The sequence below is a fragment of the Epinephelus fuscoguttatus genome, linkage group LG14 (assembly GCF_011397635.1).
Source record: "Epinephelus fuscoguttatus linkage group LG14, E.fuscoguttatus.final_Chr_v1".
NCBI classification, from domain to species: domain Eukaryota; kingdom Metazoa; phylum Chordata; class Actinopteri; order Perciformes; family Serranidae; genus Epinephelus; species Epinephelus fuscoguttatus.
The window spans coordinates 34,170,122-34,314,300 of NC_064765.1; the positions used below are offsets into that span (position 1 = coordinate 34,170,122).

At 40.9% G+C, this 144,179-nt stretch overlaps 5 protein-coding genes and 1 long non-coding RNA gene across 6 annotated transcripts in view; 4 read left to right on the forward strand and 2 right to left on the reverse strand.

Annotated features, from left to right (window-relative positions):
• Positions 1-417: 417 nt before the first annotated feature.
• On the forward strand, positions 418-1,066 carry LOC125900414 (uncharacterized). The gene is made up of 3 exons (XR_007450848.1): positions 418-503; positions 629-775; positions 861-1,066. It is a non-coding gene; the product is annotated as an uncharacterized LOC125900414 (long non-coding RNA).
• An 18,991-nt stretch (positions 1,067-20,057) lies between these two features.
• Positions 20,058-69,432, forward strand: LOC125901393 (uncharacterized). The gene is made up of 46 exons (XM_049597083.1): positions 20,058-20,130; positions 20,224-20,342; positions 24,223-24,390; positions 24,586-24,785; positions 24,878-24,990; positions 25,129-25,235; positions 30,455-30,625; positions 30,721-30,926; positions 31,046-31,146; positions 31,277-31,395; positions 33,118-33,273; positions 34,309-34,523; positions 34,609-34,694; positions 34,841-34,968; positions 35,120-35,245; positions 35,458-35,648; positions 35,749-35,840; positions 37,638-37,768; positions 37,984-38,108; positions 38,222-38,348; positions 39,984-40,196; positions 40,360-40,530; positions 41,656-41,802; positions 43,178-43,227; positions 43,321-43,453; positions 43,638-43,720; positions 43,830-43,956; positions 44,356-44,546; positions 45,465-45,555; positions 45,638-45,758; positions 45,958-46,139; positions 48,464-48,619; positions 48,758-48,891; positions 48,996-49,129; positions 49,219-49,313; positions 51,864-52,110; positions 53,199-53,246; positions 54,729-54,776; positions 56,458-56,505; positions 57,987-58,034; positions 59,508-59,555; positions 61,982-62,035; positions 64,509-64,556; positions 67,334-67,381; positions 68,729-68,782; positions 68,918-69,432. The coding sequence occupies exons 1-46, from the start codon at positions 20,058-20,060 to the stop codon at positions 69,019-69,021; spliced, it is 5,577 nt and encodes a 1,858-aa protein (XP_049453040.1). The 3' UTR covers positions 69,022-69,432.
• Positions 69,433-70,602: 1,170 nt separating this feature from the next.
• On the reverse strand, positions 70,603-98,032 carry LOC125900413 (calpain-1 catalytic subunit-like). Its single transcript, XM_049595390.1, has 22 exons — positions 97,991-98,032; positions 95,016-95,270; positions 94,204-94,273; positions 93,935-94,053; positions 93,689-93,822; positions 93,403-93,577; positions 91,787-91,861; positions 91,043-91,128; positions 88,171-88,245; positions 87,538-87,698; positions 85,717-85,883; positions 85,267-85,278; positions 84,941-85,149; positions 81,483-81,528; positions 81,265-81,333; positions 79,514-79,571; positions 79,310-79,371; positions 78,982-79,056; positions 78,711-78,789; positions 77,063-77,179; positions 75,027-75,079; positions 70,603-74,849 (listed from the first exon to the last, which is right to left on the reverse strand). Exons 2-22 carry the CDS (start codon positions 95,250-95,252, stop codon positions 74,823-74,825), a joined length of 2,106 nt encoding a protein of 701 aa, XP_049451347.1. The 5' UTR covers positions 95,253-95,270; positions 97,991-98,032; the 3' UTR covers positions 70,603-74,822.
• A 3,038-nt stretch (positions 98,033-101,070) lies between these two features.
• The window catches only part of LOC125900392 (calpain-1 catalytic subunit-like), a 70,667-nt gene continuing 27,558 nt past the window's right edge, over positions 101,071-144,179 (reverse strand). The window contains exons 3-23 of the mRNA XM_049595353.1: positions 118,715-118,969; positions 116,796-116,865; positions 116,599-116,717; positions 116,123-116,256; positions 115,849-116,023; positions 113,106-113,180; positions 112,831-112,916; positions 111,202-111,276; positions 110,872-111,032; positions 109,779-109,942; positions 108,862-108,867; positions 108,543-108,751; positions 108,350-108,383; positions 108,136-108,204; positions 107,518-107,575; positions 104,746-104,807; positions 104,176-104,244; positions 103,939-104,017; positions 101,928-102,044; positions 101,684-101,736; positions 101,071-101,548 (exon numbers count right to left, since the gene is read on the reverse strand). Of these exons, the coding sequence (XP_049451310.1) occupies positions 101,522-101,548; positions 101,684-101,736; positions 101,928-102,044; positions 103,939-104,017; positions 104,176-104,244; positions 104,746-104,807; positions 107,518-107,575; positions 108,136-108,204; positions 108,350-108,383; positions 108,543-108,751; positions 108,862-108,867; positions 109,779-109,942; positions 110,872-111,032; positions 111,202-111,276; positions 112,831-112,916; positions 113,106-113,180; positions 115,849-116,023; positions 116,123-116,256; positions 116,599-116,717; positions 116,796-116,865; positions 118,715-118,969 (2,097 nt within the window). The 3' untranslated portion in view covers positions 101,071-101,521. The remainder of the gene's footprint in view (positions 101,549-101,683; positions 101,737-101,927; positions 102,045-103,938; positions 104,018-104,175; positions 104,245-104,745; positions 104,808-107,517; positions 107,576-108,135; positions 108,205-108,349; positions 108,384-108,542; positions 108,752-108,861; positions 108,868-109,778; positions 109,943-110,871; positions 111,033-111,201; positions 111,277-112,830; positions 112,917-113,105; positions 113,181-115,848; positions 116,024-116,122; positions 116,257-116,598; positions 116,718-116,795; positions 116,866-118,714; positions 118,970-144,179) is intronic.
• Positions 138,124-142,664, forward strand: LOC125900389 (complement component C1q receptor). The gene has a single exon (XM_049595349.1). It carries the CDS (start codon positions 138,132-138,134, stop codon positions 139,980-139,982), a length of 1,851 nt encoding a protein of 616 aa, XP_049451306.1. The 5' UTR covers positions 138,124-138,131; the 3' UTR covers positions 139,983-142,664.
• Positions 142,876-144,179, forward strand: part of LOC125900390 (thrombomodulin) — a 1,744-nt gene continuing 440 nt past the window's right edge. The window contains exon 1 of the mRNA XM_049595351.1: positions 142,876-144,179. This exon is cut by the window's right edge and continues 440 nt beyond it. Within this exon, the coding sequence (XP_049451308.1) occupies positions 142,904-144,061 (1,158 nt within the window). The 5' untranslated portion in view covers positions 142,876-142,903 and the 3' untranslated portion in view covers positions 144,062-144,179.

A 144,179-nucleotide genomic window follows, 5' to 3' on the forward strand; every position in this document is an offset into this window, starting at 1 on the left:
TTCATGGTGAGTTTATGTCTATGGATGTAATTCATGGATCACTGTATATTGGATCGAAATTTACAGGACACAAGTCTGACACATTAACTTTGGCAAGGTGGCGCATTAAGGTATTTCAACTTTTAGTAGCTGTAGCCACTCGAATAACAATTATGCTTTGCTTCTCTCCAGTGCAAAGAGACCCGGTTGATGGTAAGTCTGTAAAGTACCAGACATTTTAACTTTGATGACAAGATAGCGTTGTGAAGGTACAATGCCTGATACACGAATATTGTCTTTTCACAGAGGACCACATCTGTGCTGCATTTGAACGGTAGGGCAATGACTGTTTAGTCCAGTGCTAAGTTTGCGTGAGGTTCAGCTTGTCCTCACAGTCTAACTAAGGTGACGGTGATTAACTTGTTATTGCTCTCCTCAGATCTCAAATTGAACACACACTGTCTGTTGACAGTTCCTCAGAGGCCTTGTGCAATTTCACCATCACTGAGAATGCCTGCTCCTCGGTAAGATTGTTTTGTAAGCTGTGAATCCCAAAGAAAGATTTGGCTTTGGCTTCATTACCCTCGTGATAGAAATCTCCATAAGCTCTGAAACTCTTTGCTTTACTTCCTGTCTAATTTTTCCCAAGGCCACACATCTGACAGCCAGCAACGTTGCCACATTGATGAATTGCTCACTGCAAAGCCACAGGCCATTACCTGTAGAGGTCTGGAAGCTTTTCTTCCAAAAAGCTTCTACTGCACTAGACGGGGCTCTTATGACATTCGCCACCATGGTAAATCTAATCCCACAGTTTCACAGAATAGTTGTGTGCCCGCTGCAAATCTGTATCAGGCCAAAATGACTTTTTCCAATTCCAGGCCCCCAGGGACAGCAACCCATCCTTGTCACATATGCTTGAGGCTCTTGGAGAAGTGAGAATTGCCAACTTCAGTCAGGCCCAACTGCAGAACGAAACCTTTGTCAGCAACTGGTTCCAAACAAAGATTCGTCCATTTTTGGCCTCTCCATCCCCCAACTTCCTATTCTGCCTTAGCGCCAAGAACTTCAGCTGCCATACATACCAGACTGTGTAAGTAAATGTGTGATATTTTGCTCCCCTTTGAACAAGGTTGCAGAGGAACCTGCAGATTTACAGTTGTCAAGTGTTTAAAGCCTTCTCTCAAATTTTAGTATCCAGGCATTCAGCAGCCAAATGGCATACATGGACAGAGAAAGACAGCACACAGTCTACACTCATTTCATCAAGCCATTCCTTTCAAGAAACGACTCATCAGGTAAAGGCAGGTGCCCAAGCTCAATTTGGTGATGTCCTGATGGCATACAGTGGTTACACCCTGCCAATGTCTTTCTTTCTGGCTTCTTTGCAGATCCTGGCTGTGTCTCATTTGACGGAGATAGTGAAGAGTGGCTACGGGCAAACCTTGGCGGCTTTTCTGGTTTTGCAACCCTACAGGATCTGCAAGCCCTAAATGCCAACTTCTCCAGTGTAAGTGGCACCTGTGGTGGTAGCATTCCTTTTTCCCCAAACTGAAATGTCTTTCCTGTGGCTTTGCAATTCCAGCTGTCTGATTTTGCATTGATTCCCTCTCGAGGCCGAATCGTTGTCAGTGCTCACTCCTACTCAGGTGGCACAGTTTACACTGAGCTCAGGGGCCTTGAATGACACAAACCAACTCGACCGTGTGTTTGACCGTCTGGAGGAGGGCGATGCTCTGGAAAAATGTGGACGAATTCCTGACGGAGCTCGCGGCAGAAGAAAAGGTAGGTACTCTTGACACCCGGAAAAGAAAGACAATGCTAAGCTTTGAAGGAGCATAGTTCATACTTAGATACGTCGGAACCCTCTACATCAGCTGTAGGGGATTCGTTCAAGTGAAATATTTTGTTACATCCTTCTCGCATCTTGTGTGGTGCACTATGGTATAAAAATCGTCTCATGTCATCATTTGTCAGGAACCTGATTTCCAGCCTCCTGTCAGAGATCGTGTAATGAATAGGACCTTCGCCATCATCAGTCGCCATTTCCGCAATTTGAGGAAGCCGACTGGTTCATGTGGTTCCATGTGACACTGGTTACTTTCCTTCCAAGTTTCAGTCCAATGATGCTGAAGAATGCAACCTCAGACGTAAACTGCACAAACTACCATGTTGTGTGAGTAGCATTTCACATACAAGCAAGTTTGCATTGCAAAAAATACAACTGATGAAGGACTCCTTAAGAATGTTCCTTTTTGCCCTTTGCAGTGTGAGTTGGCCAAAGCTCACCCTGCAATGAGCCCACATAGACAACAAGAAATCACACGTGTTCTACTTGGTTACATGAGAAAATCTGCGGGTGTCATCAACAAGCCAGGTAGGAGTAATACAACAAACTGCGCCACGTGGTCGTCTTGTTCCATGTGTATCAACAAAGAAATTATGCTTGCTAAATTGTGCAGATGCTAACATCCATCTTTGTGCCTTAGTCTGCAGGCAGGGAATTGAGAATGATAGCGAATGGGTTGGGGCAAACTTGGGACCATTTTCCCAACACGCAACGTACTCTGACCTCAAAGTCTTCAACCTTTCTAAGGTAAGTCATACGTTTTTCTCTCCTTCTTTTTAACCAGTCTTCCTTGAAAACAGTAGCACAATATGCAGAACGTGGGAATCTGCATAGAGCGGTGGTTTTTCCATGTCAGAGCGAAAAGGAATTCATATATCCTCTTTGTTTGTGTCATCAGGGGGAGGTTCTGGAATCCCTCTCACCAAACCAGAAGGCTGAGCTGCTCCTGGATCCAGACAGCGGTGCTTTGGAGGATGAGGTCTTCGTGAGGGAGGTGTTGACAGGCTTGACAGAGTCCCCTGATGATGACCAGCTCGAGGAGTTTTTTGAGGCTTTTGCAGACATCAATAAGCAGGTGAATGCTTAACTTTGAGATTGCCATATTTTCCCACAAAGTTGCCTTGCAAAGCAACCACTTAAAACTTGCCCTGGGCTTGCAGAATTCTTGCCATATCTAATCAGGGGCCCAGATTTAACTCAAAATGATAAATTCCTCAAACGCTTCTTGTATCTGTTGTCCTTGATGATGGCTTGAGTCATTCCCTGATGCACTGTAGTACAAAGGTGCTTCACCAAACTTGCTCTCAATTCTACACTGATTTCAGAAATGTAAAATACTACCGCACCCACCCCCACCCCCACCCCCACCCCCCGAAGTGAAACTTGAATCCTTTTATTTCCAGAGAAACATCACCCTCATCAAAAATCCAGCTGTGCGAGACACCATCTTGAACCTGACCTTGGCAGCCCTTGCTCCTGAATTTGAAGAATTTGAGCCTGAAGACTTTGAACTGTGGTTCCAGCGCCATTTGACTCCTGTGATGGCAAGCCTCCACCCTGGCAGCTTGGTGGTGATCCCCAGAAACATCAGCTGTGCATCCTAGCTATGTAAGAGACAATATTTCTGAAGTCCACAGCTCAACATTTTGGGTTTGCATCATGATGTCAGACTTTAGCTCCGGACAAGTCACAAAGATGTCTCTTTTCTTCCTTCAGCCTCACTGGTCTTCGGCAAAGCTTGGAATCTCTGCCACTGGACATTTCCTATGATGTCAGATCAAGCATAAAGTCACTCAAGAAGAGATTCCCACGTGCGTGGCAAAATGTTCACCTGACAAACTGTTTTCAGAAAAGCCAGTTACCACTACAATGACAAGAGCTGCACTGACGCCATGCCTCCCTTTCAATTTTCTCTCAAACAGGTTGCTCAGTTCCAGATTCCTTCATGGTGAGTTTATGTCTATGGATGTAATTCATGGATCACTGTATATTGGATCGAAATTTACAGGACACAAGTCTGACACATTAACTTTGGCAAGGTGGCGCATTAAGGTATTTCAACTTTTAGTAGCTGTAGCCACTCGAATAACAATTATGCTTTGCTTCTCTCCAGTGCAAAGAGACCCGGTTGATGGTAAGTCTGTAAAGTACCAGACATTTTAACTTTGATGACAAGATAGCGTTGTGAAGGTACAATGCCTGATACACGAATATTGTCTTTTCACAGAGGACCACATCTGTGCTGCATTTGAGCAGTAGGGCAATGACTGTTTAGTCCAGTGCTAAGTTTGCGTATGAGTTCAGCTTGTCCTCACAGTCTAACTAAGGTGACGGTGATTAACTTGTTATTGCTCTCCTCAGATCTCAAATTGAACACACACTGTCTGTTGACAGTTCCTCAGAGGCCTTGTGCAATTTCACCATCACTGAGAATGCCTGCTCCTCGGTAAGATTGTTTTACGTAAGCTGTGAATCCCAAAGAAAGATTTGGCTTTGGCTTCATTACCCTCGTGATAGAAATCTCCATAAGCTCTGAAACTCTTTGCTTTACTTCCTGTCTAATTTTTCCCAAGGCCACACATCTGACAGCCAGCAACGTTGCCACATTGATGAATTGCTCACTGCAAAGCCACAGGCCATTACCTGTAGAGGTCTGGAAGCTTTTCTTCCAAAAGCTTCTACTGCACTAGACGGGCTCTTATGACATTCGCCACCATGGTAAATCTAATCCCACAGTTTCACAGAATAGTTGTGTGCCCGCTGCAAATCTGTATCAGGCCAAAATGACTTTTTCCAATTCCAGGCCCCCAGGGACAGCAACCCATCCTTGTCACATATGCTTGAGGCTCTTGGAGAAGTGAGAATTGCCAACTTCAGTCAGGCCCAACTGCAGAACGAAACCTTTGTCAGCAACTGGTTCCAAACAAAGATTCGTCCATTTTTGGCCTCTCCATCCCCCAACTTCCTATTCTGCCTTAGCGCCAAGAACTTCAGCTGCCATACATACCAGACTGTGTAAGTAAATGTGTGATATTTTGCTCCCCTTTGAACAAGGTTGCAGAGGAACCTGCAGATTTACAGTTGTCAAGTGTTTAAAGCCTTCTCTCAAATTTTAGTATCCAGGCATTCAGCAGCCAAATGGCATACATGGACAGAGAAAGACAGCACACAGTCTACACTCATTTCATCAAGCCATTCCTTTCAAGAAACGACTCATCAGGTAAAGGCAGGTGCCCAAGCTCAATTTGGTGATGTCCTGATGGCATACAGTGGTTACACCCTGCCAATGTCTTTCTTTCTGGCTTCTTTGCAGATCCTGGCTGTGTCTCATTTGACGGAGATAGTGAAGAGTGGCTACGGGCAAACCTTGGCGGCTTTTCTGGTTTTGCAACCCTACAGGATCTGCAAGCCCTAAATGCCAACTTCTCCAGTGTAAGTGGCACCTGTGGTGGTAGCATTCCTTTTTCCCCAAACTGAAATGTCTTTCCTGTGGCTTTGCAATTCCAGCTGTCTGATTTTGCATTGATTCCCTCTCGTAGGCGAATCGTTGTCAGTGCTCACTCCTACTCAGGTGGCACAGTTTACACTGAGCTCAGGGGCCTTGAATGACACAAACCAAATCGACCGTGTGTTTGACCGTCTGGAGGAGGGCGATGCTCTGGAAAATGTGGACGAATTCTGACGGAGCTCGCGGCAGAAGAAAAGGTAGGGTACTCTTGACACCCGGAAAAGAAAGACAATGCTAAGCTTTGAAGGAGCATAGTTCATACTTAGATACGTACGGAACCCTCTACATCAGCTGTAGGGGATTCGTTCAAGTGAAATATTTTGTTACATCCCTTCTCGCATCTTGTGTGGTGCACTATGGTATAAAAATCGTCTCATGTCATCATTTGTCAGGAACCTGATTTCCAGCCTCCTGTCAGAGATCGTGTAATGAATAGGACCTTCGCCATCATCAGTCGCCATTTCCCGCAATTTGAGGAAGCCGACTGGTTCATGTGGTTCCATGTGACACTGGTTACTTTCCTTCCAAGTTTCAGTCCAATGATGCTGAAGAATGCAACCTCAGACGTAAACTGCACAAACTACCATGTTGTGTGAGTAGCATTTCACATACAAGCAAGTTTGCATTGCAAAAAATACAACTGATGAAGGACTCCTTAAGAATGTTCCTTTTTGCCCTTTGCAGTGTGAGTGGGTTGGCCAAAGCTCACCCTGCAATGAGCCCACATAGACAACAAGAAATCACACGTGTTCTACTTGGTTACATGAGAAAATCTGTCATCAACAAGCCAGGTAGGAGTAATACAACAAACTGCGCCACGTGGTCGTCTTGTTCCATGTGTATCAACAAAGAAATTATGCTTGCTAAATTGTGCAGATGCTAACATCCATCTTTGTGCCTTAGTCTGCAGGCAGGGAATTGAGAATGATAGCGAATGGGTTGGGGCAAACTTGGGACCATTTTCCCAACACGCAAAGTACTCTGACCTCAAAGTCTTCAACCTTTCTAAGGTAAGTCATACGTTTTTCTCTCCTTCTTTTTAACCAGTCTTCCTTGAAAACAGTAGCACAATATGCAGAACGTGGGGAATCTGCATAGAGCGGTGGTTTTTCCATGTCAGAGCGAAAAGGAATTCATATATCCTCTTTGTTTGTGTCATCAGGGGGAGGTTCTGGAATCCCTCTCACCAAACCAGAAGGCTGAGCTGCTCCTGGATCCAGACAGCGGTGCTTTGGAGGATGAGGTCTTCGTGAGGAGGTGTTGACAGGCTTGACAGAGTCCCCTGATGATGACCAGCTCGAGGAGTTTTGAGGCTTTTGCAGACATCAATAAGCAGGTGAATGCTTAACTTTGAGATTGCCATATTTTCCCACAAAGTTGCCTTGCAAAGCAACCACTTAAAACTTGCCCTGGGCTTGCAGAATTCTTGCCATATCTAATCAGGGGCCCAGATTTAACTCAAAATGATAAATTCCTCAAACGCTTCTTGTATCTGTTGTCCTTGATGATGGCTTGAGTCATTCCCTGATGCACTGTAGTATAAAGGTGCTTCACCAAACTTGCTCTCAATTCTACACTGATTTCAGAAATGTAAAATACTGCCGCACCACCCCACACCCCACCCCCACCCCCCGAAGTGAAACTTGAATCCTTTTATTTCCAGAGAAACATCACCCTCATCAAAAATCCAGCTGTGCGAGACACCATCTTGAACCTGACCTTGGCAGCCCTTGCTCCTGAATTTGAAGAATTTGAGCCTGAAGACTTTGAACTGTGGTTCCAGCGCCATTTGACTCCTGTGATGGCAAGCCTCCGCCCTGGCAGCTTGGTGGTGATCCCCAGAAACATCAGCTGTGCATCCTACGCAGCTATGTAAGAGACAATATTTCTGAAGTCCACAGCTCAACATTTTGGGTTTGCATCATGATGTCAGACTTTAGCTCCGGACAAGTCACAAAGATGTCTCTTTTCTTCCTTCAGCCTCACTGGTCTTCGGCAAAGCTTGGAATCTCTGCCACTGGACATTTCCTATGATGTCAGATCAAGCATAAAGTCACTCAAGAAGAGATTCCCACGTACGTGGCAAAATGTTCACCTGACAAACTGTTTTCAGAAAAGCCAGTTACCACTACAATGACAAGAGCTGCACTGACGCCATGCCTCCCTTTCAATTTTTCTCTCAAACAGGTTGCTCAGTTCCAGATTCCTTCATGGTGAGTTTATGTCTATGGATGTAATTCATGGATCACTGTATATTGGATCGAAATTTACAGGACACAAGTCTGACACATTAACTTTGGCAAGGTGGTATTTCAACTTTTAGTAGCTGTAGCCACTCGAATAACAATTATGCTTTGCTTCTCTCAGTGCAAAGAGACCCGGTTGATGGTAAGTCTGTAAAGTACCAGACATTTTAACTTTGATGACAAGATAGCGTTGTGAAGGTACAATGCCTGATACACGAATATTGTCTTTTCACAGAGGACCACATCTGTGCTGCATTTGAACGGTAGGGCAATGACTGTTTAGTCCAGTGCTAAGTTTGCGTAGGTTCAGCTTGTCCTCACAGTCTAACTAAGGTGACGGTGATTAACTTGTTATTGCTCTCCTCAGATCTCAAATTGAACACACACTGTCTGTTGACAGTTCCTCAGAGGCCTTGTGCAATTTCACCATCACTGAGAATGCCTGCTCCTCGGTAAGATTGTTTTACGTAAGCTGTGAATCCCAAAGAAAGATTTGGCTTTGGCTTCATTACCCTCGTGATAGAAATCTCCATAAGCTCTGAAACTCTTTGCTTTACTTCCTGTCTAATTTTTCCCAAGGCCACACATCTGACAGCCAGCAACGTTGCCACATTGATGAATTGCTCACTGCAAAGCCACAGGCCATTACCTGTAGAGGTCTGGAAGCTTTTCTTCCAAAAGCTTCTACTGCACTAGACGGGCTCTTATGACATTCGCCACCATGGTAAATCTAATCCCACAGTTTCACAGAATAGTTGTGTGCCCGCTGCAAATCTGTATCAGGCCAAAATGACTTTTTCCAATTCCAGGCCCCAGGGACAGCAACCCATCCTTGTCACATATGCTTGAGGCTCTTGGAGAAGTGAGAATTGCCAACTTCAGTCAGGCCCAACTGCAGAACGAAACCTTTGTCAGCAACTGGTTCCAAACAAAGATTCGTCCATTTTTGGCCTCTCCATCCCCCAACTTCCTATTCTGCCTTAGCGCCAAGAACTTCAGCTGCCATACATACCAGACTGTGTAAGTAAATGTGTGATATTTTGCTCCCCTTTGAACAAGGTTGCAGAGGAACCTGCAGATTTACAGTTGTCAAGTGTTTAAAGCCTTCTCTCAAATTTTAGTATCCAGGCATTCAGCAGCCAAATGGCATACATGGACAGAGAAAGACAGCACACAGTCTACACTCATTTCATCAAGCCATTCCTTTCAAGAAACGACTCATCAGGTAAAGGCAGGTGCCCAAGCTCAATTTGGTGATGTCCTGATGGCATACAGTGGTTACACCCTGCCAATGTCTTTCTTTCTGGCTTCTTTGCAGATCCTGGCTGTGTCTCATTTGACGGAGATAGTGAAGAGTGGCTACGGGCAAACCTTGGCGGCTTTTCTGGTTTTGCAACCCTACAGGATCTGCAAGCCCTAAATGCCAACTTCTCCAGTGTAAGTGGCACCTGTGGTGGTAGCATTCCTTTTTCCCCAAACTGAAATGTCTTTCCTGTGGCTTTGCAATTCCAGCTGTCTGATTTTGCATTGATTCCCTCTCGTAGGCCGAATCGTTGTCAGTGCTCACTCCTACTCAGGTGGCACAGTTTACACTGAGCTCAGGGGCCTTGAATGACACAAACCAAATCGACCGTGTGTTTGACCGTCTGGAGGAGGCGATGCTCTGGAAAATGTGGACGAATTCCTGACGGAGCTCGCGGCAGAAGAAAAGGTAGGGTACTCTTGACACCCGGAAAAGAAAGACAATGCTAAGCTTTGAAGGAGCATAGTTCATACTTAGATACGTACGGAACCCTCTACATCAGCTGTAGGGGATTCGTTCAAGTGAAATATTTTGTTACATCCCTTCTCGCATCTTGTGTGGTGCACTATGGTATAAAAATCGTCTCATGTCATCATTTGTCAGGAACCTGATTTCCAGCCTCCTGTCAGAGATCGTGTAATGAATAGGACCTTCGCCATCATCAGTCGCCATTTCCGCAATTTGAGGAAGCCGACTGGTTCATGGTTCCATGTGACACTGGTTACTTTCCTTCCAAGTTTCAGTCCAATGATGCTGAAGAATGCAACCTCAGACGTAAACTGCACAAACTACCATGTTGTGTGAGTAGCATTTCACATACAAGCAAGTTTGCATTGCAAAAAATACAACTGATGAAGGACTCCTTAAGAATGTTCCTTTTTGCCCTTTGCAGTGTGAGTGGGTTGGCCAAAGCTCACCCTGCAATGAGCCCACATAGACAACAAGAAATCACACGTGTTCTACTTGGTTACATGAGAAAATCTGCGGTGTCATCAACAAGCCAGGTAGGAGTAATACAACAAACTGCGCCACGTGGTCGCTTGTTCCATGTGTATCAACAAAGAAATTATGCTTGCTAAATTGTGCAGATGCTAACATCCATCTTTGTGCCTTAGTCTGCAGGCAGGGAATTGAGAATGATAGCGAATGGGTTGGGGCAAACTTGGGACCATTTTCCAACACGCAACGCGTACTCTGACCTCAAAGTCTTCAACCTTTCTAAGGTAAGTCATACGTTTTTCTCTCCTTCTTTTTAACCAGTCTTCCTTGAAAACAGTAGCACAATATGCAGAACGTGGGAATCTGCATAGAGCGGTGGTTTTTCCATGTCAGAGCGAAAAGGAATTCATATATCCTCTTTGTTTGTGTCATCAGGGGGAGGTTCTGGAATCCCTCTCACCAAACCAGAAGGCTGAGCTGCTCCTGGATCCAGACAGCGGTGCTTTGGAGGATGAGGTCTTCGTGAGGGAGGTGTTGACAGGCTTGACAGAGTCCCTGATGATGACCAGCTCGAGGAGTTTTTTGAGGCTTTTGCAGACATCAATAAGCAGGTGAATGCTTAACTTTGAGATTGCCATATTTTCCCACAAAGTTGCCTTGCAAAGCAACCACTTAAAACTTGCCCTGGGCTTGCAGAATTCTTGCCATATCTAATCAGGGGCCCAGATTTAACTCAAAATGATAAATTCCTCAAACGCTTCTTGTATCTGTTGTCCTTGATGATGGCTTGAGTCATTCCCTGATGCACTGGAGTATAACTGTGCTTCACCACCCTTGCTCTCAATTCTCCAATGATTTCAGAAATGTAAACTACTCGCACCCGCACCCCCCCCCCCCCCCACCCCCACCCCCCGAAGTGAAACTTGAATCCTTTTCTGTCCAGAGAAACATCACCCTCATCAAAAATCCAGCTGAGACACCATCTTGAACCTGACCTTGGCAGCCCTTGCTCCTGAATTTGAAGAATTTGAGCCTGAAGACTTTGAACTGTGGTTCCAGCGCCATTTGACTCCTGTGATGGCAAGCCTCCGCCCTGGCAGCTTGGTGGTGATCCCCAGAAACATCAGCTGTGCATCCTACGCAGCTATGTAAGAGACAATATTTCTGAAGTCCACAGCTCAACATTTTGGGTTTGCATCATGATGTCAGACTTTAGCTCCGGACAAGTCACAAAGATGTCTCTTTTCTTCCTTCAGCCTCACTGGTCTTCGGCAAAGCTTGGAATCTCTGCCACTGGACATTTCCTATGATGTCAGATCAAGCATAAAGTCACTCAAGAAGAGATTCCCACGTGGCAAAATGTTCACCTGACAAACTGTTTTCAGAAAAGCCAGTTACCACTACAATGACAAGAGCTGCACTGACGCCATGCCTCCCTTTCAATTTTTCTCTCAAACAGGTTGCTCAGTTCCAGATTCCTTCATGGTGAGTTTATGTCTATGGATGTAATTCATGGATCACTGTATATTGGATCGAAATTTACAGGACACAAGTCTGACACATTAACTTTGGCAAGGTGGCTGCATTAAGGTATTTCAACTTTTAGTAGCTGTAGCCACTCGAATAACAATTATGCTTTGCTTCTCTCCAGTGCAAAGAGACCCCGGTTGATGGTAAGTCTGTAAAGTACCAGACATTTTAACTTTGATGACAAGATAGCGTTGTGAAGGTACAATGCCTGATACACGAATATTGTCTTTTCACAGAGGACCACATCTGTGCTGCATTTGAACGGTAGGGCAATGACTGTTTAGTCCAGTGCTAAGTTTGTGTAGGTTCAGCTTGTCCTCACAGTCTAACTAAGGTGACGGTGATTAACTTGTTATTGCTCTCCTCAGATCTCAAATTGAACACACACTGTCTGTTGACAGTTCCTCAGAGGCCTTGTGCAATTTCACCATCACTGAGAATGCCTGCTCCTCGGTAAGATTGTTTTACGTAAGCTGTGAATCCCAAAGAAAGATTTGGCTTTGGCTTCATTACCCTCGTGATAGAAATCTCCATAAGCTCTGAAACTCTTTGCTTTACTTCCTGTCTAATTTTTCCCAAGGCCACACATCTGACAGCCAGCAACGTTGCCACATTGATGAATTGCTCACTGCAAAGCCACAGGCCATTACCTGTAGAGGTCTGGAAGCTTTTCTTCCAAAAGCTTCTACTGCACTAGACGGGGCTCTTATGACATTCGCCACCATGGTAAATCTAATCCCACAGTTTCACAGAATAGTTGTGTGCCCGCTGCAAATCTGTATCAGGCCAAAATGACTTTTTCCAATTCCAGGCCCCAGGGACAGCAACCATCCTTGTCACATATGCTTGAGGCTCTTGGAGAAGTGAGAATTGCCAACTTCAGTCAGGCCCAACTGCAGAACGAAACCTTTGTCAGCAACTGGTTCCAAACAAAGATTCGTCCATTTTGGCCTCTCCATCCCCCAACTTCCTATTCTGCCTTAGCGCCAAGAACTTCAGCTGCCATACATACCAGACTGTGTAAGTAAATGTGTGATATTTTGCTCCCCTTTGAACAAGGTTGCAGAGGAACCTGCAGATTTACAGTTGTCAAGTGTTTAAAGCCTTCTCTCAAATTTTAGTATCCAGGCATTCAGCAGCCAAATGGCATACATGGACAGAGAAAGACAGCACACAGTCTACACTCATTTCATCAAGCCATTCCTTTCAAGAAACGACTCATCAGGTAAAGGCAGGTGCCCAAGCTCAATTTGGTGATGTCCTGATGGCATACAGTGGTTACACCCTGCCAATGTCTTTCTTTCTGGCTTCTTTGCAGATCCTGGCTGTGTCTCATTTGACGGAGATAGTGAAGAGTGGCTACGGGCAAACCTTGGCGGCTTTTCTGGTTTTGCAACCCTACAGGATCTGCAAGCCCTAAATGCCAACTTCTCCAGTGTAAGTGGCACCTGTGGTGGTAGCATTCCTTTTTCCCCAAACTGAAATGTCTTTCCTGTGGCTTTGCAATTCCAGCTGTCTGATTTTGCATTGATTCCTCTCGTAGGCCGAATCGTTGTCAGTGCTCACTCCTACTCAGGTGGCACAGTTTACACTGAGCTCAGGGGCCTTGAATGACACAAACCAAATCGACCGTGTGTTTGACCGTCTGGAGGAGGGCGATGCTCTGGAAAATGTGGACGAATTCTGACGGAGCTCGCGGCAGAAGAAAAGGTAGGGTACTCTTGACACCCGGAAAAGAAAGACAATGCTAAGCTTTGAAGGAGCATAGTTCATACTTAGATACGTACGGAACCCTCTACATCAGCTGTAGGGGATTCGTTCAAGTGAAATATTTTGTTACATCCCTTCTCGCATCTTGTGTGGTGCACTATGGTATAAAAATCGTCTCATGTCATCATTTGTCAGGAACCTGATTTCCAGCCTCCTGTCAGAGATCGTGTAATGAATAGGACCTTCGCCATCATCAGTCGCCATTTCCGCAATTTGAGGAAGCCGACTGGTTCATGTGGTTCCATGTGACACTGGTTACTTTCCTTCCAAGTTTCAGTCCAATGATGCTGAAGAATGCAACCTCAGACGTAAACTGCACAAACTACCATGTTGTGTGAGTAGCATTTCACATACAAGCAAGTTTGCATTGCAAAAAATACAACTGATGAAGGACTCCTTAAGAATGTTCCTTTTTGCCCTTTGCAGTGTGAGTGGGTTGGCCAAAGCTCACCCTGCAATGAGCCCACATAGACAACAAGAAATCACACGTGTTCTACTTGGTTACATGAGAAAATCTGCGGGTGTCATCAACAAGCCAGGTAGGAGTAATACAACAAACTGCGCCACGTGGTCGTCTTGTTCCATGTGTATCAACAAAGAAATTATGCTTGCTAAATTGTGCAGATGCTAACATCCATCTTTGTGCCTTAGTCTGCAGGCAGGGAATTGAGAATGATAGCGAATGGGTTGGGGCAAACTTGGGACCATTTTCCCAACACGCAACGTACTCTGACCTCAAAGTCTTCAACCTTTCTAAGGTAAGTCATACGTTTTTCTCCTTCTTTTTAACCAGTCTTCCTTGAAAACAGTAGCACAATATGCAGAACGTGGGAATCTGCATAGAGCGGTGGTTTTTCCATGTCAGAGCGAAAAGGAATTCATATATCCTCTTTGTTTGTGTCATCAGGGGGAGGTTCTGGAATCCCTCTCACCAAACCAGAAGGCTGAGCTGCTCCTGGATCCAGACAGCGGTGCTTTGGAGGATGAGGTCTTCGTGAGGGAGGTGTTGACAGGCTTGACAGAGTCCCCTGATGATGACCAGCTCGAGGAGTTTTTTGAGGCTTTTGCAGACATCAATAAGCAGGTGAATGCTTAACTTTGAGATTGCCATATTTTCCCACAAAGTTGCCTTGCAAAGCAACCACTTAAAACTTGCCCTGGGCTTGCAGAATTCTTGCCATATCTAATCAGGGGCCCAGATTTAACTCAAAATGATAAATTCCTCAAACGCTTCTTGTATCTGTTGTCCTTGATGATGGCTTGAGTCATTCCCCTGATGCACTGTAGTATAAAGGTGCTTCACCAAACTTGCTCTCAATTCTACACTGATTTCAGAAATGTAAAATACTCACACCCGCACCCACCCCCACCCCTACCCCCACCCCCCGAAGTGAAACTTGAATCCTTTTATTTCCAGAGAAACATCACCCTCATCAAAAATCCAGCTGTGCGAGACACCATCTTGAACCTGACCTTGGCAGCCCTTGCTCCTGAATTTGAAGAATTTGAGCCTGAAGACTTTGAACTGTGGTTCCAGCGCCATTTGACTCCTGTGATGGCAAGCCTCCGCCCTGGCAGCTTGGTGGTGATCCCCAGAAACATCAGCTGTGCATCCTACGCAGCTATGTAAGAGACAATATTTCTGAAGTCCACAGCTCAACATTTTGGGTTTGCATCATGATGTCAGACTTTAGCTCCGGACAAGTCACAAAGATGTCTCTTTTCTTCCTTCAGCCTCACTGGTCTTCGGCAAAGCTTGGAATCTCTGCCACTGGACATTTCCTATGATGTCAGATCAAGCATAAAGTCACTCAAGAAGAGATTCCCACGTACGTGGCAAAATGTTCACCTGACAAACTGTTTTCAGAAAAGCCAGTTACCACTACAATGACAAGAGCTGCACTGACGCCATGCCTCCCTTTCAATTTTTCTCTCAAACAGGTTGCTCAGTTCCAGATTCCTTCATGGTGAGTTTATGTCTATGGATGTAATTCATGGATCACTGTATATTGGATCGAAATTTACAGGACACAAGTCTGACACATTAACTTTGGCAAGGTGGCGCATTAAGGTATTTCAACTTTTAGTAGCTGTAGCCACTCGAATAACAATTATGCTTTGCTTCTCTCAGTGCAAAGAGACCCGGTTGATGGTAAGTCTGTAAAGTACCAGACATTTTAACTTTGATGACAAGATAGCGTTGTGAAGGTACAATGCCTGATACACGAATATTGTCTTTTCACAGAGGACCACATCTGTGCTGCATTTGAACGGGTAGGGCAATGACTGTTTAGTCCAGTGCTAAGTTTGTGTAGGTTCAGCTTGTCCTCACAGTCTAACTAAGGTGACGGGTGATTAACTTGTTATTGCTCTCCTCAGATCTCAAATTGAACACACACTGTCTGTTGACAGTTCCTCAGAGGCCTTGTGCAATTTCACCATCACTGAGAATGCCTGCTCCTCGGTAAGATTGTTTCGTAAGCTGTGAATCCCAAAGAAAGATTTGGCTTTGGCTTCATTACCCTCGTGATAGAAATCTCCATAAGCTCTGAAACTCTTTGCTTTACTTCCTGTCTAATTTTTCCCAAGGCCACACATCTGACAGCCAGCAACGTTTCCACATTGATGAATTGCTCACTGCAAAGCCACAGGCCATTACCTGTAGAGGTCTGGAAGCTTTTCTTCCAAAAGCTTCTACTGCACTAGACGGGCTCTTATGACATTCGCCACCATGGTAAATCTAATCCCACAGTTTCACAGAATAGTTGTGTGCCCGCTGCAAATCTGTATCAGGCCAAAATGACTTTTTCCAATTCCAGGCCCCAGGGACAGCAACCCATCCTTGTCACATATGCTTGAGGCTCTTGGAGAAGTGAGAATTGCCAACTTCAGTCAGGCCCAACTGCAGAACGAAACCTTTGTCAGCAACTGGTTCCAAACAAAGATTCGTCCATTTTTGGCCTCTCCATCCCCAACTTCCTATTCTGCCTTAGCGCCAAGAACTTCAGCTGCCATACATACCAGACTGTGTAAGTAAATGTGTGATATTTTGCCCTTTGAACAAGGTTGCAGAGGAACCTGCAGATTTACAGTTGTCAAGTGTTTAAAGCCTTCTCTCAAATTTTAGTATCCAGGCATTCAGCAGCCAAATGGCATACATGGACAGAGAAAGACAGCACACAGTCTACACTCATTTCATCAAGCCATTCCTTTCAAGAAACGACTCATCAGGTAAAGGCAGGTGCCCAAGCTCAATTTGGTGATGTCCTGATGGCATACAGTGGTTACACCCTGCCAATGTCTTTCTTTCTGGCTTCTTTGCAGATCCTGGCTGTGTCTCATTTGACGGAGATAGTGAAGAGTGGCTACGGGCAAACCTTGGCGGCTTTTCTGGTTTTGCAACCCTACAGGATCTGCAAGCCCTAAATGCCAACTTCTCCAGTGTAAGTGGCACCTGTGGTGGTAGCATTCCTTTTTCCCCAAACTGAAATGTCTTTCCTGTGGCTTTGCAATTCCAGCTGTCTGATTTTGCATTGATTCCCTCTCGTAGGCCGAATCGTTGTCAGTGCTCACTCCTACTCAGGTGGCACAGTTTACACTGAGCTCAGGGGCCTTGAATGACACAAACCAAATCGACCGTGTGTTTGACCGTCTGGAGGAGGGCGATGCTCTGGAAAATGTGGACGAATTCCTGACGGAGCTCGCGGCAGAAGAAAAGGTAGGGTACTCTTGACACCCGGAAAAGAAAGACAATGCTAAGCTTTGAAGGAGCATAGTTCATACTTAGATACGTACGGAACCCTCTACATCAGCTGTAGGGGATTCGTTCAAGTGAAATATTTTGTTACATCCCTTCTCGCATCTTGTGTGGTGCACTATGGTATAAAAATCGTCTCATGTCATCATTTGTCAGGAACCTGATTTCCAGCCTCCTGTCAGAGATCGTGTAATGAATAGGACCTTCGCCATCATCAGTCGCCATTTCCGCAATTTGAGGAAGCCGACTGGTTCATGTGGTTCCATGTGACACTGGTTACTTTCCTTCCAAGTTTCAGTCCAATGATGCTGAAGAATGCAACCTCAGACGTAAACTGCACAAACTACCATGTTGTGTGAGTAGCATTTCACATACAAGCAAGTTTGCATTGCAAAAAATACAACTGATGAAGGACTCCTTAAGAATGTTCCTTTTTGCCCTTTGCAGTGTGAGTGGGTTGGCCAAAGCTCACCCTGCAATGAGCCCACATAGACAACAAGAAATCACACGTGTTCTACTTGGTTACATGAGAAAATCTGCGGGTGTCATCAACAAGCCAGGTAGGAGTAATACAACAAACTGCGCCACGTGGTCGCCTTGTTCCATGTGTATCAACAAAGAAATTATGCTTGCTAAATTGTGCAGATGCTAACATCCATCTTTGTGCCTTAGTCTGCAGGCAGGGAATTGAGAATGATAGCGAATGGGTTGGGGCAAACTTGGGACCATTTTCCCAACACGCAACGTACTCTGACCTCAAAGTCTTCAACCTTTCTAAGGTAAGTCATACGTTTTTCTCTCCTTCTTTTTAACCAGTCTTCCTTGAAAACAGTAGCACAATATGCAGAACGTGGTGAATCTGCATAGAGCGGTGGTTTTTCCATGTCAGAGCGAAAGGAATTCATATATCCTCTTTGTTTGTGTCATCAGGGGAGGTTCTGGAATCCTCTCACCAAACCAGAAGGCTGAGCTGCTCCTGGATCCAGACAGCGGTGCTTTGGAGGATGAGGTCTTGGTGAGGGAGGTGTTGACAGGCTTGACAGAGTCCCCTGATGATGACCAGCTCGAGGAGTTTTTTGAGGCTTTTGCAGACATCAATAAGCAGGTGAATGCTTAACTTTGAGATTGCCATATTTTCCCACAAAGTTGCCTTGCAAAGCAACCACTTAAAACTTGCCCTGGGCTTGCAGAATTCTTGCCATATCTAATCAGGGGCCCAGATTTAACTCAAAATGATAAATTCCTCAAACGCTTCTTGTATCTGTTGTCCTTGATGATGGCTTGAGTCATTCCCTGATGCACTGTAGTATAAAGGTGCTTCACCAAACTTGCTCTCAATTCTACACTGATTTCAGAAATGTAAAATACTCACACCCGCACCCACCCCCACCCCCACCCCCACCCCCCGAAGTGAAACTTGAATCCTTTTATTTCCAGAGAAACATCACCTCATCAAAAATCCAGCTGTGCGAGACACCATCTTGAACCTGACCTTGGCAGCCCTTGCTCCTGAATTTGAAGAATTTGAGCCTGAAGACTTTGAACTGTGGTTCCAGCGCCATTTGACTCCTGTGATGGCAAGCCTCCGCCCTGGCAGCTTGGTGGTGATCCCCAGAAACATCAGCTGTGCATCCTACGCAGCTATGTAAGAGACAATATTTCTGAAGTCCACAGCTCAACATTTTGGGTTTGCATCATGATGTCAGACTTTAGCTCCGGACAAGTCACAAAGATGTCTCTTTTCTTCCTTCAGCCTCACTGGTCTTCGGCAAAGCTTGGAATCTCTGCCACTGGACATTTCCTATGATGTCAGATCAAGCATAAAGTCACTCAAGAAGAGATTCCCACGTACGTGGCAAAATGTTCACCTGACAAACTGTTTTCAGAAAAGCCAGTTACCACTACAATGACAAGAGCTGCACTGACGCCATGCCTCCTTTCAATTTTTCTCTCAAACAGGTTGCTCAGTTCCAGATTCCTTCATGGTGAGTTTATGTCTATGGATGTAATTCATGGATCACTGTATATTGGATCGAAATTTACAGGACACAAGTCTGACACATTAACTTTGGCAAGGTGGCGCATTAAGGTATTTCAACTTTTAGTAGCTGTAGCCACTCGAATAACAATTATGCTTTGCTTCTCCAGTGCAAAGAGAGTTGATGGTAAGTCTGTAAAGTACCAGACATTTTAACTTTGATGACAAGATAGCGTTGTGAAGGTACAATGCCTGATACACGAATATTGTCTTTTCACAGAGGACCACATCTGTGCTGCATTTGAACGGTAGGGCAATGACTGTTTAGTCCAGTGCTAAGTTTGTGTAGGTTCAGCTTGTCCTCACAGTCTAACTAAGGTGACGGTGATTAACTTGTTATTGCTCTCCTCAGATCTCAAATTGAACACACACTGTCTGTTGACAGTTCCTCAGAGGCCTTGTGCAATTTCACCATCACTGAGAATGCCTGCTCCTCGGTAAGATTGTTTTTCGTAAGCTGTGAATCCCAAAGAAAGATTTGGCTTTGGCTTCATTACCCTCGTGATAGAAATCTCCATAAGCTCTGAAACTCTTTGCTTTACTTCCTGTCTAATTTTTCCCAAGGCCACACATCTGACAGCCAGCAACGTTGCCACATTGATGAATTGCTCACTGCAAAGCCACAGGCCATTACCTGTAGAGGTCTGGAAGCTTTTCTTCCAAAAAGCTTCTACTGCACTAGACGGGCTCTTATGACATTCGCCACCATGGTAAATCTAATCCCACAGTTTCACAGAATAGTTGTGTGCCCGCTGCAAATCTGTATCAGGCCAAAATGACTTTTTCCAATTCCAGGCCCCAGGGACAGCAACCCATCCTTGTCACATATGCTTGAGGCTCTTGGAGAAGTGAGAATTGCCAACTTCAGTCAGGCCCAACTGCAGAACGAAACCTTTGTCAGCAACTGGTTCCAAACAAAGATTCGTCCATTTTTGGCCTCTCCATCCCCCAACTTCCTATTCTGCCTTAGCGCCAAGAACTTCAGCTGCCATACATACCAGACTGTGTAAGTAAATGTGTGATATTTTGCTCCCCTTTGAACAAGGTTGCAGAGGAACCTGCAGATTTACAGTTGTCAAGTGTTTAAAGCCTTCTCTCAAATTTTAGTATCCAGGCATTCAGCAGCCAAATGGCATACATGGACAGAGAAAGACAGCACACAGTCTACACTCATTTCATCAAGCCATTCCTTTCAAGAAACGACTCATCAGGTAAAGGCAGGTGCCCAAGCTCAATTTGGTGATGTCCTGATGGCATACAGTGGTTACACCCTGCCAATGTCTTTCTTTCTGGCTTCTTTGCAGATCCTGGCTGTGTCTCATTTGACGGAGATAGTGAAGAGTGGCTACGGGCAAACCTTGGCGGCTTTTCTGGTTTTGCAACCCTACAGGATCTGCAAGCCCTAAATGCCAACTTCTCCAGTGTAAGTGGCACCTGTGGTGGTAGCATTCCTTTTTCCCCAAACTGAAATGTCTTTCCTGTGGCTTTGCAATTCCAGCTGTCTGATTTTGCATTGATTCCTCTCGTAGGCCGAATCGTTGTCAGTGCTCACTCCTACTCAGGTGGCACAGTTTACACTGAGCTCAGGGGCCTTGAATGACACAAACCAAATCGACCGTGTGTTTGACCGTCTGGAGGAGGGCGATGCTCTGGAAAATGTGGACGAATTCCTGACGGAGCTCGCGGCAGAAGAAAAGGTAGGGTACTCTTGACACCCGGAAAAGAAAGACAATGCTAAGCTTTGAAGGAGCATAGTTCATACTTAGATACGTACGGAACCCTCTACATCAGCTGTAGGGGATTCGTTCAAGTGAAATATTTTGTTACATCCCTTCTCGCATCTTGTGTGGTGCACTATGGTATAAAAATCGTCTCATGTCATCATTTGTCAGGAACCTGATTTCCAGCCTCCTGTCAGAGATCGTGTAATGAATAGGACCTTCACCATCATCAGTCGCCATTTCCGCAATTTGAGGAAGCCGACTGGTTCATGTGGTTCCATGTGACACTGGTTACTTTCCTTCCAAGTTTCAGTCCAATGATGCTGAAGAATGCAACCTCAGACGTAAACTGCACAAACTACCATGTTGTGTGAGTAGCATTTCACATACAAGCAAGTTTGCATTGCAAAAAATACAACTGATGAAGGACTCCTTAAGAATGTTCCTTTTTGCCCTTTGCAGTGTGAGTGGGTTGGCCAAAGCTCACCCTGCAATGAGCCCACATAGACAACAAGAAATCACACGTGTTCTACTTGGTTACATGAGAAAATCTGCGGGTGTCATCAACAAGCCAGGTAGGAGTAATACAACAAACTGCGCCACGTGGTCGTCTTGTTCCATGTGTATCAACAAAGAAATTATGCTTGCTAAATTGTGCAGATGCTAACATCCATCTTTGTGCCTTAGTCTGCAGGCAGGGAATTGAGAATGATAGCGAATGGGTTGGGGCAAACTTGGGACCATTTTCCCAACACGCAACGTACTCTGACCTCAAAGTCTTCAACCTTTCTAAGGTAAGTCATACGTTTTCTCTCCTTCTTGGTAACCAGTCTTCCTTGAAAACAGTAGCACAATATGCAGAACGTGGGGAATCTGCATAGAGCGGTGGTTTTTCCATGTCAGAGCGAAAAGGAATTCATATATCCTCTTTGTTTGTGTCATCAGGGGGAGGTTCTGGAATCCCTCTCACCAAACCAGAAGGCTGAGCTGCTCCTGGATCCAGACAGCGGTGCTTTGGAGGATGAGGTCTTCGTGAGGGAGGTGTTGACAGGCTTGACAGAGTCCCCTGATGATGACCAGCTCGAGGAGTTTTGAGGCTTTTGCAGACATCAATAAGCAGGTGAATGCTTAACTTTGAGATTGCCATATTTTCCCACAAAGTTGCCTTGCAAAGCAACCACTTAAAACTTGCCCTGGGCTTGCAGAATTCTTGCCATATCTAATCAGGGGCCCAGATTTAACTCAAAATGATAAATTCCTCAAACGCTTCTTGTATCTGTTGTCCTTGATGATGGCTTGAGTCATTCCCTGATGCACTGTAGTATAAAGGTGCTTCACCAAACTTGCTCTCAATTCTACACTGATTTCAGAAATGTAAAATACTCGCACCCGCACCCACCCCCACCCCCACCCCCACCCCCCTAAGTGAAACTTGAATCCTTTTATTTCCAGAGAAACATCACCCTCATCAAAAATCCAGCTGTGCGAGACACCATCTTGAACCTGACCTTGGCAGCCCTTGCTCCTGAATTTGAAGAATTTGAGCCTGAAGACTTTGAACTGTGGTTCCAGCGCCATTTGACTCCTGTGATGGCAAGCCTCCGCCCTGGCAGCTTGGTGGTGATCCCCAGAAACATCAGCTGTGCATCCTACGCAGCTATGTAAGAGACAATATTTCTGAAGTCCACAGCTCAACATTTTGGGTTTGCATCATGATGTCAGACTTTAGCTCCGGACAAGTCACAAAGATGTCTCTTTTCTTCCTTCAGCCTCACTGGTCTTCGGCAAAGCTTGGAATCTCTGCCACTGGACATTTCCTATGATGTCAGATCAAGCATAAAGTCACTCAAGAAGAGATTCCCACGTACGTGGCAAAATGTTCACCTGACAAACTGTTTTCAGAAAAGCCAGTTACCACTACAATGACAAGAGCTGCACTGACGCCATGCCTCCCTTTCAATTTTTCTCAAACAGGTTGCTCAGTTCCAGATTCCTTCATGGTGAGTTTATGTCTATGGATGTAATTCATGGATCACTGTATATTGGATCGAAATTTACAGGACACAAGTCTGACACATTAACTTTGGCAAGGTGGCCGCATTAAGGTATTTCAACTTTTAGTAGCTGTAGCCACTCGAATAACAATTATGCTTTGCTTCTCTCCAGTGCAAAGAGACCCCGGTTGATGGTAAGTCTGTAAAGTACCAGACATTTTAACTTTGATGACAAGATAGCGTTGTGAAGGTACAATGCCTGATACGAATATTGTCTTTTCACAGAGGACCACATCTGTGCTGCATTTGAACGGTAGGGCAATGACTGTTTAGTCCAGTGCTAAGTTTGCGTAGGTTCAGCTTGTCCTCACAGTCTAACTAAGGTGACGGTGATTAACTTGTTATTGCTCTCCTCAGATCTCAAATTGAACACACACTGTCTGTTGACAGTTCCTCAGAGGCCTTGTGCAATTTCACCATCACTGAGAATGCCTGCTCCTCGGTAAGATACAATTACGTAAGCTGTGAATCCCAAAGAAAGATTTGGCTTTGGCTTCATTACCCTCGTGATAGAAATCTCCATAAGCTCTGAAACTCTTTGCTTTACTTCCTGTCTAATTTTTCCCAAGGCCACACATCTGACAGCCAGCAACGTTGCCACATTGATGAATTGCTCACTGCAAAGCCACAGGCCATTACCTGTAGAGGTCTGGAAGCTTTTCTTCCAAAAGCTTCTACTGCACTATAAGGTGCTCTTATGACATTCGCCACCATGGTAAATCTAATCCCACAGTTTCACAGAATAGTTGTGTGCCCGCTGCAAATCTGTATCAGGCCAAAATGACTTTTTCCAATTCCAGGCCCCCAGGGACAGCAACCCATCCTTGTCACATATGCTTGAGGCTCTTGGAGAAGTGAGAATTGCCAACTTCAGTCAGGCCCAACTGCAGAACGAAACCTTTGTCAGCAACTGGTTCCAAACAAAGATTCGTCCATTTTTGGCCTCTCCATCCCCAACTTCCTATTCTGCCTTAGCGCCAAGAACTTCAGCTGCCATACATACCAGACTGTGTAAGTAAATGTGTGACATTTTTCTCACCTTTGAACAAGGTTGCAGAGGAACCTGCAGATTTACAGTTGTCAAGTGTTTAAAGCCTTCTCTCAAATTTTAGTATCCAGGCATTCAGCAGCCAAATGGCATACATGGACAGAGAAAGACAGCACACAGTCTACACTCATTTCATCAAGCCATTCCTTTCAAGAAACGACTCATCAGGTAAAGGCAGGTGCCCAAGCTCAATTTGGTGATGTCCTGATGGCATACAGTGGTTACACCCTGCCAATGTCTTTCTTTCTGGCTTCTTTGCAGATCCTGGCTGTGTCTCATTTGACGGAGATAGTGAAGAGTGGCTACGGGCAAACCTTGGCGGCTTTTCTGGTTTTGCAATCCTACAGGATCTGCAAGCCCTAAATGCCAACTTCTCCAGTGTAAGTGGCACCTGTGGTGGTAGCATTCCTTTTTCCCAAACTGAAATGTCTTTCCTGTGGTTTTGCAGCTGTCTGATTTTGTATTGATTCCCTTTCGTAGGCCGAATCGTTGTCAGTGCTCACTCCTACTCAGGTGGCACAGTTTACACTGAGCTCAGGGGCCTTGAATGACACAAACCAAATCGACCGTGTGTTTGACCGTCTGGAGGAGGGCAATGCTCTGGAAAATGTGGACGAATTCCTGACGGAGCTTGCGGCAGAAGAAAAGGTAGGGTACTCTTGACACCCGGAAAAGAAAGACAATGCTAAGCTTTGAAGGAGCATAGTTCATACTTAGATACGTACGGAACCCTCTACATCAGCTGTAGGGGATTCGTTCAAGTGAAATATTTTGTTACATCCCTTCTCGCATCTTGTGTGGTGCACTATGGTATAAAAATCGTCTCATGTCATCATTTGTCAGGAACCTGATTTCCAGCCTCCTGTCAGAGATCGTGTAATGAATAGGACCTTCGCCATCATCAGTCCCCATTTCCCGCAATTTGAGGAAGCTGACTGGTTCATGTGGTTCCATGTGACACTGGTTACTTTCCTTCCAAGTTTCAGTCCAATGATGCTGAAGAATGCAACCTCAGACATAAACTGCACAAACTACCATGTTGTGTGAGTAGCATTTCACATACAAGCAAGTTTGCATTGCAAAAAATACAACTGATGAAGGACTCCTTAAGAATGTTCCTTTTTGCCCTTTGCAGTGTGAGTGGGTTGGCCAAAGCTCACCCTGCAATGAGCCTACCTAGACGACAAGGAATCACAGAAGTTCTTCTTGGTTACTTAAGACAATCTGCCAGTGTCATCAACAAGCCAGGTAGGGCTAACACATTATTCTGAAATATGCTGAATTGGCACTTAGAACAAAACTGGCACTTCATTTGTTCCACGTTTATCAACAACAAATAATGCCTGCTAAATCAGAACTATGCTAGTGACTATCTTTTTGCCTTAGTTTGCAGACAGGGAATTCAGAGTGATGCTGAATGGCTTCAAATAAACCTGGGCCCCTTTTCCCAATACACAACATACGCTGACCTCAAAGCTTTCAACCTCTCTGAGGTGAGTCATAAATTTTTCTACATATCTTCTGGGAAAATAGCAGTGTGATATGTGTTTCTCTACCGTATCAGTATGTGAACGCAACATTTTTTTATTAGTTAAACACATGTTCAACTTGTTCATTGCTTACTTTCTAAGGGCCATTAATATGGACATGAGCATTGTTTATTGGTGTTTTAAACAAAGTTCGGGCCTGTTGTCAGCTTCCTGTCCAGTTTAAAGGAAAGGAAGAGTTTTGGCCCGAACAGGCTCCCAGACTGTTGTTTTCAAGGGTCTGTAGTAAGGAAATGGTGTAATCCATAGTGGATTCTCAACTGCCCTCTTGTCAAAGGTTTTGGTGGGCTAATTTCTGAGCAGCAGAGCATTCCAGAGAAAATGTGTGTGTGTGAATCTGTAAGGACATAGGATCAAGCAAAACGAGCTCCATCAGAGGGCCCTGCTTGCGTTCATAGGGTTACAAAGATTAATGGTTGCCCACAACACTGAAAGAAATTTGCAAGAGATTTTGTAACAAGTTGATAGTCTGAAGTTGAAGTCTGAAACAACTATCAGATCAGATTTTGGAGTTGGATTTATTACATAGTCAGATGCCCTCTCCAGTAACACTGAAAAAGTGCCTGATTTCAAAAACAGAAGATAATCTTTTACTGACCCAACAAGCTGAATATCTGAAATCTGTGTACAGTGTAACTGTTATGAGCACAGGGACAAGACCCACCAGCTGCACCAGAGAACAGCTGCTCAGGCTAGCCCTGAAATATGTGATGAACAAGGCCTCTAAGATATAGACAACACAGAAATTAATTCATGTTTCTACAGATTTTATCAGTCACTGTATTCCACAAATCAATCTACTAACCTAACAGCCTTAGAGGATTTTTTTTAAGTAATGGAATGTTCCATCAGTCGATGATAATTGTGGCCGAACTGGAAACGATAATAACCACTTAAGAGATAAACTCTCCAACTAAATAAACTATCTAGGCCTGGACAGATACCCTGCCCAATTTTTTAAAAAAATTCAAAACCCAGCTCTCCCCATTACTACTTTCTGTTTTTGAAGAGTTTTTATCTCACTCCCTACCCTTCACTATGCCTCAGGCTGTCATCTCATTCTTTTAAAAAAAAAGATAAAGAGGAGCGTCGGTGGCTTAGTGGATAGAGCAGACGCCCCATGTACAAAGGCTTCTTCCTTGCTGCAGTGGTCCTGGTTCAATTCTAGCCTGCAGCCCTTTGCTGCGTGTCCATCATTTCACGTGATCACACAGGTTTCATAAAAGGTTGGCACTCCTTCTTCAACATCAGGCGACTTGTAAACAGTACTCAGGAATTGATTCTCACCTTAAATGCTGAAAAGGCATTTGATCGGGTGGATTGGGACTTCTTGTTTCACACTTCACAAAAGTTTGGCTTCGGCCCTAAATTTATATCATGGATTAAGATCCTTTATTCATCCCCGGTTGCTGCAGTGCGTACTAATAATAAAATATCTCAACTCAACTCAACTTTATTTATAAAGCGCTTTAAAACAACCACAGCTGAAACAAAGTGCTGTACACAGGAGGTCATAAAACAACAAAACAGTGAGATAATAAAAAGCAGTTAAAACAAAAAAAACAATAAAAACAGCAACAAACAAATAAAAACAGAATGAGGTCTCATGCTGGGTTAAAAGCCAGTGAGTAAAAGTGGGTTTTAAGGTGGGTTTTAAAAACAGACAGTGAGGAGGCCTGTCTGATGTGCAGAGGTAGATTATTCCACATTTTTGGAGCAGCAACGGAGAATGCATGGTCTCGTCTAAGCGTTCGCTTGGACCTCGGTACCTCAAGGAGCAGCTGATCAGCTGACCTGAGGCACCGGGTAGGGGTGTAGGGGTGAAGAAGCTCAGAGAGGTAGGGCAGGGCGAGGCCATTTAAAGATTTAAAAACAAATAAAAGGATCTTAAAATGAACTCTAAAGTGCACAGGCAGCCAGTGGAGGGAGGCCAGGATGGGTGTAATGTCCTCTCTCATTCGTACTCCAGTTAGCAGACGAGCGGCAGCGTTCTGGACTAACTGGAGACATGCAAGGGAGGACTGGCTAACTCCAAAATAAAGTGCATTGCAGTAATCCAGCTGAGATGTAATGAAGGCATGGATTACTGCTTCAAAGTGCTGATGTACAAGAAAAGGCTTCACATGCTGCCTGAGGTGAAAGAAACTCGACTTTAGAACTGCACTAATTTGGCAGTCCAATTTAAAATCACTGTCCATCTTAAAACCCAAGTTAGTAACAGTAGACTTTGCATAAACTGCTAAAGGACCCAGATCAACAGGGGAGGAAACACAGGAGCCGCTGGGGCCAAACACCATCACCTCTGTTTTTTTTTTTTCATCAAAATTTAAAAAGTTTAGGGCCATCCAGGCTTTGATATCTTCAAGACATGACAGCAGGGGTTTGAGGGAAAATGCATCGCTTTTACTCAGGGGGACATATATCTGGCTGTCATCAGCATAGCAATGAAAAGTAACACCATGCTTTCTGAGGATAGACCCTAGGGGAAGCATATACAGGGAGAAAAGCAGGGGTCCTAAAATTGAACCCTGTGGGACCCCATATAAAAGCGGAGCGGAGGAGGATTCACACGCACCAAGACCAACATACATAGTCCTGTCGGCTAAATAGGACCTGAACCAGTCCAGGGTGCTACCACCAATGCCCACTAGCTGCTGCAGACGTTTTAAATCGCCCTTTTTTGAGTTACAATGCGGTACCAGGCAGGGATGTCCTTTATCCCCACTTTTGTTTGCCTTGGCAATTGAGCCACTTGCCAAGGCTTTGAGAATGTCCGCAGATACCAAAGGGGTTAAACGAGGAGGCCTAGAACATAATGTATCATTGTATGCTAAGGACATGTTACTTTATATATCCGATCCGTCTTCTAGTTTACCACACTTTATAGAACTGCTTAATAAATTTGGTCAGTTATCCAGCTATAAAGTCAATTTTCAGAAAAGCAAATTCATGCCAATTGGAACTGCAAACCAGGATGCTTCTTTTTCTTTAATCCCCTTTAAAATCAGCTCCAAAAAAATTAGATATCTGGGAATTTGGATTACACGTTATTATAAAGATCTATATAAAGCCAATTATAAACCGCTTTTGTTACATATGAAGCAGGACCCATTATCCCTCTCTCTTAGAGGAAGAATGAACTCAATCAAGATGATTATTTTACTGAAACCTTTCTATATTTTCAGAGTCTGCCAATATTTATTACAAAATCTTTTTTCAGCAATTTAAACAGTCAAATTTCAACTTTCATTTGGACAAGAAACCACCCAGGACAAAAGAAAGAATACTACAAAGACCTTGTAAAACAGGGGGCATGTCACTTCCAATTTTTTATACTATTATTGGTCAGCTAACATTACAGCAATATTATATTGGTTAAGAAAAGACATTACTGCTAGCTGGGTAATAATGGAGAGAGCATTCATGCAGTTTGCTCGTCTATCAATACTATGTGGTCATAAGTACTATATCGTAGGCAACTGGACTTGTTTGCGTTTGTTTCGCCTCTCATCCAAGAAGCTTCTTCAGTTCTAAATGACTGGTACGAAGTTGCAGGCTTTAAACCCTGTGTGCATGGGAACCCTTGCAGAGTCAGTAAGTGGTGTCGTAAGCCACCCCCTCTGTTTAACGATGGTCGTTCCAGCTTGACGAAGATGGCTTCTTAGAAACAAAGACTGTGATAGTGGCAATTTAGCACATAGTATTGTCAGTGAAGATTCTCAGTCAGTTCCAGCTTGACGTAGATGGCCATAGCCAATTGTAATAGCGCTTACAATTACCATGACCTGGATGACAGAGAATCTACACTGACAATACTATGATTAAATTGCCACTATCACAGTCTTTGCCTAACGTCACATTAAATCCAGTTGTAAAGTCTGCTATTAAGATTTTTTTATCAGTTCAGACGACACTTCAAACTAACAGACTCTTCACTTGCTGCACCAGTGGCAAAGAACCAAATGTTTACTCCGTCTACAATAGATGCAGCATTTGATACATGGTCAAACAGTCAAATCACCTCGGTACGTGATCTCTATATTGATGACACTTATGCCTCTTTTGACCAGCTAGTTACAGTTACTCGCAGCTCCAAAGCTTTGCGGCTTCTCATCTTGGGTGTTTCCCTTCCTGCCCTTACCCATCCCTCTTAGATTCTGTTTTTGAATGTAACATAGCTAAAAAACAGTCCATAAGTCAAACATACGAATTACTCAATGCTCATAATCTTGCAGCCTTGGACTCTATAAAGCAGAGATGGGAGGAGGATAATGGAGAACAGATATCAGACGAGGTGTAGCATAAAGCTATTCAAAAAATGTATTAATCTTCTATTTGTCTGAGACATGTTGTTGTTCAATTTAAGATTGTACACCGACTCCACTGGTTCAGAGCTTGGTTGGCTAAGATTAGCAGTTATACTGATCTTACATGCGACAGGTGTAAACAGTCTTTAGCCACTTTATGTCACACCTTCTGGTCATGTCCAAAACTTTTTTATTTCTGGGATTTAATATCTAAAACTTTTTCCAACAATGCTTGGACAGCTAGTTGCCCCATCTATGTCCATGGCAATATTTGGAGTTACTCCTCTGGATGTTAACTTAAGTAGAGCCCAAGCGGACATTGTCCCTTTCTGCTCACTTTCGGCCAGAAGGCTCATCCTGTGTAAATGGAAAGACTCTTTACCTCAGATTTATGGGCATTGGATTAAGGATGTTGTGCATCATTTACAATTGGCGAAAATTTGTTGTTTTATCAAAGGATTAACTGCACGCTTCTATACCACCAGGCAACCATTTTTAACATTTGTAGCAAGTATGGAAGCTGAAAAATTGTAATGAAACATGCAAAACATGCTACACTCCCCTAGTTATGTCACACATGTTAATTAATTTGTCGTTATTTTTCCTTTTTTATTTTATTGATTTAAAAAAATATATTTTTTCATTTATTTATTTTTTTTCTTGTCTACTGGATTTCCTTTTGCTGATCTGGCTTTCTCTGTTTGTTTCTGGGTTGTTGGGTGGATGCAGTTGTCTTTTTGCTCTTGTTGGTTCTATGTTTGTTGATGCTTGTGCATCTTTATTGAATTATCAATAAAAATACCTTGTTTAAAAAAAATTAATATTTCTGATGTTTTTTGTCTTCTGTTCCTCTCTTAGGCGACAGTACTAGACTCTCTGTCTTCAGCACAAAAAGCGGAATTGCTCCTTGAACCAAAGAAATTGTCAAATGAAACCCTTGTGAGAATTGTGTTCACAGAACTTACTGCGTCATCACGTGTGGAAGACCTTGGCTCTTTCTTTGACAGATTTGTTAGTGGTGCTGCAGAGGTAAGTATTTTCATCACATTTAGTTATGAATTTTTCCACTAAATAAAAAAAGTATCAAATGACTTATTTATTTAAAATTTCTTTTTTTTTTCTAGCAAAACCTGACAACCATTGACCCAAGAGTGCGTAACACCATTCTAAATCTGACACTAGTTGCACTTGGCCCAGAACTATCCATGCTAGATGCTGAGGGATTCAAGTTATGGTTCCAGGTCTACCTACCCCTGTTCCTCCCAGGCATCATGTCAAGCACATTTGAAATCATTCCACGGAATATCAGCTGTGACTCATATCAAGAGATGTGAGTGGAAACAATTTTTCTATTCCTCCAGAAATGTTTAAAAAGGGAATGGAAAAAGAAAATGGAAACATTCTGCTACACATTTTGGTGAATAGAGGAATTTTTCATTGTTTTCACAGTGTCAAGGGTTGCAACAATGTTTTCACTCACCTCTCCGTGAGGCAGACCCAACAGGTTTTTGCATTCATAATGGACTTTCTTCGGACACATTCCTCATCAGGTAACTTAGATGGAATAATTGCATGACATTGCATTTGCTAGTACTTGTGTGCTGTAAATTGTCTATAAATCCACATTGCAATGATTTGTATGCCATGTTCAATTTAAAAAGTCAGTATCTTGATACTTAGGTCGCTCCTGCATTGAACCTGTAAATGATGACAGACGTTGGCTCAAAGACAACTTTGGTCAGTTCCGTGTGCATGCCTCCTACATGGATTTTGTGACCCTGAAGAACAATTTTAATGGAGTAAGTGTTGCCTTTTACTCCTTGTCACTTTCATAGTCACACTGGCTCATTACAAATGCACCAAGGGGTGTAAATATATAGTCATGTGGACAGACAGGTAACTTATCAAGTGGACCGTTTTGGTGATTGTCATCCTCCATCATCAGTGCTACATGGAACCTTATGTGTTAGTATATATTCTCCACTGACGCAAAGAGGTCATGAAACAATAACTTATTATGAGCATTATTGCTTAAAACTAAAACTTGACTATAAATGTTCTGAATAATGATGAAGAAGTAGAAATAGGATGAAAAAGAGGAGTCTTGCAGGGGGTATGGTTACTGTAGGATCACCATGATTCGCTCACTTTTTAAAAAGGAACTGCCAAAATACTCTGCCCTGGATACAAGCACAACACACCACTTTTTCAATCCATTTACTCTCTGATGGATTCAGGAAATTCCCCATAATTCCATGGTAACAAGAATATGAGTTACCATGATTAACATGTACTGTATATACTGGTAATACAGATTGTTTATAATTTCACCTCCATTAGAGTTCATAATCAGCAGATTTAACAGTATTTTAATTTTTGAATTAATACCAAAAAATCCAGACACAAGAGTGGGCTTAGAAATGAACCAACTCAATTCAGTTTTTTAGTACAAACAAGAGTCTGATGGACAAATTTCACACCAACCTAGACAATCTGAATCTAACAGGCAAATGGGGAAAAGCACTGCAGTTAGTTGAACCAAGGACCCTATCTCAAACCTGGCTCACAGCAACACACAATAGAGCTGTCATTGCTATTTTCAGACCAACACAGTTGTCATTTTGATGGCCAGTGCCCATGTTATGTAAATAGCAACTGTACTTGTGCCCGTCTGTGTGCAGGTCTTAAAATGAGGTGTGTTCAGGTTGTGTATTACTATTTTGACCAGCAGAAAGTGACTGCGCCACTGACCAACAAAAACCTGGTCTAAGAGAGGCGCTGTGTGCATTTATGCCCAAGGAGCCAGTGTTAATTTTGGCAGCAAGTCTTAATTTTAGTCTTCAGAAAAAAATGCTTGTTAGTTTTAGTCACATGTTATTTATTTTTATTCTTCATAGTTTTAGTCTAGTTTTAGTTGACAACAGCTCCAAAAATTAAGTTGACAAAAACTCATTACATTTTGGTAAACTTTTTTAAACTTTTTCTTTTTCTTCTGATCCAATTGGGCTAAAACAGGTATCAGAAATAGGAATAAAGGTGACAGGATATATCAAGTGATGAAATTTCATTTCATTTTAATTTTTTCTTCTTCATACTTTAAACACACTACTTTTTCCTCTATTTCTCAGAGTTTTTGACAGGTTTAAAGAATGATTTACCAGCACACACATGCTCATCATCATTTGCAAAGCTCCAAATCTCTCTAAGGTTTTGAGACCATAAATACCTAATTTCAGACAACTAGACAACTACTTGTTTGTTTCCAGGTTCACTGTAACCTTTGACTTATCAACCTCACATTTAAGAAGCAGATAAATATTACTTTGTCATAGTTTTCATTAACAAAATGAACACTGGTTTTGTCACTGGACATTACTTGCCTTTGTTCCTTCTACAAGACAAAAAATATTTTACACAGTGACTGCAAATACTAAAAAGTCAGGTGATTAGCTTACTTTGTGACAATAGGTGAGAATTCCACTGTTGTGTTTGCTTACTGAAATGCTGCTTGTCACTTTTAGGTGGAGGTTGCAGATCTTCTTACTATCAGTCAGCTGGCCCACCTTGCAGCAACTCCCTCACAGCTACAGGACATGGAAGACGTGACAGAAATTATGACAGCCATTGACCCTGTTGACTTTGGGACTTTCTTTGACACAGTCTCACCAGCCATTGAGGTAAACGTTAGTATAGCTGACATTTTCTTTTTTGCTTAATAATACTCAAATTGCTTCATTTTCATTTTTGCGTCACTCAAACACAAGCCAACAGATTTGAAACATGCTTTATCAAATAGTAACTTTATAACCCCACTGAAATTAAAATGCATGGCTTTTGCAATATTATTAACACTGAAATGCCAGTTTATTGAGCAGACTTAGCTAAAACCAATGTGGTCTGCCCTGCAATAAATCCTAGCTTCATTAACTTCCGCGTCAGCCTACAGAAAAATGGCATCCCTCGGGCACTCTATACTGAGAGGCATTACTAATACTTTGCCCAGCTATTTACATCAGTTACATTAAACTATTTTTGTAGCAGTTACATGAGACAGCTAAATATAAACAAATTTTGGTTCTTTAGGTATCTCCTTGTGGCTTGTTGAACAAGCTAGCATAAAGAAAAAGGTGTCATTTTGTGTCCACCTCCTGAAACTGTTTTATTGTAGCAATAACATGAGTAAGAAATTACCTGTAAACAACAGCAAATATTATATTTTTAGACAGGCAAACATCCTGACTTTCATCGTGGCTTGTTGAACATGCTAGCAAACACTTGCTAACATAATTTTTCAGGCTAACTTAAGACAACTAACAGTCAACTAATCAGCTGCTGTAGCATGCTTTGAAGTCAATATTCCTGCAATTGTGAAGGTTGGTTATTTCAAGTGCAGAATGGGGTGGTCCTGTTTCTTCAGTACCACAGCTAACATTTCATTGTTTTCAGTTTTTAACTTAGTGAGCCTGCTAAACTCTCAAGCAGGCACAGTGGCCCACCTTCCCAGAGGCTCAAAGCTAGTGCATGTCTTGATATTTCCATAGATGTTTTTTTAGCCCGTTTAAAAGCAACAAGGGAACAAAAATATTTGGCTTTCTCAAATACAAGCAGACAAATGACTCATAAATGGTAACATGATCAATAACATACCATTTTTTCTATCCTGTAAACCATTCAGTTCCAACTCTTATTTATTTTATGCAAAATTCTCCCAGGAACACCCAGTCAACTACACAGAGGAGGTGAAATCTGCCTTCCTCCAGGCAGTAATTGACAGAGGGGATCTGTCCTCCTCGGCCATCAATGACACAGAGTTCCTGCAGTGGCTCAGGATTCGACTGAGCCCTCTGGTGGTTAATCTCTCTCCCAGCCTGGTGACACCTTTATTTGACATCGGGAATAACAGGAGTTGTAACAGCAGCCAAGAGTTGTAAGAATTTCTTTGGTCTGGGTCATAATCATTGGGATTATATATATTTTTTAATTGCTTCAGACTAATTTTAATCTGAATTTAGGATTAAATTGCTGGACGCACAACACTTGACACTCAGCAATGACACCCAAAAGGAAATTGGCAAAAGCATCCTCCTCTTCCTCCAAGGTTTGTGCAACAGATACACATCTATAAATAACGAAAAATGTTAATATTGTTGTTAAATAGCCTGTGCCTATTTCAGTATGTTTTTTTCCTCAAATTTTATAATTTTGTATCAGGGTACACAGTGATTTCATTTGTGTTCAACACAGGTCCAACACCCCTCAAGTGTTACAGTGGTGGAAGCTTCTACAACTATTTGAGAAACACTTTTCTCAGCTTTGATTTTCCAGATTTGTCGATGTTCACATCTCTCCTGCCACAGACACGCGAGTCAGAGGTATACTTAAACAAAACAATACTTTTTTTTTTTTGCCTCATTTTTAAATCCCAAAACAGACGGTAAAGTAAGAGTTACCACCTGCCATAATGCAAATGCCCACATATGTTGTGCTGTTAACTTTTTCAACCACTTATTTCTTTTCTTTCAGCTCCTCAGTACCATCAGCACCTCAGAGCTGAATCAGTTCCTCAGTCAACCCAATGTGATTGATAAAGACTCTGACATCTGTGTCATCTTCAACAACTACAACAACACTCCTGCTTTCCTTGAAACTGTATGTCCTTCTTCTAAATCGAGCCATATAACTAACATTATTACTTATAAGACATGTCACTTTTACATGCTGATATAAGTTGCATCTAAGTGGTGATTTTGTCACCATATACACCAGTTCTCTGTAATACACCATTTGATCATCAATTTGAAATTAAAGATTTAACACTGGCCTCTCATTAAACGTAAATAAATACATGTGTATGTCATTAGGAGGATGTGCCAGATGATGTGAAGGAGGACATCCTCCCCTGTGTTTGGCCTTTGGCGCTGAGCAGCAACAGCAGAGCCGAGGTTAACGCCTGGTTTGACCAACGGTTGACAAACTATCTTAGATTCCTCAGAAAGAGCCTCATCAGCTCCAATGAAGTGCAGAATGCTTCGTGTCTTGCCTTCCAGAAATTGTAAGTCTCCCTTTTTTTTTTTTTTTTTTTTGTTACAGTGTCAGAAAGTTTAGTGACAATAGGGCTATCATTATATTTTGTGTTGTTTTTCCTCCTGTAGTGTCTCTGTACTGGGAAATAACTTCACATACAACAACTCTGAATTTGGACAGCAGGATGTATACACCACCATCAGTACATACTTGATGACTGGTAAGAAGAATTTTTGAGCAAATGTGTGTGGGGGTGTGGCTCGAAAGGACCTACATTTTACTGTCCATGCTTAGTCTAACTTTAACTCTAGGTTGAATGAACACAGCTGAAACTATAAATATTTTTTTAGAGCAAGAGCTTGCTAAAGGTTTTCTGGGCAAGAGTTTTTGATTTTGTTTTTAAAGGTCTGTTGTGTAAGCTTTAGGGGGATATACTGGCAGAAATGGAATACAATATGTATAAATGTTTTCATGAGCAGAGGTGGGTATAAGTACTTTGATTACTTTTTGCAGGAACGAGTAACCTAACGCATTAGTTTGCTGTTTGAGTAATCAAATACTTGAGTATATTTTGAAACAAGCCATCAGTTACTTTCGTTACTTTTAGAATGCTGGTCCTTCAGCTCCAAAACAGCAACGACTGTCTTTTGGTTCTAATAACAGAGATAACATTAAACCTATCAGGCTGAAAGAAGCCATGAAGCTTGTGGCTCGCTATGTGGAGAAGAAATGCTGCCATTGTGTTATGGTGGAGTCTAAAAAAAGGTGGAGGGGGACTCGTTGACAGACAGGTCAGACTCAGGACTTGCATTATGCCTGGTTTACACTACACGAGTTTTCTGCCCGTTCTGAGAGTCACTATGTCACATTACACGATTGTGGAGTCATCGTGTCCTATTTTTATTACTTTTACTATCATCTGAATCACTGTTTCTGTTCATATGCCAGCCGAAATGTTGTCACCTAGCAGATGGCAGGAGCTACATTTGAAGTACCGTACACAAACATTCAAGCTGCTGTATCCTCCACAACCAAGTTCCTACAAATGTTTCACAATAAAAAGCCTATTTAGAAAGTGGAGGGATTCTCTCAGTCGAGGTTATAAGGGGCTTTAATTCTTTGAAACAAATTCAGGAAGTGTTGAGTTTGAAATGATGGTGCAATATGTTAACTTTATAAAGACAACGGGAGCAGATAAAAAGTAAAAATATAAGGATACAGAGGGATTAATAAATAATGGACTGTCTATAATGTAGTTTGTTTCAAATGAAGCTGGGAGCCTCTGCAGTTGTGGTGAGTAAAAGCCCCGCCACTATTTGTTAATGTTATTACTTTATGTCCGACCGTGAGGATGTACCATTGTTTGCTAGCTTGATGCTAACGACAGTAACGTTAACTCAGCGGGTTGACAAAGTGCCTCTGCTGTTTCACACCATCATTTCCCCCTTTTACTCTGTGTGATAACATAGCTAGAGAAAATATTAAAAACGCTGGAATGTTGTTGTCCTATAGTTGTTTACGGCAGCAGATCGTTCTGTGTTTCTACTGGTCAAAAAAATGACCACTGGTAAAAAATGTAGGCTTAGCGCCCTGTGGTCCATTGCCCAATAGGAAATGTAGAATACTCAAAAGTACTTTAGAAGTGCTTGAGTTACTTTTCTCAGGGAGTAACGTTGGAAGTACATTAAAAGTACTGGAGTTACTTTACTCAGAGAGTAACACAGTAAAGTAACTGGTTACTTTTAAAAAAAGTAATACAGTAAAGTACTTTGATTACTTTTAAAGTAACCCTTACCCAACTCTGGTCCATATTAGCACAAAGCACCTCTATGCCCAACCGTGCAGGGTCGCTATGATAGCTGTGGACTCGTGTTTCAGTGTCACTGGTCCGTAAATATTTGAGCCATCAGTGATCGCCCAATATGATTGTTAGCCTGTATTACAACTATTAACGAATTAACTGTTAAATACTTTACATTCATTTTTGATAATGTTCTGTTTTTTTCCTGTTTCATAGGCTCTGAAGCCAGATGCTACAATGCCAGTGATGCAGAACTAAATTCTACTGCCTGGTTTGCCAATTACATCGGCAGCTTTGTGTCATTTGTCACTGTGGATGATCTCACCACCTTCACCTCCACCAGTCAAGTATGTCCTGATATTAGTTTCTATGTCATTTAAAGTTTATGCTTTAAATACACAAAATATAGATGTTCATTTAATTTTACTAGACTTCACAATCATAACCTAATTTTGTTTAAATCTAGTGTCATTTTGATATTTATTAATTTTAGTTAAGGCTGGGAAAACCAAAGACATTTTTTAAAGATTATTTACTGACCAGTATGGTGACATTTTTGAAGGCTGGAGTGTTCTTAGTGGACAAAGCCAACCTGGAGCTCTTTAACAACACAGCAATCCCAGAAGATGTAACAGACCTCTACATCTCAAAGCTTTATGAATTCAACCCAACCTTCAAACCTCTGAAGTGAGTATCCACTAATCTGCCAAAATATGTAACTGTGGCATATATGTCTATTATATACATTAATAAGTGGGTAGATGTTTGTCATTTCATATATTAAATTTTTTTTTTTCTAGGCTTCCAGGCTTTTTCTTGTGCTCTGATGAGGTCCCAAGTTCAGCATATTCTTCTGTGAATGAAGAAGAGACGATACTCGTGTTAAATGAGCTGGGTGACTTCTGCAATGGAACAGAGGATCCTGAGGTACCAGCTCAATTTATGTCTACAGAGAAATAGAGTTTAACTTTTTTAAATTGTCATTAAACACTAAAACAAAAAAAAAAATGCACCTATTCGATAGTTTAGCATTTCATATATATACCACAGCATTTACAGTTTAAGCTAGTCTGAAAACATAAAAGAAAGAAGAGGAAAATACGCAAACTATGATACAACTAATTGACCAAATAACTCAACAGCAAACACCAGATTATTATTGACTACATGACTATTTGAACTTGAGTTTAAAAAGGTCCCAGTAATGATACATTTTGAGTGCAGCAGGTAAGGAGATCCACATATTGATCCCATAAACAGAGAAAGATGTCTGCCCAAAGATGAACCCTGAGTTATTAAGCCAGAAACCTTGAAATGAACCACCATTCAGCACCTTAGAAGCCTCATTTCTTAAAGGAAATGGCCACTTTAGAATGAAAATACAGACAGTACTTACTGACCCTCAGAAGGACAAGAAGTCCAGTGTAGTTTTTTAATCCACAAAACTCATTCGGGGTATCGGAGGATAACAGCCAGCCGGAATAACAGCTACACTTGAAGTGCATGGAACCCACATTTTGAAAATGTAATAAAACTCCACTAATGCATTTCAAAAACGTCAGAATGGCTCGTCCGTCATAATCCAAATGCCCTGAAGCCGCGGCATGCAAAATTGACTTGAAAAGACGTAATTTACTCCACTTTTATAGCACAATTTCTCACCGTGGTCAGTTAGCCTGCCCTGCAGGCGTGCTGTGTTTACATGGCAACTCACATGAGACTAGCTGACGTGCTGCTAGTGGTGGTGCTAGACTGCATAGACTGTATTAATAATTGAGGTAGCCACTATGACATCACCCATTGGTTTTTGGACTGCCGTTTTGAAGCCTCACGTTCAGCATTTCGACTGTCGCTATCTTGGTTTTTTGGAGCCAGAAGGGACCCTATTTGGTCAAGAGGTTGGAGCTGTGGAGGAGCAAGGGGTAAATCTGTCTCATGGAGTGTGACGACGCCTCAGAGACAGCCTGTCACTCAAGCAGCCCTGCTTTCATATATGTGTAACTTTGGGCCTTAATAAAATGTAAACGGGTGAGTTATGAGTTAATGTTGAAATTAGCTATAGAACTCAAAACCATTTTTTGTAACAGGCTGTAAACATGTTTATTTCTGCTGTAAAGTTGGGCATTTTAACATGGGGGTCTATGGGAATATACTCTGTTTTTGAGCCAGCCTGAAGTGACTGTTCAGTGAACTGCAGTTTTTGACACTTCCACATGGGCTTCATTTTTCAGCCTCAAAGGTCTCTGCTTGATACATACAAAGACACTATTTGTCCAGCACCTGCTCTCAACAGTTTTCAGATGTGCTTAACTATTATGCATTGTTCAGCATAGAGTATTAGAGGGTCTCTAATGAGCCTAAATGTTTTTAAGCTTGCTTTTGTACCCTTGTTCACCATTTTATCTTTGTTTCCAAAAGTTTACTCTTACTCTAAGACTGATAATGCTTTGCAAATATTGTGCATGATTCATTTGATTTTTTCTCTGACATGTCATTAAAACTATAAAATGGTTTTATGTAGTCAGTTGACTTTGTCATAACTAGGTGTATTTTGCTCTATAGGTATCTGCTGCTCTGGCATCTAACATCCAGACCTTCACGCCAGATACGTTTAAGAACCTGGGCAGCGCCAGCTCAGGCCTAACCAGCAGCCAGATCACTTCTATTTCTCCATCAGTGCTGGTTTCCTCTTTGCCCAGCCTGAGCTCAGTCAGCACCTGGAACCAGGAGCAGGCCACCATAATCATCCAGACCATAACTGCCTCAGGCTTCCTGGTAAAGGCCTTACTGTCCTTTTTAACACGATTAATATTCATGATATTTAAATGGTTCAAAGCATGTTCCTAACAGTGTTCTGTATTTAGATCGGTATACTTTTAATAAATATGAAATGACCCAGGAGTATGTTGCATATGACAAATGCAAATGTATTAAACAGATCAACAGTGGATCCTCCCTGGAATCCCTTGGCACACTTCTTGCTGGAGTTCCATCTCAGTCAATACAAGAAATCTCAGCCTCTGAGCTAGCCACCATCTCCCAAAGCAGCACGTTTGTTTCCAACATGCTGGCAGCCCCAACAGTCATCCAGCAGACCTACGTCCAAAAGGTACAAGTTTCAGTAACTTTTTACTCTACCACAACAATACAGCCATTGCTGATCTAAGATTAATATAAAAACATTTTATAGTATTATTATTATTATTATTATTATACAGAGTACATACAAGCAAACATCATTTTTACCTCTAAAAAATGTAACTCATTTGCCAGAAAAACAAAAAAATGTTGGCATTATACATTTCTGTAAACCATGGATATATTACATATGCATGTTATTAAGTAGTAGATATGTTTAAACTTTACAACAATGCTGTGGTTAATGTGTGGTTAGGTTAGGAAACAAAAGGCACTTGGTTATGGTTAGGAGAATCTCATGTTTTGGCTTAAAATAACCAGTACTGAGGGCACAATCACCACTGGAAAACCAGCAATGTCTTAGTTAAAAACAAACACTTTTTGTGCCACTATTCCCTGTGGAAATACAGTGCCGGGCTACTCAAAAAGCACCCATGTGTGGTGCCTCAAAAGCAGCTGGAAAAACAATGGCCGTATTCTAAAAAAACATCCACAAGGTGCCTAGGCAATGACTCACTTAAACAACCAGTTTTGTTTGTTGGTCTCGAACAGTGGTCAGCAGCTTATCAGGCGTCTAAACTAGGTGTCATGCCATCCACCATTGCCTCCACTTTGTGATGACAAACTCAGAAACATTTACTAGATCACTAGAAACATTAATATGACAAGCATGTTTTTGTGGATCGCAGAAACATTCAATGTCAATGTTTTCTTCTGGTGACTGGGTTGATTCTGGTGCCTGAGATAGTGATGATGTTACAAAAATCTGACAGGCTTTATTTCTTTAATTTCAGCAGTTAAATGTGTTAATACAGCCATAACTGTCCATTGACTATCAACGAAACTGTGTTTTCAGTGTATTAATGACTTGCAGTATATATACTGTTAGACTTTCAAAAGGCGTGATAATAACATGCACAATAACAATAACTGCACAAAATGCAATGTGTTATATACCAGGTTGATATACATGTCTGTAAATGCAGAAAGTAACGGGTAGGCACCCAAAACTTAATTCATGTTATGTATGTATTTATTTACAGAACTTCTGAAATGGTTTCTGATTTTAGTTTTACTTTATTTAATTTTCTGGCAGGTCATTTCTGTGGACACAAATCCGGTAAGCGTGGTGCAGAATGTTCCTGATTCCTTGGCAACTGAGATTCCACCTTCCCTGCTCTTGTTCTCTGATGAGACTGCAGATATCAGTGTGATTAACAAAAAGGAATGGACAGGATCTCAGGTCAGTATGTGGCCATACACACAGTACAGTTATTTGAAGACAAATTTCCAAAGTCTTATACTGAAATATTCAGACTAAAGCTACAGCTATTCCATTAGAGCGCCAGAAATTACATTTAGTACACAGTGGAACTCCTCACTGAAACCAAGGCAAGTGAAATGTTTTTTTAGGACTGTATGGTGATTATCATCTTAAAGATACTACTGTTGAGAACTCATAGTTCAAACTATCAAAGTGGATACAAGAATTGATAAATCATTATTACAAATATTTATTAATTATGTTAAATAATATTACTCAATTTACATTGAATCGCCTGGTGTGGCACCATTACAGAAAAGGAAAAAGTGATAGCGAATTAATTATTCTTAGAAAAAATACTAAACTATCAATTTTGAACTTAGATAATAATAATTAATAATTAGAATAATAACTATTAACAAAACTTATTGGAAGGTATTTGGAGTTTCTAACATAGGAGGGGATTCATTCACTTTTGTACAATATTAAACAGACAGCAAATATCACCAAATTACAATTATATGAGTATATATGTGATCTATGTTGTATAAAGGTGCCAGGTTAATAATGAGGGATATTTAGTTACAAATCACCGTTTGTGTGAAGCATTCGCTAACTAATATCCACTTAGCTCTGGAAAAGCCAACTACCCAATAATCTGACTACAAGGACAACAATAACTAATTGAATAGCATTAAGGCACAAATGACAAAAAGTTAAACAGTCTTGCTTAGCCTGTAGAATTGTACTAATGCTTTGTGCAGTTGTTACGTTACCAGTCCATGAATAGAGGGAAGAGTTGCCTTGTTGTGCTGCTTGTTAGGCGGCGGCCATCTGACAATGAGCAAAGCTGAAAAGATTGTGGTATGCAATCTTGTAAGTAATGTATTCCTAGATCAGAGGAAATTGGTCTCTTTTGTCTGATAAACAATAGAGCTTCGGCTGCCATTTTCGGAGGGCTGGGCTTGCAGGAAAAGCCTTCACATGTCCAGTTTAAAGTTCTGCAAATCAACAAATCATATGTGGAGTCCAGTTACCTTAACACTTATTAGCAATCCAGAGTAAAATCTGTAAGTCTGATCTAGGTTCAATATGAGGTCAATTGTGCAGTTCAAAAACACACAGCCAAAACCCACAAGGACTGTCCTGAAGTCCTCTGTTTCTATCCAAGGCTAGACGTCTGCTTTGTTTACAATGTCAAAAGCATAAACACTTAGAGACACAAAAAAAATCAACACCTACAACAAATCATACCATAATGTATGATAGTATGAACTACATTTACAGTATATAGTTGCAATTAAGTGAAACATAATTTATGCTTCAGCTGACTTTGCTGTGTCTGTTCCTCTAGGCCGCCATGTTTTTTGGAACACTGGCTGAAACAAACTTTGACATCGAACAGTAAGTGAAGAAGTTCCAAAACTATTGTGATTTCCCCAAGGAAGAATTTTATGGCCTACTGCCTTTTTTGTGACTTTTCATTGCTCCCCACAGACTTAGCCCATCTGTGCTTCAAGGCTTCACGTGCACATCAGTCAAGAGAATGACAAAAACCAGGATCCGGAAGCTGATCCGTTCATGTAGGCCGAGGAGAGGCAGAGCCAAGGTGCAACTGCAGGAATCACAGGTAAATTCGAATGATATCTGCCTGAAACCAATTCATTATATTACTATGGCCCTGTCACTGAAGTTGAAAATTAAGATAAATGGGATGTATAATACCAGAGTCATAAATTAAGCATGTTGTGTTAAAGACCGCTAACTTGTATAACAGTTAGTATTGTTCTGTGTCTTCACATCATTGTCTACAGCTGACATGCATGTACAACCTACTCAATGGTAACATATCCCAGACCTTCACAGATTACCCCTCAGACATGCTTCTCTACCTAGAGTGAGTCTGTCTCTAAGCATTTTATTGTATTGACTTCATAATGTACCCACCATTTAAAAAGAATACATTTGCTTATTGATTTTCCCATTAATATGTCTGTTTATTACAGCACGAAAGATGTGAAGAGTGCCAATTGCAGGTCATACTTTTCTGCAGTGGGCACTGCAGACTTCTCTGTGGCCTCCAGCATTTTGAACAAGAATTCACTGCTACTCAGTGAAGCCAGGACCTGCTTGGTGAGTACCCTTAAAATTTAGATTAGTTGTAAGTGTGCCAATCTGGAAAATGATTTTTTCTTCTTCTGAAATTTTCTTCCTTTACCTCTGGAGGCACTGCCCATAGTTTTTTGACTAACAGAAGTGCAGGGGCCTCAATTTTAATTTTACCAAAGAAATTATCAAATGTAGGTTAAATCACCATTTTTGCATATACCAAAAATATGTATATGTGTATAACATTTTTATACATGCATATATAAAAAGGTTACAGGTAATTATTGTAAGTAGTTTAGAAGGGAATAAATAACATCCAAAGTATGGCTTGAAAAGGAATTGTCATGTTTCATATTAAGTGATACCATTGCATATTACTAGTTAAACCATTTTTAATTAAATATTGTGTATTTTACTATCTAGGGTATAAGTGGTGTCAGTCTGAGCAGTGATAACGTGGAGGTGCTGGGAAACATGGCCTGCACCCTGGACAGTTCTTACATCCAGAATTCTGATCCTCTCATTCTTGAAAAACTTAAATCCTGCAAGGACTTCTCTGCCAGCCAGGTGGATGCCATGGAGACACTGCTGCTGTCCGGGAAAACACGATATGGGTACAAGAAATTGATAAATCAATAGTATATCATATAATAGTTCAGATTACAATTTAAAGGATAAGGCTGTTGAATGTGATATCTCATGAATGCCTTGAGAGAATTTCTTTAAATTTGGCACCAATGTCCACTTGGATACAACAATGTAGTAATTAGATTTTGGTGGTCATAGACCAAACGTCAAGGTCACTGTGACCTCATCTGTCTCATAATTGTGAACGCGATATCTCAGTAATACCTTAAAGGGAATTTTCTCAAATTTGGAACATTCACTAGGACTCAGCAGTGTTCTGATTAGCTTTTAGGGGTAAAATGTAAAGTACACTGTGACCTTGTATCCATCTCATTCTCTTTAATGTGATAAGAGGGCCTTGAGGGAGTTTTCGCAAATTTGACACGAATGTCCACTTGGACTCATGAATGACCTGATTGGAATTTGGTAGTCAAAGGTTAAGGTCACTGTGACCTAACAAAACATGTTTTTGGCCATAACTCAAGAAGTAATGACATTTTATATCCAAAAGGTCAAAGGTCAACTACACTGTGACATAATAATGTTCCACAAAAACACTTTCCTGGACATTATTCAACATTGTATCTCAGGAACGGAAGGGGAGACATTTGCTCAGATATTGAATTAGTGACTCTAATCTTGGGTGCCCACCTTGAAACTGTGCTGATTGTTAAGATCTTATGTGCTACAAGGGAGGATGTGTGTGAAGCATTCATGTTTTCACAGACATGGATGTAAACTGTAAGAACAACTTGACTGGTGCGGGGAGGATGACTGTGAGGCAGTAATTCTAGTGATATACAAGAACCCTGATGCCCATGCACCAAATTTTGCCTTCTGTGCCACTAAGTGGATATTAAGGTAGTAACACAGTCTTTGTGAATATATCAACATCTGTTTTGCAGTAACGTAACCACCTGGAACAGGCAAACACTGGGAGACCTTGGGAGCCTACCTCTGTATTTAACAAGAAACTTCTGGGGCCAGTTCAAAACTGTATGTTTGTCACTTTATATTTTAAAGTATTTTGCAAAAGACATTTCATTAAAAAAACTATTTCTGAAATATTTTTTTGCAGTCAACAAAGAGAAGGTTCTTCAAGACCTATATGCCCAAACTGAGGAAAAGAAAGACAAAGAAGACAAAGCTCAAGGCGTTGTTTACAGAGGCCAGCGCTGTGAGGGTCAGACGAGGAGCAGGTACAGTTGACAGAATCAGAATGCCACATTTTGTAATTTTTTTTTTCATAGAAGCTGTTGATACAGCACAATATTTTACAAAACCTGTGAGCTTCTGTATGTGTTTTGTTAATCTAATACAATGACAAAAAGCAAAGAGGCACACTCATGTGTCTAACTTGACTTGCTTTATTTCTGTCATTGGTAAATCATTCTCAAGGTTGCATGGAAGGTAACATAACCCAGGTGACAGTCAGCGACAATGCCTTCCCCTTTGGCTATGATCAGACTCAATTTGACCTCTGCCTGGACATTCCTGTCCTGAAGGACAACCTGAACTCTATCTGCGAGAAAGTGGATGACAATGACCTTCAGTTAATCATTCTCAAGAAACTCAACCAGGTAATTTGTGTGTATTGAATGTGAAATTGTCTTAAATTTTATTTAATTGAATTTATTTAAAGTATACTAGTACCATTGCCAATAGTGGGATAGTTAGTGGGCTAAAACTGTACATTAGTAGTTGAGGTAGCACGTTGAAAGGCAGATAGTTAAAGTCTTTATATGTTGTATTGACTTAAAAGTGGACACACTGGTAGTTCACATGGGAAAGGTGCTGCTAGCCCTTGTTGCAGCAGCATACCATACCATGACTTAGTCATACCAAAGATTAGAAACCCAACAACATTGGGCCACAGGGGAAGCCACAGCGATCAGTCGCATTTTAGCCATTTTTAAGCATTTTTCTGTTGTTATAGCGCCACCCAGTTGCCAATTAGAGTTAAATTTCTCCAGTCACCTTGAGGCGTCCTGTTCTACATATCTACCAAGTTTAGTAAAAATCAATATGGCGGTTAGGCCTAGATAAGAAATTAGCTCTCTAGCGCCCCCATTTTGTTTGATGGGGTCAATAATGGAGGGGTCCCCTCAGATTATGTGTGGTCATATGCCTACAAAGTTGCGTGGTTATCGATGAAACCCTTGAGATGTTATACACCTTTATGTGATGAGCCACGCCCTCCACAATATTCATTGCCTTATAGAAGCTCAGTTTTAGTAAGTTTTCCAACTTTTGCCAAGAGGGAACTTTAGATATTGGTCTCTAGATTATGTTCACCAAGTTTCATGCAGATCAGTCAAACTTCCTAGGAAGAGAATAATTTGAAGTGTTTTTCAAAAAATTCAAAATGGCGGAAAATCTATAAATCAGAAGTTATGGGTTCTTGAGGCAAATTTGTTCCTCATGAGGAGAGGCATCTCTGCGCAAAGTTTCATGTCTCTACAACATACGGGGCATGAGATATGCCCATTCAAAATTTGCAATTTCAAATGGTTGCTATAGCGCCCCCCTTTGGCCAATTGATGTAATATTGCTTCATTCGCATCCTCCTATGACCCTCTACCACTGTGCCAAATTTCACATGGATTGACCAAGTCAGTAAGGAGAAAAACATGGAACAGACACACAGACACACATACAGACAGAGTTTTCATCGTTATATAGTAAGATTGTGTTCTCCTTTCCTCTCATCCTGAATGTCCTATAGCCCGCCCCTAACATTTTCATCCCAGCTTGTCTGGTCAACAAAAATGTAACATACATTTTGTCATAGTTTTTTATCAAAGATCTAGTTTTAGCTCATCAATGTCCTGTCTTCGTAATGGAAAAAAAGTTTGTTGATGAACATTCTTCATCATAGTTTTCATTAAGTTCAAGTTAAAACTATTATACACTGTCAACCAATTCTAGAAATAAACAAATGACTGTATTTGCGAGATCCCTGGCTCGTCTCTGCTTTGCAGTTATTGTATAAAACTACATCAACATCTTTTTAGAAGTAGTCCTACACCTTACTGCCTGCTCACTGTCACTTTTAAGCCATCTGTGGGTGATACAGGAAAGAAAACTTTGTTGAAGCTGGTAGAATATGGTGACTGTGTTCAACTTGACACATTGGGGGAAACTTAAATTTTAACTTTTGTAAATGTGACGAGTAGAATTGTTCAGTCAGAGGGCACACCAAACAGCAAGCCCTGAACAAAACAGTCTGTTGTGAAAACATGTTCACATATTAGAGTCCACTAAGCTGACAAGGTATAAGATAGCTACGTGGCTAGCTAATGTGGCTAACAAGTATGATAAGCTCATTGTCACAGAGGGTAAAGGGTTGGCATATTGTTTATCTACTTTCTAACATTGCGTTTCACCAACAAGATAACACTGTAGCATGAGGTCATTAGTCAGCAGACTCAAACTAACATTACACTGGCATTTGCTGAACTGCGGAAGATTCTCCACTGCTTACATTTTTTATTGTCTATTATTTGTTATTGACAAACAACTAGCTGGCTAGCTATCTCACTAACATAACAATAACAACATCAACATGTGATAACTGATTAGCATGGGTGACAGCAGTTGTCAGGGTCAGGGTTTACGTTATATTAGTTATAGTGGAAAGGGAAAATGATTCACTCATTGTTTATCCATTTTCCAGTATTTATTTCACAAACTAGTTGGCAACTTACTGTAATAACACCATGTCCAAAACACCCTAAGCATTGTTTTCTGCAGTATATGTTATATATTTTATGGAACAGCAAAAGTTTTGTCATGTGTCACTGTCAAAAGTGGTTCTGATTCATATTGATAGGAAAGTGTAGTGGGATTTTTACATGAATTAATTACAGTGCCACTTGTTACTCAACATTCTCTATTCTTCCAGGCATACCCATCAGGTGTTCCTGAGGAGAAAGTTCAGGTGCTCGGTTCAGTGTCTCGTGTGGCATCACTTGATGACATATCCAAGTGGACCATCACCAAAGTTGATACGCTAACAGCGCTCATGAATTCTGACGATGGATCATGGGAGGCAGCAAAGGTACAATGTGACAGGACTATCAAAACCACAAATTGTGGAAAATTTGACTCTTGAAACAGTCTTTTACACAATATTATGAAATGTACTCACATCTGTATACATTTGTTCACTTATGGTGTTTCCCTTATTGTTGTTTAGAGCAAAGCAATCATCACCAAGTATCTGGATACTCCTGGGAACTCCCTGGGCAGCACCGAGCTGAACAGTATTGATTCCAACCTGTGCTCATTAGACACCAGCACACTGAACAACATCACCGCAGACAGCATCAGGTGGGTGGTAACAGGTAGTTTAAAGATGCCTAAACATGGCCACTGTGAGTAATACAAGATACAAACCTAACACTGTGTGTTACTTTTTTCTTGCATCTCGCCAGAAATGCCAAACCTCTGAATTTGGAATCATGTTCATTGGAACAGAAGAAAGTCCTGTATGAAATCAGTAAAACTGCCTTCAGCTCAGAGTTTTCCAATTCCACCATCTATTACAATTTAATTAAGTCCTATCTAGGTAAGAATACATGTAACCTGTCTTTACAGCTGTTTCTCTCTCTCTGAGAACTCCTCTCTAATTTCCTGTTTTGCTTTTTTCACTGATAGGTGGGGCACCTGTGGAAGATGTAATACAACTGTCAACACAGGGCATCAGCATGGACATAGCTGTTTTCAGTAGTCTGGATTCTAACGTGATCTCTGTAAGTATACTAGAGTTGACAACAGAAAGGGTTTTGTACCATCTATCAACTATATATCTAGTTGTTTTCTTAACGAATATATGGCCACTTAGCTTAGGTGATGCTTAAGCATAACTTACGTTAACACTGTAATTGATATGTGAAAGTCTAAGAATAAGAAAAAACCATCAAAGGTCCAGTGTATAGGATTTAGAGGGATATATTGGCAAACATGGAGTAGTATTTAATAGGTATGTTTTCTTTAGTGTATTATTGCCTAAAAAAAGAGTTGTGTTTTCGTTACCTTAGAATGAGCTGTTTATATCTACATAGAGAGTGGGTCCTTGTCTATGGAGATCACCATGTTGGCCCATGCCATGTTTCTACAGTGGCCCAGAATGGACAAACCAATCACTGGCTGTAGATACAAAGATATGTAATTGCATCAGCCACCATGGTGAACAGCCCCTCTGTGATGGGAATGTTTGAAAACACCATTTTTTTTTAAAACATGAAACAGCTTTATTTTTTACTACTTTAAAATAACCGGATCGATTTGTTTTGGAGACGAATAGACGGATGGATAATTCGGCACCTGGTAAAAAACTCCTAAACGTCTGGATCTTACGTTATCAGAGAAAACATAAACCTGAGTTATTTAGTGTTTTTACTGATTTAATCACTGGGTCTGTTTGTTCTGGAGAGGAAGAAACCTGCAAAAATTTGACTCATGGTAAAAAATCTTCTGAACAACTGGATCAGAAATAAATTGAGCACACATTAAGTTATCAGAGAAAATAGTCAAGCACACATTTGTAGGTGCTGGGCAAGCGGCTCAACTGCGACATGCCAAACAGTGTAGGAGAAACACTGATTTGTAAAGTAAAACTGCTTTATTCAGTGTTTTTACTAGTTGTCATCACTTGGTTCCTTTGTTTTGGAGAGTAGGAGACAACTGCAGATAATTCAGCTCCCAGTAAAAATCTCCTGAACAATGAATACTGAAGGGAGTCTAACCAGGAGAAGTTATAGCTGGTTGAAATCTGGAATCCTTCCTAGGAGATGTCACTAAATCCCCCTGAAACTTACACACTGGACCTTCAAAGGGTTATAAGAGCTTTCAATCAAAGATTTTAAGGCATAGTTTGACATCTAAGGAATTACGATGGGAGTTAGATGATAAGATCAATACCCATTTCAATATACTTTCAACAACCTATACCTTTAACATGCTACAAAGACCCCTTTTTGCCAAGTGATAATGCTGTTGGTAATGCAGGGATTGGAAGTGTAGGCTATATTAACTGGTACGGAACTAGATAATTTCAACAACAGGATGCATTGATTTGATTGATTTATTTTAATGTGACTTTTAAAAAATAGCCGCAACGTTGCTCTGATATGTCAAATTTCCTCTGGTACAATGAGGATTCCGTTTAATTATTTTTAAACAGATTGTACTCGTTCTTTTATTCACTTCTATGTAGTTTAATGTGTTAGAGGGCCACGTGCAGCTAGTTCACTTGTTTCAGTGTAAAGACTGTAATCAGGGAAACAGCGAGCCCTTTGCTAACCCTCTCCAAAGCTCACTAATGAACTCCTTTTATATCATTACTTTAAGCTGTGCGACATCGAAAGTATACAAAAGAAATTCTTTCAAGAGGGGTGCTAGATGTTTCCCCCTGTTTTTACACTTTAAGCTAATCGGCTGCTGGCTGTAGCCTTATATTGAATAAACACACCAGTGGTATTGATCTCCTCATCTATTTATTCCATTACTAGCTGTGAGGATCACACACCCATCACTGGCAGTGTTTTAATGGGAGATGGTTCATGACTACTGTAATTCAGAACTAGAAACCAATCTGAGACATTCATACATTTTAAAGGTATATTATGTAGGACTGTCAGATACTTTTTGTAAACACGCACAATATGTACTAGCAGAGAGGAAAATAAAGTATTTTTCTCTTAGCCCCAATATCCTCCTCCTCGTATGAGGACATCACATTTTGGGTTTCCTTGACTTTATACTTCATTCTACTTAACTCAGAACTGTTGTCCTTGTTCTTGGACACTTTCTTGTGCCATCTAGTGGTAGTAAGAGCACAATACACTAATCTATGTAAAAACAAGGTGGCAGCCATCTCTACCAAGTCAGTCTGCAGCCGATCCCAGCACAAAAGTGGACAAGGTCGAAATTCTCATCACATTTTATGGTTGAAACTTGTTTATTTATGATTAATAACAAGCTAAGACACTGTTAATTAGGAAGTACTTATTTGAAGACACTGGGACTTCATTGTTGTCTTGTTTGAGGCCACTGAGACTTAATAATTGTTGACAATGTTTAGTTTTTTATACTTATTGGGTCCCACTGATCCCAGATAGCAAGGACAAATTATAAATGCATACAAAACAAAAGTTCAGGTCTCAGGAGGATATGCCAACCTGAAGAGAACGCCAACAAACTGTCAGGCCAACTTTCATTAAATGTATGATAGTTTTATTGTTGTTATTGTGTTAAAACCTCAGACCAATTTTCTACCCTGTTTCATCTGAAATGAGCAGAGTTTGAACGTGACCCATGTGAGAGGCCTCGTTGGTAGCCATCTACAAGATCTGAAGTTGTTTGAGAACGATACCGCCGTTGAGATGTGGAGAAACATGCAGACCCAGACAGACCTAGACACATTAGCTGTCGGCCTGACCACCACCAGAGCCACCCCGACCACTGCATTACCCAGTTCCACTGCACCACCCAGGAGCACCAAAGCTCCTACAACAGCTGCAGGCAGCACAGTGGCTTCAACACAGGGTAAAATTACATACTTTCTGTGTACTTTAAGCGACAGTAGGTTTTATACTCATACAAGCAATCATCATTTCTACTGATAGTGAGCTACTTGCATTATCTGGGCGAAGAAAATCAGAGATTGTGGAAGCTCTACAGTTGACTGATAAGTAATCATTGCAAACAGTTTGAAGGACTTCATTCGACTGAATTACACAAATAGCAAACTGATGACAAGAGGGACCCACAAGCTAGCACTTTAACTTGTGTTTATCTCACTTTGCGCAGTCATGATGTAACTGCTTGTTAAGTTACGGTCTTCAACCTGTGTTTGAGAGCACGAAAAGAATGTTAGTTACGTCAAAGTTGGTTGCCGTTTTATGATTTGAACATGTTGCTAGACATGTAAGGGCATAGTCATGCTGCATATCATTTCAACCCAGAGAGGCTTCTTCAGATGTTGTAATATGGTTAAATACACTTTTAGCTGCAGCTACATAATTTCAAAGAAATATTCACTCCAAAAGTGTAAAGTTCTGTCAGGCGAGGATGAAATCTTTCATTTATTATTTATTTATTTCATGACCGAGTAGTGTCTATACTGATACTTGCAGTTCCAAAGGTGTTCTGCTTCATTTTAAAAGCATCTGTCCATGCACAGGTGATGTTCAGATGTTGTTGTATGGTTTACTAGAGGTTTGGGCTGCAACTATATAATTTCAAAGAAACATTCACTCTAAAAGTGTAATGTTTGTCAGGTGAACATAAAATGTTTCATTTATTCTGTCTCATTTCATGACCCAATAGTGTCTATACTGGTGCATGCAGCTCTCAAGTGTCACCTTTAATTTGAGACCAAGGTGACTAATATTGACTTTGTAGTTGCACGGAAATATTCTTCTGATTATGGTCATATCATTTTTGAGTAGAGGCCTGAAAAAGAGATCCAGTGAAGATCGCCATTGTAACTGATTAATCCTGGCTTTATCTGTTTTCTTAATGATATGAATAATGGAGAGAACTGCTGAGAGTATAATTCTGCCTCTGTGACACTGCTGGGTGTTGAGTCTTTTTACAATGAACCATCTAACTAGACTGAGTCTCATCCACAGCAAAGACAACCGGTGCAAACACAACCCGGGCCCCAACAACAACACCAGGTCAGCAACTATGACTGGCTTCTATTTTACAGATGTCATTTGACCATTGAAATAATGTGGCATTGCTTAAAACCTGTTCATCTCGAGAGCCCCCGCCCACGGGGGCAGCGCCTCGTTGTCATTTGAATATTCAACACAGGGCATTTAAACATGAGAGAACATGGTCATGCTGCAAATTACTTCAACCCAGAGAAGCTTAACTAGCTAGTCAGCTTTGCCACTTCCACCTGAACCACACCACAATCACATTGTTCCAAACTTTGTAAATTGCGTTCTCTCTCAACACATTATGGAGGATCACATAACAGTGCTCCATAAATTTTTAATTCACAATAACCACACAAACTACTCCTCAAATTAATCCTTAGAAGCTGACAATTCCGTCAACATTACTCCCATCACTGTACAGTATGGACTGACGGCACAGATCATCAAAGCTACAAGCAAACAAAACCTCCTTTGTACATTAACAACTACAGATTGTGTCTTACCTTTGCTGTTGTTTTGTGGTTTAAACTTGTGTCTGGTGACATAAATGTCAACACCAGTCAACATGGAGCCTTTTGAGTTTAAATGGCCATGGTAGAGGAATGATGTCCAAGACATCACATGGAAGTTACACAGAGAGCTTGTGTATTTCATGATCTGTCTCCATCTGCTGGTTAAATCAGTGGTAACACCTTCAGAAATGTTAGACCCTACATTTTATGTGGCGTTGACTTTATGGAACTCTCATTCCAACTTATTATGGTTTACTATGAGTGGAGACATGAATATGGATCTGATTGATTGATTTTTTTTGTAATAAAGAGAAAAATATATGTTTTTAGATTGATTTAATAGGTCTAAAAACATGTAAGTGACTTCAAAACAGTTTTAATGATGTCTGGGAGCCAAAGAGGGTGCATGATTATACTTTGAAAGGCCAATTTGAAGATCTCTTAGAAACATTTTCCACTAAAACCTCTCCAAAGTTGTTCTGCTTCGTTTTAAAAGCATCTGTCTATGCACAGGTGATATTCAGATGTTGTTATATGGTTTACTAAAGTTTTGGGGTGCAACTATATAATTTAAAAGAAACATTCACTCTAAAACTGTAATGTTTGTCAGGTGAACATACAATGTTTCATTTATTCTGTCTGATTTCATGGCCCAATAGTGTCTATACTGATGCGTACAGCTCTTAGTAAATCTCTCAAGTGTCATCTTTAATTTGTAACTAAGATGACTAATATTGACCTCGTAGTTGCACGGAAATATTCTTCTGATTATGGTCATATCATTTTTGAGTAGAGACCTGAGGAAGAGGTCCAATGAAGAAGTTAAATCGCCATTGTAACTGATTAATCCTGGCTTTATCTGTTTTTTAATGATATGAATAATGGAGAGAACTGCTGAGAGTATAATTCTGCCTCTGTGACACTGCTGGGTGTTGAGTCTTTTTACAATGAACCATCTAACTAGACTGAGTCTCATCCACAGCAAAGACAACCGGTGCAAACACAACCCTGGCCCCAACAACAACACCAGGTCAGCAACTATGACTGGCTTCTATTTTACAGATGTCATTTGGCCATTGAAATAATGTGGCATTGCTTAAAACCTGTTCTTCTCGAGAGCCCCGCCCGCGGGGGCTTTGCCTCGTTGTCATTTGAATATTCAACACAGGGCATTTAAACATGAGAGAACATGGTCATGCTGAAAATTACTTCAACCCAGAGAAGCTTAACTAGCTAGTCAGCTTTGCCACTTCTACCTGAACCACACCACAATCACATTGTTCCAAACTTTGTAAATTGCGTTCTCTCTCAACACATTATGGAGGATCACATAACAGCGCTCCATAAATTTTTAATTCACAATAACCACATGAACGACTCCTCAAATTAATCCTTAGAAGCTGACAATTCCGTCAACATTACTCCCATCACTGTACAGTATGGACTGACGGCACAGATCATCAAAGCTACAAGCAAACAAAACCTCCTTTGTACATTAACAACTACAGATTGTGTCTTACCTTTGCTGTTTTTGTGGTCTAAACTTGTGTCTGGTGACATAAATGTCAACACCAGTCAACATGGAGCCTTTTGAGTTTAAATGGCCATGGTAGAGGAATGATGTCCAAGACATCACATGGAAGTTACACAGAGAGCTTGTGTATTTCATGATCTGCGTCTCCATCTGCTGGTTAAATCAGTGGTAACACCTTCAGAAATGTTAGACCCTACATTTTATGTGGCGTTGACTTTATGGAACTCTCATTCCAACTTATTATGGTTTACTATGAGTGGAGACATGAATATGGATCTGATTGATTGATTTTTTTTGTAATAAAGAAACAAACAGATGTTTTTAGATTGATTTAATAGGTCTAATGACATATAAGTGACTTCAAAACAGTTTTAATGATGTCTGGGAGCCAAAGAGGGTGCATGATTATACTTTGAAAGGCCAATTTGAAGATCTCTTGGAAACATTTTCCACTAAAACCTCTCCAAAGGTGTTCTGCTTCGTTTTAAAAGCATCTGTCCATGCACAGGTGATGTTCAGATGTTGTTGTATGGTTTACTAAAGTTTTGGGGTGCAACTATATAATTTAAAAGAAACATTCACTCTAAAACTGTAATGTTTGTCAGGTGAACATACAATGTTTCATTTATTCTGTCTCATTTCATGACCCAGTAGTGTCTATACTGATGCGTACAGCTCTTAGTAAATCTCTCAAGTGTAATCTTTAATTTGTAACTAAGATGACTAATATTGACCTCGTAGTTGCACAAAGATATTCATCTGATTATGTCATATAATTTTTGAGTAGAGACCTGAGGAAGAGGTCCAATGAAGAAGTTAAATCGCCATTGTAACTGATTAATCCTGGCTTTATCTGTCTTTTATTGATATGAATAATGGAGAGAACTGCTGAGAGTATAATTCTGCCTCTGTGACACTGCTGGGTGTTGAGTCTTTTTACAGATGTCATTTGGCCATTGAAATAATGTGGCATTGCTTAAAACCTGTTCTTCCTGAGGAAGAGGTCCAATGAAGAAGTTAAATCGCCATTGTAACTGATTAATCCTGGCTTTATCTGTTTTTTAATGATATGAATAATGGAGAGAACTGCTGAGAGTATAATTCTGCCTCTGTGACACTGCTGGGTGTTGAGTCTTTTTACAATGCACTATCTAACTAGACTGAGTCTCATCCACAGCAAAGACAACCGGTGCAAACACAACCCTGGCCCCAACAACAACACCAGGTCAGCAACTATGACTGGCTTCTATTTTACAGATGTCATTTGGCCATTGAAATAATGTGGCATTGCTTAAAACCTGTTCTTCTCGAGAGCCCCGCCCGCGGGGGCTTCGCCTCGTTGTCATTTGAATATTCAACACAGGGCATTTAAACATGAGAGAACATGGTCATGCTGAAAATTACTTCAACCCAGAGAAGATTAACTAGCTAGTCAGCTTTGCCACTTCTACCTGAACCACACCACAATCACATTGTTCCAAACTTTGTAAATTGCGTTCTCTCTCAACACATTATGGAGGATCACATAACAGCGCTCCATAAATTTTTAATTCACAATAACCACATGAACGACTCCTCAAATTAATCCTTAGAAGCTGACAATTCCGTCAACATTACTCCCATTACTGTACAGTATGGACTGACGGCACAGATCATCAAAGCTACAAGCAAACAAAACCTCCTTTGTACATTAACAACTACAGATTGTGTCTTACCTTTGCTGTTTTTGTGGTCTAAACTTGTGTCTGGTGACATAAATGTCAACACCAGTCAACATGGAGCCTTTTGAGTTTAAATGGCCATGGTAGAGGAATGATGTCCAAGACATCACATGGAAGTTACACAGAGAGCTTGTGTATTTCATGATCTGCGTCTCCATCTGCTGGTTAAATCAGTGGTAACACCTTCAGAAATGTTAGACCCTACATTTTATGTGGCGTTGACTTTATGGAACTCTCATTCCAACTTATTATGGTTTACTATGAGTGGAGACATGAATATGGATCTGATTGATTGATTTTTTTTGTAATAAAGAAACAAACAGATGTTTTTTAGATTGATTTAATAGGTCTAATGACATATAAGTGACTTCAAAACAGTTTTAATGATGTCTGGGAGCCAAAGAGGGTGCATGATTATACTTTGAAAGGCCAATTTGAAGATCTCTTGGAAACATTTTCCACTAAAACCTCTCCAAAGGTGTTCTGCTTCGTTTTAAAAGCATCTGTCCATGCACAGGTGATGTTCAGATGTTGTTGTATGGTTTACTAAAGTTTTGGGGTGCAACTATATAATTTAAAAGAAACATTCACTCTAAAACTGTAATGTTTGTCAGGTGAACATACAATGTTTCATTTATTCTGTCTCATTTCATGACCCAGTAGTGTCTATACTGATGCGTACAGCTCTTAGTAAATCTCTCAAGTGTAATCTTTAATTTGTAACTAAGATGACTAATATTGACCTCGTAGTTGCACAAAGATATTCATCTGATTATGTCATATAATTTTTGAGTAGAGACCTGAGGAAGAGGTCCAATGAAGAAGTTAAATCGCCATTGTAACTGATTAATCCTGGCTTTATCTGTCTTTTATTGATATGAATAATGGAGAGAACTGCTGAGAGTATAATTCTGCCTCTGTGACACTGCTGGGTGTTGAGTCTTTTTACAATGCACCATCTAACTAGACTGAGTCTTATCCACAGCAAAGACAACCGGTGCAAACACAACCCTGGCCCCAACAACAACACCAGGTCAGCAACTATGACTGGCTTCTATTTTACAGATGTCATTTGGCCATTGAAATAATGTGGCATTGCTTAAAACCTGTTCTTCTCGAGAGCCCCCGCCCGCGGGGGCAGCGCCTCGTTGTCATTTGAATATTCAACACAGGGCATTTAAACATGAGAGAACATGGTCATGCTGCAAATTACTTCAACCCAGAGAAGCTTAACTAGCTAGTCAGCTTTGCCACTTACACCTGAACCACACCACAATCACATTGTTCCAAACTTTGTAAATTGCATTCTCTCTCAACACATTATGGAGGATCACATAACAGCGCTCCATAAATTTGTATTTCACAATATCCACACAAACTACTCCTCAAATTAATCCTTAGATGCTAACAATTTTGGACAGTGTGACTCCCATCACTGTACAGTATGGACTGACGGCACAGATCATCAAGGCTACAAGCAAACAAAACCTCCTTTATACATTCACAACTACAGACTGTGTCTTACCTTTGCTGTTTTTTGTGGTTTAAACTTGTGTCTGGTGACATAAATGTCAACACCAGTAAACATGGAGCCTTTTGAGTTTAAATGGCCACGGTAGAGGAATGATGTCCAAGACATCACATGGAAGTTACACAGAGAGCTTGTGTATTTCATGATCTGCGTCTCCATCTGCTGGTTAAATCAGTGGTAACACCTTCAGAAATGTTCGACCCCACATTTAATGTGGCATTGACTTTATGGAAGGCTCATTCTATCCATTTATTAAGGTTTACTGAGTGGACACAGATCTGATTGACTGTTTTTTTGAAAAGCCAAAAACTTATGTTTTTAGATTGATTTAATACATCTTATGACATGTAAGTGACTTCAAAACAGTTTTACCCATGTCTGGGAGCCAAAGAGGGTGCACGATTATACCTTAAAAGGCCAATTTGAAGATCTCACGTAAACATTTTCCACTAAAACCTCTCCAAAGTTGTTCTGCTTCGTTTTAAAAGCATCTGTCCATGCACAGGTGATGTTCAGATGTTGTTGTATGGTTTACTGCAGTTTTTGGCTGCAACTCTATGATTTCAAAGGAAATTTCACTCTAACAGTGTAATGTTTGTTAGGTGAACATACAATGTTTCATTTATTCTGTCTCATTACATGACCCAGTAGTGTCTATACTGATGCGTACAGCTCTTAGTAAATCTCTCAAGTGTCATCTTTAATTTGAGACCAAGATGACTAATATTGACCTCGTAGTTGCACGGAAATATTCTTCTGATTATGGTCATATCATTTTTGAGTACAGACCTCAGAAAGAGGTCCAGTGAAGAAGTTAAATCGCCATTGTAACTGATTAATCCTGGCTTTATCTGTTTTCTTAATGATATGAATAATGGAGAGATCTGCTGAGAGTATAATTCTGCCTCTGTGACACTGCTGGGTGTTGAGTCTTTTTACAATGCACCATCTAACTAGACTGAGTCTCATCCACAGCAAAGACAACCGGTGCAAACACAACCCTGGCCCCAACAACAACACCAGGTCAGCAACTATGACTGGCTTCTATTTTACAGATGTCATTTGGCCATTGAAATAATGTGGCATTGCTTAAAACCTGTTCATCTCGAGAGCCCCCGCCCATGGGGGCAGCGCCTCGTTGTCATTTGAATATTCAACACAGAGCATTTAAACATGAGAGAACATGGTCATGCTGCATATAACTTCAACCCAGAGAAACTTAACTTTTTAGTCAGCTTTGCCACTTCCACCTGAACCACACCACAATCACATTGTTCCAAACTTTGTAAATTGCGTTTTCTCTCAACACATTATGGAGGATCACATACACTGAACAAAAATATAAACGCAACACTTTTGTTTTTGCTCCCATTTTTCATGAGCTGAACTCAAAGATCTAAAACATTTTCTATATACACAAAAGACCATTTCTCACAAATATTGTTAACAAATCTGTCTAAAATCTGTGTTAGTGAGCACTTCTCCTTTGCCGAGATAATCCATCCCACCTCACAGGTGTGGCATGTCAAGATGCTGATTAGACAGCATGAATATTGCACAGGTGTGCCTCAGGCTGGCCACAATAAAAGGCCACTCTAAAATGTTCAGTTTTATCACACAGCACAATGCCACAGATGTTGCAAGTTTTGAGGGAGTATGCAATTGGCATGCTGACTGCAGGAATGTCCACCAGAGCTGTTGCCTGTGAATTGAATGTTCATTTCTCTACCATAAGCCGTCTCCAAAGGCGTTTCAGATAATTTGGCAGTACATCCAACCGGCCTCACAACCACAGACCACGTGTAACCACACCAGCCCAGGACCTCCACATCCAGCTTGTTCACCTCCAAGATCGTCTGAGACCAGCCACCCGGACAGCTGCTGCAGCAATTGGTTTGCATAACCAAAGAATTTCTGCATAGAAACCATCTCAGGGAAGCTCACCTGCATGCTCGTCATCCTCATCGGGGTCTCGACCTGACTGCAGTTCTTCATCGTAACCAACTTGAGTGGGCAAATGCTCACATTCGATGGCGTCTGGCACGCTGGAGAAGTGTTCTCTTCACGGATGAATCCCGGTTTTCACTGTTCAGGGCAGATGGCAGACAGCGTGTGTGGCGTCGTGTGGGTGAGCGGTTTGCTGATGTCAACGTTGTGGATTGAGTGGCCCATGGTGGCGGTGGGGTTATGGTATGGGCAGGCGTATGTTATGGACAACAAACACGGGTGCATTTTATTGATGGCATTTTGAATGCACGGAGATACCGTGACGAGATCCTGAGGCCCATTGTTGTGCCATTCATCCACGACCACCACCTCATGTTGCAGCATGATAATGCACGGCCCCATGTTGCAAGGATCTGTACACAATTTCTGGAAGCTGAAAACATCCCAGTTCTTGCATGGCCAGCATACTCACCGGACATGTCACCCATTGAGCATGTTTGGGATGCTCTGGATCGGCGTATACGACAGCGTGTTCCAGTTCCTGCCAATATCCAGCAACTAGGCACAGCCATTGAAGAGGAGTGGACCAACATTCCACAGGACACAATCAACAACCTGATCAACTCGATGCAAGGAGATGTGTTGCACTGCGTGAGGCAAATGGTAGTCACATCATACTGACTGGTTTTCTGACCCCCCCCCAGACCCCCCCAGTAAAGCAAAACTGCACATTTCAGAGTGGCCTTTTATTGTGGCCAGCCTAAGGCACACCTGTGCAATATTCATGCTGTCTAATCAACATCTTGATATGCCACACCTGTGAGGTGGGATGGATTATCTCAGCAAAGGAGAAGTGCTCACTAACACAGATTTTAGACAGATTTGTGAACAATATTTGTGAGAAATGGTCTTTTGTGTGTATAGAAAATGTTTTAGATCTTTGAGTTCAGCTCATGAAAAATGGGAGCAAAAACAAAAGTGTTGCGTTTATATTTTTGTTCAGTGTAACAGCGCTCCATAAATTTTTATTTCACACTATCCACACAAATGACCCCTCAAATTAATCCGTGGAAGCAAACAATCACTCTAAAAGTTTAACGTTTTGTCTGGTGAAGATAAAATGTGTCATTTATTCTGTCTTATTTCATGACCCAGTAGTGTCTATGCTGATGCATACAGCTCTTAGTAAATCTCTCAGGTGTCATCTTTAATTTGAGTCCTAGATAACTAATATTGACCTTGTTGTTGCACAGAAATATTCTTTTGATTATGGGCATGTAATTTTTGAGTAGAGATGTGAGAAAGACACCTAGTGAAGAAGGTAAACTGCCTTTGTATTTGATAAAATCATTGCTTTGTTTGTTTGTTTGTTTTTTGTTTGTTTTTTTAACGTTGTGAATAATGACAAGAACTGCTCAGAGTACAGTTCTGCCTCTGTGACACTGCTGGGTGTTGAATGATTTTACAATGCTCCTTGTAACTATACTGAATCTCATCCACAGGAAACACACTTGGCTCAAATACAACCCTGGCCACTACAGTGAAAACAACACAAGGTGAGCAACTTTTACTGGCTTCTATTCAACAGATCTCATTTGGCCATTGAAATAATGTGACATTGCTTAAAACCTGCTCTTCTTGAGAGCCCCCGCCCACGAGAGAAGTGCTTCATTGTCATTTGAATATGCATCACAGCAGGGGCGATTGCTCTGAAACAACAAGGGAGGCTGAACTTCCCCTAAAATTTCATAGAAAAATGGTCAAATATGCACTATTGAATTTACATTGAAATATGAATTTACATTGCTTTAAACGTGCGCTAGGATGCATTTCACATCCTGGCTATGATGTTCAAACGTCAGCTGTTTATCACCAGTTTTCAAACGCGACCTCCCTGTCATACATTCTCGTGTCAGCTCAGTGGACGCAGAGCCTCCAAGCATTCCTATGAGACAGCGTTGAACAGGTTTTTTTCATGCAGCAACGTGAGACAGGCATTGGATAAATGCGACAAAATCGTAACTTCCAGGGAGGCTCAGCTTCTCTGGGACCTAATGGAGCAGTAGGCGGATAGCACGCTCAGTGTATGCATGATGATTGGAAGAATTGTCAAAGAGGCTTAACCCCTTTGTGATTGACAGCGCTTTGGAAATACACACTGCCATCGGCGAGTGAAGTCTTCTGACAGAGTGCCGGCCAGAGTTCCTTATTTCCATAAGCGATATAGCTCATTTTCACCGTTTGTACAGTACACACACAACACACACTGTAAATAAAGACATTTAAGTTGCCTTATTGAGTTTGTATCCTGTTTAGTGTCGTTAGTTTGTTCGTTAGTTCGTTGACTCACAAAGCTGTAGTTGTGTGTGTGCAGTTGGTATGACAGGGTCACAGACCATTTTCTGCAAAAGGAGCGGAAGGCAGAATTCATATATAATATATGTGTGTTTCAGTAATATTTGAGAATGTTGCTATATAGCACTGTTTGTTACCCGGGTCAGTGTTAAGGTGCTGCTCCCTCCAGAGAAATTTATTTTGAGAGAAAATCAGTACTGGTGGTGTAGACACAGTTCAGGTGTTTAAACCCACCTGAAAATCTTTGAGGTGTGTTTTGCTGTGGTTCTATGGCATGAGTGTGGTTGAAAAATGTCTTCAGTTAAATGTTCCTTTTATAGATTACTGCCTCGCTACAATATGACAAATTTTATGATGTAAAGTTAAAGTGACCTTAGCCTGTTTGAAAGACCAGGGCATTTAAACATGAGAGAACATGGTCATGCTGCATGTTGTTTCAACCCAGAGAAGATTAACTAGCTAGTCAGATTTGCCACTTCCACCTGAACCACACCACAATCACAATGTTCCAAACTTTGTAAATTGCGTTATTCACATAAATGACCCCTCAAATTAATCCTTAGATGTTAACAATTCCAACAGTGTTACTCTCATCATTGTACAGTATGGACTGACGGCACAGATCATCAAAGCTACAAGCAAACAAAACCTCCTTTGTACATTCACAACTACAGATTGTGTCTTACCTTTGCTGTTTTTGTGGTTTAAACTTGTGTCTGGTGACATAAATGTCAACACCAGTAAACATGGAGCCTTTTGAGTTTAAATGGCCATGGTAGAGGAATGATGTCCAAGACATCACATGGAAGTTACACAGAGAGCTTGTGTATTTCATGATCTGTGTCTCCATCTGCTGGTTAAATCAGTGGTAACACCTTCAGAAATGTTAGATCCCACATTTCATGTGGCGTTGACTTTATGGAAGGCTCATTCCAACTTATTATGGTTTACTATGAGTGGAGACATGAATACGGATCTTATTGATTGATTTTTTTGTAATAAAGAGAAAAATATATGTTTTTAGATTGATTTAATAGGTCTAAAAACATGTAAGTGACTTCAAAACAGTTTTAATGATGTCTGGGAGCCAAAGAGGGTGCATGATTATACTTTGAAAGGCCAATTTGAAGATCTCACATAAACATTTTCCACCTAAACCTCTCCAAAGTTGTTCTGCTTCATTTTAAAAGCATCTGTCTATGCACAGGTGATGTTCAGATGTTGTTATATGGTTTACTAGAGTTTTGGGCTGCAACTATATAATTTTAAAGGAAATTTCACTCTAAAAGTGTAAAGTTTTGTCAGATGGAGATGAAATGTTTCATTTATTCTGTCTGATTTCATGGCCCAGTAGTGTCTATACTGATGCGTACAGCTCTTAGTAAATCTCTCAAGTGTCATCTTTAATTTGAGACAAAGATGACTAATATTGACCTCGTAGTTGCATGGAAATATTCTTCTGATTATGGTCATATCATTTTTGAGTAGAGACCTGAGAAAGAGGTTCAAGAAGTTAAATCGCCACTGTAACTGATTAATCCTGGCTTTATCTGTTTTCTTAATGACATGGATAATGGAGAGAACTGCTGAGAGTATAATTCTGCCTCTGTGACACTGCTGGGTGTTGAGTCTTTTTACAATGCACCATCTAACTAGACTGAGTCTCATCCACAGCAAAGACAACCGGTGCAAACACAACCCTGGCCCCAACAACAACACCAGGTCAGCAACTATGACTGGCTTCTATTTTACAGATGTCATTTGGCCATTGAAATAATGTGGCATTGCTTAAAACCTGTTCTTCTTGAGAGCCCCCGCACGCAGGAGCAGCGCCACATTGGCATTTGAAAATGCATCACTGGGCATTTAAACATGAGAGAACATGGTCATGCTGCATATAACTTCAACCCAGAGAAACTTAACTAGCTAGTCAGCTTTGCCACTTCCACCTGAACCACACCACAATCATATTGTTCCAAACTTTGTAAAATGCGTTCTCTCTCAAAACATTACGTAGGATCGCAAAACAAAAGTCCAAAAATTTTTATTTCACACTGTCTACACAAACGACCCCTCAAATTAATCCTTAGATGCTAACAATTTCGGACAGTGTTACTCCCATTACTGTACAGTATGGACTGACGGCACAGATCATCAAAGCTACAAGCAAACAAAACCTCCTTTGTACATTCACAACTACAGATGGTGTCTTACCTTTGCTGTTTTTGTGGTCTAAACTTGTGTCTGGTGACATAAATGTCAACACCAGTCAACATGGAGCCTTTTGAGTTTAAATGGCCATGGTAGAGGAATGATGTCCAAGACATCACATGGAAGTTACACAGAGAGCTTGTGTATTTCATGATCTGTGTCTCCATCTGCTGGTTAGATCAGTGGTAACACCTTCAGCAATGTTAGATCCCACATTTAATGTGGCATTGACTTTATGGAAGGCTCATTCCACTCATTTATTATGGCTATACGTCTAATGGGTACTGCTGGGTATTGAGTCCATGAGGGGACACATGAATACAGATCTGATTGATTGATTTTTTTTTCCAATAAAGCAAAAGACAGATGTTTTTAGATGGATTTAATACGTCTAATCAGGGACGCCGCCAGGAAGATTGGGCCCCATGAAAAGAAATCACATTGGGCCCCCCCTGCGCAGCTGTTGTCACCACATCTCTAGGACCTAACTGACCCATTAAAAGCTTTACATAACTCTAACTCTGAAGGCTTGCAACCGTCTTGCTTCTTGTAGTTCAATACTACCAGTACAATATTTACTGCTAGTGAGTTGTACATGCAGCAGTATGCAGTTCATTATTTGATGCAGTATGCAGTTCATTATTTGATGCAAGATTAAAATATTTAACTTTTCAATCAAAATAAATTAAGATCATCATCTCAAAATAATAAAAACAGCAGATTTTTTTATACCAATAAATTAACGACACTAAATCCTACAGATTTACATTGGCCCAAATTACCTACAGTTCTGTATCACCACCACTAGATTACATACATTAGATACATGTTTGTTTGTTTTGTGTGTGTGTGTGTGTGTGTGTGTGTGTGTGTGTAAGCTGCTCAAATAAATTGCCCTTCATGAGGGAGTAATAAAGTCTCTATCTATAGATGTCATTTAACGGCCATAATTCAATCCAAATGAAAGCATCTAACTGGACTATTGTAATATTGCCTGTAACTTTAATACAGGCTGAGTTAGGCTACTTAATGTTTCCAACTGTCCAGCATCCAGTGTACAGATGTAAGCTGTTTTTGTTTCATAATAATCATTATGTGGAAAAATAATTTGTTTGAATTTGTCATGAAAAAAATATTTCGTTTTCTTTTTTGTAATGGTAAAAAAGAGCAAGAGAGAGAGAAATTGCCACAGACTTCTTGCAATGATGCTCATGGCATGTCATTCAACACAGTGTTGCTCACCTTCTTCATTGGGACGGGGAGGGGTAAAGTTATGGGGAGACAGGGCTGCAGCTTCTGACTCATCTGTTATTAAGTCTGGTAAAAGGGGCAGGGATGACTGATTTAATATGAATATCTTGCTAAACATTTACCTGCACTGATTAAATGTAGGTTAAAAAGGAGTAAAGTGTAGGCTAACACTAGTCTGTAGCTAGCTTATTTCACTATGGACATTAAGCTAACAGGTTCATTTCTACCACTCACAGACTAACTTACAGGCTACCCACCTTTCTTGGAGAAAAACTGGCTCACATATTGACACCCTTTCTTTTGCCTCTCCTCTCTCTCCTTTCTCTCTTTCCTTTTCTGAAAACCAGATTTTCTTTTAGTACTAGCTAGCATGAGGATGACTGTAGCGTTCTAGCACAACTGCTGACTGCTGCTAGGCACCTTCACCTCAGTGCGCTAAGGCAGGACCAAACCATTTCATGCTGATACAGGGGGGTGGTCAGTCAATATGGATGTTTACTTTTTGGTCAATGGGGATATTAAACTTTTACTGCCAAAAACAAGTGAAAACAAAGCAATCATTAATTTTATTACTATATTTGAAAAATAATAATTTTATATTAATTTTTACCTATTTTTGGGGAAGGAAAATGAAAATTCACTCTAAAAGTGTAAAGTTTTGTCAGGTGAACATACAATCTTTCTTTTATTCTGTTTCATTTCATGACCCAGTAGTGTCTATACTGATGCATACAGCTCTTAGTAAATCTCTCAAGGGTCATCTCTAATTTGACACCAAGATGACTAATATTGACCTTGTAGTTGCACAGAAATATTCTTCTGATTATGGTCATATCATTTTTGAGTACAGACCTCAGGAAGAGGTCTAGTGAAGAAGTTAAATCGCCACTGTAACTGATTAATCCTGGCTTTATCTGTTTTTTAATGATATGAATAATGGAGAGAACTGCTGAGAGTACAGTTCTGCCTCTGTGACACTGCTGGGTGTTGAGTCTTTTTACAATGCACCATCTAACTAGACTGAGTCTCATCCACAGCAAAGACAACCGGTGCAAACACAACCCTGGCCCCAACAACAACACCAGGTCAGCAACTATGACTGGCTTCTATTTTACAGATGTCATTTGGCCATTGAAATAATGTGGCATTGCTTAAAACCTGTTCTTCTCGAGAGCCCCCGCCCACGGGGGCAGCGCCTCGTTGTCATTTGAATATTCAACACAGGGCATTTAAACATGAGAGAACATGGTCATGCTGCAAATTACTTCAACCCAGAGAAGATTAACTAGCTAGTCAGCTTTGCCACTTCCACCTGAACCACACCACAATCACATTGTTCCAAACTTTGTAAATTGCGTTCTCTCTCAACACATCATGTAGGATCACAAAACAAAAGTCCAAAAATTTTTACTTCACAATATCGACACATAAACGACTCCTCAAATTAATCTTTAGATGCTAACAATTTCAGACAATGTTACTCCCATCACTGTACAGTATGGACTGACAGCACAGATCATCAAAGCTACAAGCAAACAAAACCTCCTTTATACATTCACAACTACAGATTGTGTCTTACCTTTGCTGTTTTATGTCAACACCAGTAAACATGGAGTCTTTTGAATTTAAATAGCCATGGGAGAGGAATGATGTCCATGATCTGTGTCTCAGTCTGCTGGTTATATCAGTGGTAACACCTTCAGAAATGTTTGATTTTTGATGTTTGATGGGTTTGTTTTTTTTACAAAGCCCAAAACTTATGTTTTGTAGATGGATTTAATACGTCTAATGACATGTAAGTGACTTCAAAACAGTTTTACGCATGTCTGGGAGCCAAAGAGGGTGCATGATTATACCTTGAAAGGCCAATTTGAAGATCTCTTGTAAACATTTTCCACTAAAACCTCTCCAAAGGTGTTCTGCTTCGTTTTAAAAGCATCTGTCCATGCACAGGTGATGTTCAGATGTTGTTATATGGTTTACTAGAGTTTTGGGCTGCAAATACATGATTTTAAAGGAAAATTCACTCTAAAAGTATAAAGTTTTGTCAGGTGAAGAGAAAATGTTTCATTTATTCTGTCTTATTTCATGACCCAGTTGCATCTTTACTGATGTTTACAGCTCTTAGTAAATCTCTCAACTGGCACCTCTAATATGATACCAAGATGACTTAGATTGATCTTGTAGTTGTAAAGAAATATTCATTTACTTATGGGCATATAATTATCAAGCAGAGACCTGAGAAAGAGGCTAACTGAAGAATTTAAACTGACATTGTCACTGATTAATCCTTGTTTTATGGGTTGTTTTTTTCTTTAACCATGTGAATTATGATGAAAACTGTTGAGAGTACAATTCTGCCTCTGTGACACTGCTGGGTGTTGAGTCTTTTTTACAGTGCACCGTCTGACTTGAATGAATTTCATCCACAGGAAACACACTCGGCTCAAACACAACCCTGGCCACTATAGTGACAACAGCACAAGGTGAGCAACATCCACTGGCTTCTATTTTTACAGTACACATTTGCCAATTGTAAATAATGACAGCAACTGTTGAGACTATAATTCTTCCTCTGTGATTATGTAGTAACAGTAAAAAAAAAATGCTTTTATTTCTAGCTAATACCACAAGTGGGGTAACAAAGCTTGCCAAACAACCAACATCCATACTCCTGGCTGCTCTGCTGACAACTGTGCTGCAAATACTGCAACAACCAGTCTAAATACATGTGTGACTTACTAATCATACTAATCAATAATCAGTAACTATTAAATTTTACCTAACACATGTTGAGAGCAGGATTTCTTGATATTATTGTGACTTATCTATTCAAGCCTAAGGGAAATTGTATTATTGCTATTGCTTAACTTCTGCTTTACGCTATCCCTTCATGTGTAGAACTACGTTATTTTACAATCACAGTGATTACAATAATGTTTTATGTGGTGATCTGGATTATACTCATACTGGGGTTTTAAAATTAAGTACTGCCAATAATGATACATATGCTCCATCATTTTTAAAAGCTAAGGTGAATGATAAATAGAGAGATTTTAAATTGATCGCCTTATCTATTATCATGACTTAAGCTGCACTGCTATTCCTAAAATTAATAAAGGCATATTAATTAATATGTGCTGTTTGTGTTTCTGTCTCTTGGAGCAATTTGTAAGAAATTCAATATATGATATGTCCTGATTTTAATGGATTTTACTTAACACCATCAAACCCAACACCATGCTTGAACAGGCTGCAAAGAGCTGATCAAAAGGCAGCACATTGTCACTTAAAGCTATTGTCTACGTTTCGAAAGATTGATCATTATTATTAACATCATTTAGATGGTGGTTATGGCCCAGTAGTGCTAGGTACACAATGTGAAGAGCAAGAGGAACCAAAAAAATCCATTCTCTCTGGCGGCTGCAGGCCTGCAAAGAAATGGACCAATCACAGCCATCCGGTCCGCATGGGAGTTACTCCTTGCCCAAATTTGCACTCTCTCTCTTACCCTCCGTCCAATCCCCTCACTCCATTTTGACACTCCTCTGCTCCTCGTCCCGCCTCGTCCCAACCCCCCCTCCGCATCTTAAAGTATGAGCAGTTTGTAAGGCCCTGAGCGATTCAGCTACACCTATGGAAAATATAGAGAGCGACAGCAGCAAGCAGCCTCTGCTTGCCCTACCGGCAAAGGCCGAAAGGAAGCGTAAGTCTGCCTCTGAAAAGGCAGAAACAAAGAGGAAATGAGACAAATTGATGGCTCAAAACAGACTAAATATTTGGTCATCCTTTGACTGATGGAGAAAGCTCCAGCAAGATCTGGGCCTGAAAAGTGATGTTGATACAACAGAGTTTTTGTTGAACAGGTAATATTTCGTGTGGATGTTGTGACATAGATAACTGTATGCCAGTGCTGGCTTATGACTGTGAAAGCTGCCGTTAGTTTTTTGTGTGGGTAGACGGCGTCGAAACATTTTGTTGCTATGCAGGAGGGGGTGTGTCGTTAGGAGGCTCCAAGGGGAGGGGGACATGAGCTTGGAGGGGAGGGATAATGGAGCACAGAGGGAGGGGTGTGTGTGTGTGTGTGGTGGGGAATGCTTTTTTCAAATCTTTCTCATTGGCTTTCTAAACGTAGACCATAGCTTTAAGTTAGTTTTTTAAGTCTTGACTCTTATGTAGAAACGGACTACACATCTCCAAAGCCACAATTTGTGTGTATGCCATATGAAGCCTATTTCATCAGGAAACATACCTCAAGATATCTACAAGGCATTTACATAGTATAAAACAAATGCTGATATAACTGTTTGGATAATATCTTTATTTTGTAAGTACAAAGTGATTAAAATAAAAGTCTATTCAAGCCTAAATGAGAAAATGCATTAACACACTTAAAATACAGAAGAATCCCAACAGTGACTTAATAAGACAGAAAGCCTACAGCCATGCTAGCAGCTTTTTGTGGCTGTACTTGGACACAGTGGTGCTTTGAGCTAAATGCTAATGTCAGCATGCTAAACATGGATGTATGCATAGAACTAGATACAGCGCTGAAGGTAGGAGCCCTTTTATTTCTATTAAAGTTGTTAGGTGGTGCACAAAACCATAAAAGTTTGATTTCTATAGTACGAAATTGCCCGGATCTTCCCCATTGTGCAGCCAACAGAGCAAGCACAATTGAGACTTACAGCAGACCGAGCAGCTAACTTCCAGTTTAGCCCTCCATTATCTTGAAGGGGGATAAAATGATTTACTGCTAATTGTACATCTTTTCTAGACTTTTAAAATGATATCGGACTGAAGAGATCAAATCCTAACAGTGAAACATAATATTTTACAGGGGTTGAGACCCTTAAAAAAATGAATCAGCTTATTTACAGATGTCTCTTTCACAATGTGAGTCTAATGGAAAAACACTTTTTGGGCCCCATGACATCACGTCATGGTCCTAGATGTTGTAATTTCACATTTGGCCGCTTTGTTAATTTGGCTAGATTGGGAAAACCCAGCGCTGTTCCTGGGGGCTTGATGCTAACACATTCATTATGTTAGTGTTAGCATGCTATTTAGCAGGTATAGAGTGCCCCAGGAATGAGTCCTAAAACCCAGAAATGAGTTAGCATTTTAACGCTTCTGCTTCTTATATCTCAAAGTGAATGGCCTGAAATAAGGTCTGTGGTTAACACAAGCTTAAAAGGCTTTCACATTTTGTTGTACAACATAAAATATATCAGTAAATACCCCACTCATGAATTTTGAGGCTTTTTTGTGTCTTAAAAAAAGTGGTTGTAAACAAGTGGCTAATTGAGACCACAGACGGTCATCATGCCTAATGTAGCTTTACAGCCATGCTGTGGGGACAATGTTAAGTCATGCGACTGTTTGTTTAAAGCATAATATTAGCTTTATATTTCTGGCATTTACACTTCAAAAATCATAAAAGTTATTTTCATTTGTGAAGATTATCTTGCTGAACAAAACATGTTAGTATCATTAACATTTGTTTTCCACATAACTTATTTCCTGCAATAATCCAGAAGTCCAGTGGAAAAATCCCATTGGCTTTTTGACTGGGGCACCATGGCGACGCTAACGTCTACATTGGCATACAGGAAACATCATCCTGGAGCACTCTGTACCATTTACCATGATCACCATCTTAGTTTAGCACATTAGCATGCTAACATTTACCAATTAGCACTAATTTAATATATGAAAAGTGATTTACTGTTGTGGCACGGTGGTGTGGTGGCTAGCACTCTCGCCTCACAGCAAGAGGGTTGCCGGTTCAATCCCGGGCATGGGAGCCCTTCTGTGCGGAGTTTGCATGTTCTCCTCGTGTCAGCGTGGGTTCTCTCCGGGCACTCCGGCTTCCTCCCACAGTCCAAAGACATGCAGATTGGGGACTAGGTTAATTGGTGACTCTAAATTGTCCGTAGGTGTGAATGTGAGCGTGAATGATTGTTTGTCTCTATGTGTCAGCCCTGTGATAGTCTGGCGACCTGTCCAGGGTGTACCCTGCCTCTCGCCCGATGTCAGCTGGGATAGGCTCCAGCCCCCCCGCGACCCTCAAGAGGATGAAGCGGTTAGAAGATGAATTAATGAATGAATGATTTACTGTTTTGGACAAATTAATTTTTCTTACCTAATGATGGCACTTGATCAAAAGTTTAGAGATCGCCAAAGTGATTACACTTCATCCTTGGGGGGTAATGAATGTGTGAATAGACCAGATTTTATGATTTTACGGCAACAAGTCAGGGGATCACTACAGTCAGTAAACTACATCCTCTGAGCACCATGACTATGTGTACCAAATTTCATGGCAATCCATCCAATAGTTACTGTGATATTTAATGGAGAACTGACCAATGCTAGCATGGCAAGAAAAATAAAACATCCATCTTACAGTAAAACAGAACATGCAGTAATTCAGTCCATATGTATCATAGTATAATTTCACATTACTATTTGTATTTATTAATACGTTTACTAGGGGTGTAACAATGCACAAATTGTTGATGTGACACAATTTTTGTCTAATCTAATTTTGATTTTATATGGCGGTGCTCCATATCTGCTTTTTTAAAAAAAAAATATGAGTAGTCTCACACAGAACGCAAATATTTTGCAGGGAGAAAAGAAAAATTGTTTTTTACTATTTTTTGGAACAAGGTCAATGTTTCTGAGCTTTTGCAAAGGCATCAACCAATCACATTGCGTCTACTTATTAGGATTAAAAACAACAACGGAGAGGCTCTATAGCGGAAACCAAGACAGCAAATTTCATCACTTCTTTCAACCTCGACACATTCAGTGTACCAGATTAACTCCCACTGTTACAATAGCTTAGGCTATATACCGAATAAAGATGATCTTGCGCTTCTGAGTTGACTTCCTTGCAACTGTTATCAATTGCAATAAATATTCTGTTATTATTTTCTTCTGTAACTGTAATGGTTAAAGAAATGTAGTTAAACAAGGTGGTCTGACACTTCTGACGGGGGGTCAGAGGGGGCAACCGCCCCCCCGATCCCGCCTCGGTTGAAAACGCTGTGCTAAAGTGCCCTCTTGAGTGGCGAAAATGAGAGGATGTGCCCTATCAGCTGCCCTCTTGAATGATGAAAACGAGCTGATGTGCCCTTTTGGCTGCCCTCTTGAGTGGTACTTTTAGCCTGGATTGTCTATATAATCTTAATTAAGAATCAAGGACGAAGACTATTTCGCCACACATGACACACTAGCTTCTTGTGCACCAATGGGGCCCCATGTCATGCAGTAGGTGCTCTTTTTTCCTTTTCGCCCCTGCCCTTCCAACATCCTGAGTCCGTCACAGTAAACAAGTGTTGCAACTATTGCTAATTCACATCGCTGCTGGTATGAATAGTTTGTATAGAAAATATTCTCACTAAAGTATTTTGCGTTTTTGTGTCATTTAAATGTGCAATATGTAATTTTCTGCCACTAGGGATCTCAAACCAAAACAATAACAGATGGACAGTTAGATGACGTCACGAAGTAGCGTGGGATCATGGGAGTTGTAGTCATATAACAGATACAGATCTGACATTCCTCACTCCCTGAAACCGACCGTGGCAGTTTTTTTGGCAGAGCGAGCTTCAGCAGCAGAGAAATGCTCATGGACAAGGCATATTACTGAAGTTATATTCACTTTATGTTTCACTTTATGCAAGTGGAGTCCGTTGGCCGGTGTAGCACCACACCAATATTTATCCTTGATTTAGCTCTCTTCTTATCCCAAATTCTTCTGGGATCGCTTGGTTGACCCGTATGTTTCCGTTTTACCGGCTTGTTTACAGGGACAGCTTCGGTGTCAGAAGGTGCAGCAACCGTCAATGCATAATCATGATCCATGACGAGTTAGCTTAGCCTAGCAATAGTAACGTTCATTCTCTGACGTCTCATCTGGTCTGCTTCTTCTTCTTCTCTTTCATTTAATGGCTATGGTAACTGGAGTTATGACACAGTCCGTAATTTTTATTAATATTAAATATTTATCTGGGTTTGAAAAATTGTTGGAAACATTTCTGATAATCGAAGTACACAACTAAACAAAATATATAATATTGGTTTAGTCGTTTTTAGACATTTTTATGTGGAAAAACTACATATTATACGTTTAATTGCCACACCCCAAGTAAAGGTCTTAAGAATGACAGAACACACATGAAATACAGGACCAAACTGTTGTATTTTGTTGTATTCCATGCTATGCACAATTTGGCCACTGTACTGTCTGTAACAGGTAAGCACAGTTAACACTGTCATTGTGATTTTAAGAAAAAAAAAAGGTAGCCTGCATCTGCTACACAGTGCATGTTCCTCCCAGTTGCTGGGAAGTGACAGTTTTTGTTAGACCCCTTTCAGTAGCAAAGTTCAAAGTAAATACCCTGTTGTTTCATACCATATAATAGCTCATCTCCACAAGAACACACATTTATTTTCTTTTACATATTCTGCTGCTGTAATTCCAAATGAATCCTGCAGTTCATCCTCTCTGCCAGGCTAAGTGTACATCGTAAGGTACATCCACTGCAAATTAAGGAGGGAGATATTATTATTGCACTTCAGTGTATGTGTAGCTCTGGTTAAAAAGCATGATCATTTTATCACAGAAATCTAAAGCTATTGTACAAAATTGTCATATTTTATAGAAAAACACTCATTTTATGAAATGTAGCCATAACACCTCTGAAAAATGTTTATTACCTCTGGTTCACGAAGGCTTATGTTCATTCCATCGGACAACTGCCTGTAGATTGCTATTGAGAAAGACAGAAATTCTTTTTACCTCAGAAACTGTGAGGGCAGAGAGTGGGAGTCAGAGATGCCAAGAAGTTCATAATTTCATTTTCTTTGTTTTTACCAGAAGCTGCATTCTGGTACTGCCTCATAATGTATGTAAAACAATGGTGAGGTGCCACTGAAATGCACTGGTCATTCTTTAGCAACTGTTGCCTCCTTAGTGGTACACTCATACAGTGTAGTACTCTCATGCTAACCCAGTATTGAAAATCCCAAATTAGACTTCACATGTTAAAACATTACTTCAGCAAAGAGTCTAAAGAGATTCTAGCAGCTTTCCCAGCAAACACTGAGACGTTGTATTATCATTGTATGGATGTCCAGTCAAGACATCACCTTTCTGGTTTAAAAATAGTTCAAAAATGGAGGTTGTGCCGATGTCCGAAACGTTACCTGGCCATCAGCTGTACCTCCTTAGTGAGCGTCCTAACAATGTCGAAATCAGATTAATGTGACCAAATAATAAAACTAATGACATCACCTTAAAGAAAACATCCTATAGCCAATTCCAATGCCTAAGAAGTATTTACTGATTTGCAGTGGCCACTCCCAGTGGGTTTTCAGACAGCACTTGCAAACCCAGGGTTATTTTGAGCATGATACACAGACATAAGCCTGCAAATCAGTCTCTCAATTTCTGTCACCAATGTATTGTGACAAGTAACTGAGCCATTATTGAGAGTAGCAATTTGTTGAGTACAGTAAAGCCTATGTTAAACATTTACATGGATATATGTCTTCCATCTTGTTTTTTTTCTCTGTAAACTCATCCCATGTTATTTTGATTTTTTTATTTTTTGTTTTAATTATTTTGTTACACCTGAAATGTTAAAATTTTGAGTAGTATGGTTGCCTCTCATTGGTTGCTTCTACTGTACAGGTGATGTCCCACCCTTATATGTTTTTTAAGCCTTGACTAAGACCTACAGAGGTTCAAATATTATTTCTCTTTTACCCTTTAACATTCTGCTTTTTGTAGAGCACATTTTGAGTCCCTATATTTTTGGGTTTAGGTATATTATGCAAAAAAAAAAGAAAAAAAATCCACTAGATGTCACTGTGTTTTTCCTTTGCACTTTGCTTCCTCCAGGCAGTTGGTATTGAAAAAAGTCACTCCAGACATGAGGACTCTGTGTGGTGGGATTTTCAAAGGTGCTTACTGACTGCTACTTACTGAACAGATTTATGTAACTTTGCATAAAAAAACCTAATAAGGATCAAATGACCTTTTCAAAACATGCTAAACCAAATGGTTCATTTTTCTTTTTATGGTAAAGGTAGCAAAGCTGAGCTAATGTAATTAAAATGGAATATTTGATGAAAAATAGAAACACTTCTGATTATTCCTTGTTGGCAAATGATACATTAAATGTTATACACACACACACACACACACACACACACAATGGTAATGGTACACTTGGAATAAATACATGGGAATAGAACTAGTACTGGTGATACAATAAATTCTGTAGTAACAAATTGATTTATGTTTGTATACTAACATATTACTTGCATTATAAAAAATATATGGTTTGTAATTTCGATTTTTTTTTTCTGTTTTACAAATATCATGAAGTGACATCTCAACCATTTGGTAGAGGCCCATATTTTAAAAACTATGGGGTCTGTAAAAAACAACATTTGTTATTACTGTTATAAAGGAAACAAAAAATACAAAAAAAAAAGTGTTAGTGTGGACATTAAAAGGGTTAAGGATTTAACCACTATAACAAAGGCTCTGTTGAATTTCCTCTGTCATTGATATATTTTTGGAGTGCCTTAAAAATTCACTGTAAATTTGAAATGAGTAAAAAATTTGAGCAAAAATTTTGCTCAGAAAAGTTACTCAAAGACAATAACAAAATCTAAAGAAAAGTATTTAGGCTATACGTATGATAAGTATTTTCTACTGTCACCAGCTGCCCAAATTTACTTACCACTCATGCAGTCGAAGCGAAGGATGAGACTGATAAAGCTCTCCAGTGACATGTGTCCTGAGGAGGCACCGTAGCGCAGAGCCATCAAGTTCAGCATGTTATCACTGATCCTCTTTCCTAACCAGCATTAAAGGGACAAAAGTTTAGGTATGACTTGTGTTAGGGCTGCAACTAACTATTGTTTCTATTAATGATTAATCTGCAAATTATGTTTCATTACATTAAGCCATGACACTGTCACTATGTCTTGGCTAACTATGACATGTGAACAGAACAGACCTGTAATGCATGATACTAGTAACACTGGTCTGCTGTGAAAAAGGTGTCCTGTGCATGAAATTCCAGATATTTGGATGAATCAAAATGCAAGGTGACTGGAATATGTTTGAGTTATTATATGTTTATCATCAATGTCAGTCAAACACAAAAGCAGGCGATTAACATAACATGTCTGAAGTACAGCTCAGTATTTGTATTACTGACTGACAAGCATGCTGTCAGCCAACTATTATGGCTCCTTTCTAGTCACACTTCATGTGATATTCGCCCATCTTCACACACATTCATACACTGATGCCAAAGGTTGCCATGCAAGGTGCCAAACTGCTCATCAGGCTCTAATCTCATCAAAGCATTTGCACACACTTTCACACACCGATTAAAAGATTAAGATTAAAGTTCCACTGATTGTCACACACCTGAGTCTGTGAAATTTGTTCTCCGCATTTGACCCATCCCTTGAGGGAGCGGTGAGCAGCAGCGGTGCTGAGCTCGGGAATCATGTGGTGATCACCAATGGCAGATAGCAAGAAGATATCCTGGGTAAGTTGAACTGGCTTCGTTTTACAGGCCTCAGCTGTGTCTTGGTCTTGTGATTAGTTTTCTGTGTATATATATACCTGTGTGATTCCCTTTCCCATTTCCTGCCTGGTGTCTTGTGTTCTGTTTTGGATTTCTATGCTGAGTTCATCCCTGTGTTCATCATGTTTTTCCTGGTTTTCAGTTTGACTTTCAGTTACCTGCCTGTTTTGGATTTTTCTGTTTGTTTGTTTTTGTTGTGTTTTTTTAAATCAGCTTTTTTAAAGCTCTCTTCTGTTCTAAATCCACCTGTCCACTGCTTTGCATTTGGGTCCTTTCCTGAAATGATGCATGACAATCAAATAAAAGCCAAAAACTGTGTTGTATCAAGAATCCGCGAGCTGTAAATTCACTACTTCCATTTGAAAGAGAGAAGACAAAGTTATATCGGAGCCTTACAGTGAAAAGTCTCTCCTCCTCTGTGCTGCTGCATCCTGTTCGCAGCTGTCTGTTCAAAGACTAGTGTTATACACTGCACAGCACTCTGACTAGCAAAAAACAAAACAAAACAAAAAAAAACCAAAACATGACAGCTCAACTAAAGCTATCTCAGTCGACTGAGGGGTCTCCGACTGACGGTTCTAATCTGGCAGCTCAGCTGTACACATTATGTATCAGGCACCTGATTTCATTGGATTGTTTGCATCAAAAACTGTTTTGAATGCAAACGATTAGAAATGGTTGGCAAGATTTTGCAATTTCTGTCCCAGGCATAAGATTTAAAGAAAAGAGGATAAATCCCAGGAGGGTTCTGTCTATAGTAGACAAGGAGAAGTGGCTGATGGTCTACCTGCAGCAATGCTAGCATTCCTCAGCTCACTCAGTGACAGTGTTCCTGTTTGTGAAACATCAATGCGGAAGAAAATGTCCTGGAAAAAGAGAAGATGGTAAGATATGTAAAGCTGGACAACTCAAGAAAACACAAAAACTACACACAACCTCTAAATAGACGCATTGATAGTGGAATGAACAGAGTTATACAGTCATGTCTATAATTATGAATGTCATCAGTAATCTTTGTCTTATTCTGAGAATTTTAACCTTCACGTGCTTCCTTTTACCTTGTATATGACGATCTTGTTCCACAGACGAACAAATTCGTCAACGTTCAGTTTGCCGGAGGGCCTACTTGATGTCTAACCCAACATTAAGAAATCAGAGCTGTGCATGTTGTTTCACATCTTAGTCTGACCTTCAAATTTGATTGTGTGTGTGTGAAACCAGCAAAAGGGCAGGCAGGTTTTGGCGTGTACACTACTTAAGCATCTTATGTAACTACCTTTATTGTGAGAGAATACCCGTTAAGCAAACTGGCAGCCGAGATGGAGAAAAAAACAAACTTGTTTTTCCAATACACCAATTCATAATTGATATCAGATAAGAGGATACATCCATCAGAGCAACCATGCTGCGACAGGCGTCAGTGCTGAAGCCTCCAGATTGCAAGTCTCCTGTAGAAATATAGAAAAAAATGCACTTAATTTGGCTAAAACCCAACAACACAGCAGTGCTATGTAAGATTATTATATATGAATATTCTTTTAGCTCATATGCTGTCAAGCATCAAGTCATTTTGGAGTTTACATTCCAAACCTTTCAGGAAGTTTTCATTTAGAAGCTTCTGGAGCTGCTCAGCATTCACTTCGTCATCCTAGTGATGAAATTAAAACAAGGAAAGACTTGTAGTCTCACATTATCTGTTGCTTTTATATTGACGGGAAATAATAGCATGCTACACCTTATGGGTTAGATGTAAATCACACAGGTGTAGTTAAAACAATATAAAACATCTTTCTGTTTACAACATTTAAAATTCCTGATGCAATAACCCCAAAGAATAAGACAACACCAAAAGGAATAATGACATAGCTCAAATAGAAAATAGGAGTACAGACATAAAAGCCCAGTTCTGTTTTAATCGAAGGAAAAGACTGAATCGGGCGGCACGGCCTCACAGCAAGAGGGTTGCCGGTTCGATCCCAGGCATGGGAGCCCTTCTGTGCGGAGTTTGCATGTTCTCCCCGTGTCAGCGTGGGTTCTCTCCGGGCACTCCGGCTTCCTCCCACAGTCCAAAGACATGCAGATTGGGGACTAGGTTAATTGATAACTCGAAATTGTCCGTAGGTGTGAATGTGAGCGTGAACGGTTGTCTGTCTCTATGTGTCAGCCCTGCGATAGTCTGGCGACCTGTCCAGGGTGTACCCTGCCTCTCGCCCGATGTCAGCTGGGATAGGCTCCAGCCCCCCCGGGACCCTCAAGAGGATGAAGCGGTTAGAAGATGAATGAATGAATGAATGAAAAGACTGAATCACAATATTTACTGACAATAACTTACGGGTACAGAACCCCTGTGTCACTTACATAGAGTCAAAAGGTGCTGAGCAAACGCTGGCTAAATTGGTACATTTTTAGCCACCTAAAAAAAACAGGCTCATCTAAAAAAAAAAGTGTTAGAATATTTTCCCCACTTTACCATGCTGTCAGCTAGCGATGGGGAGCTAAACAAACACTGCAAACACTGATGTCTCTTATTCTGGTCTTGTTGATGGTGTGGCTCAAAGAGGACAAGTGTGATGATTTGTGAATGGACTGAAGAAGCAAGACACCCAGGATGCTGTGACCCTTGACCTTAGACTCCTCCTTCCTCTTCTGCCAAGTAGACACTAATAGAGAGTGGAGGACCTCATGGATATATTTTCCCTGTTTGTTTTTAATATATTTAAACAAAAAAATAAGCTTTTAAGCTTTCATGTGCTGTTGTCTCCTGCCTTTGCTGAGACTGGTTGTCAAATCAGAACCTGTAGGTCCACTGCAACGCACTGCTGTGGAGGTGTTATAGTTCTCTTTTGCAGCACATATTGGAGCAGTAATTCCAGTGTGTTTGTTGACAGACTATAGGCTTGAATTTATTTTTATTTGCTTGTTTTCTGAGCCCTGCAGCTGGCAAGATTTTAGGCGTAGGTTTCTGGGGGAATGTAGGCACAGGCCCTCTCAGTATTTAGAGCATGTGCATATGGTCCCCCAGTAAAAACATAAAAGTAGCAAAGGACTTTGACAAAATCAAAGCCATTTACACCAACAACTTCTGCAGAGAATGCACAAATTAGGGCATAAATATTCACCAGAAATGAAATGCTTAAAATTTTCTAATCCCCAGATCCTTTGTTTTTTATGTGTTTTTTAAATTGTGATTTTATTTATTTTTTATTTATTTTATTCATTTTTTTTTGTTGACAGTTTCGACACAGACACCCACAGTGGGCCACAGGCCTAATTACCATTATTTTACCTTGTTCAGTGATAGATATTGAATTGAGATTATTACTAAGAGACACACAAATTACCTTGTCACAGTATTGGCGGAACAACATCCTCTTATCTTCGATATCCTCTCCATTTTCAATATGCATGGGCTGCAAAAGATTGAGTGCTTTCAGCTCACTCATTTCAGCTGTTAAATATGTGTGTCATATGCTATTGGTGTAATCAACAAAGTAAACAACATGCAACACAACAACAAAATAATATGAACATTGCCAATATATTTTAAAATCTTGTGTACCTCTTCAGCTTCCTCATGTTCATGGTCATGGGCACCAGAATTCTCACTGAAAGGAAAGACAAGAGACATCAGTACATAATGTGTTGCCAGTGATGTGCATGACACGTTACCGAGTAACTCGTTACAGTAATGTGATCACTTTTTTCAGTAACAAGTAGTGTAAGGGAGTACAATGTGAAATTAAGCAATGACATTACAGCTACTACTCACAGTAACGCTCTGTTACTTTGTTACATTTTCAGAATCAACTTGTTTGCAGTCTTAATGAGTTAACTAGTCCATACCCATTGAGTGCACAGTTGCCCACATACAGTTTCACATAGTGTGTGTTTGGGATACAGGTCATAGGAAATTACAGATTAAATAGTCAACTGAACACATTAAGAAGAGCAATGTATTCAGACAGAGTTTTTGTGACTTTGATAGTACGATTGCTTTATTGAAAGTACAGTAGTACCATTGCCAATAGTGGGATGGTTAGTGGGCTAAAACTGTACATTAGTAGTTGAGGTAGCACGTTGAAAGGAAGATAGTTACAGTGTTTATATGTGTATTGACTTAAAAGTGGGGCACACTGGTGCTGTAGTTCACATAGGAAAGGTGCGGCTAGCCCTTGTTGCAGCAGCATATCATACCATGACTTAGTCACACCAAAAAGGGGCCTAGATAAGAAATTAGCTCTCTAGCGCCCCCATTATAATGGAAGGGTCCCCTCAGATTATGTGTGGTCATATGCCTACAAAGTTGCGTGGTGATCAGTGAAACCCTTGAGATGTTATACACCTTTATGTGATGAGCCACACCCTCCGCAATATTCATTGCCTTATAGAAGCTCCGTTTTAGTAAGTTTTCCAACTTTTGCCAAGAGGGAACTTTAGATATTGGTCCCTAGATTATGTTCACCGAGTTTCATGCAGATCGGTCAAACTTTCTAGGAAGAGATCGATTTAAAGTGTTTTTCAAAAAATTCAAAATGGTGGAAAATCTATATAACCGGAAGTTATGGGTTCTTGAGGCAAATGTGTTCCTCATGAGGAGAGGCATCTCTGTGCAAAGCTTCATGTCTCTACGACATACGGGGCATGGGATATGCCCGTTCAAAGTTTGCATTTCAATCGGTTGCTATAGCGCCCCCCTTTGGCCAATTAATGTAATATTGCTTCATTCACATCCTCCCATGACCCTCTACCACTGTACCAAATTTCACATGGATTGACCAAGTCAGTGAGGAGAAAAACATGGAACAGACACACCAACAGTTTTCGTCAATATATAATAAGATAAGTCAATAAGTTAATAGAGGGTAAATATGATTTTGTTCTCTCTACTTTGGAGTTGTTTAAAGGCACCTGTCACACATAACTTTTTCTGCTGAGTAATTAGTAAAGTAATGTAACTAATTTCTGATGAGTCATTTGAGTAATTGATCACAGTTTTCAAGCCCAACTTGCCCAACACTCCTTGCTGCACTGCAGTGTGATTTTGTTTTTTGGATAAAGGGGGGAAAAAACTGTACAAGCTTTTAAGGACTAATTAGTGAGTAGAGAGCAGTGGTGAGAAAAGTCTAGGGCGCCACCACCCACCAAACAACAACAACTCAAACTAAATTAGGTTAAAAAAAAAAGAAAAGAAAAAAAAAGCATAAAAAACTAAGCGATGTCTTTGAACAGTAAGTAGTTTTTTTGAAAAACAATGATGTCCTCATATGGGGACGAGAGGTTTATTTTTAGTAGTCACAAGAGTGTATAAAGTCTAAAACTGATTATTTCAGTGCCTGAGCATTATTGTGCAATAACATAATTGCAAACAATTGTTGTTTTCGGTACTCCATAGGTTAGGGGCTCAAGAGGCTTAGAAATTAAGTCTATACGTAACGGCCTATTTCCACCAGATGTGTGCTGGTTGTGTCTCCGCTCCGGCACGGCAGCAGAGCCGATAGCTTTCAGTTCTAGTCAACGTGTGTGTTTCCACAAGCTGCGGCTGTGCTGCGTTCCAGCTCCGTCTCAGCTCTGGCACTCCGGAGCCCTCCGCAACAGATACGCAGGACTTATATTTTTGCCGGATGCCGGAGCACAACACAGCAATTCAGCACAGAGCAGATTGTGCGGGGCAGGAAGTCGTGCACAGAAACACATTAAAACATCCGGTTAATTTTCAAAATAAAATACATAGTGTTCACGGCGGATCATATTTCCCTGCACTACACCTTGAAAACGTCATAATGAAGTCAACAGGTCAGAGGGTTTCAGACGTATTTCACCCCGTTAACACCATGGACGAGGAGATATTAATCACGGCAGTGCACCGAGATGTCTTCCGGCGGAGCTGCACCGCTCCTCACAGCAAACGCAGCCGGTGGGTATTGACGGACGGCAAAGCACACAGTGGATAACCAGCGCTGCCGTTCCGCAACGGACACGCATCCAGTGGAAATCCGGCGTAAGTGCCAAAACCTGCAGTTTTTCAAACAGCCACATGAGGCTGGCTCCAAAACAGAGTCAACTGGATGTTTACAGCCTGGTATAAAAAATAGTTTTGGTCTCTAAAGCTAATTTCAACATTCATGACAACTTTACAGAGATGAATTTGTTTTAAACTCACCTATTACCCAAAGTACAAGGCCGGTGCATATTCAAGGGCGGAGCTGCTTGAATGACAGCTGTCTATCAAACATCGCAGCAGTCTGTGAGTCAGATGCACCCCTCGCTGGCTCGCCCTTGTCTTAATATTGTCATTTCTAGCTTCAAAAAACCAAGATGGTGACAGCTGAAATGCCGAATTTGAGGCTTCCAAATGGCAGTCCACAAATCAGTGGATGATGTTACGGTGGCTACGTGCATTACTGTAAACAGTCTATGGTTAGGGGGTCACTGTTCCAAGTCTGTTCAAAACTGTTCATTTCAATGTTTGAACATGGCGGCACAAAAGCAAAATTGCAAAACTGCAAAAATGCAACATATTTAAAAGCCTATTGATATGTTTTTTCATTAGTCTGTGGGATTATTCCTTGCTCCATAATCCAAGCTAGGGATGTTCTTTTTATTTGTCACACCTAATTGGCCTGTGTGAAATACTGTGATAATACAATTACAAATTTATAATGTCCTCAAACAAGCATCTTAGCTAATTACATTTGCCAAAGTGGGTCAAATGTGTAAACTTTAAACATAAAAAACTTAAAATGAATAAATAATAAATAATCAGCTGCAGAGTGACTTGGAAGAGGTGGCTACCATCTTGTTTTTACATGGATATGTTGTGCTTTTGCTTTTCCATGACCCCCCCACCCCCTCGGGATCATTTTTCAACCTTTTTTCCCCTTATCCTCCTCCTCCTCATATGTGGACGTTACATTCGGGGTTTACTGCACCTTATACATTACTCTGCTTAACTTCGACATGTCGCCGCTCGCATGTGCGGGGGGCGACTAGGTCTGGCACTGGTTGAGAGTGACTTACTGGACATGTGTCTCTGACTTGGAGAGGATGGTCAGGATGAAGGAGGCTGTCTCATTTGGACTGAAGGTGGACGGCACAATCAGGTACTCGCCAGGCTTGAGCAAAAGGAACTCCATCACTTCACGTGCATTCATGTAGGTTTTCGTTTGGGCTACAGGGTTATTTTTGCTGAAGAAAGAGGCGTCGAACTTCCCCCTCTGTGCCTTGTACTGTTATACAGGTAACAAAAAGATGTCATTTATCATATCTATGCAGTTTGCATCATAGCTGCAGAATGTAGGTTGGCATGTACTTTGTATGAGGATTGAGCCAAAAATGTTACTTACTTCTTCAGTCACCTTAGAAGAAATCAGAGGAAAATTAGTTTTAGATTTGTTAAAGAAAACAAAAAACAACAACATCAACAACAACAAAAAAACCAGTTTGACTCAAATCATAAAAGTTACTGATCAATTTACCAAAATTCTTGTTAAAAACACACATTTTAAGGTCCATGTGAAAAGGTGAGAGAATACACTGCATTTTAAGTTTCTTCAGTGACTTATGTTGTTTTATTTGTTAAGGGAGATAAGCCATATAACTGTAAATGCTAACTTTGTGATTCAGCAGTGACATCGTTCAAAACAATGACACAAAATGGCTTAGCCTATTGAATGGCTTCATTTTTGCTTTCATTTCATGTAACTATCTTCAACAGCTACTTCCCATGCCTATTCACATGATATATCCATAATAGTCCTCTTACTGTGACACCAATAATAAAGTATAACATTTACCTCAAACACAGCTAATCCAATGTGGAGACTTTTGACCAGGCGCCTGTTTCTCTTGTCAGGCTTTTGCATGAGAGACACCAGCATGTTTTTCTCTTCATGTCCCTCAGAACATTCTTCAAGCAATTCCTCAATCCTGACCCGATACTGTGGATTAGTCCAAAAACTGCCTGGAAGGCAAAGAGATAAATAGTTTTGTATTTTATCATTTGGCCACAAGAAGAGTGAATCTGTTGATTATCTTAAAAAGGTGATGTCCAATTCTTTAATTTTTGTGTTATCAACTGAAAAATGAAGCACAGCGTTCTTAATTACTACAGTATGTCGGACTGGATGGAACCTTAAAGGGACAGTTTAGGTACAGTGTTCATCTGCTCATAAGCCCCTTTTACACTGCCAGATTTACCGCAAATGTTGGGCCGTTTTACTGGCCAACTGCAAGCGTTTAGACACACAGAGGCGGTGAGTTGATCCGAGGTGCCCAATTTTCTGCCTCGTAGGGTAGTCATATTGGCGGAACCCTTTTAGTTTAAACAGACCGAGGCGCCCTTCCGCTGTTGATGTCTTATGGGAGGAGCTGTTGATGAGACTGCACGTCCATCCCATTTGGAAACAGCTGTTAACAGGAATTAGCGAGCAGCTAGTAGCAAGAGGGAAACGCAAACCTGAAAGACACTACAGTAAAGATGAGCAACTGAGTGGACAAAGAGTTACACGCCCTCCTTGCCCTCGCAAATGAAGAGGCGGAAGAACGGGCCAATTTACAAAAGAATCGCCGCCTGACTATCGCTGCCTGACTGGCCGCGGCTTAACTCCCACGTCACTGTTTACGTCACACACTGAGCCACACGTTTTGTTACTTGCTCACGCCCCCCATTGCCCCGAAAACGGCGCATTCTGTATAAACATAAGTAGGTAGGCAGCATTTTGCCACACACCCCGATTTTGTTTTTATACTGCCAATGCTGAAAATAGACTGATTGGGCTTTCCTGCTAATTTGCACAACTCCTATCTAAAAAGGGCTATAGACAAGAGGCTCGGGATCGTGACAGCACTAGGTTTAAAAATTAATGGCATCCTCCTTAGCAAAGCTGTAACGTTGGCAGTAGTTTAGTAGTTAAGTAGTTCCTACATGAAACTGCTCACAACAAGGTTTGTGAATTATCTTGGGTAACCAGGTCATGATTTCTGAAAAGAAACATTGCTGTTAAGTAACCGTGTAGTTTTATTATATTGGAGAGAAGGCAAACATCTCTATGGCCGACATCTCTGGGCTTCAGGATCTTGCCCAGGTGTACTTTGACATGCGAACTGGAGGGGCTGGGGATCAAACCGGGATCAAACCGCCAATCTTCCAATCTTCCGGCACTGAACTAGAACTGGTGTTTTCCAATGGTAATGATAATGGTAATGATGGTATTCTAATTCTCTTTCCTAGTGGAACACACCACCTGTTACACCTCAGATGGGATAATGTGAGCTTACCTCTGCTATCTCTGACAGCCATCTCGACGCCTTAGCAATTAGCTTGCCTTGATATATTAACACAACAGAGCCTGGGCTAGCTTATGGTAAATATCTGCTCCTTTAAAAAAAAGATTTATTAATTCTTAGGAGTCATAAACAGACACTTACACATTCAACACTTAACATATTAATTTTAGCTCCATGTAAAATGAATAAGTGTGATGTTTCCCAGCTAACGCTCTACATACACAATCACTACATTTTTTTCACTGGCACACTCCAGGCACCATGCATTGCGTTTGAGGTGACCGTTTGGCATAAGATCAGATATATCATAAGATCAGATATATCAGTACCGGGATTGTTCATGCATCCTCCAGCAGTCCTTCCTGCAACCCATCTGCCCTCGTAGAAAGAGGTCTTCCAGTGGCAAGAAGAGCTTCCATCAATGAAGTCAGGACACAGGCAGCAGATGTCAAGATCGGAGAAGGTCTTAGTGAAGGTTTCCAGGGTCATCCTGTTGACATCAGTGATTCATTCAAGTAACACATTATTGTTTTAGTCTGAGATTTACTTGATCCTTCAAAGAAGAAAAAGTTATTCTGTATCAGTCAGTTGAGGTAAAATGTGCGAAAGCAATCTGCATAATTGTTTTGAAGATGTACTGAAATTATAATCAAAGTAGAATTTTAATGGCCACTTTATTAAAATTAAGTAATTACACTAAATTATAATTTATGATGCCTTTCTTATTCACCACAGAAATATGACCTTAATCAAACAATATGTATATATACTGTTTGTGATTATATGTACCACTTATTTTGTGATTTTGAAATTACACAAAAGTTGTTGAGAAAACAAATTTGTAGTTGTTACTCTGTATTTTTAAGAATATGTCTAAAACATTTTGCTCCCATTTTTTTTTTTTTTTTTTTTTTTTATAACAGTCTGTTAACTTTGTAAAATTTTGATTTCGGCTTACTTACCAAAACTCCCCATCGTCAATCACTGCAAGGCACATCTCACGATCCTCAGGACTCACAGTTTGCCATAAAGGCGACCTTTAGGTACACATTGTTCAATAAAGAAAGAGGAGAGGCAATGTGTTACAAATTGTTCTATCATTAAGAGGCAAGTATCTTTTCCAATAGAAAAGCCCAAGCTCAGGGCCAGGAGTAGGGCCAGGTTGTTTTTGACTAGACCTCTCATGAAAATCCTGGCATTAATGTGGTAGCTTTAGAGGAGGAAAGGCATTTTTAGCTTGGACCTTAAAGACTAGACATTTTTAGGAGCGTAAAACCTGACTTAAAAACCTGTGACATAGAGCTTGAAAAGGTGGGAAGGGTTTGACAAGAAGAAACAGTTAAAGAGGCAACAGATAGCATCTTTTCCTAAATATATCATTATGAAAATGATGTGGGTTGCACAGGGTAGTGGCCACAGTAAAATCAGACTATCAGCATTTACATAGGTTACTTAGTGGCTTTGCAACCTTTGTAATAAGCTTCTGCCACCGGTGCCGAAATTTCGTGGTTAAAATCTGCTTTACGACAGGAAATGCGTCATGTATTGCAACACTGGTCAGTCAGCCAGTCAGGGACTGGAGCTGGTCCTTATGAGCAGCTGGGTATGAGATAGTTGAGTCACGAGCACAATGGCAGACGGACAAAGTTTGGAGAGCTAAGTATTAGCTAGACGAGAGAGGACTGTACTGTACTGGCAGCTAGTTAATTCCTAGCTGGCCAGCATTGTGAATGTTGGTCGGCTGACATCCTCGTTGCCATTCTACGGCAGCTCTCGAACAGTGATACGCCCCTCCCTTCCTTTTGTTCTCTTCTCACGGAGGCAGCTATCAACATTTTACATTTTATTTAATTTAGAAAGTCTAATAGAGTCATATAATTGATTATCTCTGATCCCCACGGTCAATTTGGTCGTTGCGACAGTGCAGTGCTACACCACTAACACTAGGTGGCGCCAAGCTAAAAAAAAACCAAATCCTATCTGTTGCATCTTTAAGTTAGCCTGGTTACAGACCGAAGACCCCGCCCACTCAACTGAGTAGGCTTGCATCTCTGGTCTGGCATACTGCAATGAATTTGTGATTTCTCTCGTCCAAACAATGGAAGGACCAATGAACGCCGGGGGTGGGGGCGGGTCTAGCAATTAGCCAATCAGCGCCACGCTGATGTCAAGCTGTACGCTGGTGGACAACTGGTGATGATTGCAACAATGGCGTCCGCTACAGATCCTACAGACCACATTAACGATGCTATCGAGGTATTTCGCCACTACTCGTGTTAATGGAGGACCAAATTAAGGAAGCTGCTAAACTGGATTTAACGGCGATGCAGCTGGGTGTGCACGACGACGGAGACATTTTAAACAGGCAATGCTCGCTTGTTTTCAGCACCCCCGAGGCATGGATACTAATGACATCAGATTCTGGGTGAATCGTTGATCTCTAATGATTGGTTAGGGAAAAAATCAAATTCCCTCCCCCTTGTAAATCGCCTTCAATGGAAGCCATGTCAGACTGAAGGTTCTGAGAGCTTCAGTCTGACACTCAGGCTATCTTTAAGTTACTTTAAGGAAAATGTAAGAGCCAGTGTTATGAGAGCTCCACACATACTAGGCACTAATAGTCAGGATTTCTCAGCTTAAAGACTTTTTTTACATGCATATTTACGGAAACCCCTATGGAAGTGCAATATTAAATCACTGGAGCACTGTTTTGAGTGCCTTTAGTAAGACAATTAACTCCTGCCCACAAGAGCTACTGGGTGATCAAGAGATCACATTGTTGTTGTACTGGGCGGATTAGTCCATGTAACTGCTCACGAACTTGTTTTCATGGCATGGCATGAAACTGAAAAAGCAGACAGACATCATTATGACAATACGTCAACGAGCTGCCTTTGCTATTTAAAACAACTTGGCTTACCTAAACTGAAAACTGCCAAAACCAGTTTTTGCAAACCGCCAAGACAGCAAAACGGCTAAGGACTTTTCAGGGCGCTGTTCCAAAGTTGATAAAATGCATAGAAATTTCATGCAAGTATAAAACCTTACATAACTGGGGAGATCATAATTTAAAAAGCACACAGCAATCATCTAGCACAACATAGATGACCCATGAGACACCAGCCTGAAATCATTAGGTAAGGTTCGTAAAATATGATTAAAGTTAAGACAATAAGACACATATTGTTTGCTAAGCATAGATTTACATTGACTGATATAAAATAAATTACATTCCTTTTTTATTGCAACTGATAAATCCCCCAAGATATAAATGTAAAAGACCTGCAAAACTTGGCTTCCATGGTCTTGATTCACTGTTATCTGGCCCAACCAGTTTAAAATACTTAGAGGGTTATCATAATAAGACAACACAGGCATGTGAGAGGTTTCTCATGGCTCTGTTCAAAATGTTCTCAACTCCCTTATACATGACAAACATTATTATTTACCACACCACTGTAGAGACTATCTCAAGAAGTAGACACAAATTATTGACAAAGCATTCCTAAGAAACTTGTCTGTGTGGGACAAATTTTATCATAGGAAAGTAATCTGTTTTGGGGCGTCGGTGACTTAGTGGTAGAGCAGGCGCCCCATGTACAAGGCTGTTGCCGCAGCGGCCCGGGTTTGACTCCAGCCTGTGGCCCTTTGCTGCATGTAACTCCCTCTCTCTCTCTCCCCCCTTTCACACTTGTCCGTCCTATCAATTTAAAGGCTTAAAAATCCCCCAAAAAATATCTTAAAAAAAAGAAAGAAAGTAATCTGTTTTCTGTGGGGCAGCAAATCAGAGCAAATACTCAGTGAAACAGAACCTGCTCTCAGTGTCATTCTCACCCATCACTCCAGTCTCCTTTCCACTCCCCTCTGCCCCAGGGGTTCCACAGGCGCACCAGGTTCACCAGTTGCCCTCGGCTCATCATCTAACCAGCAATTACCAGGAAAAATAAAAAAAATGTTTTGCCATAAAAGTAAGAACATATCACTACCTTCCTTTAATACATGCAGCTATACAGTAGAGGCCAACTGAAGGTCTTTACTACCCTAAAACTCTATAAAATAATAAAATAATTTGGAGAGCTTGAAATTTGAACTAATACGGGCTGTTCTCATGCTCTGTTTGTACATTTGAACATATTCTGCATAATAACGGGCCTGTTGTTCATGCATAACCGACGTATTTTGGAAGACTACGATCACGTGACCAATGCGCTGAGTGGGCAAAGATGGAAGACTCCCATACTGTTCATACAGGAGGCATGTTGGGGTGAATTCAGGACCTTACCCCTTGGCTTTCACCAGGGAACCAGTGTTCAGAACTATCTGAACTTTCAGTGAACTTTACTGAGTGAATTTTAAGATACATCCTCACCATGACTCTTTTCCTAAACCTAACTACAGTAACTTTACTTGGTTAAACATAACTTTACGTTAATTACATAACTTAATATTAAGGACGTAACATCATTCATGGGGCACTAATACGTAGGGTATTATACAAACTGTTGTGTGTGCATTTTTGCAAGATACCATATGAACAATTTACATAAACAGTGCCTTTAAAACAATGGAATTCTTCACCTGTTTCAAACCCGTAACAGTGTAGGCATGTCCTTGGACCAGTCCATTCGGTAACACAGTGTTGGCAGATGTCTCCTACAAGATAAAGATACTTCATATGTTTTAACTGCAGGTGATCTTGTTATCTTGTGATCTGTTAGATTAACCTAACAGAAGACCAACATTTGATTGTTTATCTCCTTAAACACTAAACTGGCAACAGTTGAAGCCAAAACATAAAATTCAAATTTTTGCTAAAACTGTAAGCATCAGCATGGACTAAACAAGTCATATTAAAACACTGATGCTTCTAAAAACACTTATGATTTAGACAGATAGGTAAGCTCAGAAATTTACATAAGTCATAGTGGCAAAGAGCTGTTCAGTCATCTGGCCTAGCATGTTGACCCTCTAAGAACATGACATTTTCAGCCTTAAATCATGATCCACATTTTGTTCCCTTCTTTGCCATTAATGTTTTACGGATCTGCTAACTTCATTACATCAGCACGCCTACAAAACACTTTGTGAAATGAGCCCAATGAAATGTGAGAATTATGTATCATTATGTATTATGTGAGATTCATTCAAAATAAACTGGATATTACATGTGACAACTTCAATTGCTTTCAAGTCTAATTAGAGTGCACCCACTCAAAACCCTGACCGCACCCTGTCTTCCACCACATCATTTCAACATCTAACATGGAAGGGACTGATAACCTGTGCAAACCAACTATACTAAAGTAAATTGCATTTAAGAAAAAAACTAATTGTTTTAATTCTACTTTTTATTATAATTCCAGAGTATTCTCATTGTTTTATCATCCAAAAAAAAAAAAAAAAAATTTACTGTGACCTTTGCTTTCCTAGCACAATAAAGCTGCACTGTATAGCAATCATTTTCCCTTGTCATACTTGCCATACAATTAATGATAATTAATGATTAATATGCTATTTAAGTGTGCCACTGCCCAGGCATAATGTAAACTGACTTGCTATGGTTTACACCAACTTCACACATACAGATTTGAAAGCCGCTGGATGCCCCAGCTTGCCTCTGGTGAGACTGTTGCTCACCAGTAGTTTTAGGTGCTGTTAAAATACTCTTTGAATTGGAATTTGGAAGTCATTAAAGGGCTTGATCAGGTTTGTTTTAATCTCCTTTTCCTTTTTCAATCTCCAAGAGCATCAAAGAAATTTCCCTACAGCTGAAATATTCTCAGCATGTCATATCCCTGATTCATTGAGACATGACAGCCTGACATCCTGGCACTTCTCCAGTCTTTCAGTCCATTTGCATGTGTAAACAGGGAGTTATTGACACAGCTCCTGTTCATGGAACCATGTCATCATAATGTTTTAGTTTGCTGCTATGACAAATGAAAACTGGCAGCCAGAAAGGTCATCCATCTGTCAAAAAACAAAGACTGAGCCTGATTTGGCTCTTGTTTAAACTATCTTTCTTAATATTGGCTATGTAGCTACATACATAAGATCATCTTTTCCTTAAGGTGCTTTTATGAAATGGGCCCCGACTTGTGGACATTTGGACATGTGGACATTTCAAAAAGTTTAAGCACATAAAAGCAAGAACAACCAGCCAGTGTTGGCTTGTGTGGTATATTTGTGCTTACCCCCTGTGGTGTACCACAACCCATCAGTGACTTGGATTTGCCAGCTCTAAACATCAGTTCCCACAGGTCTGGGGGAGGGTTTTGCAGATTGATACACATGTGAACACCACCGGTGAAGTCCGTCAAAGCCTCAGCAGGAGTTCCAGCACTCATGTCCGCATAGGAACCACACACTCTGATACAAGTGGGTGTGTATTACTTACAAGGATTCTCCCAAAAATAAGACAGATATCACTCTGAGAAAATGCATGTTATGACTGAGAAACAAAACATTGTTTTTTCATACTTGGCATAGGCTTTCTCCAGCAGAGCAGGCCAGAACTCAGCTGGGTTTTTGGACCTAACAAAGATAAGTCTGCCATCAACTGTTGGTAGCTTGTCATCAATGACAACATCCACCCAGCTTCCAAATCTCCAGAACTGAGTAATTGAGAGAAGAGAGAATATCTTTATAGCAACATAAGATATGTACCATTTAGCAGAACCTAGCCTACTTTTAGACAAACACTGCTGCTGATGATTGTTGGTTTACCCTGAAGTGGAACAGCCCGCAGTAGTTCTCATCAAATTTTTGATCGAGAGGAACAACTTGCTGAAGGATGTCAGTCTGGAAAGTTAGAGCTCCGATAGATGCAAGAAACCAGCAGTTACCTGATCAAAACAGTGCAGAAAACACATGGTTACAATATCTTCTCTGCCTGTCTGTAGTCTGTTTTCTGCCAGTCATCTGCACTTGCATCTCAAAATTCCATTAAGGGACAAACAATTTATGGATTATTATGAATGATGCAGTTTTCTTACCAACCATGCCTTGACCAAAGTCAAACCTGGAGATCCCATCAACTTCAAAATATGGATTGGGAACAATTTTCTGAAAGAGAGGAAATATTGACAACACAATAATTCTCCATACCAGCAGGGGGCAGAAGTCTGTGATCCTCATTCAAAAACTGGAAGACCTACAGGACGGATTCAAGATGCTAGTTAGTCAGTTAGCATATTAACAACACGACCCAGTAATAAAAGAACAAAGGATATTTGTATGCTAATAAACAATAACACAAACAGTTACATAGTGTTTCTGCTCAAGAGCTCAGTCACTAAAAAATTAACCATACCTGATGTAAAAGGTTCGTTATTAGGTACATTAGGTATGTACCTAACACCCTCTTGACTTATGGCATTTGTTTGCTTTCCTCATTTTCATTTTTCTTCATGTGCACTAAGCTGAACTGCTAATCAGTATGAATTAGGTTACCGACAAACTCCGCCACCAATTCAACATGCTGAATAATCCGAAAAGCCAACAAGGGCCGACTAGTGCCAAAAGTGCAGGACACACTACAAAAATACCGACAACCCGACCTTGACCAACGGCTGACTATCGGCTTGGTGTGACAGGACCCAGGAAGCAGCTGCTAACATAAGAGCTAACACAAGATAAATGTACCTACTTGCCCAACATCAACACGGATCAAAGTTATACAAGTGAAAGATGAACAAAGTTGAAGATTTAGCAAAAGAGACACATTATTGTCTCAGGTGCTAAATATAGATGCTTGTTTGCCCATAAACATTTAGAATCATAAAGGATCAAAAGCAAAAACACTCACTGCTGGTCTCAGCCACACCACTTGCTTCAGGTCAGAAGGACTCAGTATCCCTTCACCAATGGACCTTCTGTCAGGGGGGAACATGTCATCAATGTACCTCAGCCGTTTGAAGAGACAGTACTGTTTCAGCTGCTCAAAGTCTTGGTTGAGAAACCGCTCAGGGTTGTCGCGGGTCCCTCGGCCGTCTTTCATATGACGGGCATTGACGATGTTCATACACACACCCGGTGCAGGCATTGTTGCAGTGTGTGAACTCTGTTCAAAAAAAGAAGATAGAAAAAAAATAACCACTTTTCAATACTGCATATCTCACTAACAGAAGAGAGGTTTAATTCTACTGACTCCCCAATTACAGGAAAAATAAAAAAGTAAGAATCAAACTATCCACTCCACAAAAGGCAAAGTGCAAGGTGGGCTAGATGCTCTAAACTTCTTCTTCTATTACCTGTCAAACTCACTAAATGGATCTATCAAACCAACCACAATATTCCATGGATAGACTTGGAACAACTATATTCTCAAAACATCTCACATTCAGATTTTCCTTTCCTCAACACAACCATCAAACAGCATCCCTGCTGTAAAAATACTGTAAATACACTCCTATTTGGCACTATCCTGACTATCAGCACTTCTCTTCACTGTTTCATATGAGTAGAAATAGGTATCAAACACCTTCACCATCTTGTCCACAACATATACTTCGAAGACCAGAAGCACGGAGTTGGGAGACATCAGTTTCTTCAACCCAAAATATTCTCATTTCTGCAAACCAGTGCTACATTACAATAGTATGTTACTGTGTTGTGGATAGGTTGTAACTTTTTGTTGTTTAGTTTAGGCACAAAACCACTTGGTTATTGTTACTGTTTTGGCTTACAATACCCACTTTTGGTGGCACAATCCCAGCAGGAAACACAGCAATGTCTTAGTAAAAACAACCTCTTTTCCTGGCACTATCCCGATCACAACCTTTTGTTGCACCAGGCTGTAAACATGATTATTTCAGCTGTAAAGTTGAGCATTTTAACATGAAGGTCTATGGGGACTGACTTGCTCTTGAAGTCAGCCACAAGTGGCCATTTGAGGAACTGCAGTTTTTTGCATTTCTGTGTTGGCTTCATTTTTCAGCCCCAGAGGTTGCTACTTGATTTGACCACATATCTTTTGTAGTATAAAGGCATGTGTCCTAATGTGTCCCCAGCAAGGACTACATCATTGGTGTAGGATGTGGTGGTTGTTTTGGTGACAGCGCACTAACGCTTATTAATGTACACTTTGATCCAAAACACAATGCCACAAAGGTCACAAGTTTTGAGAAAGCATGCCATTTGCATGTTGACTGCTGAAATTTCCACCAGGGATGTTGCATGTGGACTGAATGTTCACTTCAGTATCTTCACCTGCAAGAACATTTGAGACTGGCCAACCAGGCAGCTAAACCAAAGAATTTCTGCACAAACTATCAGAAACAGTCTCAGGGAAGCTTATCTCGGCGGCTGGTCTCAGACATTGTTGTAGGTGAAGATGCAAGATGTGGAGGTCCTGAGCTGGTGTGGTTACATGTGGTCTGCAGTTGTAAGGCTGGTTGGACTTAATGTCCATTTCATGGAAACAACATTGAAGCAGGTTGATAGTAGTGAAATGAAAATTCAGTTCATGTGCAACAGCTCTGGTGGACATTCGTGCACTCAACATGCCAATGGCACACTCCCTCAAAAGTTGTGACATCTGTGGCATTGTGTTGTGTGATCAAACTGCAGATTCTAGAGTGGCTTTTATGGTTACCTGTGCAATAACATATGCTGCTTATTTAGCATTTTGATATGCCACCACTTTCAGGCGGATTAATTATGGATTAAATGATGGCATTTTGTGTGCATAGAAAAAAGTCTGTGAAAAATGGGAGCAAAATAAAGTGTTGAATTTATATTTTTGTTCAGTGTAGAATGTGAAAAATAAAAGCCTCAGTGTGGTATGTTTTACTGTACCTGCAGAGTTAATGCATGAATTTCACCTCTCCTTGGACTTGCATGTGATGGCTTTTAAATGCAGGCTTTCATGTGCAGCTAATGTCTCTATGAGCCTGTTTATACCTGGTATTAACATGTGATTTTATGATCTAAACACAAGTGGAAAGCCAACACATCGGCATTCATACCTGTGTCTATCATGCATCTCCAGCTAACCACTTGTGTTGGGATTTCATTGCATGCCTACATCACTTACCCTAGAAGGTCTAAGGACCCCATGCATAGTTATTTTATTAACATTCTCCCCAGCTGCTCACTTGCATGCTCACTAATCATGTTAGCAGCTGTGTCCATACAGCTAGACATATCGCTGTTGGGAGAATTCAACACGTCCCCTTCCAAAAGGCAAAATGATGGACTGTCACAAAACACTTTGTCAAACTAGTTGTAAAATGGACTAGTTAAAGAGTGGCCTTTTATTGTGACCATCCCAAGCCACAACTGTGCAGTAATGATGCTCTTTAATTAGTTTTTCATATTCCACACCCATCAGATGGATGAATTTTGAATTACATTGGCAAAGTGCTCACTGATGCGGATTTCAACAAATTAGTGAATAAGAATTGAGATAAGCCTTTTGTGTGCAAAGAACAAATATTAGATTTTTCAATCCAACTCATTAAAAAAATGGAAAAAAAGCCAAAAGTCTAATAATTTTTTTCAATGTATTTTAATTTTAAGGTTTTTTTTTCTTTTTCTTTTGCACACCAAAATAAACCATTGCAATAAGAAGTAACAAAAAGTGTAAAAAAAAGACCTCCCACACATCTGCCCCATTTTGTGATCAGTTATGACTCTTAAATTACGTTGCACAGGCAGTCATTTTAGTGTCTCAAAAGTAACAACATCGACAACACAATACCACAAATTGCTAAACTATATGTGAAAAGTGTAAATCAAGCTGTTTAAAATGTTGCTTGCCTATGAATATCTTAATCTTACCTCACCAGCCAGAAAGGAAAAGTGCCAAGTCTGGGTGGAACAACAAGCACTAGAGAGAAAGCTTCAGTTCTTATTTGGCCTGCAAACGCCTCAGGGTACTGCTATCATTATGGGGTGTTTCTTTATGAAACTCCACCTGTAGTGGCATTTCTTAAAAGAACATGAGACTTAACCTACCGCACGTCATGTAACATAAGATTTTAGTTGTCAGAGCTGCATACAGTATGTGGGCGGACATGTGGGTAGATAATAGACAAACAGGCAGGTGGAGGCAGAGGGAGGGAGAGAGATTATATAAGAGCATTTTCTCTGCATGAAAGAAAACAAGTAGCTTCCATTTCATTCATCAGTTCATGCTACCCTGACTTGTTCAAAACCTCTTGACTTTTATTTTCACAGTAGTAGTTGAGACATAAAACTGTCTTGCGAGCAACATTGGCTGCTGGCAATATGTATCTGCCACATCTGTGCTTGTCTGTGCTTGTAAAAGCAGTGCTCATCTCCCAGGGCTGTCTGTGCCTTGCAGTGGCAGAGCCACTATTTCATGAGGCCAGCAATGTGTATTTAACTCAAGATAGTCAAAAAATGTCACACTTATATATGAAGATCCATTAGTTTTCTGTACCTTATCCCACTGGTGATGATAGATGGAAGGTGTGTATTCAAGCATGCATTACGTAACAGGCAGGGTACACTCACAGGTGTTATTACTGGCCTGTCACAGCACTAACATGGTGTTGGCAGACAGACATTCATTGTACTGTACACAATGTCATTCATGGTCAATATAGAAGTTCCAGCTCACCCAGCCTGGATGTCTTTAGAGAATAAAGCCCTTGCAAACACAGGGAGAACATGCAAACTTTTTCACCAATATACAGTGCAAAATAATAATTAAAAAAAGGTATCATTAATTTTCTTCATTAAACTCTGCCATGCACTGTGTGAAGCAGCCATATGGTTGTCCATGCATCCCATTCTCATGAACACAATATCTCAAAAAAGCCTTTAGGAAATTTCTTCAAATTTGGCACAAACATCCACTTGGACTCAAAAAATAACTAATTAGAATTTTGTGGTCAAAGGTCACTGTGATCTCGTGTCCATCTCATTCTCATGAATGCAATATCACAAGAAGGTCCTCAGGAAATTTCTTCTGATAATGACGAATATCCAACTGGACTCAAGAATGAACTCATTAGCATTTGGTGGTTAAAGGTCAAGGTCGCTGTGACCTCACAAAATATGTTTTTGGCCATAACTGAAGACTTCTTTCCCCAAAGATTTTACACAAATGTCTAATAGAATAATAGAACGAAGTGATGACTTTTTATATCTAAAAGGTCAAAGGTCAGCTTCATTGTGACATCATAATGTTCTGTAAAAACACTTTTCTGGCCTTTACTCAACACCTTATCTCAGGAACAGAAGGGGAGACATTTGGTCAGATACTGAATTGGTGATAATCCTCCAAACTATGCTGATTGTGTAGATTGTATGTGCTGCTGGGTTGGAGATGTGTGTGAAGCATCCATGTTTTTAGAATTTCCAGGAATCCATATTCAGGTCATTGTCTGCTGTCATGGCTACATATGAGTGTGGACAGACATTGGATGTAAACTGCAACTTGACTGGTCTGCGGAGGCATACAACCTCAAGGCAGTGATTCTACTTGTAAATTAAGATGCAGAGAGCAAAATTTTGTTAGGTGTAGTGTGCAGGAGGCTGGACGTATTTTCATGCTTGATGACACTTGTGGGAGCTTGGGGCACATCAAAGGTTTGGACAGGGTGTGATCAATCATCGGACAGACCATGAACTATTCAGGCTAAAATGGAAACAAAAAGAAGTGGGTACATTGCTAAAGTTGGATGTTATCAACCTTTAATTAAAATCACTGTGACCTCTCTGGATGGCCAAAAGTAATACTCTATTCTCAAAATGAAATTCAAAGGGAAGCTGACAGATTGTGCGATGTTGTCACAGTATTTAAAGTAGTGGCATTAATGTACAAATGTAACTTCTGAACAATTATTGAATGCCATATTTTAAATCAAATTTGTCTCATGTTTATCCAAGAAACGTGTGCTCTAGTTTTGCATCAACATGTTGTCTTATTAACAGGTGACAAAGGGTTAAGCAAGCTCACCAATCATTTCCTGTTTTGGAACCTTATTAATACAGAACCTCGTCACTATCTTAGTCTATAGATTTATATGAGTGAGTCAGCTGGTCAGGCAGAAACAGCATATTAACAAACTAAGCCCACAAAGGCTCACCTGCTATATGTATTTCAGTTCTTTGCAGTGAGAGTCAGCTAAAAGCCTCCCATTGCTGTTGATATTGTTTGCAGCCACAAGATGGCAGAAGTGCAACACTAATCTGTGAACATGTGAGTGGCAAAGTCTTCATACCAACTTACTGTGCATTCCAATGCCCATAGTACTAATATTGCAAACAACAATAGGGTGTAGGTGTAAAAATAAAAATAACAGAGAACTGTAGATGTAATTTCACTGTTGCAAATATAATATGTTAGAATGTACGGTCTGTGCACAACTTCAAAGTCAAACTACATTCATTGCAAAGTAGCAACAGCAGAGCTTCCTGGGTTGATCTCCGTTTCTGGCAAACTCAGTATGTTGTGTTTCTTTTATCTCCAAGGTAATGGATATAAAAACAAGAGGGTCAAAGTTCAAGGCGTAATGTTATGAGACAGTAGTATGTTCCAGTTGTGTCCATACTGCATGCAATATTATGTACTTTTTAAGGGTGGTGCAGTACCTACTAAAATTATAAACAAAACGTATACAATTTGGAACGCACCCTTGAATTATACATGGCACAGAGTGGTTATGCATGGTGTGTCATTAATGCTACATTTGAGTGCACATTTTTTTGCATTTCCAAATAGAAAAGAAGAAATATCTTTGTTTCTTCTTGCAGTTATACATATGTAACAATCAAAATGTTCCTCTGTGATAAAATCAATGGTCAATAGTAAACTATTTGTACGGATTGAAATTTGCAGAGAGCAAGTGGTTGACAGACAACAGAGGAGCCAAGACCAAATCACACGCTTGTACTTACAGGTCAGATCTTTTTATTATTATTTTTGAAAAAGTTATAGAAAATGGTCAACATGGTTTTTGCAGTTAAAGTGACTACATTTTATATCCTGAAATCTGAAATTTGTTGTGGGTGAAAAGTCACAGTCTACAAATAATACCAAAAAAAAGTGCAGTAACTCAGTCTATCATTTTAACATAATGCAATTCCATATCGAGCCTATCAACATGTCCACAAAGGATTGGTTATATTTTCACATTATTGTGTATTTTACTGCAATAGAAATGTAGTAGTGAAAATAGAGAACCTTTTAGTTACAGTTCATATTGTGTAATGAATTATTCATAGAAAAACACAGCTTTTATCTATTGATGCAGATTTTAAAATGAAAAGAAGGCACTCGTTTGAAACATCTACCCGTTTTGTCGTTGTGAATTGCGCCGTCCATCTTCCTGTTTTGGGTTAAGTGTACATTGAAACGTACATCCACTGAAAATAAAGAAGAGAGAGGTTATTAATGCAACATGTACACAAAATTGCATTTTTTATTCCTGAAAATGTATCATTAAGTTACACTGTGGCATTATATCTACGACTTCTGACAAGAAGAATATGTATTACTACCTCTGACTCTTTGAGATTCATGGCTTTCCCATCAGACAGCTGTTGGAAGATTTCTGTTGGGCATCACACAAAAAGAAAATAAATTGTATCACTTTAAGCCATAAGTGTTATAAATTGCAACTAGACCAGACTTACTAACTGGGAACGAATGTGTATTTTAACATATTTATAAGGCAATAGTGGTAGACAGTAACTTCTTATGTCTTATCTATTATCACCATTTGTTTCATTTGACTTCACTTACTGTACATGCAGCCCAAGCGAAGCATGAGACTGATGAAGCTCTCCAGCGTCATGTGGCCAGAAGAGGCACCGTAGCGTAGAGCCATCAAATTGAGCATGTCATCCTTGACTCTCATTCCTGTGCAACACACACACAGGAGGAGCAGTTTGGAAATGTAGTTTATTCTTTCAACACTTAGGTGTTTTTCACTTACACAATTAGCCACAAATGCAGTCTCAGTGTAAATTTAATCATGACAACTTTCTTTATTCTATATTCACTAGTCCATACCCATTGGTAGCTTTGTCACCTTCTACCTATGCCAATCCTCAATGCCTATGTGCTGTTTCACATAGATTGACCACGTCAGTGAGTAGAAAAACGTGGGACAGACAGAATGACTGACTGACAGTTTCCGTGATTATGTACAGCATACCATACCATGACTTAGTCATACCAAACATTAGAAAAAAAATCAACAACATTCAGCCACAGGGGGAGCCACAGCGATCGGTTGCATTTTAGCCATTTTTAAGCATTTTTCTGTTGTTATAGCGCCACCCAGTTACCAATTAGAGTTAAATTTCTCCAGTCACCTTGAGGCGTCCTGTTCTACATATCTACCAAGTTTAGTAAAAATCGATATGGCGGTTAGGCCTAGATAGGAAATTAGCTCTCTAGTGCCCCCATTTTGTTTGATGGAGTCAATAATGGAGGGGTCCCCTCAGATTATGTGTGGTCATATGCCTACAAAGTTGCATATGATATTATTATCACCTTTCAAACTGATGTGGTAAACTTGTATGCAAACAGGTGCCCACCAAACTCCCAGGAAAGCAGCTCAACCTTGCTTCCAATTTTCCCTCTGTCCTTTGGACTCTCACAGCAGATAAGGAAAAATTCCCACCAAAAAAACCCTTTAACGGGGGAAAAAAACAGTCGAAACCTCAGGAAGAGCAACTGAGGAGGGATCCCTCTTCCAGGACGGACAGACGTGCAATGTAAAGTCTATGAGCAGAGCAAGAATTCGTGGCGGGCCTAGCAGGAGAAACACTACTGCGCGTATTCCGCGGGCCACATACTGTGGAAATAAACATCGAAGCTAGAAACTTTTTTTGGTGTACGCATCAGGCAAGAAACTCCACTGGAATGCATAGGCGCCATCTTGTGGTCCCGTATGTAGTTATTATATACCTCAAAGATGCCTACAAATTTATCAGATACTGAGCAATATTAGCAGCAATTTGGAGCTTTGTTCCAGCTCCAACATTCAACCTGTTTTCAGCCCTGTTATTTGTGTTCACAAAGTCCTCAGGGAAATGTCTGGCTTTTTAGCGACTAAATACCGTCTACCAGCCAACAGTCTCTAACAGTGTCTTTCTGCTGTTTGGTGCTGAGTTTGTGGTGTACAGTGGGTTTACTGGAGATTGGAATCTGCTGCCTACTGCGATGATGTTGCTAGATATGAGAGTGGTAACACTGAGCCAAAATGTTGAAGTTGCAGGCCATAATGATAAGAAACAGTTAGCTGAAAGATGCTATCACTGCAAGCTGCATATAAAGGAGAAATGCAGAGTCAGTGTAAAAGCAATTGTGATGAAGAATGTCAGTTATTCTTAGCAGACATTATTTTCCCCAAATGGAGATTTCAGGTGAGCTGCTGCAGATTCAGTCATTATTATGCAATAAAAATAATAACAGTAATAATAATAACACATATTCAGTTCAGATTCTCAAATTCCCTCTTAAATATCATCCATCCTTACTGTATCCAACTCAGTAAAGCTGCGTCTGTATATGTAGTTATGTAGAAGAGGCAGAGTTGGCACATTAACGCAACACGTCCTCTGTTATTCATTTAATATCAGTTTCTTTGTTGAGAATGTACTTTTTTATGTGTATGCACACACTGTTCACATGTTTATGTTTCCAAGTGTTCTTTGGTACTGACTTTTAAATGGCACAGGGATTTTTTTCATTACATTTAATAAACCAATAATCAAGTGAGTGAATGAATCCTAAACTGGTCTACCTGAAGCTTCGAAAGCATTCCTCAGCTCACTCATTGACAGGGTTCCAGTTCGTGAAACATCAGTGAGGAAGAAAATGTCCTGATCAATGAAGAAAACACCAATAATCATCATTTTAGTCTTCCATATCTATAGTCTAATGCATATGAATTAATGGTAGATTTACAAGGCTGCAAAACAGTTGTGTGTAAATATTACATAAAAATTGAAATGTTTGTGCCGCACTTGGTTCCTTTTACCTTGTATGCAACGACCTTCCTCCACAGACGAACAAATTCCTCACTGTTCAGTTTGCCAGTGATCGATGTCTAGCTCAACATTAAGGTATCACAGCTGCACATGTTGTTTCATGTCTTAGCCTGACCTTTGCTGATGACATGCCGATATTATCATGCATCCTTAGTCCATATTAAACAAGGCCGAAGTTTCAAGTAATGACATAAACATAGGTAACAGTACTCCTTGTAAGCAAAATCCTCAGATCATTCTGTATACTCTGTTTCCAATGTTTTTTTCTACTTTTGAAACAAAGTGACGTTCGTTTGTGACAGATATATGGTCATCTGCCCCAGGTACATTACTGCGAGTGCAAGTGTAACCTGCACTGCTACACCGCTACATGTTAATGTCAGGGAAACATATAATCTTGGTTAATGAAGTTGTTCATTTCTCCCCGAATCTGGATCTGATTCTTGCTGGGACATGTCCTGTTGGTAGATTTTAGTATAGAAGCTTTTATTGGTGTTTTTTTTTTACAGTAGAAAGAATGACTATATTTTGTTACAGTCACATGCATCACAACAGGATACATCCATCAGAGCAACCATGCTGCGACAGGCATCAATGGTAAAGCCTCCAGATTTCAAGTCCCCTTAAAAAGAAGAAGAAGAAGAAGAAGAAGAAGAAGAAGAGAAATCAGTAGGAGACATACTTTGGCCTAATGCCTCATTTCCACATAGCTCTGTTTGCATATGTAAGTCCAGGTCCATTCATGCCTCTGAGAACTTTTGGAAGTTAGCATAAAACAAGTTAGCTAACAGATTTATAAATGTAACGCAGCTCTATTTATACATTGTTCCCATGTGAAAAGTTCTGTAGCATGTGAAGCTAGCTAACATTAACATGTTAGCTGTGTAATATATAGAATACATGCATAATGGATCTGCCTGTAACAGAATATTTCACGAAACACCTTACAGGCCAGCCTCCCCACTTTTTTCTTGCTCTGCATACAATACATGCAATGCAGTCACCAGAAGTAACTTATGTTAGGCTGTAAACAAACTAAACCTAGGTCGTATGGCTTCAACGTCGCCAACACAATGAGGCATTAAAGCCATGTTCGGCGTGGTTTGGCATGATGCCACTGGAGTCTCATGTAGCCACTTCTTAGCAACCATGTTTTTTAAGACACATAAAGCTTCAAAATTACGAATGGGGTATTTAATGTATTTTATGTCAGAAAATAAAACGTGAAAGTCTCTTAACCACAAAACGTATTTCAGGTATTTTACCAAAAAAAAAAAAAAAAATTCAAATAACCACTCTATTATTGGTCCTGTTTTGTCTCTGTACTGCTCCATACACATATTACACAAGAATGGACTGCGTAAAAACACTCAACATTAACTTGTCTTCCATTTATGCAGTGGCATTTCTATTCATCCATAAAGAGTTGCTTATCCTTGTGTTAAACACATTGCCTATACTCAGAGGCGGCTGGTATAAATGGGCTTGCGGGACTAAGCCCTGCCTATCTTTTACAGTAAAGACGAGAAAATTATTAAATTAAAGAAAATATTAAAATATTAGTTATTAAACCTTAGAACTGATTGTTTCTGGTGGAACCTATAGCAGCAACAGCACTAAAATAGTCACAAAAACGCAGGATTTATCTAAATGGGCTGATTTTTTACAGCCCATACTCCTAGAATCAGCTTCCAATCATTGTTGTCACATCGTGAGTGTCAGGTGTCGTGACAAGCCCCCTTGATTTACTGTCCAGCTGGGCTAAGTTCATTCAGCCCAGGCCACTGACTTTTGGCCGATGACAGTGCTTGGAAGTACAGTGAGGGCCTGCCTGCTGTTACTGTAGTGCGAGAGTGAACGAGGTGGATTATTTTAAATGCTGTCTATCGAGCGGGACCTCATCCAAAAATCAAATGGCCGTCGATGTGAGCTTCTCTTCAAATAAGGTAGGCCCAAGTAGGGCTGGGCGGTATTCGCGGTGACGGTAACTTACCGCAGTAAACATGAGCCGCAGTACTGCTTTTGTGGTTACTTTCATACCGCAGTACTCCGGCGGCAGAACGGGGCTGGCGGCCGGCCTGCCTGCCTCACACACCTCCCTCGCTATGTGATGGAGGTGGCCTGGCCAGCCGCCGCAAACCCAGGCCCACGGGAGAAGGGGGCCCGGGAGCCGCCGACCCTCCCTCTTCCCTCTAAGGTGTATACATACTGTATAACGTTATACACAATAATAGATTAGCAACCATTTTACTTCTGACGATAAATAGTTTCCATCCTAGACTTGTTTAAGGTGTAAAAAAAAGAGAGAAGACGATACGGCGATATCATACGTTCACTGCATCCCCCCAAAATAATACCGTGATATTGATTTTAGGCCATACCGCCCAGCCCTAAGCCCAAGCCCTAACCTCTCATTAAAGGAGCATTACTCCTTTTCTTTCTGTATGCACACACATGCGGGCGTGCGAACGAGACAGCGAGAGAGAGAGAGAGAGAGAGGGAGAGAGAGAGAGAGAGAGAGAAAGAGCTTTTGGTATCAGAACATTTTTGTAGTTAGCCTAATTCTCTAGTTTTGTTGTAGCGCATTGTTGCTGTAACCTGGTTATGTATCTCAGTGTGATGTTACTAGCCATGTTTCCATCAGCCTGTTTAGATGCGCATCTAGAAGTATCGCATCGGAAAATTATGATGGAAACGCCAAAATTCAAATTAAAATCCCCTGATTCGCACAAACTAAAATTCGCTCACTGTAGTCGGGTTTTGGTTGATTCGAAAAAATGTTGATTCGCAAAACGGAGGATGGAAACAGTTATGTTCGAATTAAGTCTGACGTAGCGCACCTCTCTCCATGGTGATATCCACACTCCGGGTCGGGAAGGCGGTAATGCAATTATAAGCTGGTTACCAACCACCAGAAAACGTAGAAGAAGAAGAATGCGAGACTTGTTTTGTTTCCGGTTCTGCGGAGCTCATAGTTTTCACCAAAGTCTGTACATTTAATGGAAACACACAGGATTCGTATTTCTTTTAATGCGCATTTCCCAATGATTCCAATCACTTTTGGATGGAAACATAGCTACTGTTACTGCAGCTGAACCATTGATCAGTATAGGCCATAGGCCTAATGCGTTAGCCCTCCCACCCAATTTCACCACGAGTCGCTACTGCCTATACTGTACACAGATATGGACACAAAACAAAACTGTGTGGAAACAAGGTATAAACCCTTTAATATAGCAGTTCACATATAATTTAAGACAATAACAATGTATTGTGATGTTTTTGAGCTCTCTTGTTTATCACATCTCTTAATATTATTTCACAGTCCAAACCTTGCAGGATGCGTTCATTTAGAAGCTTTTGGAGCTGCTCAGCATCCACTTCTTCGTACTGGAAATGAAATTAAAACAGATATATTAGACTGTGGTAAACTTTCTATAAGCTTTCATTGGTGAATTTTCTGTCAGCCACATGAAAACAGACCAAAAACAAAACCATCCCCACGCCCATTAGCATTCTTTTTAGTTGTGTATCTGTCTACCTGACAAATGGACATCCAATATTCACTCTCCTTAAAGCTCACTTTTTAATGTCTGCTGTTTGGTGCTGGGGCGGGGGGTCGAAGACAACATTTAAAATTAGCTGTGGCTGGAAATGAGGTTGATGAGGCAAATAAGACAGATCAAAGCAGTAAAACTGTGTTCCATTAAACCAAAACAATGAGCTGAAAAACATTAAAATGCTCCCTCAAGCTGAGAAGAACTGTGGAGTCGTGATAATTATCTGTGGGTTTGTAGCTATGAATGACCCCTCTCACTTTATGCATAGTTATTTGACCCATTATTCAGAATATTGATAACTTCAGTTTTAAAGTATGTGAAAGCTGGTGGATTTTTCAATACATTTTTCTTAAAAGGTTTAACGCTAGCTAGCAAGTATGCAAACATTACCTTGTCAGAGTGCTGGCGGAAAAATGTTTTCTTATTTTCATCATCCTGTGCATCTGTGACCTCTTCGAGCTGGAAATCAAAATAAGAGAATGAGAAATTAAGTTATTTTATCCCAAATGAAATGCAATGGTCAAAACATATTCACATTAAGTATAGTTAAGAACATGTAACACAATATCAGAATAATATTTTGATAATATTAAATCTGGCACACCTTTGGTACTGGCTCATGATCACCAGAATTCTCACTGTTGGGAAAGACCAAACACATTTTGCATGGGATTAGTGTGTTTTTTTTTCTTTCTCAGTAAAACACCAGTAATGTGTGACACATGCTGTGCAGATTCTTTTGGGGTGATTTTGTGACGTGGTCATACAAACAGTAAGTGTGGAGAGAGTGAGCGTACTAGCCATGGGTCTCTTCCTTGGAGAAGATGGTCAGGATGAAGGAGGCCGACTCGTTTGGTTTGAAGGTACATGGCACAATCAGGTATTCAGCAGGCTTCAGCATTACAAACTCCATCACCTCACGTGCATTTATGAAGGTCAAAGTTTGGACGGCGGGTGCGTTGCTGCTGAAGAAAGAGGGTGGGAACTTCCCTCTCTGTGCCTTGTACTGTAGTAATAAATAAATATACTTCAGTCCTCTGCAGTTTATATCTTTTAGCTGAGCTTCACAATGTGGATGGAGATTTACTGTGGGATTGAGATAAAATTGTGTCTTACTTGTTCCTTCACCTTGAGGGAAATCAGTGGAAGATGTGTTTATGTTGGAGACAAAAGCAATTAAGTTAATGAGTATGAATAAATACTCAGTTACGATAATGTATTATTATGTGTACATATGCAGTTACTCAAGATGAAAAGCAGAGTAAGACCTACATTAGACCTCCCTAGGTAGCCAGCTGTGGTCTAACATTCTGTTGCATGGACTTTGACTCATTTACTGTGTTCACATTCGATTTACTGCGACCCTCCTTTGACTCCTCAGAATATAGCTTCCTTAAAAAATCTGAGATGTTTTATCTCTAGATGAATGAATAGGGTTGCGTGTGGCCAGCAAGCTCCAAAGCGCCCCCAAATGCACACCTGTGTTAGGATAAAGTTCCTTTGATGTTCACAAAATTTGAGTGAATCATTGCTCTCATCATCAATCATTAAATTTTGTTTTCCGAACAGGTTTGAGGAGTTAAGACAACTTGGTCTCACTCTGAAGTTGTCAAAAACCACCGCTTGATCAGTGACTCCCAGCGTCGAACACCGTTGAAAAAAACTGTCTTTTCCCGTCAGCGTGATACACAGCTTAGTGTAGTTAGTTATTCAGTTATCCAGTTATTCAGTCAGTTATTGTTTAACTTTCACCCAACTTATATTATAAGTTATTTTATTTTTATTTACTTATTTACAAATTATGGGCAGGGGAACAAAGTTTTTCTCAAAGTGGGCCTCCCATCCCAACCACAGATATGCAGGCTATTTTGAAAACTGGCAATGCCACTTTTCCCCTCACCAAAATTTTGCTCTCATTGTCAAGAGCCCATAAAAAAGTTCTCCACCCTGTCAGGGCCTGACAGGGATGTCTATTGTATACATGACATGTCCCTAATAGGCCTTATACTGTGACAGACACAATAAAGGGTAACGTTTACCTCAAACACGCTTAATCCAATGTAGAAATTTTGAACCAGGTGTCTGTTCCTTTTGTCAGACTTTTGCATGAGAGATATCAGCACATTTTTCTCGCCATCTTTCCCTGAATATTCACCGCCAATCTTGACCCGATACTGTGGATTAGTCCAGAAACTGTCTGGAAGAGAAACAGGAGAAAGTGTTTTTTGCATTGTATAATTTTGCAAAGAATCAGGTGAGTGATTTGATTGATTTGTTGAAATTGAAATCATATGTTATTGGTAATGGCTTGCACTTTTCAGGATTTGATTTTGGTTTTGGAAAGGGGAAGAAATGTGTATCTCCTTCCAGTCTCTCTAGGTAATGAGTATTACTCATAAAGGTGCCCCAGGCACAATGTTTAACTCAATACCCACAAAACCAGCCTGAAAATGACGGAAATCTGAAGTGACTGCACGAGAGTCTATGGAGCACAACCGTGTAGCTGTCAGACCCTTGTCAGAGCTAGCTGATGCTATGCTATGATTGGCCAGTCTGTGTTCAAGGGGTGGGACTCAGTGAAGGGTCATTTGAAGCCCATGTTAAAATTTCTAACATCAAAGCAAAAATAAATATGTTTCCAGCCTGTAACAAAAATGGTTTGGTCTCTACAGCTAATACCAACAGTCATGACAACTGTACAGGGGCGTTAATTCTTATATAACTCATAAATTTATATATTATTAAGGCTAAAAGTTACACATATCTAAGGGTGGGGCCGCTTGAGTAACAGGCTGTCTGTGAGGCATTGCACAGTCAGTGAGTCAGATCCACCCCTCGATCAAAAATGATTTTGTCTCCAAAAAAATTTTGGCAATGGCCAAAATGCTGAACTCGAGGCTTCAAAAGGGGAGTCCACAAACCAATGGGTGATGTCACGGTAGCTATGTCCATTATTTTATACACTCTAAGCTCAAGCCTCCCAGCGACCCTTGAGAGAATAAGCGATTACAGAAAATGAATGGATGGAACTTTATCATTGGCACTGCAAAAAAGCACACATTTGCTTCAGTGGTATGACAAACTATATCAAGTTTTATTAATTAAGTCCAGATATCCTGGAAGTACCTTTATTTTTCGCGCATCCTCCAGCAGTTGTTCCTGCAACCCATCTGCCCTCATACATTGAAGTCTTCCAGCGGTAAGAGGAGTGTGCATCAAGGAAGTCGGGATACTGGGAGCAGATGTCAAGATTCTCGTAGAACTTACAGAAGTCTCCAATAGTCATCCTGTTAACATCAGAGATTAATTTTTGATAAAGCATAGTTGTGGATATCTTATATTTTAGATACACTTAACTTTGAGTATACACTGATTTGTAGTTCTTGCTGTAATTGCTACTACGCATGTAGGTGTAATGCCATGAAAAGTTTCATACATTTGAGTGAATTTGCTTACCAAAACTCTCCATCGTCAGCCACTGAAAGGCACATTTCACGATCTTTGGCACTCACAGTTTGCCACAGCGGTGACCTTGACAACAGTTTTTCAAGAGAGGTGAGACAATATCTTATGATTAACTGTTTGACATTCAGAAGCATGATGTAACACCTCTTCAGGCTCAGGCCTCAGACAGTGTAGTGCTTTGAATGAAAAGCCTATCATTAAGTTACCTCTAAGGCAGGGCCCCATAGGGGATGACTTCACTGAAACTGGCAAAACCAGTTTTAAAAAAAACAAGGGGAGATTTTCAGAAGACAGTTTTCACAAGCTTCTCATTTCAAGCTGCTCTTTTTCCAGATGACATCTTTAACTCTTTTATGTTACCGAAAGGATGGAAGCTACTGTAAATTTAAATGTCAGTAATTTATACAGTACTTTTTGTGCACAATTGCAGTACAAGGTGCTTAACAAAACAACAAAAATACAATTAGGGATGCACCGATCCGATATCTGGATCGAATATCAGCCCCGATATCATCAAAATAGATGGATCGGGTATCGGAAAATGCAACCTATACCTGCGGCGCTCCTTTCCCTTTAAATCTATTGCAACATGAGCTACATCATACGTCATGGAGCGAAGGAGAGAATCTGCTGTGTGGAGGTATTTCACACTATTTCAGTTGCTGTTGCACAATTGTTTATTTCTGTTAAAAATAAATAGTTCATCATTGCATTAATCTCTTTCATCTTGTTTCATTTTATCTTAGGAAAGAACTGTGTAGTCATCAATGCCTGATGCCTCTCGTCTTTTCTGTTCTACAGTTAAAGGTATATAGCTTTTTAGGTCAACCATGGTATCGGATCAGTATCGGTTATCGTCTGATAATCAAAGCCACAGCACTGCGATCTGTATCAAAACTGAAAAAGCTGGATTGGTGCATCTCTAGTCTAAATACAATATAAGGAAAAGTACAGGTAATAGAAAGGGGCAGATAAAAAAGAAGATACATTTTTAAAAGAATTAAACAAAAATTCTAAACAAAAAAGGTAAGTTTTAAGGTTCCTTTTACAGATATTTACAGATTTTTGCCCTCAGCTCTTCTGGCAGACTGTTCCAGAGGTGAGGACCTCAGACACTAAATGCCATCTCCCTGTAGTACTTTGTCCTCACCCAAGGAACAACTAAAAAGCCAGTGTCACAGGACTTAAATAAATTAGGGGAGAATAAATTGAGAGCATGTCTGACAAGTAATCAGGCACCTATCCATTGAACAATAATAATATTAAAATCTATTCTAAAACTGACAGACAGCCAATGGGCCTCATTCACTAATATGTGAACCAATGGCAGCATATGACAATAAAACAACAAAAGTTCAAGAATGGAACCTTGAGGAACCCCATGTTATGCCAGTGAAGACCACTGAGGTGGTTGTATTTCAATACAACAAAAGACCCCTAGCTTTTTGCCAACAGGTTGGCTTTAAGCTAAAAGCAAATGTGGAAAAAAAGGCATGTCAGAATGTTGTATGACAATACATACATCTTCACTTATCTTGCCATTGAAAAAATAATCTCAATGTATCGGCAAATCAGAACCATGTCTTTGTGAAACAATCACTGAGTAAGAGTCGTTCTCACCGATCACTCCAGTCTCCATTCCACTCTCCTTTGCCCCATGGGTTCCACAAACGCACCAGGTTTACTAGTTTTCCTTGGCTCATCATCTGACCAGCAATCATCATGGGAGACACATGCAAGAAATTATTCCATTGATCATACAAAATATATGCTTCAGTAGGAGTTAAAAAGTGCAATTTCTACCTGTTGGTAATATTGTCTTTATGATTACTATTGTACAACCGTTTATTGTATTGTTACTTCAAATTCCAAGTGCAATATGTGTAATTCTTCACCTGTTTCAAACCTGTGATTGTGTAGGCATGGCCTTGGACCAATCCAGTTTTCGAGACAGTGTTGTCAGGGGTCTCCTACAAGCCAAAAGCATTTATAAATGATTAAAGTCGACTGACCTGTACGATTAGAGAATATGCAGGTATGTGTTGTAGACACAACTTAAGTGGAGATGTGATGCGATTTTGGGAAAAACGCCCTTTTGCTTTAGAGTTAGAGGAGAATTACAATAGTTACTGAGTAGCAGGTGGCACCACGTATAGTAGCCTTGGCCACCAGACCAGTGTGTGACTGTGTGTGAATGGGTGAATGTGACATGTACTGTAAAGGGCACTTACACCAATCATGTTTGTATGGTAAATGGAAAGCTAAAACCCACAGCTGATGCTATATGACGACAAAACCTGTAAACAGGAGCCTCTCAACCATGGATAAATTATAATGCTGCTTTCCATTCAAAGTTGGAAGTCGAAATTTCCCTGCTGAAATTCTTTGGCAAGTGTACACACAGTTGAACTCTCAGCAGTGCAACCTCTTTGCATATATAAACAAAACATTGTTTAACCGTAACCAGCTACTGAATAACATTTGCAGCCTATTTTGACATCAGTTTACATCCAGAACAGGTTTTACTATATGTTGGATTGTGTTATTTTAATTAAGTACAGGGAAACATTAACATTGCCTTTTAATTAATGGTTTACCATTTACAATGTACTTTTCCATGGGTGCTGCCATAGCTGTGTGATGTCAAACAACTGCTTCATCATGAAGTCAGGATAGATGGATTTCCTCTAAGTTTACAAGTAGGAATTCCAACTTTGGCATTTCATGTGGAATTTTTCAAAAGTTTTTGGAAAGCAGCATAAGAACTGGATATCAGACTTCAAGACAGCGTCCATTCAGTTCAGTGAAAAAAGGCTTGCTACTCTAAGTGCAAAAGTCAAAAGGGGTTTCCAGCTTCCAGGTTTGCTTTCTACTGCACATGCTCAGGCTCTGAGCATGTGCAGACTCTCTCAATGCAGGGTTACTCGTGGTCCCTAAAGTCTCCAAAAGTAGATCAGGAGCCAGAGCCTTCAGCTATCAGGCTCCTCTCCTGTGGAATCATCTTCCTGTTACGGTCCGGGAGGCAGACACCGTCTCCACATTTAAGACTAGACTTAAGACTTTCCTTTTTGATAAAGCTTATAGTTAGGGCTGGCTCAGGCTTGCCCTGTACCAGCCCCTAGTTAGGCTGACATAGGCCTAGTCTGCCGGGGGACCTCCTATAATACACCAAGCACCTTCTCTCCTTCTCTCTCTCTCTCTCTCCTTTGCTAACATTCATGTCCTGTTACTGCATCTCGCTAACTCGGCTCTACTGCTTCTTCTCCGGAGCCTTTGTGCTCCACTGTCTCTCAGGTTAACTCATATTGCAGCGGTGCCTGGACAGCATGACGTGTGTGGTTGTGCTGCTGCCATGGTCCTGCCAGATGCCTCCTGCTGCTGCTGTTATCATTAGTCATACTTCTACTATTATTATACACATATAATTATTGTCACATATGTATACTATCAGATATTAATATATACCAACAACATATTGTACCACAATAACTAGAATTATTATAATAATATTATTACTTAAATTAATGTTGTTGTAAGCTACTGTCATTACCGTCTGTCCTGCATCTCTCTTCATGTGTCATTGTTTCATACGGATTACTGTTAATTTATTATGCTGATCTGTTCTGTACGACATCTATTGCACGTCTGTCCGTCCTGGAAGAGGGATCCCTCCTCAGTTGCTCTTCCTGAGGTTTATACCATTTTTTTCCTTGTTAAAGGATTTTCTGGGGGAGTTTTTCCTTATCCGCTGTGAGAGTCCAAAGGACAGAGGGATGTCGTATGCTGTAAAGCACTCTGGGGCAAATTGTTATTTGTGGTATTGGGCTTCATGAATAAAACTGATTGATTGAATTCATTGCTGTGTTTCCGGTGGCTTTTTAGGCATGAAAACCCTTTTTTATTTATTTCTTTGTTTTGTTTTTTATTAGACATCACTGCATTATCTACATTTATTGTGCCCCCAGATCAGATATTCTAAGCCAAAACATGATCTTTTCCTAACCATAACCAATTAATTTTTGTGCCTAAAGCTACTGCATGTAAACCACGGCCTTGTTTGAACGTTAAGTTTCAGCGTATTTGCTACATAATGATGCACAAATGTATATTTGTGTTTTGCAGAAACGTATAATGATGCCAACATTTTTCTGCCGATTGGGTTGATCAGCAAGAAAGCAAATAAGCCTATTTTTGGAAATGTCAGACTACTGGTTAAAAAACTTTGAGCAAGGTTAGTCATGTAAAACCATTACAGCATGGCTCATTAGGAGAAGATTTTTCCCAAAATGACAGAAAAAACAACAACTTGGAACAAGGGATGCACTGATGCTCCACCCTGATGATTTTTTTCTTTACGCCACATGATTTCAGTGTCACACCTGTTAACCTCAGTAGGCCTTGTATTCTATAGAAACATGTTTCTTTAATAATTTGTGCAGGAAGAGTATGAACCCATCAACATTTCATATTTCTAACCTTGAGACATATAACTAATTATAATAACATTTCAACTTGTCTTTTTCTTTAAAGTTGATATTCAGTTCATTGTTCAGCATCTCTCTAATTTATCCATGTGCAGTTTACAAAACATATGACAGAGAGCCAGCCAGTGATTTTTTGTGATATATTTGTATTTACCCCTTGAGGTGTACCACAGCTCATAAGTGACTTGGATTGGCCGGCTCTGCACATCAGCTCCCACAGTTGTGCAGGGGGATCTGACAGCTGGATAGACATGTGAACACCACCAGTGAAGTCCATCATGGCCTCTGCAGGAGTTCCAGCATTCATGTCGACGTAAGAACCACACACTCTGACAGAAGTGGATGTGATATTATTGTTTCCAATATAAGACAAAACTCTGTATCAGAAAACTACATTTATGTGTGAGAATTTTTTTTTTTTTTCATACTTGGCATAGGCTTTCTCCATCAAAGCAGGCCAGAACTCATTTTGGTGTTTGGAATGAACAAAGATCAGTCTCCCATTGATTGTTGGTAACTTGTCATCAATGATGACGTCCACCCATCTTCCAAATCTCCAGAACTGGATGGTTAGAAAAGAAGGAAATAAAGTTTTATTTTAATATTTTTATGAGATGGTACGATAACTGTCAACTATAATATCACAGTGTACCTTGAAACCAGTTTACCATTGCAACCATTGCAACCCTAGCTGAAAGTAAAGCATGGCACTGTATTGTATGTGTCACTGCTTAAGATCTATGTCAATGTTTGGCCAGTAATTATTTCTAAAATATTCCTTTTTCACTTTTTTTCAGCTAATTATTTTCAAAAATGTAAAGTGCAGTCCAAAAGAATTTGTAAGTCTAATTTTAATTAACGTTCAATGAAAATATACATCTAAAGTTGCCCTGTTAGTTATTACCCTGAAGTGGAACAGTCCGCAGTATTTCTCATCAAATGTTTGCTCGAGAGGGACAACTTGCCCGAGGACGTCCTTCTGAAATGTCAGAGCTCCAATAGCGGCAAGAAACCAGCAGTTTTCTGAAAAATACAAAATAGGATTGTTAGAACGACAAGAGGAGACACAGTAAAAGATTAAGAGTTAAGAAATGTTCCTACTTAGTATTCCTTGACCAAAGTCAAACCTGGAGACCCCGTCAAGTACGAAGACTGGATGAGGAGCAATTTTCTGAAAAACAGAGAGTTAACGGGTCAAAAACAACAAATAAAAAGAGAATAGGTTTACTTTTTTCCTCAAGTCTATCTTAATGCAATACCATTACCAATGACTACTGACATGCACAAATGTATGAGTCCTTTATTACCTTTAATACCTTAAGTGGTATAAGAAAACATTTTTTAAAAATATAAAGTAAGTCTTTATCTCAGCATTTCATTACTCCTTGAGCAAAACTACAAGAAATAATTATTTTTTAAGTTTAGATTATGGGTAGTGCAGTGGTTAGCATTGTCGCCACACAGCAAGAAGTTCCTGGTTCGAATCCCGGGGTGGGGAAGTCCGTCTGTGTAGAGTTTGCATGTTCTTCCTGTGTCAGCGTAGGTTTTCTGCGGGTGCTCCAGCTTCCTCCCACTGTCCAAAGACATGCAGGTTAACTGGTGACTCTGAATTGGCCGTAGGTGTGAATGTGAGTGTGAATGGTTGGTGTGAATGGTTGAGTGTGAATGGTTGGTCTCTATGGCCCTGTTTAGACAGTTTCTTTAAAAACGGAAAAGTCTGTCCTTTGCATTTTAAAAAACTTCTGCGTTTACATGACGACATTATTGATCCGCGTTCACACGGAGCCGCAAAATCTACTGGAAACGCTGTAGTGTGCACACCAGGCCAATGGGTGGCAGTGTAAATTTGCAAAGCAACACCACGGCATGATGCCAAGCGCCTGCGCTGAAGCGCCTTCCTCTACAACGCGGTGATTACAAACCAAAACAAAGAAGACACAATGGCGAAAGCATGCACAGATAACTTTGTCTGGATGGACGACGAGGTGGAGTTGCTACAGTAACAGATCTACACTTCACTTCAAATCAAGAGGGTGAGCAGCACAAACAGAGCTCCGCATTGTTGTTGTGACGGTCGGCGTGCCTAGTGACTGGAACCGTAATGCGCAAGTGCGAAAAGTCTCCGTTTTCAGAGGAACTGCATATTGCAACTTTACATGACAACAGAGACGCTGCCGTTTCCAAAAAGTTGCACTCTGGAACCCGTTTTCAAAACGTTGTGTTTTCAGGCACCCAAAACGCCGCTGTCGTGTAAATGATCGGCTAAAATGCAACTAAAGTTTAGCGTTTTCAGTTGAAATCATTGTCGTATAAACGGGGCTTATGTGTCAGCCCTGTGATAGTCCGGTGACCTGCCCAGGGTGTACCCTGCCTCTCGCCCAGTGTCAGCTGGGATAGGCTAGCCCCCTCATAACCATAAACACAATAAGCAGTTACTGAAAATGAATAAATGAATGAATTAAGTTTAGATCAGTATTATATTAACTTCAGTGCATTAGAAAAGTACGCATTTAAAAAAAACAATGAGCTGACAGTTCAATGGCCAAACATCAGGGAGATGCATGAATATCACATGCATTGACAAGTACTGTATTTCATGTCTCCATCTGCTAGTGGGCCATCATCATAAGAGTACACATGCATAATAGGATGTTAATTCCACTACAGAGAAGACTTTATGATCATTAATATTAGGTCAGGAAAAAAGTGAATATATTTACATCAGTATCAGTTATCAGTCAAATGTGTTGTTACATATCCCCATATTGGATGCTGGTCAAAAAAAAAATCATAAATCAAGGGGATGGTATGAAGAGAATGTACAAACCCAGCTAGCCCCCCCTTGAGGCAGATCATTCAACACAGGGAGAACACTCTAACCTGTGTGTCGGGTTGAGTTTGAACACAGACTCTTACTGTAAGTTGAAAATGTGCTACACAGTGAAACACTGAGTCAGTGTAGCTACAATAAATCACCTGCTTGATTAAACATTAACATTCATTGTGATGTCTGTTCTCACCACTGGTCTCTGCCACACTACACGGGCCAGATCAGAAGGGCTCAGTATCCCTTCACCGATGGAGTGCCTGTCAGGGGGGAACGTGTCGTCGATGTACCTCACTCCTCGGACGACACAGTACTGTTTCAGCTGCTGGTAGTCTTGGTTGAAAAACCTATCAGGGTTGGTGAAGCTTCCATATCCGTTTTGCTTCTGACGAGCCTCCATGATGTTCAGACACACACCGGGAGGAGGCATTGCTGCAGTGTTTGGGCTCTGTCGAGGAAAATGAGATCCAGAACCATTTTGACACCTTACTATATCTTATCTTGCTATATAAAATCAATTGGCCAATGGGGGGCGCTATAGCAACCGATTGAAATTGCAAACTTTCATCGTAGAGACATGAATCTTTGCACAGAGATGCCTCTCTTTGTGAGGAACAAATTTGCCTCAAGTGATCTCTTCCTAGGAAGTTTGACCGATCTGCATGAAACGCAGTGAACATAATCTAGGGACCAATATCTAAAGTTCCCTCTCAGCAAAAGTTGGAAAACTTACTAAAACTGAGCTTCTATAAGGCAATGAATATTGTGGAGGGCATGGCTCATCACATAAAGGTGTATAACATCTCAAGGGTTTCACCCATCACCATGCAACTTTGTAGGCATATGACCACACATAATCTGAGGGGACCCCTCCATTATTGACCCCATCAAACAAAATGGGGGCGCTAGAGAGCTAATTTCTTATCTCAGCCTAACCGCCATATGGATTTTTACTAAACTTGGTAGATATGTAGAACAGGACGCCTCAAGGTGACTGGAGAAATTTAACTCTAATTGGCAACTGGGTGGCGCTATAACAACAGAAAAATGCTTCAAAATGGCTAAAATGTGACCAATCGCTGTGGCTCCCCCTGTGGCCGAATGTTGTTGTTTTTTTTTCTTATTTCATGGTATGGTATGCTGTACTCAATGGGTATGGACTAGTTTACACTAACTTTGCATACAAAATTTGAGAGATGCAGATGAGAAATTATAGAGAAACAAAAACAACATACAGTAAAGGAAAGTTTTTTGTCCAACACAAGCAATCTTGGCATATATTATGCAAGTCTGTGGATTCCTGCTTTAAAAGTTGAACACTATGTATTAAGAGATATTCCATCATTGCTAACATGTTGCTCCAGAGCTTCCCAAAGGTATTCAATCAGGTTGAGATCAGGGCCTGTTTTTTATCAACATTTAAGAAGGAGTGAGGGTGTGATCATATGACTAATTACATGTATGCTTAGAACAGGAATAACAGGGTGTAACTTTTGCAAACAATTACTTTTTTAAAGATTTGTTTATGTGTGCAAAATTACTAACATTTCCACAAATTCTGCTGCTGGTAGACTAAGTACTACATTTACAAGAGCAGGCAATGCAGACGCATGGAAAGCGATCAAATCAAAATTGTTTGCTCCCTTAAATAACTGTCAAATAGACAAATACATGTAGAAGACAAAATGGTGTACCATTCTGTCAAATCTACAAATCAAATGCAGACAAATTTGACAGTACATGTTGCTTCACTTCAACATGTTATTTATAATAACCAATAATATTTCTCAGGAGGTATGGGATCACCTCTGCTTTTATACTGCATCCATCTATGATCTTAATCTTAATCAAATAAAGAGGCCTATTAAATATAAAGAGCATTTTCAAGTCATGATAAATTTGAAAATTATCTGTAATTTGTATATTGTTTTGTAGGGATTATTGTTGTTATTTTCTTCACTTAGGTCCATTAAATGACCCTTTTTGCCTTGTATGGAAGCAACTACGGTTGTTGGTTTCTTTCTCCTCTCATTTATTCACGTTTCCTTTCATTTTTCACCCTAAAAAATGTTATACAAGACTGTAAACAATGCAACAACTACTAAACTCTCATAGAAAAACAAATATTCTCTCTGTAAATTAGAACTATTATTCATAGCATAGTTGATATTAGTATATAAATCATCATCAACACTTAAGAAATTACAAAAGAATATAAACAATTCAACAACTACAACAGTCTAACAGAAAAAATAATAATAATTTTGTTACTTATTTTTCAATATACGCATTGTTATTATTTCTTTGGCTTCTGTCTTCCATGTTTCACTTCCAACAGATTTCACATTCAAGTGTAATTTACTGCAAAATGTTATCATCAGAATTATCCTTATTTGGTTTGCTATGTGTGGAGTTTGCATGTTCTCCCTGTGTCAACGTGGGTTTTCTCCGGGTACTCCAGCTGTTTTTTCTTTTTCTGTCCTCATGTTATCACTAATTTAATTTTGCACCAAAAAAAAATATAATAATAATAATAATAATAATAATAATAATAATGATAATAAAATAAAGCAAAATAAGAAAAAATATTCTCTTCGTAAACACATACTATCCCTAATAGCATAATAGAGAGAATAGATATAGATACTAAATAGTATATTTTGTTGGAAAAAACATTTTCATAGCACATCACTGTCAGTGTAAAGTTTTTTTTTTTGTTTTTTTTTTTTAAAAAGTACAGCATTTAGTCTTATTGTCACTGGAGACCACCTGTGCACTTAAGTTTCTTGAGAGATCATGTAGAATGTTAACATTGGCTGCCTTGTTTCCTGCAGTAAAAAGCATTACACTACAGGCTATATGTCAATATGCATAGTCTGCAAAAATGTGAAATATAAATCAACCAGTTTAAATTCTATTTGCTTTCTATTGGCTTCTTACCTTGAAGGTTAGCGTCAGAAAGTTTGAGCGGATCGGCAGGTAAAAGCTGGAGAGGCTTTGTCACTTATATAATGCCTGTAAACACCTGAGGCAACCTGGGCGGGCAAAGTGTACTTTCTGTTTCTTCAGACTTTCTTGACAGGATGTGTCATTTATCTTTGAACAAAAGGCACCTGCGCTCACTTGTGGTCACCTGCAGTGTAAACATGTACTGCTGTAAGCTACAATATGAGAGAGAAAGACAGACAGAGGGAGGGAGGGAGAGTGTTTTATTTTCCATATAAAGATCCGGCAAGCTGCAGAAGTTCATATTTATGGCCTGTTTATATGTTTGTTATCTTCAGAGCTCCACAGTGGTTGTCAATGATTAGTCAAGACACAAAGTTGCCGTCTGTTGGCTGTCAGCGTTTACAGAAGGTTTGACACTGTGATTAAGGTCAGGTGCGTCTATCTTAACATGAAATTTTGATACCCTTTGATTGAGTATCTGTATTTCCACTAATAAAACAAAACTAAAATCAACCAGTAAGTTAAAATGTAACTCTGACAAATGTCTTTGATTTAGCACTGACCGACTTCATTGGTACCAATGAATAAACTGATTATAGGTTACAATGAATCCATAATTTTGTGTGTGTATGTGTGGTATGATATCATAAACCAAACCAAGCTGTAAGATCTGCACAGCTTAATCATTAACAGTAACAACTTAATATCAACCCATATATCATATCATGTTTGAGCAACCACCAGCAACCAGCTTTGTCAATACACTATAAAAAATGGGGTTATGGGGTTTGTAGATAAAGTTTTTAAAATAAAGAAGTTTTCAGCATAAAAAATATGTTTGTTAGATTAAAGTGTTTTAATTAGTTGACAACTTACATTAAGAAGTTGAAGAAGTTGGCCAATATAGAAAATATGTTTGATGTTTTTGAGTTGGAGAGAATTAAAATAAACAAGTTAGAATATGTTAAATAAAATAATTTGACCACCATCATCACAACTTTTGGATAAATATTAAGTTGGTTCAACTAAATTAAGCTTTTTGAGGTCAAAGCAAATCATGTTGGTTGAACTAAACTAATTATGTTTGTCAGATTGCTGAGTGGTCCTGGGAGTTTGCCCATCCAGTCTACATGTGTTTTGTGGACTTGGAGAAGGCTTCAGACTGTGTTCCACGGGAGCCTTGTGAAGGCTACTGTGGGTACCAGGTCGCTGTTATTAGCCATCTGGTCCTTATATAACCAAAGTGAGAGCTGTCTACTTGACACAAAGTCAAACATGTTTTCAGTGGGTGTTGGCCTCTGCCAGGGTTGTTCCTTGTCTCTGATTCTGTTTGTGATATTCATGGACAGGATCTCAAGGCGCAGACGAGGGGAGGAAGGGGTCCAGTTTGGGGACCTCAGAACTGAATCTCTTGATTTTTGCAGATGATGTGGTTCTGTTGGCCTCATCACACAATGACCTCCAGCAGGCACTGGGGGGATTTGCAGTCATGTGTGAAGTGGTCAACATCTCTAAATCTGAGGTCACGGTTCTCTACCGGAAGCGATAGGGTAAGTAGATTGGACATCCAGAGGGAGCTCAGAGTGGAGTCACTGCTCCATCGCATTGAAAGTGGTCAGCTGGGGCGCTGGTGGCTTAGTGGTAGAGCAGGCGCCCCATGTACAAGGCTGTTGCCGCAGCGGCCCGGGTTCGACTCCAGCCTTTGGCCCTTTGCTGCATGTCACTCCCTCTCTCCCCCTTTCACGCTTGTCTGTCCTATCCATTAGAGACTAAAAAGCCCCAAAAAATATCTTTCAAAAAAAAAAAAAAAAAAGGGGTCAGCTGAGGTGGTACGGGTACCTGATCAGAATGCTTCCTGGCTGCCTCCAGTTAGAGGTGTTACGGGCATGTCCAACTGGTGGGAGGCCCTGGGACAAACCCACAACACTCTTGGGATTATATTTCTCATCTGGCCTGGAAACCCCTCGGGATCCCCCAGGAGGAGCTGGAAAGCATTGCTGGGGAAGAGGGCATCTAGAATACTTTGCCCAGTCTGCTGCCCCCGTAACCTGGCTGTGGATAAGTGGTTGAAAATGGATGGATGGATGGATTTTACTCCAAAAGGCCAGAGCTGGAACTATCTATATAGATGCTTGCATATTGTTACCTTAGTTTTTTTCTAGTTGATCCAGTGATTTTTTGAAGTGTCGAAAGAAAATCTCCAATAAAAAGTTATATAAAAAAAGTATATATATAAATATATATATATATATATATATATATATATATATATATATATATATATTAATAATAAATAAATAATAATAATGATAATAATTAAAATCAATGGGGTGTCAGTTGTGTAGTGGATAGTGCCAGTGCCCCATGTACTGAGGCGATGCTTTGCTGCAGCGGTCGCAGGTTCAATTCCGGCTTACAACCTTTTGCTGCATGTCATCCCCCCACTCTCTTTGTCTCCCCATTTCACACTGTCCTGTCAATTAAAAGCAAAAAGCCCAAAAAATAATCTTTAAAAAAAAATTAAAATCAACACTTAAACTTGAAAAATGTACTGTTTAATGTGAATTGGGCTATATTTTCAACCATATAAAATAGAAGTGTGGGAAATATAGGTCACTATAGCAGTCTGATAACATATCTTTTACAATGTGTAGGCTACACATGCACTATCACCGTGACCTGAACCCTTTTGTCTGCATCTGGTCTTGCTTTTAAATAGCTTGATGTTCATAAGCTACCACTTCTCTTGATTTCAAAATTCTATGCCTCTCCTGTGTGTTTTTCTTCCTTAATTGTTCTATTTCTTAGTATTATCCCTTTTCTCTCTCAATATCACGGACAGAAGTCTTCCAACTTAATGCCTGGTCACTGTGCAAATAAGACACACATAAAGCACCCTGAACTTATTCAGCAAGCAACAGAGAACAATAGACTTTGTTGTTTAATGGTGTGGTCAAGCCATGTTGGGCCACTTTCTGGCTGATATCTCCAACACTTGGCAACTCAGACCAAAACAATCTAGACTGATGAATACACCATAGGTAAGACAAATAAAAAAGTGTATTTTTGGTTTGGGGTGAACTGTTAAAGTGCCTGATCATGTTTATTTTTCAACTATGTAGGAGTTACAAGCAGAGCAGCTGCAGTGCCAGAAAGAGGAGTTCATTTAAAATTTGTGGTCAGCACAGATGCCAAATAATACCAATACATGTTTTCACATTATTAGCCTGACTACCTGCAGCTCTCAGTGTTATAGAAAGCTGCCATCAGTCTTCATTATTCTTTTCATCAGAACCACACTGGCAGGCAACAGTCAAAGAAAAGACATTTTTACAAGGAACTAAAAAAAATGCAGTTTGGGGTGCATAATTTTGAAAATGGTGCTTCAAGTTAATTTGCTTTAATTGTTAGCTGGTTTTGTTGTATAATAAACACTCAGGGTCAAATCTGTGGCAGACAAATAAAACAAAATCATCTGTTCATTTGTCTTTAAATTTCCTCTGTATATCTTGTATGGCTCATACCTGTCTTTATTGTTCTCTGCCTGCTATACTCCATCCATCTGGTTTGCGATAAGAAAGATTGATAAGAAACTGTTTGTTAACGGGAAATAGCTAATAGCCAATCACCTGGCAGCAACTCAATGCATTTAGGTATGCAGACATGGTCAAGACGACCTGCCGAAGTTCAAACTGAGCATCAGAATGGGGAAGAATGGTGATTTAAATTACTTTAAATCTGGCATGGTTGTCTGAGTATTTCAGAAACTGCTGATCTACTGGGATTTTCACACACAACTATCTCTAGGGTTTACAGAGTATGGTCTGAAAAGAGTAAATATCCAGTGAGCAGCAGTTCTCTGGGTGAAAATGCCTTGTTGATGCCAGAGGTCAGAGGAGAATGGCCAGACTGGTTCAAGATGACAGAAAGGCAACTATCAAGAACTCAAATGATCAGTCATATGCAGAAGAGGTATGCAGAAGACCATGTCAATAGTTTTGCAATATTTTGTCATGAACTCCAGAAGTAGCTATTTGACAAATTGGAATTTTGACCAATTAAAGCGTGGTGAGCTGCATGAGGCCTCCAAGCTGCACCCTAAGTAACACTGGCCTGTAGTGGCTGGTAGTTGTAATGCTCACATCAAAGCTGAGCCTCCTGCCTGCCCAATGAGAAGAGCTGATGCAGAATCACTCACCAGTCAAGACAAGTCCCACTCACCCTTGTTTTATGCAAGCAGGGTGTGGGACACTTCACACGTGTTATCAGAGAACAAGGGGAGGGGATTCACACTCCTTTGCCAGATCTATCCCACTAACAGACTGCCAACCCAGGAAGTTCAAGCTCAGTGAGAGCCCACCCAGAACAGTATATACCAAGGACAGCTCAGTGGCATCCAACTTATAAAAGCTGACAAAGGTTAAAGGTGGCTTCCAGCAACACACATTTCTTCATTATAGTCACACCCAGTATAGGATGGATGGATGTCACCATATGCTGGTGTGAGCCATTGACCGCTCCCACAATCCAGTGGCTGTTAATAAATTGCCAATGAAAATGAATAAATTGTAAAACCTAAAATGCTGTAACAGGTGTGCTTTCTACTGTTTGGAAATCAGGTGTGTTACATTATAGTCTGACAAAAGAACTCTGTGTCTTATGAACTACGTGTAATTAAATGATTAAAACCACTGACAGGTGAACAAAAGAAACTCCAGAGAAATGGCCTGAAACATGTGACAAAGGGCTCTAGTTTCGCAGACTGGGCGCGGCGGGGGCGCAGCGCACCTGCGCTCGACAGGCTGATGATGCAAAGGTAGCCTGGGAGGAGGTCACCACAATTGTAAATCAATGTTGCGTTTCTCTCGTGCGCGCGCTCTCTCCTTCTCCCTCGCAGTCTCACTCTGTTTCTTTTCTTTTGACTTTTCTAAGATGACAGATGCTGAATATATACTCCCTATCTGATGCTATGGCTGTTTGTGGTTGGCTGAGAGGGATGTGAACTCATTAGTTTGCAGCTGTGTTAATCAAATCAGGTTGGGTTTCCATTACGCGTGCCAAACGGTGCCAATCCCCTTTGATCTGACATCAGATGTGACAGGACAGTCGATATAGAGATACATTTATGTGCTGATTGCAGATAGTTGCATTGAATAGTGGTTTTGTGGCTATTTATTGCATCGTTAATGTGCCTGATATTCTGGAAACCTGCCTGTGAGGTTTTGGTGACGTGTGCACACTGTCCGCCAGTCAGCCAAACTTCGGCTTACACCGGCTGCGCTCCCCCTGCACTGACAGTAGACCTGGTTTCAGATGGCGAGCTTTTAGCGCACCTTCGGCCACTGCGCCAAGCTGGATCTGTCGACATCTCCTCCTGCCGCGCCGTCACACCCATCTCAGCGCACCTCGGTCTGCCAAACTACCAAACTGAGCGCGCCTCGGGTTGCGCTGCTCAAAACTAGCTCTGCGCGGGGTTCGCCACCCTGCGCCACCTGCGCTTTGCTGGGAAACTAGAGTCCAAAGAGTTCAAGGTGTCAACCTGTACTCCAAATTCCCCAGATCCCAATCTGATTGAGCATCCGTGGGATGTGTGGGAACCCACAGGACTCACCTCCAACACCCTGGTGCGCACAGGACACCCCCGGAGGTCTTGTTACCATCCCTCGACAGATCAGAACCAAGTGTGATCAGAGGAAGCCGCACCATGGGTACCAGCAACTCCCATGGATGCTTGTACATACTGGAATTTGGGAAACTTGGAGGCCAAGTCGATGCCTTGACTCTTTGTCACATTCCTCAAGCCATTACTGAGCAGTTTTTGCAGCATGGCATAATGCAGTGTCCTGCTGGGCGGAGCACTGCAATCAGGGAGTGACGTTGCCATGGGGGGCTGTATTTGGTCTGCAACAGTATTTGGGTAGGTGGTGCATGTCAAGTGGCATCCACATTAATGCCAGGACCCAAAGTTTCCCAGCAGATCATTGCACTCTAACAAGATGATCAACGTTATGTCATTTATCAGTTGCTTTTATGTTGTAGCTGATTGGTACAGTCCTGCTAGCTGATTGTTGTATGGCAGTCCTTCTTCCTGTGAACATCAGATGAGCTGCTGGACTGTGACTGGATGGTTAACAAAACCTATTGTCTCATTTAGTTGAGATAGTTTTGATTTTATTTCTCCTTCTGACTATAACTATGAAACATTTTCTTTAGAACTGCTTTGATCTGAAGCAACATCCCTATGAGTAATGAACAAGTTTGTGCAAAAACTATCATTTGACTGGCTTGCCATGGCATTTGGCATTCACTAAAGCATGGTAGGCATGTCTCAACTTCTTAAGCATTAGTGGGCATATTCAGGTAAAATCAAGTCATAAGTTAAAAAAAAGGGTTATGAGTTGGTATTCTGATTTATGTTGTGCATTAAGAAAAAAAACTGTAAAACAGCCCTTTCCAACAGGGAACTGAAGCCTCTACAGGCTGTTCTCATGCACTGTTTGTCTGTTTCCTATGTAAGTAATGAACCAAAATTCCTACATATCCCAGGTAATCATGAGCCAGTTCTTCATGCGTAACCAACATATTTTGGAAGGCTGCAATCACGTGACCAATGCGCTGGCAGGTGTCCGCTAAGGAGGCAGGTTGGGATGATGGATGGGTCCCAGAATACAGGACTTTCCCCATGAGAACGGTGTTCAGAGCCATGTGAGATCTGAGTCATTTTAAGGTGTGTCCTCACAATGTTTCCTGTCCCTAAACCTAACCACAGTCATTTTTAATTAAATCTGGTTTAAACCCAGCCCTGGCTCTGTGAATGAGAAACAAACAAAGTACACAACACTATTCTAGCCAGTCAGCAACAGTGTGTGTTCATGCTCATATACAGGACAGGGGAAAGACAATGTATAAGGAGAAAGGCAGTGGGAGAGACAGAGACAATAAATCTGCCGCATAACAGGAGGAGTGTATTTGTTTGGTGGTGGGTTTATATATCAACAGTCATTCTCCAGAATTGCTGCCTACACCTTTAAATACTTGTTGAGATATTTCAGTCTAGATCAAAGTGGTGGCCCGACTGACAGACCATCATTGCCGTTCCCAGAGCCATGCCAGTAGCTGCCAGCACAGAAAGGCAAACCAGTCTAGTGACTTACTTATATACTTTAAGATGACACTGAGATATTTAGTGGTGGAAGATGTGTTCAGCCCTTAAAAGTAGAAATACAACAATGGAAAAATAGCCCAATATAAGGAAAAGTCCTGCACTGAAAATCCTACTCAAGTGAAATTACTAGCAAAATGTACTGAAAGTATCAAAAGTAAAAGAACTAGTTACTCAGAAAATGGTCCCTGTGACTTATATAGCGCATTATAAGTGTTAACTGAGCCCAGCTAAGTGCCATTATGTGAGTCCTGACTGGTGTTTCTTCTTAAAGAGTCAGAGCTGATATCCATCTTGTTTACTGCTGCTGTATGTGGTGGCTCCAGTTAGACTGCAATATATACAATTTGAATGACTTTGTCTGGCAATTCCTGAAAAACTGGGACCATGCAAGGTTTTAATCCAAGTGTGATATCATATTAGATAGAAATGGGAGAATCTGTCAACAGGGATTTCTTTGAAATAACTGCTTGTATGAGCTCAGTGGGTGGGGGAATGTCTTACTCTATTTCCTGTGATTGTGGTTGGGGCACTTCCTGTGTTTAAACAAATACAGGAAATCTTGTCTGAATGTCCTTGGCATCCAAAACAGTACATTGGGACTACTTAAACACACACACAGGTGATACACAAGTTTACCCAAATTGACTTTGTTTTAGACTTGACTGTTTTAGTGCAGTTTGCACGGCTATCAATTTGCCTGAGGGGCAAAGCTCATTTTGATTATAGGAACAAAAAATACAAACAGTAGTATAGCGGTAGCCTTCTTTTCATGACATATTTGCATGTAATTATCAATGTCATACTTAGTCCACACACAGCTCTTGTTTCCTCAAAGCCACTCATTTCCATACTTCCCAATCTCAGTTTAGTATACTCTACCAAGGGTCCAAAATAGGGAATTCCTTACCTTTATATTTTTTTAACTTGTCTTCACAGCATTTTAAATCTGAAGTAACTTCTTTTAACCAACCAATATTTCCTATAAGGACCGCTTTTCTCTAAGTTCAATATTTCCTTTTGTCATACAATTCTAATAAAGGCCTATTATGATTATTGCTTGTTTTTGCTTTGTTCCCATTATTTGTATTCATTGTGCCCCCACATTGATAATAGCCATGGCCAGAGGCATTATGTTTTCTGATTAACTGTCCATCCATCCGTCTGTCGTCTGTCTGTCCATCCATTTATACTGTTGTGTACTTGTGAACACAATATCTCAAGAACGCCTCAAGGACTTTTCCTCAAATTTGGCAAAAACATCCACTTGGACTCATCGATAAAGTCACTGGATTATGTTGGTCATAGGTCAAGGTTATTGTGACTTCGTCTAGCTCATTCTTGTTAATGGGATATCTCAAGAACAGAGTGAGGGATTTTTTTTTTTTTCAAATTTGGCACAAACATCCACAAACATCAAAACATGTCTTTAGTCATTACTAAAGAATTCATACGCTAAGTATGACAAAAGTTCACATAAATGTCTAATAGGATATAATGATGACATGGTAGTTGATATCCAAAAGGTGGAAGGTCAAGTTCACTGTGACATCATAATGGTTTGCAAAAACACTTTTCTGGTGTGGAGATGTTTGGTCAGATACTGAATTGGTGACACTAATCTTGGGTGATCACCTTGAAACTGTGCTGATTGTATAGATTTTCTGTTCTGTCGGGGGAAGATGTGTGTGAAGTATCCATGTTTTCACAGACATGGATGTAAACTGAAGTGAAACTTCAAAGTGGTAATTCTAATTTTCTCCTTTATCTTTTCACCTGTGAAAACTCTTAACCATATCAAATGAGTGTATGCTTGTATTCTGTTAATGATTGTGTTTGTGAATACCTGCATGTATCATGAAGAAGTATTCTTGTGTGTGTCTGTGTGCATGTGTGCGAGTGTGTGTCGGTGTTTTATGACTTCCTCTGTCATTAATGTGTAACAGATAGGTGTTTAAGGAATGCATTGTTGTCAAGTACAATGCAAAACTATGTTTTCATTTTATTTATTGCCATGTCTGACATTATTGACAGATACTTACAAATAGATTTTACATAGCTGTAACTATTTCCTATAATATACTGTCTGAAGGATGCTACTTTTCAAGCCCCTGGAGGGCTTTCAGGCATTCCTCTGCAGATTAATTTTTTAGATATGTGCAAGTAAAAAGAAAGAAAACAAATGTTGATGTTGCTATTGTACCATCTCAAATTGCACCAGTCAGAAACAAGACACAAAATGAAACCTATTATGCACATGGTCTGTGATGATCCCCTTCTGCCTGCACACATTTTTGAGATATGAATGTGTTTTTTTCATCTACAATATTTTCTTCATACTGTCATAACCTTTAATGTCTATGAATATATGAATATAACTATCTGTCTAGTTTTAGATGACTGTCCTGTTGTCTAACATTTGATATCTTTGTCAGATATTAGTGTAGCAGCATAGAGGTGAACAGGTAAGAACAGGTAAGCAGGTCATTGCTTAGGCAGTATACTCCTGTCTTTTCAGCCCATGATGGTGATCTGGGGTGTACACACCTCATCTCCCATGACATTCCTTTGGTGGATGATACTCCAGTGAGGCAACGCTATAGGCACATCCCACCCTCAGAATATGAGGTTGTGAAGGAACACATCAGCCAGCTGCTTGCATCACAGGTCATTCGGGAGAGTAGCAGCCCCTCTGCGTCTCCTATTGTGTTGGTACGGAAGAAAGATGGCAGCATACGCCTGTGTGTTGACTATAGACAGCTCAACAGTAAGACTCGAAAAGATGCTTTTCCTCTGCCACACATAGAGGAGTCTCTGGATGTGTTGTCTGGTGCTTGCTGGTTCTCAACCCTGGACTTGGCCAGTGGTTATAACCAGGTGCCAGTCACTGAGGCAGACCGTTCAAAGACTGCATTTTGTACACCATTCGGCTTGTTTGAGTGGAACAGAATGCCTTTTGGGCTCTGCAATGCACCCGGCACTTTCCAGGGGCTAATGCAACGCATCTTCAGGGACCAACAGCGCCAGTCCTTACTGTTATACCTTGATGACATTGTCCTGTTTTCCTCCACTGTGGAACAGCATCTGGAGAGGTTCAAGGTGGTGCTAGGGCGGCTTCAACAGGAGGGTCTTAAAACCAAACTCGGCAAGTGTTCATTCTCCCAGAAACAGGTACACTATTTGGGCCATGTGATTTCTGGCAACGGTGTCTCCACCGATCCCAGTAAGGTTGAAGTGGTTGCCAACTGGCCAATTCCCACCACTGCCCCTGAGCTGCGTTCTTTCCTTGGTTTTGCCAGTTATTACTGGTGGTTTGTGGAGGGATTTGCTAAACTAGCAGCCCCTCTGCATAAAGCTGTAGCTGCGTGTGGTAACGGCAAGTCTGGTAGAAAGACCTACCAGCAGCTTCTCAGGTGTTGGACTGACGAGTGCCAGCAGAGCTTTGTAGCACTGAAGGCTAAGCTCACCACCACACCAGTGTTAGCCTACGCAGACGTTAGCCCTCCCGTTCATTCTGGAGGTGGATGCAAGCCATGGTGGCTTGGGAGCAGTCCTTTCTCAGGTGCAGGCAGGCAAGCTGAGGCCAATAGCCTATGCTAGCCGGGGTTTGAGACCCACAGAGAGGAACATGGTGAATTACAGCTCCATGAAAACTTGAGTTCTTGGCCCTTAAGTGGGCCATGACGGAGAAATTTAGGGAGTACCTGCTGGGCAATAAGTGTGTTGTGTACACTGATAACAATCCCCTCAGTCATTTGTCCTCTGCTAAATTGGCCGCCACTGAGCAGAGATGGACAGCCCAGCTAGCCTCTTTCGATTTCGAGATCAAGTATCGGTCAGGGCGGAGTAACACCAATGCGGACGCTCTTTCTCGTCAACATCCCCCGGGCCCCCAGGACGTAGAGGCTATGCTCCCAGGTACCGCCATGCCCAAGCCGTTGCAGCAAGCTTTGGGGTTGGGGAAGGCTGAGGTCATGCAAGCTTCCATTTCAGTCATGCCTCAGTACACCATCACTGAGCTTCGTGCCTCTCAACAGGCTGATCCTGTTATACAGGAATTGTTTGGGTTGTGGAAGCAGAAGCGTCGTCCCAGCCGTGAGGTGCAGGCACAGCTGTCCCAATCCACGCTTGTTTTGCTTTGGCAGTGGGACCGCCTGTTTGAGAAAGATGGCAGCTTGTATCGCAAAGTATTGCACCCAGATGGCGCTGAGGCCATGTTCCAGCTGTTGTTGCCTAGTGTGTTGACTAACGAGGTCTTGACTCAAGTCCACCAGAAGCATGGGCACCAGGGAGTGGAGCGGACACTGGCACTCCTACAGTCCCGATGCTTCTGGCCTGGTATGTCCTCTGATGTGGCCCAATGGTGTCAGACATGTGAGAGGTGTCAAGTGGCCAAGGATGTCCACCCAAGGGCTCGTGGCTTTATGGGACATCTGTTGGCTTCACGCCCCAATGAAATCCTTGCCATTGACTACACCACTCTAGAGCCTGCCCAGAATGGCATAGAAAATGTCTTGGTCCTGACAGATGTTTTTAGCAAATACACAGTTGCTGTCCCCCCAGGTTTTGGTGTTGGAGTGGTTCTACAAGTTTGGCGTCCCTGCTCGTTTGCATTCCAACCAGGGCCGTAACTTCGAAAGCTCTCTCATTCAGCAGTTGTGCAATTTGTATGGCGTTGTAAAATCACGCACTACCCCATACCACCCAGAAGGAAATGGTCAGTGTGAGCAGTTTAACCGGACGCTCCACAACATGCTTCGTACACTGCCAGTGTCCCGAAAAAGGGATTGGCATGTGTGTCTGCCTCATGTGCTGTTTTGCTATAATACAACTCCCCATCAGTCCACAGGAGAGACTCCCTTCTGCTTAATGTTCGGTCAGGAAACCAGACTGCCAATAGACTTTCTGTTGGGTAGAGTTGAGAGTCCTGTTGGTGGGTCCATTCATGAGTGGGAACATCAAGCTCGACTGCAGGTAGCATTTGAAGGTGCTAGGGAATGCTTGCAACAGGCTGCTGATCGCCGAAGGAGAGCCCATGACCAGCATGTTAGAGATGTGCCACTGAGTGAAGGGCAGTTGGTGTTCTTGCGAGACTTCACTGCAAGGGGACCCCATAAGACCCGAGATAGGTGGAGCTCTGTGAGGTATCAAGTGTTGAGGGCACCCAAGGAGGGTGGCTCGGTGTACACTATTGTGCCAGTGGATGACAACACCCAGGTCAGACAGGTCCACCGCACCATGCTAAAGGCTGTCCTTGGAGTGGACTCGCCTGGTCAGGCGTCTTCCCACAACGCGCCACCTGTAGAAGGGCCGCCTTCTGAAGAGGAGTGCTCATTTGAGTATGACTCGCTTGTGCTTGGCCAGCAGCCTTCTGTGGCCACTTCTGCCTTGCCTTCTGCCAGACCGGCTGCGGCCACGTTCCAACTGTCAGTGCCGCCATCGGACCCAGACTCTTTTCGGTCTGGCCCTTTAGTAGTTCCACCTTTGGGAGTGTTAACATCTTCAGCTCCTCATTCAGTCCCTTGTCCTGGTTCCAGCCAGGTGGCTCCACGTCGGACCACACGGCAAACTGCTGGCCAGCACCCAAATGTCCACCGTCTTCCACGGTCAGCTGGAGAGGTCCTGGCTGCCAACCCTCCCACTTCCGTGTCCAATGCAGTCTCTGCTTTGTTTAGACCTTGGAGGTAGCTTACTGTGTTAGCATTCATTTGTCGATCGTCGGGACGACGATCCAAGGAGGAGGGGCAGGATGTAGCAGCATAGAGGTGTTTATCCTTTGTGATTTGCCACTGTTTATAATGAGCGCCGCTGGTGGCCACTAATGAGGTGGGCCAGTATAAAAGCGGCAGTCCACCCACCAGTTCTTCCTTTGCGCCTCCGTCACCTCTGCGTCACTTTCGGGTCAGGGGTCATTTGATCTGACAGGTATGGCTGCACGCTGCTTCACCTCGCTGGTTGTTTGTGTCTCTCAATGTGCTTAAGGCATTGGTGTTGTGTTGTAGGGCGACTGCCTGTGTGCTGCTCCGGCCCCCCCTGTATGCGCTGCTGCGTGTGTCTGTGGTAGGTGTCCTCTCTCTGCGGTATGGTTGATGCTGTCCGGTGACTAATGCTAGTGTGGTCACAGGTAAATGCTGGTGGCTGCCAGGGGTCCTCTCTCCTTCCCTCCTCTCGTGAGTGTGTGTGTGTGTGTCCATCGCTGCTAAAAAGGTATGTATGTGTAGCATAACGTGCACTGCGTCATCATCAGTGTACTTAATATTGCTAATAGTATTTTTCTTGATTAGGAATTACTGTAACCAGCTTATTGGGGCGCTGCTGTTTTGTCTCCACTGTGGCTGCTGCTGTCTCCCCTGCTTCTGCTGTTTTGTCTGCTGCTTTGCCTCCACCGCATCTGCAGCGCGTCTCTGCTGCGGCTTCGCTTTTATGGCATGGCGCCATGCGGCAGTCTTATAAACCGCTTTGTAGCTCTGCTTCAACAAAATAGACCCTTGGTGACTGTTTCAACGTCCGGTGTGGGCAGTTGCTCGGCCGCATGCCGGGGCATGGTTCTCTATTTATATGGAATTCACGTGTGAAAGCGTGGGTTTACACCATTATTTTTGGTTATTTGTATAGGTTTATTTGTATGTTTTGTTTGGGTTGAACTTGATTCGATCTGTTTGTGTAAGTCATTTTCTAATTAATTGAATTAATTTGAAAGGTCCTTGATGCAATTAGGAAATTGTTTTGTTTTTCTGTTCTTTAGCCTTATTTTCTTTTTGTTTGGGCTATATTTGTTTGAATCCGAATTGGGTAGTTACTGGTTGATATATTTTGTTAAGTTTAAGTTTGTGCCCTGCCCCTTAATTATAATTTTGTTAGATTTTGCTTTGTGTTTTTGTTGCAACCCCATTAATATGTTTTATCTTCCCCTCTTTTCAGTGGCTTGAGGCCGGTGGTGGGGGTGTTGGTGATCTGGTGTTGGCACCCTTCTGTCTTGTCTGCTGTGTTCCTGGGAGTGGATTACTTCACTGATTGTGTGTCTGCCACGTGTGTCCGGTGATATAAGTTGATTTCTGGTTTTTTTTTTTGGTGGATGCTTCCCCTGCACTAGGCCCCGTCCATCAACTAGGCCTCAGCGCTGATCACTTTCCTTTTCCCCTCCCTGCGTGACATTTTTTTTAGTACGGTTTTTACCCAATTTGTTTAATAAAGTGTATTTTTATCAATTGGAACCATGTCTCATGCCTCTTGAGTAAACGTACCGGTTTTCCTTGTATTACTGGGTGAAATTCCCAGGGTGGTGTTGCTGACAACCTTAGCTTTACTATCCTTACTCCTCCTCGCCACATTAGCTTTGTCGTTTCTGGCCAGCGTTTCTGTCTTTTCATTCCAATTTGTCAAATATCCGTGCTTTGTCCGTGGACTTTCATGTCACGCTAGGTACCCTCCTGCATCTGTTATTGATACTATAGGACGCGCTGTCAATTTACCCTTGTTTACATGCATTATGTCAAAATACACTTCCCTTTTCACAGAAAATGTACAGTTTCTGCCTGTTAGATTCATACAGTTTATTTCGAAATAAACGTAAAATGTCTATAAAACACCTCATATTTATGTTTATCTGGTGCAACAAAAGCATGTGGTATATGACAACTTTAGTCAGTGGCCGCTGTGTTAACTGGTGCCCGGTGCATATTATACTGCCGTGAAACGTGCCTTTGCGCGTCAGTATCTAACGCCCAAGTAACTGACAAAGCTGCAATATTTGATGAATTCGGAATGAGAATGGGCCGAGCCAGCAGGGCAGCTTGTGTCATGGGTGGTCAAGTTGGGGGCAGTTTTAACGCTGTGTTACATTTGACCATCAAAATGGTGTCTGTTCATACTCTGTAGTGATCCCTCTCTGCCTGTCAAAAGACCACCTGATGTGTCATACCTGTCAAAGTTATGTTTTTATATCGCTATCATTATAGGATTAAATTATACAGTTTTACATTAAGAGCCCATCCCAATACCCCCCCTTAGCCCCACCCCTTGGCCCTACCCATACATTTGCACGTTCCTGTGAGGGGTACGGATATTGGGATTGGGCCTAAGTGTGTGGTTTAGGGTTGGGACTCGTTAGGATTTTAACAATTCCGATTCCTTACCGATTCCTTCTTAACGGTCCGATTCCTTACTGATTCCTCTTACCGATTCCTATATTATATTCATTTGTGTGTGGTGTGTATTTCAGATTTAGAGCCTGTATCATCTCCCTGAGAATATATAACAACAAAAAGTATTTCCCTGATTTCTACAGAAACACTATTACCTCAAATTAACCACAGCAATGTAATAAAAAAATACTTGCATTATTAATATGCATTAATGCTTGGCCACTGTTATTTAGGTGACAACACCTGAACAGAACACACACACACATTGGCTGTTTGTTTCTACCGCTCGCATCGCTGGAAGTCTCAGACCTCCCGCCACCAGCCTCCGCCTTGATTAAACGCTGAAATGAAAGAGGGAGACAGGTGTCTCCTATTTTATCTTATTTTGTTATATTTCTCCCTCTCCTCTTGCTAGAAGCGTCGGACCTCCCGCCACCCGCTCCCATCTCAAACATGGAGGTCTCCCTCTCTGCTGAGCACCCACGGCGCACACCCAGTCTGTTAAATAACCTGTAACCATAACAACTGTGTGACACAAACTCAGTGCTTTGGTAATTAAATAATGTCGGGCTCGGTCGGGTTCGGACAGAAATATGCAGTCCATGCCGCGCTCTAATGGAAATGCACGTGACTTTTTTTCTTTTTTTTTTTTTAACAATCTAGGAACCATTTTGCAGGAACCGTTACTCCAAATGTGATGGAACCGGTGCCGGAACTTTGGACCCGGTTCCAAAAAAGAATTGGATCCGGATCCCAACCCTAGTGTGGTTATATCCCCCCCTGCCTCTGCGGGGCAGATGTGACATTTGACTTCTAGTGTTTTAATCAACATTGTGACTCTAACATTTCTTGTAAAAACATTTGATGGCTGTTTACAAGTAGAACACAGATGCAAGTTACCTACACAGAAATGCAATCCAATTAGTTTAAGAGGTTTTTTGAGTAATGACATCAAAACCAAAAACTGTTACAATGAACCCCAGTCTCCCCTACTACAAATAAACTGTAGGTGGGCTGTAGTCTCCATGGCAGCAGGCTGGCAAAGGTCGCAAGTTTATTCTATCTAGCAGCTATTGTGCGTCTATCCACAGCATCCACTTATAATGTCAAGTTGTGGTGAGACTCTGACCCCTGTATGCTCATGCATTGTAAGGCACCACAATCAAGGGAGTCGGCTTAAATACCTTTAGCCCACTGAGGCCGGAGACATCTGGAGAAGCAGTCAAAACACTGCGGAGCCTGCCATTGTCTTTTTTTATTTCAGAACGGAACTGGTCAGCGGGGGAGAAAAAAAAGAACCCATAACTGCTGTTAAACATGGTTTCCGTCTTTAGTTTGTGTCCCAAACAGGATGCATGAGCATGAGTGTTAGTCTCAGCCCCGCACCACTTGTTTTTGGCTACGCATGGAGAACCACATATTGCTCACATTTCACCCAAAATCTCCCAGGGACCTTCTGGATATCAACTAATTTGTTGATCTCTATGGCAATTATGTGGTTGATTTTTCTGCTACAGCTTATCAACAGCTTTGAGGGTTTATCTGGAGCTGAACATGAGACGCTGTGCACCTCTAACGCCTGCTTCACCCTGCATATGAACAGGGTGACCTTTGAGGAGGCCCATCAGAACTGCGACCACAATGGAGGTTATCTGATGACAGTCAGAGACACAGAAGAGGAGGATGTGCTTCGTTTGCTTCTTTCACAGATCCAAGGACAACGTCTGGACAGAGCGTTTAAATTTTGGATTGGATTAAAACTGCACAGAGGGGACTGTGTGCTGCCTGGCAACACTCTCTTTGGGTTTAAGTGGGTATCTGGGGAGGAAGATTCCAGCTACTCCAACTGGGAAAAAGAACCTGTCACCACATGCACAGGAGAGAGATGTGTAAAGGTTGTCTACACTTTATCAGATGAGAGTCAACTGAAATGGACTGCTGGAGCTTGCAGAAACCCTGCCTTTTATGCATGTAAGTTTTATTTTAAGGGAATGTGCAAACCTTTGGCTCTACTGGGGTCTGGAGAAATCACCTACACTACGCACTTCTCAGAAGACCCACTAAGAAGTGAAATGCAAGCATTTCCACACGGAACAAATGCTGTTATTTTATGTAGTGATGAACGGCCTCAGTACTCTGTGTGCAATGGGGTGGACGACATTTATCGGTGGACTGTCCCTGGTCCGTTTTGCAAAGCAGGAAAGCAAAATTGTGCAATAAACAATGGCGGATGTAAACATTTGTGCCACCAGGATGCAGACGAGGTTCAATGCTCTTGCAAAGAAGGTTACGACCTGGGTGAGGATGGACTCACTTGCAGGTTTAAAGACTTGTGCGGCGTTGACACCTGTGAGCAACAGTGTGTAATGAGGGAGTCTGGGTATTTCTGCAAATGCTCAGACGGGTTTATACTTGATGCAAACCAACGTAACTGCTCTGACATTGACGAGTGCCAGTCAAAAGCCTGTGAGCATCATTTGTGTGTAAATACACACGGCAGTTACAAATGTACGTGTAAAGGGGGCTACAAAATGGTTGACGGTAAATGCCATGATATAGATGAGTGCACACAAACAACGTGTGAGCACGGCTGCTCAAACAGTATCGGATCCTTCTCTTGTTACTGCAATGAAGGCTTCACTTTAGCTGAGAATGGCCGCTCATGTGCAGACATGAATGAATGTGTCAGTAATCCCTGTCTATTCAAATGTGTCAATACTGTGGGCAGCTTCTTGTGCACCTGCCTGCAAGGCTTCCACATGGACACAGATGGATTGACCTGCATTCCAGATATGACTGAAACATCAGTTGCCACATCAGATGACCAAGCTGAGGAGGAAACGCAAGAAAACGTCACTGAGTCTTTAACCAGAACCTCAGTCGAGCTCCAACATCAGTCCCCTCACACTGACGCACCTCGTCCAGACCTGGTGAATGTCACGCATGGTAATAATCAGAGCAACAGCTCCCTGGTGACAAGTTATGACAAAACAGTTAATTCCAGGGTGATCATCTGTGTCCTCGGTTCAGTCATTCCCCTGTTGCTTTTGATCACAGTGACTCTGGCTATTGCAATTATCCGATGCAGTCGCTCCAAAAAAGAAGCCAAGAAAAATACCACCACTGACGGCTACTGCTGGGTGTCGTCTGGTTTGGATCCACGTTTAGAGAAACTATATGAGTCCATCTTGACTGATGACCTATGACCTGATGGTGAAGGAGAAGACTGTCTTCAAGGACTATCATGTTTATTTATGTAATTTATGTTCTGTGGTAGGCTGTGTTGTTATCAAATGATCACATATCAAATCACAAATCTTAAAAAAAGTTTTAAAAAAATTAAAAAATATGGCGAGTTTGGCAAGAAGTAGCAAATGTAAATATGTATAGGTGTTGGTGCAAACGGCTATTCTGAAGGGGATGTGAGGGGCTGTGTGTAATGAAGGTGAAAGGGTGTGTAGTGAACTGGACAGGGTGCCAGATAATCCCAGAAAGTTGTACCAGGATGTAATGTTGAAAGTCAGTAATTTAATGTTAAAAGCAGTCAGCTAATTATGTAATTTCTCTTGTCGCAACTGGCTTAATTTTTCTGTTATTTTACCAACAGAAATGTTTGAGTCATGTATGTTGCTTCACTCAACCTGTGATCATCTCCTGGAACGTTGTTGTCTTTTCTGATTTTTTCATTTTATTTGTTAAAATGGAGTTTGCACAAATATGAAAATATGATTAAATGCAGGGCCGTAGCCATGGAGTCAACATCTAGGGGGCCCAAATCTGCTAGAGGGGTCTGCCCCCACCCCACAAAAAAACATTCAAAATTTGAAAACTCATCTCCTATTTTATCATTTATGGTAACAAGAACAGTTCATAACATACAATATGAATATGCAATAAATGAAAGCTGCAACTCCCCCATAGACATGCAGCACAACATGAAGGATTGACACTTTACTCACACTTTAAGTGGGCAACCTGACAATTAAGGAGGTCCCTATTTGCTCAGTTAAGAAATGGTACCTTATAACTGTCAGCGTTTATGTGTTTTTGCAACCTGGTCTCACTCCAAAGGCGTTGAAATCTGGTGCTTGGGCAGTGACTTGTGTCATCAGACACCAAACAAGAGGCCATCCTTACACACCAGCACGGTATGCGGCCGGTCGCCGTTATAGTTCAACGGTGCTCGTGGTGTTGGGGAAATGCGGTGGGACAAGAACAAAAGTTAAGATGGCAAAAGTCCGAGTAGGATTGGTTGGAGGGGTGGCGGATGTGTCCAACAAACATTGACTTTCACCCTGGAGAGCAGTGTTTGTGTCCTGTAACTTTATAAAGCCAAACCCTGTTCTTTTTTCCTAAATCCAACCACATGTTTTTGTTGAAGGAAAAAAACATCAATTTGTGACGTAGTGCGTTTATTTTGAAAGAGACTGTAGGTAAATGGTAAATATCCTGTGACAATGGAAGCATATTTTGAAAGAAGACTATGCATGTGACAGACAGCAACAGTCAACAACCAACGCACCCAGGGTACCTTGCATATCATATTCTGACATGGAAACCCCACGGCCAAACGTCGATATGTGACAAAGTCAGACTGAGAATGTGTTGGTTTTTTGTGATCTTGGTGTTGAGGACAATTTTCAGTTTGTGTTCTTCCTTTGTGACTTAAAGAATCACTTGTTTGAAAAATAAAAGAGTTGAGGGGCCCTGATTTGTTTTGGTCTCCTGAAGGTTGTATGTTAAGTTGGCTTATTAAAAGGGAAGTGTGCAAATTTTAAAAATTCCTTCATGTTATTCCTACGGTCTAAGACAGTCCAAAAATATAGGGAAAAATGAACAACTCTCTCAGAAATCCAAAAACTAGAGTGGTAAAACTCAGATTTGTGATGTCATAGGAAGTCTGGAGCTGCTCCACAGACAGTGAATGGTGAAAGATGGTCTAGATGACACTGAGGGCACTCAGGGGGAATATTTTGAGTATATGGGTGCATTTTCTGTTTCACAGCTGAGAACACTACAATAGAATAAAGCTTGTTTGTGTATAAAAAAAGAAAAATACATTCTGTGGGTCCACAAAATCAGGCTCCCATTCACTGTGTATAGAGCAGCTCCAGACTTTATTCCCTATGACATCACAACTGTGAGACTTCCTACTCTGGTTTCTGGCTTTGAGAGAGAAAAGATCATGTTCACATAGATTAATTGAACTTTCACAGGCCACAGGAATAACATATTGGAATCCTTAATTTAGGTGGCCTTCCCCTTTAATGAGGTGATTTTTGTCTCAGCAAGAGTCATAGCAAATGCATGGAAACCATTGTGACTTTTGTTTGACAGTAAATGACATGACATGTTTGGTATGTTTTCTTACTGAATTTGTGGAGCTGTATGTTAGACTGCTCATGACGCTAATCTGGTTGTTGCCTAGTGGACCATATTGTGCATGACACCAAAATAAACCAATCAGTCACTGGACAAATCTCCTGCAGACCAGCAGTGCATGGCAACAAGGGCGTAGGGTTTGTTTCAGTATTGGTGGGGTGGCACATTTGAAATGGGGGATGAACATTTTGGGCATCAAACACTTAATTTTCTGCATTCTGATGCATTCTAATGCAACACATTGCCTTTTCTGCATTGATTTTTGTTGTAAATGTCTTTACATTACCAATGCATGGTAATACTAGGACCGGCTATAATGATGGACATTTGTTGAGTTTATTTATGATTATGATTAAATCTGCTTTTTTTTTTGAGCATGTTCAATATTGGTGTTCCACGCAATATATAAGTACTGTTTCGATGTAATGATAAACACATGTACATCAGAGTATGGAATCAATATACTGTATATTATGTGATGATTAAGTTGTGCTTTGAGTCAAAAACAAAATAAATATATTGTTCTAACATATGAATACATTTGTTTTCCTGTTTTACATTATAGAGATCCCTTTCCTCACCAAACTTGGAAAAACACAGTAATCCAACGTTATCTCATTTCCTTCCTGTCTTTAACTCTGTCATTGTCCTGTGGGGTGTTGCATCCGGAGTAGGTAGCCCCTGACTCTAAACCCTTCATAAATGTAGCCAGCCAGCATTGTAAGATGATCTACTGCACGACATCATGGCCTGCTTGCAACTGACAGCCTCTGTGTCGATGAAGATAATGACAGTGACTATTTCCATGTGTGTGATTTTTGTCTTGTCTATTCAGACAGGATTTGCTGCGACGCAGACTGGTTACTGTAGGCCTTTCTGTACTGGGAGTGACTGCATAACTGTAAACCAAGACAGAGTTGATTTTCAAACAGCTGAGGAGGCTTGCCGTCACAGGGATGGAGAACTAATGACATTTCAGTCCGAGACAGATTTGACCACCCTTAACATTTTGAGTCAAGAATTGCATGGAGACTTCTGGATTGGACTGCGTTTACCAGCTGCCGCCTGCAGCAACCTTTCAGCTCCACTGAGAGGCTATGAGTGGACCTCTGGTGGTGTGCAAAGGAGCTTTACCCCAGCCTCCAGCAGCTGGAAAGACAGCGTTACCATCTGCTCTCCAGGCTGTGTGTCACTTTCAAAGGATCAAAAGTGGACAGAGAGGCCGTGCACGGACAAAGCTGAGGGCTTTCTGTGCAAAACAAAGCATAAAGATGCATGTCAGGCACAAGAATTATCAGGACCAAAGGTTATCCAGAGCTCTGAAGACTGTTCACATGGTCCTTGTGAGCATACATGCAAAGATGTGAAAGGAGGTTATATATGCTCTTGTTACAAAGGATATATCCCCGACAGCAAGAACCCTGTGCAGTGCAAATTGCACTGTGCACAACAGAAATGTCCCGCAGTATGTGAAAGTCACACTGACAGCGCATGCTTCTGTCCTGATGGCTTTGTAATAAGCGGTGCATTTTGCGAGGATATTAATGAATGCACAAGTGACTCATGCCAGCATGAGTGTAAAAACACTTTTGGAAGTTTTGTGTGCTCCTGCAGAGAGGGATTTGTACTTAAAAATCAGGTCAAATGTGTCAAAGCGGGCAGTCAGAGTTTAGTTGTCACAACTCCTGCCGTCACAAGTTTTGTCAAACCGGCCACCAATAATCGCACACTGAAGGGTTCCTCTGCGCCTGCTGGGGGTTTTGTCTGGGTATGGATTTTGATTGTAGTGGCTGTGTTGGTGCTGATAGGTGTGATAAGGTTCTATGTTGTTAAGCGTCAGAAGCACAGAGAACAAAACTCCACCCAGCAGTCTGCTGCTCCTGTGGACAATATTGAGTGTTAAATTCAATCCAAAATAGAATGATCACCAACTCCACTGTTTGCTTTAGCATTCAGAGTTTGGGAGAGTCCATCACTTTTATCAGACGGCTGCAGAAGGTAACTTCCCAGATGAAACTCTT

Excerpts from the sequence above, each read along its gene's own strand:
- LOC125901393 (XM_049597083.1), top strand. The coding sequence starts at position 20,058 with ATGGACAGAGAAAGACAGCACACAGTCTACACTCATTTCATCAAGCCA. Across the intron at positions 30,927-31,045 it reads TGTGACTCATATCAAGAGAT|TGTCAAGGGTTGCAACAATG; the intron begins GTGAGTGGAAAC and ends TTGTTTTCACAG. Across the intron at positions 64,557-67,333 it reads GGCCCCAACAACAACACCAG|CAAAGACAACCGGTGCAAAC; the intron begins GTCAGCAACTAT and ends TCTCATCCACAG.
- LOC125900413 (XM_049595390.1), bottom strand. The coding sequence starts at position 95,252 with ATGCCTGCACCGGGTGTGTGTATGAACATCGTCAATGCCCGTCATATG. Across the intron at positions 91,862-93,402 it reads GTTGTGGTACACCACAGGGG|GAGACATCTGCCAACACTGT; the intron begins GTAAGCACAAAT and ends TTTATCTTGTAG. Across the intron at positions 87,699-88,170 it reads ATTGACGATGGGGAGTTTTG|GATGACCCTGGAAACCTTCA; the intron begins GTAAGTAAGCCG and ends TGATGTCAACAG.
- LOC125900389 (XM_049595349.1), top strand. The coding sequence starts at position 138,132 with ATGAGCATGAGTGTTAGTCTCAGCCCCGCACCACTTGTTTTTGGCTAC.